Source organism: Coffea eugenioides, chromosome 2 (genome assembly GCF_003713205.1).
Source record: "Coffea eugenioides isolate CCC68of chromosome 2, Ceug_1.0, whole genome shotgun sequence".
Lineage (NCBI taxonomy): Eukaryota > Viridiplantae > Streptophyta > Magnoliopsida > Gentianales > Rubiaceae > Coffea > Coffea eugenioides.
Genome location: NC_040036.1, coordinates 28954338 through 29074249, shown reverse-complemented (window position 1 = coordinate 29074249; position 119912 = coordinate 28954338). Strand labels below are relative to the sequence as shown.

The 119912-nt window shown below is 35.4% G+C and overlaps 19 protein-coding genes across 24 annotated transcripts; 10 read left to right on the top strand and 9 right to left on the bottom strand.

Moving 5' to 3' along the window:
* Nucleotides 1-9719: 9719 nt before the first annotated feature.
* On the bottom strand, nt 9720-11987 carry LOC113759400. Its single transcript, XM_027301974.1, has one exon. The coding sequence runs from the start codon at nt 11985-11987 to the stop codon at nt 9720-9722; it is 2268 nt and encodes a 755-aa protein (XP_027157775.1).
* A 1291-nt stretch (nt 11988-13278) lies between these two features.
* LOC113761787 (AUGMIN subunit 7) lies at nt 13279-18804 on the bottom strand. The gene is made up of 9 exons (XM_027304927.1): nt 18523-18804; nt 18345-18430; nt 18068-18129; nt 17255-17346; nt 16951-17076; nt 16023-16113; nt 15766-15873; nt 15216-15314; nt 13279-13814 (listed from the first exon to the last, which is right to left on the bottom strand). The coding sequence occupies exons 1-9, from the start codon at nt 18654-18656 to the stop codon at nt 13617-13619; spliced, it is 996 nt and encodes a 331-aa protein (XP_027160728.1). The 5' UTR covers nt 18657-18804; the 3' UTR covers nt 13279-13616.
* Nucleotides 18805-27078: 8274 nt separating this feature from the next.
* On the top strand, nt 27079-32303 carry LOC113755778 (B3 domain-containing protein Os04g0386900-like). The gene is made up of 4 exons (XM_027299685.1): nt 27079-27178; nt 30607-30661; nt 31586-31786; nt 31946-32303. Exons 2-4 carry the CDS (start codon nt 30626-30628, stop codon nt 32252-32254), a joined length of 546 nt encoding a protein of 181 aa, XP_027155486.1. The 5' UTR covers nt 27079-27178; nt 30607-30625; the 3' UTR covers nt 32255-32303.
* A 3644-nt stretch (nt 32304-35947) lies between these two features.
* On the top strand, nt 35948-37270 carry LOC113759399 (aspartic proteinase CDR1-like). Its single transcript, XM_027301973.1, has one exon. The coding sequence runs from the start codon at nt 35948-35950 to the stop codon at nt 37268-37270; it is 1323 nt and encodes a 440-aa protein (XP_027157774.1).
* A 2736-nt stretch (nt 37271-40006) lies between these two features.
* On the top strand, nt 40007-42966 carry LOC113761177 (pentatricopeptide repeat-containing protein At3g03580-like). The gene has a single exon (XM_027304044.1). It carries the CDS (start codon nt 40250-40252, stop codon nt 42923-42925), a length of 2676 nt encoding a protein of 891 aa, XP_027159845.1. The 5' UTR covers nt 40007-40249; the 3' UTR covers nt 42926-42966.
* A 2119-nt stretch (nt 42967-45085) lies between these two features.
* Nucleotides 45086-65103, bottom strand: LOC113761179 (glutathione transferase GST 23-like). Of its 2 annotated transcripts, XM_027304047.1 has the most exons (3): nt 64952-65103; nt 45813-46142; nt 45086-45670 (listed from the first exon to the last, which is right to left on the bottom strand). In XM_027304047.1, the coding sequence occupies exons 2-3, from the start codon at nt 46122-46124 to the stop codon at nt 45308-45310; spliced, it is 675 nt and encodes a 224-aa protein (XP_027159848.1). In that variant the 5' UTR covers nt 46125-46142; nt 64952-65103; the 3' UTR covers nt 45086-45307. The 2 variants fall into 2 exon arrangements, with proteins under 2 accessions (XP_027159848.1, XP_027159849.1); XM_027304048.1 differs by lacking the exon at nt 64952-65103 and having other exon boundaries at nt 45813-46309.
* Nucleotides 52496-53964, top strand: LOC113759398. The gene is made up of 2 exons (XM_027301971.1): nt 52496-52598; nt 53264-53964. The coding sequence occupies exons 1-2, from the start codon at nt 52496-52498 to the stop codon at nt 53962-53964; spliced, it is 804 nt and encodes a 267-aa protein (XP_027157772.1).
* Nucleotides 58821-61779, top strand: LOC113761176 (pentatricopeptide repeat-containing protein At3g03580-like). The gene is given in 2 exon segments (XM_027304043.1): nt 58821-60639; nt 60642-61779. Coding segments are annotated over 2 exon segments (2673 nt in total). The 5' UTR covers nt 58821-59063; the 3' UTR covers nt 61739-61779.
* LOC113761178 (glutathione transferase GST 23-like) lies at nt 63898-65032 on the bottom strand. Its single transcript, XM_027304045.1, has 2 exons — nt 64622-65032; nt 63898-64479 (listed from the first exon to the last, which is right to left on the bottom strand). Exons 1-2 carry the CDS (start codon nt 64931-64933, stop codon nt 64117-64119), a joined length of 675 nt encoding a protein of 224 aa, XP_027159846.1. The 5' UTR covers nt 64934-65032; the 3' UTR covers nt 63898-64116.
* Nucleotides 65104-72867: 7764 nt separating the features above from the next.
* On the bottom strand, nt 72868-74041 carry LOC113759396 (F-box/kelch-repeat protein SKIP25-like). Its single transcript, XM_027301969.1, has one exon. The coding sequence runs from the start codon at nt 74039-74041 to the stop codon at nt 72905-72907; it is 1137 nt and encodes a 378-aa protein (XP_027157770.1). The 3' UTR covers nt 72868-72904.
* Nucleotides 74042-80624: 6583 nt separating this feature from the next.
* On the bottom strand, nt 80625-81113 carry LOC113759394. Its single transcript, XM_027301966.1, has one exon. It carries the CDS (start codon nt 81111-81113, stop codon nt 80625-80627), a length of 489 nt encoding a protein of 162 aa, XP_027157767.1.
* A 2599-nt stretch (nt 81114-83712) lies between these two features.
* Nucleotides 83713-86239, top strand: LOC113759393. Its single transcript, XM_027301965.1, has 5 exons — nt 83713-83820; nt 83923-83972; nt 84242-84347; nt 84645-84703; nt 86101-86239. The coding sequence occupies exons 1-5, from the start codon at nt 83713-83715 to the stop codon at nt 86147-86149; spliced, it is 372 nt and encodes a 123-aa protein (XP_027157766.1). The 3' UTR covers nt 86150-86239.
* A 2280-nt stretch (nt 86240-88519) lies between these two features.
* On the top strand, nt 88520-91082 carry LOC113761765 (54S ribosomal protein L51, mitochondrial-like). Of its 2 annotated transcripts, XM_027304887.1 has the most exons (4): nt 88520-88642; nt 88742-88795; nt 90261-90330; nt 90428-90520. In XM_027304887.1, the coding sequence occupies exons 1-4, from the start codon at nt 88562-88564 to the stop codon at nt 90472-90474; spliced, it is 252 nt and encodes an 83-aa protein (XP_027160688.1). In that variant the 5' UTR covers nt 88520-88561; the 3' UTR covers nt 90475-90520. The 2 variants fall into 2 exon arrangements, with proteins under 2 accessions (XP_027160688.1, XP_027160687.1); XM_027304886.1 differs by lacking the exon at nt 88520-88642 and having other exon boundaries at nt 88738-88795; nt 90428-91082.
* Nucleotides 91083-91444: 362 nt separating this feature from the next.
* On the bottom strand, nt 91445-94967 carry LOC113761557. The gene is made up of 4 exons (XM_027304604.1): nt 94796-94967; nt 92719-92845; nt 92544-92616; nt 91445-92011 (listed from the first exon to the last, which is right to left on the bottom strand). Exons 1-4 carry the CDS (start codon nt 94821-94823, stop codon nt 91742-91744), a joined length of 498 nt encoding a protein of 165 aa, XP_027160405.1. The 5' UTR covers nt 94824-94967; the 3' UTR covers nt 91445-91741.
* Nucleotides 94968-96824: 1857 nt separating this feature from the next.
* On the top strand, nt 96825-101695 carry LOC113761905 (DNA-directed RNA polymerases II, IV and V subunit 8B-like). Its single transcript, XM_027305081.1, has 5 exons — nt 96825-96968; nt 97519-97643; nt 98703-98857; nt 100685-100779; nt 101321-101695. Exons 2-5 carry the CDS (start codon nt 97571-97573, stop codon nt 101430-101432), a joined length of 435 nt encoding a protein of 144 aa, XP_027160882.1. The 5' UTR covers nt 96825-96968; nt 97519-97570; the 3' UTR covers nt 101433-101695.
* Nucleotides 101696-103579: 1884 nt separating this feature from the next.
* On the top strand, nt 103580-104753 carry LOC113763445 (acidic endochitinase-like). The gene has a single exon (XM_027307267.1). The coding sequence runs from the start codon at nt 103588-103590 to the stop codon at nt 104479-104481; it is 894 nt and encodes a 297-aa protein (XP_027163068.1). The 5' UTR covers nt 103580-103587; the 3' UTR covers nt 104482-104753.
* Nucleotides 104754-105818: 1065 nt separating this feature from the next.
* On the bottom strand, nt 105819-106572 carry LOC113763757. The gene is made up of 2 exons (XM_027307673.1): nt 106445-106572; nt 105819-106318 (listed from the first exon to the last, which is right to left on the bottom strand). The coding sequence occupies exon 2, from the start codon at nt 106296-106298 to the stop codon at nt 106026-106028; it is 273 nt and encodes a 90-aa protein (XP_027163474.1). The 5' UTR covers nt 106299-106318; nt 106445-106572; the 3' UTR covers nt 105819-106025.
* Nucleotides 106573-108341: 1769 nt separating this feature from the next.
* On the bottom strand, nt 108342-109235 carry LOC113764118 (acidic endochitinase-like). The gene has a single exon (XM_027308180.1). The coding sequence runs from the start codon at nt 109233-109235 to the stop codon at nt 108342-108344; it is 894 nt and encodes a 297-aa protein (XP_027163981.1).
* Nucleotides 109236-111477: 2242 nt separating this feature from the next.
* On the top strand, nt 111478-117550 carry LOC113762802 (pentatricopeptide repeat-containing protein At1g08070, chloroplastic-like). Of its 4 annotated transcripts, none has more exons than XM_027306403.1 (3): nt 111478-113612; nt 114128-114213; nt 117351-117550. In XM_027306403.1, exon 1 carries the CDS (start codon nt 111502-111504, stop codon nt 113338-113340), a length of 1839 nt encoding a protein of 612 aa, XP_027162204.1. In that variant the 5' UTR covers nt 111478-111501; the 3' UTR covers nt 113341-113612; nt 114128-114213; nt 117351-117550. The 4 variants fall into 4 exon arrangements, with proteins under 4 accessions (XP_027162204.1, XP_027162201.1, XP_027162200.1 ...); XM_027306400.1 differs by lacking the exon at nt 117351-117550 and adding an exon at nt 117009-117250; XM_027306399.1 differs by lacking the exon at nt 117351-117550 and adding an exon at nt 115279-115314.
* The last annotated feature ends 2362 nt before the right edge of the window (nt 117551-119912 follow it).

The window sequence follows — 119912 nt, the reverse complement described above, 5'->3', positions numbered from 1 at the left end:
CAAATGCATCTGAATTAGTTAAATTACATTTAACTAGAATAATAGAATCTAATGTCTAATTAACCCGATTAAAAGTCCATTACAGAAAGTCGGCAATTGAGGAAGAATTTGGCGCCATTTTTGTGACTGGTATGATTTGACAAGGATGTTTGAACAAGTTTCTAATATTGTAGCCATATAACTAGAAGGCAAGAAATAGAGAAGGAAAAAAACAAAGGAAAAAGAAGAAGAAAATGGAGACCAAGTGAAGATGTTGTTCATTTGTTGGAAGTGAATGTGATTAAAAGCAGAAATCAAGGTACGAATTTCCTTTTCATCTTAGCCTCCTACAACAAATGTTCTATTGAATCAGTTTCAAGAAAACTAGTATGTTATTTAATAAATATTTTCTTAATCAGTAGATTTTTGAGTTGGTAGTAAAACTGAATTCCTGTAATTCATGTATCCTGCTGTTATGTGTAAATTTGTATAGTGAGGGAGGGATAATAGAAAGTTATTAAATGTTGAAGTAAACATTGGTGTATTATTATGAATCTTATGTTAAGTAAAAGTTGTATTTCATTATTGAGTTGGTAGCTATGATTTCTAGTTTGTATTAAAGTTCGTTGTATACGGTTTAAAATTTTAATGGATCAAACATGAACTTTTTTTTTATCATCACTACTTGTGCAAATCTTCTACTAATACAGGGACCAAAAGGGCATTCATGAAATAAAAATCTCATCTCACTCGTGGCAATAATATTTTAATCCTATTTGGACTAAATTATTACAAAAATCTCAAAAGTAAGGGTGGTGAAATGTTTAAAATCTCAAGGGGTGTCAGTGCAAGTATTATAAACCTCAGGGTAGGTTTGTGAAATTACCCCTTAGGGTTTTTGGTAATGGGGTCAAAATGGTAAATAGAAAAATTTGGTCCTTTGCTGAGAGTTGAGATGCTAGTCCTTTGGGCTTTGGGTTGAAATTAGGAAGACTAACTTTTTTGGTTTTATTGTTATGGGCTAGCAAGATACGGACCGACCAGGTAGAGTTTTGAATCTTTGAAGGATGTCTTGTCTTCTTTTTCTCTTTCCTTTTTTTTTCAAAAAAAATTCTTTATTAAGCAAATCCGAGAATATGTTTGGTCATAGTCATTGTCAAGTGTGGATTGAAAAGTTCTTGTTGTTTCCATTTAGATTGCTATTTTTAAGAGTTTTGTAGAAAAATATACTGTAACAATTTGATGTATGTGAGATAAAAAGATGATTGAAATTTTTCTGCAAAAAATCACAATCCAAAATCTAAGGGGATAAGTTACAACTTCCAATTGATCACAAAATCTTTACAAAGAAATTTCTAAATGCGACAATAGTTGGATGAAAATGACGATGTGCTTTCAAAATTAGAACCATAACCTAACACTTTAAAGTTTTAAATTCTACAAAAAATCACATTCCAAAATCTAAGGGGATAAGTTACAACTTCCAATTGATCACAAAATCTCTACAAAGAAATTTCTAAATGCGGCAATAATTGGATGAGAGCTACAATGTGATTTCAAAATTACAAACATAACGTAACATTTTAAAGTTTTAAAAAAAATGTTCACTTTTCAAGGTGGATAAATCTAAAACTAAAGGATAAAAGAAGGATAGATTTAAATGGTACTATATTTAATGTTAAGGACTTGGTGTTCAGGATTTTTGGTACAGAATTTATTATTATTTTGAGTGAATGGCCCAAAAGGTCACTAAACTATTAAAAATGGCACCTTCTAGTCACCAAACTTTTTTTGTGACCGAAAAGGTCACTAAACTCGCAAAAACTCTCCAGCGGAGTCATTTTACCGAATTTCAACGGTTCCTCATCCGGTGGCATGGGCAATGTGGAGTGGAGGAATATAGTAAAGGGGCAAAAATGACCGAAAGGTACTATCCTGAGAATTGCAAAACCCAAAAAAGCACATTGAACGAATTCAAAAGTTTTGGAATTGAGAGGCTTGGGATAGAATCATAGAAGAGATCAACAGTGAAAGATTGCATAGCCAAACCGAAACTTTCTTGACTGGCCTAATATTTGTTAAAGGAACATCTATATCATCCAACTGAAGCTGCTCATTGATATTGAACAATACTTCAACAATGGCCTCTGCAAATGGTATGCTATTGATTACTGTTTCTTGGGCTCTCCGCACTTTTGCAGCTGCAACTAGCTTCATTGCTTGTGTCACTTTTTTGGTGTTTTTTACTGTTTCCATCCGCTCCCTGAGCTCACGGTGGCCATTTGAAAAAGGGGCACTCTCGAAATATGATAAACATCAAACCTTTTTGTATCTGTAATTGTTTGATAATTTGATATGCGATGGGGGTTGAGCTGAGATGAGGAAGAAATTGAAGAGGGGTCACAAATTGAAGGTTTTAAGGAGACCGTTGTCGATATATTGGAGCAAGACATCATAGTTTGCACATTACAGGTTTCAAACAACAAGATGCAGCAAAAGAAATCGAGGGTTTAAGGTTAGAAAGATCGAGCTTTTGGCGATTCTGGAGAAAGGGTTTTTGGAATTTGAAGTTGGATTTCGACCTGTTTTGCTTGGGAGAGGGAATGGTAAAAGAAGATCCAAATAATGAAATAGTTGAACGCCCGCAGGAGATGAAATTCCGGCCGGCGGCTATCAAATTGGTTTTAGATCTTCTTTTAACAGTTCAGGTGAAACCGTCTAGATTCTCAGGATAGTACCTTCTAGATTCCAACTCATCCCTCGTCGCTTTACCCAGTCCATTGAAATCACCAGCTTCACAATTTCCTCGGCTGCTCTTATTTTTGAGATGGGTTTAGGCTGTAAATACTCGTTATTTGCTGTTTTGATTTGGTTTACAGGCGGACAAAGTCACTATTTTTACCGCAGAGAAGACTATTTCAATCTATGGGTTCAAACTTGGTTTGTGAATGAGACAATCCATGGCTTCACCTATTCCAATAACCTTTCAGACATTTTTGCCCATTGACTATATTTCTCCAATCCACATTGCCCATTCCACCGGACGAGGAACCGCTGAAATTCGGTAAAATAACTCTGATGGAGAGTTTTTGCGAGTTTAGTGACCTTTTCGGCCACAAAAAAGGTTTGATGATCAGATGATGCCATTTTTAATATTTTAGTGACCTTTTGGGCCATTCACTCTATTATTTTTGGAGTGTTATCATAGAGGGCTAGGCATTTGGTCATCTGATTCATCTTGCTAAGGATTTTGCCCAGAGTTCTCATTCTGTAAATACTACTCGCTTTGTTCATGCTAGAAGAGTTGGCAGCCAAGCAGTCTACAAGGTTGTCCAGAACACAGTTAAACAATTGCCTGCAACTATGAGTTTTCTGGTGTCTGTATTTAAAAGGGCAGTTGTACCTAAGGTTTGCAAAATTGGGATTCTATGTAGGGTCGATTTTAGTTTCACAGGATTAGATCGTAGGATCGTAAGATCCCACCAAAAACTCCCAAATTAACTAAATTAATTAATTTGAAATTCATATACAGTTTTGTACAACCTAAAAGATATCAAATAAGTAAATTATTTATAAACATATAGCATTTTTTACCTATAGCTTGACAAGAAATAAAGAAGAAGAATATAAACAGTTATAAATAGGCTCTGTTTGGTTTCTTTCTTTTTTGAAAAACAAGTTTTGCAATGTTACAGTAATATACAAATAAAAATAACTCAAAAAACACTATATCTATTCAATATATCAAAAACAACTCCAAGTATACAAAATAAAATTAAAAAATAAAATTTACACTATTTTCTTCTTCCATCTATTACCACCACCACCACCATCACCCAACCCACCATCTTCCTCCTCCTTCTCTTTTTTCCTCTTTCCTCTCATTCCCTCTTCCTCGTCCCTCTTTTTCCTCCTCATTCCTCTCCCTTCCTCTTCCTTCTCCTTCTTTTTCCTCCTTCCTTCTTCCCTTCCCGTTCCCCTCCTTTTCCTCGCTACACCCCACTTCCTCCCCTCTAGCCTCAACCAAATCGAGGCCTTTGGTCCCAAATCGGAGAGGGGAAGGAAGGGGAGAGGCAGAGTATGGCGAGAAAGGGGAAAGAAAGGGAAGGGTGGGAGGGGGGGAGAGAGGGAGGAGGAAGAGGAACGGGAAGAAGAAAGGAAGGAGAGAGGGGATGGTGGTGAGTGGAGTGTTAAATTTTAAAAATTATTCTAAAAATTTTTAAACTTTACAAATACCCTAAAATATATCACAAAAATACCTCTAAAAACACCACTAAAAACATCTACAATAAAAGTTTTGCATATACATTGATATAGTAAAATATTTCAAAAACACCTTAAAAAACAACTAATCCAAACGGAGCCAATGATTACAAGTCTTAAAACCAAATGTTTTAGCGTTTAACAATAATAATTTCAAATCTAAGATAATCATCAATCTCCACCAAGGTCATAACTTCCAAATCCAAGGTCTCCAATATTAAAATTAACTAGTAAAATGGCACCTTTGTTTTTCTCCATTCATGTACCTCGCATGATTTTCTAATTATTTGCTTTCATTCTTTTAGCAATTTAGCTATGTGGTTGGCTACAACTAGCAAAACTTTTAAGACATCATTCTCTTAAAATACCTCAAATTTTTTCAAGAAACTAGATTAATTATTTACATATTTCAATTATTTTTAGACCCTTTTTAATTTCTAGTAAAACCCAAACCAACATAGAAGAATAAACACTATTAACAGATTATTAGTACAGCCCCAAACCAACATAGAAGAATAAACACCATTGACACAACTTCAGATGCAATTCACAAGAATATTAAGTAGTACAAGGACGATAAATATTAGAAACAAACACTAGAACGAAATCCACAACTATATATATTTCAATGTCACAAAATAACAAAAAAAAAAAAAAGGAAACGGAACCCCAATGAAATCCATAGCTATATATTTCCATATCACAAAATAACTACAAAAAAAAAGAAGAAAACCAACGGAACCCCAAAATGAAAAGAAAAGGCCCAGGTGTCTTGCCTAATCAGAAATAAGAATACAACCTATCTTAAAACTTAATAATAAAAGCATTTAGTACACATATATATCTAATAGACATAATTAAAAGAAACAATCAAATTAGGGGTTACGGGTACTCGTGATTGTTTTCGTTGGGCGACTTCTTCTACCAAATATTTCTTGAGTTTGGACAAGGATACAACGACAATAGAAAATTAGAGATGGGAGATTGGCAAAATTTTGTAAAATTTTATTGGAATCTAGATGGAGAAGAAGTTTGGAATAGAGATAGGAAAGAACCGAAGAAGCTTTCTCTCTCTTCCTCCTTTGTTGATTGTTGGAAAATTATAATTCAAGGATCTAATTCTTTCATAGGTTACAAACCTATTCCAAATGTTTCCATTTAATTTCAAAATTTAACCCCACATTTACAAAATTTTCAAAAATTCATAGCGCAACACAATTGTACGATCCTACCATCCCACGAACGATTCTAATGATCCTATGCATAGTAAGACAATTTTTTATTCTATGCATGATCCGGATTGATTTTGCTAATCCAGATTGTAGGATCATACGATTCTACGATCCTGATCGTGATTTTGACAACCATGGTTGTACCTATCATTTTAATTTTAGCTCACATCGATATGTTCATTCAACTGTTATCTAGTGAAACAAAAAGGGAATTTCAAAAGAAAAACATATGGTGGATCAAAAGCACTTGGCTAGCAATGAAATCTTTGGAAACATATTATAGGCTGCATTTGGAGGGATTATTTCAAGTTGAGAAAGAAGGGTACAAGAATTACTTTACGTTACTAAGAAAAAAAATAACATATACTGAATAGATGAAAACTTGCTAGTAGCCTAGTGCTAAAATGCAGAGCAAGGCTTGATCTTGATTCCTGGCACTTTTCAATCCAAAACTACTTCACTTTTTTTTTTATATATATATAAATCCTCCCGCCAAAAAAAGGCACAAAACTTATTTTTTGTTCTTCTTCTGTCATGGTTTGGGAGGTGGGTTTTCTATGGAGATGAAGAAAGAGCCAGTGAAGAGTGGAAATTTTGTGTGACTAAACAAAGGACGGCTGAGGAGGCTAGAAATGGCTAGATGGGGGGAGGTAGGGGTGGGCAAAAAACCTGGTCATATCCGAAACCCGGCTAACCCGATCCGATCCGATCCGAAAAATAGGATATCCGATCCTATTTTTCTTAGCGGGGCAGACACAGGTCGGGTACCCGCAAAAACGGATATGGATACGGATCAGCAAAATAAAAACCCGCGGGTACCCGACCTGCAGGATATATTGTCTAAATATTAAAAAAATAAGGGTTCATTATATAATTTTATAATTTTTAATCCTAAGTGTAAGTAAAGTGGTTCACAACCTCATATTTTAATCTCATATGATCCGCCTCTCCTCATTTTGTCTAAAACAAGCGAATATTCTTGGCGAAATCTGAACCAAATAAATAAACAAAGAAAAATTTGTGAAACTCTATCATAAAAATTGTTCGTTCCTTTCATCCTTTTTCATTTTTATTTTACTTCCATCGATATTTCTTATAAATTTTTCATCAATTCAATCAAGAATTTGTGTTTGGAGCTCCAATTTTTTGTTAGCTAGATAATTAAAACATTTGTGTCTTTCATTTATTTATTTATTTTATTGTAATTGTGCCTCTTAAATTTGTCTCCTTTTATTTTAGTGCAAGAAATTTATTTTTCTTTTTCATCACCTTTAATGCAACAAGGTCTATTCCAACGATGTAAGAAAGTTGGGGAAAATTTTTCAAAGATTATTTTGGTTATACTTTCTTCAAAAATTATTAGCTCTGTTCAATTCTTTTCCGGATTTGATTCCACAATCGACTCATTTTGGATACAATCTTGTACCATAACATCCTTAAGGAAGTTGAAAAAGTTGTCATATACTTATTATCTTTGTGTTTGTTATATTGTAGAAGGATGAAATGCGTGAGAATGGTGATGTACTCAAAATTATTATAAAATTTCGTTTTATCTATTAGATATTATAATTGTAATATGTACTAAATTTATGAAATCAGTTTGATTATTGGATGAAATATGTGAGAATGGTGATGTATGGATTTTAATTATAATATCTCTACCAATGTTAATTGGAAAGCATTTTTTTTTTTATTGGAAAACATGTTGATATTAAGTGAAAAATATTTTTTTATTGAAAAATAATTTTTTTTAGGAGCGGGTACCCTATGACCCGCCCCTTTTTTTCGGGTACCCGAATAGCGGGTACCCGAAAATATTAGGAGCGGGTTAGGGTCGCAAAATGACTGATCCGATATTTTAGGGTCGGGTCAGCCAAATCTTGTTAGGGGCGGGTACCCGACCCGTGCCCACCCCTAGGGGGAGGAGTGGAAAAAGGTGGAGTTAGAGTTTAGGGTTTTTGGCAAATGGGGGCACAGTTGTAAAATAGAAAATTTTTTTATCCTTTCCTGAGACTTGAGAGGCTAGGCCTTTGGGCTTTGGGATTGAAATTGGGAGACTGGCTTTTTTGGTTTTGTTGTTATGGGCTAGTAAAATACAAACTAGGTGGAGTTTTGATGGATGTCCCATCTGCCTTTTCTATTTCTTTTTTTTTTAAATATTCTTTATTAAGCAAATCTGAGAATATGTGTCATTGTCAAGTGTGGACTGAAAAGTTCTTGTTACTTCCGTTTGGATTGCTATTTTTAAGAGTTTTATAAAAAAAATATATTGTGACGATTTGATGTATGTAAGGTAAAAAGATGATTGAAAAATGTGTTTGCAAAAAATATAAAAAATTTTCTACTTAAAATTACAATCTAAAGCAGCTTCTGCTAGTGTTTTTGGACCTGTCCTGCTTGGATTGCAATTTTTTTGAAGTTTTTATAGAAAATGTACTATAACGATTTTATATATATGAGATAAAAAAGTGATTGAATCTTTGGCCACCATGAAAGACTTTAAATCTTGATGGGGTGAGAAATCAAGGGTTCAAATCTTGCATCCCTTCTTTTTTTTGATTGCCCGCCCGGTATCCGAAGCTTTGCCCCGACTAATCCGGACCCGACCCGCGTCGCGCACCTGGCTATGGTGGGTGAGTCTCCCAACAGGGGTGTCTGCGTACACTAGGACTCGAACACGAGACCTGCTTAAGCGAATCCGAACTGCTTACCACTCGGACCAACCCCTGTTGGTAATCTTGCATCCCTTCACTTGCCACAATATATAGTTTGCTCAAATTCATACGAATATGTAGTGCACCCGTCTAGTCCGATGGTGATTTAATCCCAGTCAATTCTCCTGTAGGCCCATCTACGCCTCCCTCCTAGATTAGATTAGAGTAGGAGTAGATAAGTGAAAAATGACCCCAAAAAATGTAAAAAAGTGATTGAAAAATATGTTTACGGAAAACGTAGAAAATTGTTGGTGAAAAATGGCTTTCCAAACAAAAATTTTAACCATGATTCCTGAGTTCAGGGGACAAGTTACAACTATCAATTAATCACAAAATCTTTGCGAAGAAATTTCTACATGCAACAATCGTTGGATGAAAACTACGATGTGATTACAAAATTACAAACACAACGCAAAGTTTTAAGATTTTAAAAAATTGAGAAAATGTTCACTTTTTAGGGTGGATATATCCAAAATGTAAGGATAAAATAAGGATAGATTTAAATGGTACTGTACTATATTTAATTTATTTGGAAGGAGTAAAAAGAGCGGGTTGGGGACTCGGTGTTCAGGATTTTTGGTACACACTTCCTTTTTTTTTTGGAGTGTTATAATAGAGGTTAGGCATTTGGTCATCTGATTCATCTTGCTAAGGATTTTGCCAAGAGTTCCCATACTGTAAATACTACTTGTTTTGTTCATGCTAGAAGAGATGGCAGCCAACCAGCCCACATGTTTGTCCAAAACACAGTTAAACAATTGGTTGCAATTATAAGCTATTTGGGGACTTTATTTGAAAGGGTGGTTGCACATATCATTTTAATTTTAGTTCACATCAATATGTTCATTCAACCTTATCAAAAGAAAAAATAGGTAGATCAAAAGCACTTGGCTGGCAATGAAATCTTTGGAAACATACTAAAGGCTACATTTGGAGGCAATATTTCAAGTTGAGAAGGAAGGATCCAAGAATTACAAATTAGACTAGTGGTAGAGAAAAAAATAAAATGTACTAAATATATGAAAACAATGCTAGTAGCCTAGTGCTAAAATGCAGGGTTAATTCCTTAGATTATAGCTAGAAGAAAAAAAGCCGGCCAATTATTGCTCTGACAAAGTTTGTGAACTAAACTATACCTGCCGTATTGACGAAGCGCGACAGGATAAGCAAAAAAATTTTTTTTTTTTTAAAAGCAAAGGCAAAGGCAAGCACCGGATGAGAATGGTAAATCTTAACCCTCACACAATGTTGATGACTTCCATCTTTCTAAGGAGGTAGTGCAATCTAAGCCGTTGATTTCTGAAATCAGTGATAGTTTTTTTTTTGTCAAAATGTCACTAGCTTTAGTAATAATTAATTTTGTGCCTATACAGCATTGTACAAAAGGGAGCAACTGCTCCATCAGGACTGTGATGCTCGTTTGAGCCACAGGGGGAAAGATCTTTCCCACTTAACATCATGTATCAGTTTGGTTGCAAATTTTGCAAGCTTAAAACTAACTGTATCTTCATGCTGACTAACTAAGTAGAAATTACACTTCCAAAAGGATGCTTTGAGTTGCTTTTATATCTCTGATGATGACTGCAAGCTGGGATTCATCTTCAGCTTCTTCATTTAGTCTAACTATCAAGGCTTTACATTCAGATTGGATCTCTAAAGAAGCCCACTGTTGTTCCATTGCAAATAACAATCCTGTACGAATTGCTAGAGCTTCTGTTAAGATCCTATCTCCGCTGAAAGTTAAAGGGATCGCCTTTGTTGCTGTTAGCTTCCTACTGTTATCTCTGACTACTATTCCTATTCCTGCCTTTTTCCTTGTTCTATCTACAGCTCCACAGGTAGCCACACACATTGCTCCCGGGACTTCCACCGTGGGTAGCCTGGTCAAACTTGTGGGGCTTGAATCCAAGATTTGAGTCCTTTCTTCTTTCCCTATCTCTTCATATTCAAGCCATTCTTGTTGAGCTCTGGTGACTATCAGGTGGCTTTCTTGAACCTTTGAATTGAAACAGACTTTGTTCCTGCTCTTCCATAAGTGCCACAGGAAGTTTGCTGTCAGGGCAATATGACCTGATCCCTGGTTCCTGTGAGCAGCCTCTTGTAATTTGCCCCACCATCTTCCGAAGTTCCACTGGTGCTCGAGGCATCCATCCCACTGAATTGGGAATAGCTTCCAGCTATCCTGGACATTCCTGCAAAAAAAGAATAAGTGCTCAATTGTTTCTACTTCTTCTCCACATTTTCGGCAAACGTTGCATCCTTTCCCTATCCGTGTGGCAATTGCTTCATTTGTTGGAAGGGTCTGATTGAGGCATTTCCAGATGAAGTGCTTAATCTTATGCTTCAAGTTGAGTCCCCAAAGTCTTTTCCAGATCATTTCTTTACTTGGCTCTGTGCTTTGTCCACCCTGATCCAACTTGCTTGGTCTATGGTTCTTTGCCATTTCCTTTAAAAGAGAGTAGCCTGTCTTGACTGAGTAGATCCCCGACCTTGTGAGATTCCATCTTATTCTGTCTCGGCCATCATAGAGGCTTAAAGGGATGCTTTGAATAGCTACACTCTCTTCTTCAAAAAATAGCCTATTTATGATACTTGGATCCCACTGTTGTCCCTTGATCAGCTGCTTCACCTTGATGATTTCACAGTTGGTAGGTTTGGCTGATTGAATTTTACCTCCTGTCAAGTTTGAAACCCATCTATCCTCCCAGATGTTGATTGTTTCCCCATTTCCCACATTCTGCCTACTTCCCTCTTCTATAAGGCCTATAGAGCTGTGTATACTTTGCCAAATCCATGAATCCCCTGCTGCCTTTGTAACCTGTAAAATAGAAGAATTTGGAAAATATTTAGCTTTCATGATCTTACTAACAAGCAAGTTTGGTTTTGCAATGAACTTCCAAACTTGCTTTGCTAGTAAGGCCATGTTGAAATCCTCGAGGTCCCTAAAACCCAATCCTCCTCTTTCTTTGATATTTGTCAAATGGGACCAGCTCATCCAATGGATTTTCCTCTTGTTGCCTTCGCTACCCCACCAGTAGTTTGCCATGATGGAACTTAACTCCTTGCATAATCCCTTTGGCAATTTAAAAACTGACATAGTATAAGCTGGCATGGCCATTGCTACTGACTTCAGGAGGACTTCTTTTCCTGCTTGGTTCAGCAATCTTCCTTCCCAACCTTGAATTTTCTTTTTGACACTTTCCCGGATGAAACTCATAATCTGATTTTTTGACCGTCCTATAACAAGGGGAAGTCCCAAGTATTTACCCTGAGCAACTACTTTGATTCCCTCCAGCTCCCTCATTATGTCTTCCGACACATGTCTGTTTGTGTTCTTGCTGAAAAGGGCCGTTGATTTCTCCAAGTTGATTTGTTGTCCTGATGCGGTTTCATAGACTTTCAGGATCCTCTTTATTTCCTTTATCTCACCTACATTTGCTTTACAAAAAATCAAGGAATCGTCAGCAAACAAAAGGTGGCACAGACTTGGAGCGTTCCTAGCCAGCTTCAGACCAGAGATTCTTTTGTTTTCCAAGGCTTGGTTAAAGAGACTAGAGAGGCCTTCAGCACAGATAATGAAAAGGTAAGGGGATAAGGGTTCCCCTTGTCTAATGCCCCTAGAAGGAACTACAAAGCCTTTTTTGTCACCATTGATATTGAAAGAAAATGAAACTGAATCTAAGCAAGTGATAATCCATTTAATCCAAATGGGGCAGAAGCCCATTTTAGCCATCACCGCAGCAATAAAGTTCCACTTCACTCTATCATAGGCTTTTGACATGTCTAATTTCAGGGCCATATAGCCATTTTTACCTCGTCTCTTGTTATTTAGGTGATGAATGCTTTCATGAGCTAGAATGATATTATCAACGATTTGCCTACTAGGGATAAAAACAGATTGGGCGGGATTGATGCAATTTGGAAGGAGCGGTTTCATCCTATTGATGAGAATTTTTGCAATGATTTTGTAGACCACATTACATAAACTAATGGGTCTGAACTGATTGAGATTAATGGGGGCATCATTTTTTGGAATCAAGGTGACCAGAGTTTCATTTGTAGCTTTAGGCAAGAAATTTCCCTTGAAAAACTGTCTAACCAAATCAATCACCTCTCTTTTAACTATATTCCAAAATTTTTTAAAAAATAAAGGGAACCTACCATCCGGCCCAGGGGCCTTGTGAGGATGCATGGCGAAGAGGGCCTTTCCTGAAATCAGTGATAGTGATGAGGGAAAGAATGATCAAGGACAGGTTTCTAATGAGGATCCTGAAAGTGGTAAACAAGATCCTGATCCCACAAATATAGCTGATGATCTCTTTTACTACACCTGAATTTGCCACGTATACATCATATACTTCAATGGGATGGAATAGTTCTTTTGGTAAATATACATGTGAGGTAAGGTCATTCTTGTTCCTATTCTGATGCTATAACAAAGATCTGCAGCATATGACTCAAGTGTTAAAAGTTGGTTTTCCACTTCCTTCAACAAAATAAAAGTAAGAAGTTGGTTTTCCTCTACTTCTCAGTCCTATTTGATGGTACTTGATAGTCTGCAATCTGCAAACTATTGTCTCTGAAGACTAGTGTTTAACCAATTCAATTGATTCATATGGCATAGTGGCAGTGAGGGGAAATGATCAATTGCTAGCTAAATGGGCAGTAAAGGAATATAGCACAGGGAACATTCTCATGGATACTGCAGCGGCCATCAAGCTAGCAATGATAAAGGCAAGGGAGCAGCAATGGGGGAGAATTCACGTAGCAATCACACAGCGACAGCTTTTGAAGATGATAGAAACCAAAAGGGCTGCGGATATTCGACTTCATTCTCATCTTGAGGACATCTACGATTTAAGCTTAATGTTTGTGGAATGCTCATTTGTTTTAGCTAGGGAGGAAGTGAGGAATAGCATAGCTAACCTCAGTTTTTATGCGCTAAGCATATATTTTGATGAGGAATGGTTAAATCCTCAGTGTCGCAGACACTTGTATAGTGCAACTTGAGCCTTTGCTCATTACGTGTAAATTTTTACACAAGTTAATATAATTAATTATCGTTTCCGGAAAAAAAAAATTGATTCATATGGGAAAATTGTAACCATCTAAATAAGCAAAATGATGAATAGGAAGCTTCAAAATTTGATTACAAGGGCGGACAATGACCATGAAGGACCTCAACTTTAAATCACTCTAGGTATGAAGATCCATCACTCATCAATATTTTGAACTGGTACAATTCAAGGTGCTCTCAGGTCATCATGCACAGTTAATAACATTCAACTCACAATGTAATACAACAGGCCAATGCCCTCTATTGGCCTAAACATGACATTAGTGCTCAGTCCCCAAGAAGTATGGTTTCTATCATTCAAACTTCAATCGCGAAGGAGAACCTCCTCTTCTTGTGTAAATACTACAAATCTCACAGCATTACATCCTGGCCTTTCTCCCGAGCAATTGAAGCCGATAGAATACCAAGATCACGGTTCAAGAGAGTCAATGATGTTTCACACTCGGAGATTATTCTCGTGACTGAAGATGGCTCACCACCAACTGATTCAGATGATCCAACAGCAACTGCAGCATGCGAATCTCGAAGGTTCTTCAAATTTCCTAAAAACTGCAAATTCCAGGAGAAAAGAGAAGGGTTCAGATGACCACCAAGTATTCAGTTGAAAAAATAATAATAAAACAAAAAAGCATAGTACCAGCCAGTGGAGTACAAGGGCAACTAAAGCTAAAGCAAAAGCTTATTGCATATACCAGTACCAATTTCTTTTCCTGAGCTATTGAAGGATTCATTTCTCTGTTTCCTTTTTCCATACTAATTGAATTTTCAAATTAGTAGAAGCTTTCATTTGTCCATAGTCACTGTAATAACTAAATTTCTAGAATTGTCAATATCTAAAATATAAGTCTGATGCTTTTGCTTTTCATAATTTATAATACCCATAGAACAGGTTCTGGTAGAAGAGATAGGAGACAACATTACTCAAAGTCTAAGTTATCCTGCATCTAAATATGAATCAATCTGTTCTGATGTTACCCTACTTGTATGATTCAACAAGAATCTTGTATTTTGTCTTTGCAAATATGCCCATTTCAATCTTTTTCTTTTCGATGGGTTTCAACCTGACTTATCCCTTGGTTTTGCTTTTTGCAGCACTTCATCTTTCATGTAACCACTGAACATGGCGGATTAAGCTGAAATTTTCTCCCTCCCTAATCACGCTGTTGTTCTAATCATCATTGCCCTTCAATTACCAAAATACACAATGGATGCTGACATCGTCCAAACTGTATCCACCTTCACGTAACCACCACATCCATAAAGACCTTTTAGGACTTCATCACATTATTACCTTAAATAACACTTACAACACACTGATTTTTCTTTCCAGATTCATATGCTAGCATACCATTTCAACTTCCTCTCTCCTTGAAGGCACTAGGTAGTTTTGACTTTGCCACACTGGACTGAATCTATTTAAAATGTTTTTGAGGTCCACACACATCACAAATTGAGCACTCCAGCATGTTAATGTCCTTCTTTCTACCCCTTTTGGTTCAAGGGTCCAGGCATTTCCTTACACAGGCCACCATTACTTCCCACTAAAGTGAGATTGCATAAGTTGGAAACTAGATTAAGGTTCAGCATTACTGGTTTCCAAACCCTCTTGTCAGTGCTATCTGCATGTACAGATTTAAATTTTTCTCAAATAGTTAATATTAGTCTATGAATAACTATTATTTGACTGTCAAAATTGCCATCGTAATGTCTTAAAAATGGCCAAAAGGTTATTCAGATGAATTCAAGTACATTCAACTGAATTTAGTGCAAAAAAAGTACATTCAATCTGCCTATAATCTAGATAGAACTAAACTCATGCTCTGTCAAAAACTTTTTGCATTTGATCATGCTCAAAAAACTTCAATTGGAAAAAATCAGGTTAATCACCATTTCAAACAGTTATGTCCAAACAATTTCTTGATAAAAATGGCAAACTTTAATGTGAGATACCTTCAAAAGCATTTTATATGCTTCCAACAGCCTATTGGCTGCTGGACCAAATCCATGCAATTGTGGAACCTCCATCATGTGTGTCCAAGGACGAATTTCCTACAAATAACACAATATTCAGAATGAAAAACCAATAAACAAATTTGTAAAGCAGATGCATGAAATTAAGAAAAGAAAGAAGAAGAAGAAAGAAGGAACAGCTGTTGTGCGAATCCTATTCCAAGCCATCCAAGGTAATCATACCAAAGTATAGCATGCTGTAAAAACCCAAACTGTTCCAGAAGTCAACTAGATCTTTGCTAAAGCTAGCACTGGCAACACTTTGCTTTTTACCCCGAGGCCACTCAAAATCAAAGATGTGCAGAAAGTGAATATGCACCCAATAAACATGGAAAGTTCTAACTTAAGACAAAGCAGAAGTCAAACAAGGAGAACCTTAGCAACCAACTAGCAAGTACTAGCTACTTAAGCTGTTTAAAAGAGGTCCATATGATAATTGCAAAATCTCAGTAACCTAAGAAAGCAGAATAATGTGAGAAAGAGACACAACCTTGGTGTAAATGGAATTAAAGGATCTTGCAGTTTCTAGAAAAGACTCCAAATATGCCCGTAATTTTGCTTCTACTTCCGCATAGTCCTCATCCGGATTGTATGAGTGCTGCACATGAAAATAAAAAGAGAAAATCATTTCCAACTGAGCATGACACTGTAAAAAGATCCAAATCTTTTGAAGCATAATCAGGAGAAATTCATCCAGGGTAAGACAAGGAAGTTAATGAAAGAAAGCTGGTTAGCAAGTTGAATGACCTTGGATGCTAAATCATCAACCATCTCCTGAAGACTCAGAAGCCTGTTTGATTGATCGGAAAGCTGTTTCTCCAGATCAGATATGTCAGGCCTGCAATTGTGCTTGGGTTAACAGTACAAAGAGTTATGACATCTGGCGAAGAAAATTAAAAGAAAACAATAATATGTGTGCTGCAAACAGATTAGAGAGCTTACTTACTAGTAATGGAACAAAAATTTTCACAAACACGGCTGTTTATATGAACTACTAAAACAAAATATAGAATAAGGACTGATAGGGAGGGAACAGATAGATCTTGCCGTCACCGGACTGAATCCCAAAAGAAAAGCAATAGATGTCCTTAAAACATGCTGAAGTGGTACTAGATTTAATGCTGCTGTTCCCTCGCAAGTTTAACCATTCATATAAGCAATCCCTACCCAACTTTCACCCAGAAAATATTTAACTACAAGAATACCCCAAGCACCCAAGCCGACTCATTAACAGCAGTATGCAAATAATCATTCCATTGTTAGAGCTAAAGTTCTCATCTCCACACAGCATAATGATCCAGTATCACCAATTGAGCAGCAAAACAAGAGGCAAAAGAAATAAAAGGCAAACCGATGAAACTTATCAGCAAAGAGAGAAGGAAATCCATCTACCCAACCACATCCACCCAAAACAGAAAGCATCTATGCAAGCAGTTTGAGGAATCCTCATTAATGATGACCAATGATTTTTTCGACAAAATATAGATGCACCAAAACATTGAATGTCCAAGTTCACAGAAATCAATGCTCATAGAACTAAGCTCATACAAAGTTCTAAAAACAGCAACTAAAATAAAAAGCATTGCTGCAAGATATTTAAACCTACGAATGTTCACCACAAACTCAATGAAAAGGAAGTCACATCAAGTTAAAGCTGAAAAAAGTACTTGCTTACAATGGATATATAGATTGAATCTGTACATCTGCAGGAAACAACTTGCATTCTTCAGAAAAAATCTGTGCTTGTCTTTCTGCAATGGCATCTATAAGTTGTATGTCCCTTGCTACCTGCTCATCAACACTGGAGGGGCAACAGTTTTTACTAATGGATAAAGAGGAAAGCAGAACAGAGAAAATCAAGGTTGTCATACATCAATTAATTTCTCAACATTTTGAATTTTAACAAAACAAAATGATATCCCAGCAAAACAAGATTTCATTGCTAAAGTTAGTCAAAAGAACACAAAGAAAATCTCAACCTCCATTCGGGATTATCAGCATATATGCTGGCCTCAACAAGATCTACAATAAGACGAAGCATTTCTGTACGGTCTTCATAACTACCTCTTCCCTGCGAAAGAAGATCTCATATCAGGAAAGTTCAAATCGGAGTACATATAAATCTTCCAAATTGCTACAGAGAACTAGGAAATGCAAAGAAAAATGGCCATCTCCTTGCTGATTTTTCACCTAATCAACAGAACATTAGAAGGGCCCAATTTTGTGATCTAAACTGTCAGTAACCAGTAACTAGCCCTATGAACATTTTCTCTACAGCTAAAAGCTGAACCCTACATATCCTGTAGAAAATACTGTAAACATGAAGAATATCATGAAAACAGAATAACACGCTCATCATCTCAGCCATTGTGGACTTGTAGTTTCTCAAAGACCAAATGAAGCAGCTAGCAGTCTTCATTCCAAGAGAATGGAGATCCTAATCTCAGCTACTATAGCCCATAAGTTGGACATAAGCTTGAAAGAGCCATTGATTGCTACCCAATCCACAATCATCTCAAAACCATAAAAATGGCAGAGGCAACTCTAGATGATAGAAAGACTTCTCTCACATAACAGATAAATGTCAACAAGACTGAAAAACCTATGAAACCTACAAGCTTCCAATATCTGGTCAAACAACCACTGATGTTAAATAACAAAAACAAGAGAAAAACAAACCGCCAGACATTATATTATGAAAAGAGTGCGTTTCACATAATTGTTATCACCACATAAGCCTTGGACAACCTTTTCAGAATCAAAGCAGGCAGGTAAAAAGACACCAAACTCACTTGGATTGCTTCAGTATCTACAGTAGTGGTAATGCCCAGAAACTTAGCAATCTCGGCCAAGTCTGCAAATAAAATAGCAAATTCTGAAAGTCCTTATACCTCTTAAACCATAATCAGGAAAAAAAAATTTACCTTCAAACTCCTCATTACCCATTTGAGTATTTTAAAAATTAGACCTTGTACATTGATAAATTCAATTGATCAAATCAAAATCGAAAAGACAAAATTATTCATGATTCTCGCTAAAGTTCAAAGTCTGAGGATGAGAAGCACTAACATTGAATTCGAGAAGTTTCTTCATCACGATCCATCGCATCTCCTTGTAGGTTCTGCTGAGAAAATGGAGATTTATCACCTAATAGCCTGCAAAAAGAAAAACCCAGATAAGAAAATCTCATAAACACGAAATTAAATCCTGCCCCAAAATAATTTTCAAAAAAAGTGATGAACTTTACTTAAAGAAGAGCCATTCAAGGAGAGCATAGCGTTCCATGCCGGCAAAGAGAAGTGATTGAGCAGGTGCATTTGCTCTTGGGTAATTCAACATTGATAGTTTCTTCTGTATCTCTTCCATTTGTTTTGTTGCCATTTTTCAACTTCTCCTTCAATTCCCAGAAAAATTGGATCGACAACTCAAGAGTCCAATTCAATTTCTTATTACTTGTAGTCTACGACTGGCACCAGACTCCAGAGAGAACAGTGAAGAGAAGGGTTGATTTTTTAAATAAGTATTGGTTTGCCATTTGAATTTGAGATCCTGAAGCTTTACAGCAGTAAATGAGTAGTAAAAAGTTTTGGCGATGACCTTCCATTTTCTTGTCTAGTTGTCTTCACTTTCTCAAATTCTATGCAAAATCACTAATGTCAAGAGTGTTCGGATTGGAGGTCATTTTGGAATTTGGAATAATTTTTTGAAAATAAATATTGTAACACTTTTAATGGGCAAATTTCTGTCAATATTGCGAAAATAAGAAATCATGACAAATTTGTGTTCTAGTAGGGATCGACACAAATGAGATTTACGGTGTGGAGAGAAAATTAATTTACTTTTGATTTTTTTTAACACAGCAATTTAAAAGAAGAATGAAAATTTAAAAAAAAAAATGCCATTCGCCGTATTCAGTCTTGGATGTAGCATAACTTGTGCACCATAAATCACAAGTTGATCAACGGTGCAAAATTTTTTTAAAAAAAAAATTGACGTCTACTTAACCGTATCCACCTTTGAAAGCGTTTGTAAGTTCCAGCACCGCTAATCAATAGTTAATCAACGGTGTGAAATAATTTTTTTTTTTAAATCCAGACACTGCATACACTCCATACACTCCACCAGCAATTTGTTTTTTCTTTTTTAGCCGTTGATTAATTCTGGATGAACAGCTAGATCGTGTCGATATAAATGATGCAACATGCTTCGGTTATAAATATATCATTGGCACAACCCCATTTGTACCCTTACACTCTAATAGCTAGTTTGGGAGTTTAGAATAGAAAAGAAAAGAAGAGAAATGATAAGTTAGAAAAGAAAAGAAAGGATCAAAGTTTCTATTTAAGTTGTTTGAGAGTTTTAAAAGAGAAAAGAAAGTGAGTAGTTTTCTTTTGTTTGGGAGTTGAATGCAAAGGAAAGAAAAGATAGTTAAACAAATTATTTTACAAATATGCCCTTTCTATAAACAAATGTGAGAGGGATTCATTGGGTATTAAAATGTTTTGTATCAGGATTTTAAGGGTAATTTGGTCATATTGAAAAATTTACTTAAACTTCTATCCGTTCCTTCTCTTTCCGCCCAACATTGGGCGGAAAGTTTTCCAAAAGATGGAGGGCGGTGGAATCTTTCATATTCTTTTTCTTTTCCTTCTCATTTTAACTCCCAAACAATGGAAAAACTTTCTTATCCCTTCAAAACCTTTCTTTTCTTTTCATTTCCATCCGCCCAAACTAGCTATAAGTGTCTCCAGTTTCTTCCTTCCATTACTGGGATTTTTTGTCAAAAAGCTCCTGTATTGGTCGAAAAAAGCTGTTGTTGGGATTTGAAATTGGTAGACGGCTAGAATTTCTAACGAACCAACAAGTACGAAGACAAATCTTATGTGTTACATTTAATTATATTTAACTAGTATTAGTTCGTTTATTAGTTGATTACATTTAATTAGTGTTAATTATTATATTTGATTAGTAATTGAGTTAGTTAAATTAGGAATGGTTTATTAATTAATAGTGTTCATGTTTAGGATTTACATGTTTTTATGTCTTAATGTTGTTATTTAATACAAATAGTTACTAATAATTATATTTAATAACTTCGTGTTTAGAATTGTCAAAACTTAGACTAGTTAAAAAAAAAAAGTAAAAGTAAATAGTACAAGTACTATATAGTACAACCCATCATACAGCTTACGTACAAGTACTATACAGTAAATAGTAAAAAAAAAGAGTAAAAGTCAATAGTAATAGTAATAATAATAATAATAAAAGTAAATAGCAAAAATAACAGTAAAAATAAATCGTAATAGCAATAGTAAAAGTAAATAGTAATAGCAACAATAGTAATAGTGAATATTAACAGTAAAGAAAAATAACGGTAATAATAATAGTAAAAATAATTAGTTAATAGTAGAAGAGGATAAATGGTAAATAGTAATTAGTAAGTAGTTAATAATAATAATAAATAATAATAGTAAATAGTAATAGTAATACTAGTCATAGTCAATATTAGTAATTACTTAGTAATAGTAATACTAGTAATAGTGAATAAAAAATAGTAACAAGGGTTTCATTAACAAAAAAGTAGTAAGTAGTAGTAATTATTTAGAAATATTAATACTAGTAATAGTGAATAAAAAATAGTAATAAGTGTTTCATTAATACTAAATAGGAATTATTAAATTATTACATAGTAATAGCATAAGTTGCCGTTAATTTTATGTTTAATGACAAATTCTTGCTTGTTTAGTTATTCTATTAGTTATTGCTACTGCATATTATTTCGTTCGTGATTGTTTTATTATCGATGTAATTAATTTTAGTATAGTTAATGTAAATCCATGTTTGGAATCACATAAGCGCTCGAATCTACAATAAATAATATTTATAAAATTAGGCAAAAAATGTCCACAAACCTTGCATTGGTGATTCAGTTTTATTGGAGAGGCAAAAGAGTGGAGACCAGAGAATCATTTTCATATGATCCTCCAAGGTGCAAAAAAATCATATTAGTGAAAGATCGAATAGGTTACGCTGAGTTGGTTAATAGAGTGTATATTTACATGGGTCTAGATCGAACTGTATTCAATTTGAATCTATAGTTCAGGAATTCAGTAAGTCTAAGTGCCTTTATTAGACTACGTTTGTGGTGTGAAGAAAATATTTGTGATTTAGTTTTATTGGTAAGGCAAAATAGTGGAGACTGAAGGATCATTTTCATATGATCCTCTAAGGTGCAAAAAAGTAATATTAGTGAAAGCTAGAATAGGTTACGCCGAGTTGGTTAATAGAGTGTATATTTACATGAGCTTAAATTGAACTGTGTTCAATTTGAATATGTGGTTCAAGAATTCAGTAGATCTAAGTATTTTTGTTGAATTGCGCTTGGGGTGTGAAGAAAACATGGATATGATGTACCACATGAAAATAATATCACTGCACATGGGATGTGACATATACATAGAGGTGGAGCAATAGTTCCGGTATGACCATAGTAATGTCAATGTTGGACAAGTTTCATTTGTCCAAGGTGGTCCCCAAGTAGAGTCAAACCATATGCTCCCAACAACCTCATATCGTACTATCATGTTAGTACCATCGGAGTTTGCATACATGATGAATGATGAGTCCAATCGAAGGAAGGATCATGTAAGTCGAAAGTATGAGTGCGGCAAAAGTAATTGGAGAGTTAACAGTGCTTCTAGGGATGAATTATGCTCACCGCAAGTTCCCCTAACTTCCCCTCTACCGAATATACTAGAAAACGAGGGAGTTGATGTAGATTCTAACACTAAACCGAAACCTGATGGTGATAATTTCGACGATACCGATGAGGAACAGGATGGAGCGACCAACAAGAGTTCAATCTTGATGTTGGGTCGGGTCCGAGTTCATCAAGTAAGTTTTATATGGCCCCGTATTTGCAGGATAGAGATGGTGTTGATGCTATAATAGAATTTAATCTCACTCACATCGTTGCTGTTGAGAAATAAAATGTGTAGGATGAGCGCACAAAATAGTTAAGATTGGACATGGTGTTTGAAATAAAGAAACATGTGCAACAAGCAATTAAACTGTGGTCAATCAAACACAATAGGGAATACAAAGTAAGAAAAAGTAAACCAACAACTTGATATGTTAGGTGCCGATCCCACAATGCTTCACTACCATGTAATTGACAGCTTAGAACGACCTTAAGATACACACACAATATGTGAAAAATTGTAACTTTTGTGAAGGAGCACACATGTGCTCATCTCGGGCTTACTTTGATACGGGAAGAGGTATTCAGGACATTACAATACTTGAATCAGGGAATTCGAACTATAGTTGGACCCTTTGACCATCAGAATATCGGTCCATTTGCCTCTCACACTACACCTTTCGATGTCTATCGAGTATCTACCCAAGCAGATGCGTGGGAAGTAGGCGTCGTAGAAGAGCCACCTCATTACGTGATGATAATGTTTCCGTTACATAGACTCCTTATATTTTCATCACATGCCGGATACGACCCTACCGTTGTACATCTAAATATGGAGGCATGTAGAGTTGAGAATTAGTGCAAGAGACGTACCATTGAGCTTTGTTTTTAAACTAGAACCTCTCAAATCAAGAATCGTTTGGCAAAATCTGGTCAAGTTTGATTAAAAAAATTCAGTTCAACCGATAAGAGTTGAGTTATTCATTCTTTTTGGCTGACTCTTTTTTTTTTAATCCTAAAGCTCTTCAAAGTCTAACCCCAATGTCATGTCTCAAACAATCACTACTGCCAGATCTGAATTCGAATCTAAGGAGGAGAGAAGGAAAAAAAAAAGGAAGGAAAATCTAGAGAGAGAGGGAGATACACAGAAAACGGCTTGAAAGGAACAAATAAGAATTTAAGAGGAAAATATTAAAGAGTAAGATACATCTTGTATTGTGTTAGTAAAATAAAGGAAAAAAAAGTAGACGTTAATTAATGAAAATGGGTAGGATAGACGCAGAAGATGGCTTGTGTTCTTCAACTGACACAACATCAACAAGAAATAGATAGACAAGTTGTCTTAGAAGAGGAAATAAAAGAACGAACTTTGCATCCAAAACTTTCTTAGTATTCTCTTTTGACCCTTTATCGTTTAAAATATTTTTAAATACTTGCATAAACATTTTCTTATTTCAATTTGTGGCCTAATTTTTATATTTATTAAGTATACATCAATAATTTAGTTCTAGCTAGCGAACTCATGAATTAAGTTTTAACAATATCAAATTGGAGTTACTTTTTTTATCGTTTTGAATTATATAATATGTGTGAAAAAAAAAATGAACTGACAAATTGATAATGGTTGTATACATTTACATGAATTTGTACGCATTAACTAATTAACATTCTTATGTTTATATTTCTGAGATTATGTTGATGTCATTCGATTTTTGAGTCGCGGTCTAATTGGTTGTCCCGTCTGACCCTTGAATTTCACTGATTTGCCTTTCCGTTGGAGTTTAAACACATAGCCACTAAGTTGTATTAGTGTATGTATGCCGGTTAGTACACCTTCTACATGGAAAACATCTAACGAGTCCCAAAACTTACCAAGTGTTTCATTTTATGGATCAAGATTTTATGCAATTGTCAAAGTAATTGTATGGTGCAAGTGATGGTTCAAAGTTGTTTAATTTGAATTTAAGTGAATAAAATTGATTGCGAAACACAACTTTTAATAATTGACAAAATGTATTATACTTTTCTAACTTACTATTTATCTCTAAATGTATTATATTTTTCTAACTTACCATTTATCTTTATCATATTACTATTAATATTTATTGTAATAGTGGCCGAAAAGATCTTGATTTAGTGATTAAACTTCAGATCTTTGAATGTAAGGTTGTGTTTGGATTGCATTTTTATGATTTTTCATGAAAAAATTACTGTAACGATTTGATGTATGTGAGGAAAAAGGTAATAGGGAAATGTGATCACGGAAAACGACGTAATTTTTCGACGGACGCTCTTCTATTAGGAGAAAAAAATTGTACTAGTGCATGTGTTTTACTATACAATTGAGACCGGAAACTCCAATGTCTCGAATCTACATTTTACCCCTTGGTCGACAAATTGTTTCGTCCTGTACAAATGATCCGGTCAAGGTGATTGTTACCACTTATGACCAGCCTGCCACACATCATTTCCCTCCTCCTGTCACGAATCATCTTCATATCTTCAGAGGATTCATCTGCTGAAATCATCATTCCCACTGCCTTGTCCTCGACTCCTCCCTAACCCGGCACTACGTACCACCCTGCCTTCTCCCTGATGCATTGACTAATCAAGCTCCCCACACTGTTCCCACCCTTCTCAACTTTCAATCCTTGGGGCTGGTTGGGTAGCATAGCAGATGAGTTGAAGGAGAGAAAAAGGAGGATAGAAAGCAGTAGTGCTAGTATTCAAGGTCTTAGCATGCACACACCTTTCATAGTTGATCACCACCTTGAAAAGATCAGAGAAAAGGTTTGTCTTAACTCTTAACAGTGGATCACCACCTTGCTAATATTATTGGAGAAAGGTATGTCCTGTTCACTACTCCTTCAAAATATGCGTAATATGTTTCCAAGCTTTTCTACTTTTGTGCGTGTGCGTGTGTTTTCTTTTAACCATTATTATATGTTATGTAAGGTAGAAATGGTCAGGCTGAAAAATTTGGAGTAAACTCTTGAACTTCTTTTTCTTTATTTTTGTTTTTACATGACAATGTCTATAACTTATTCTATTCTACGAAAGATCCAATTAGGCTATATAAGGGATTAAAGGGAGACCGCCAATCTAAACTACAAAGGTGCACTACTATTATTATATTATGTACCTTTTGAAATTTTTTAAATTGTAGACGGGAATGTTAAACATCCGACTTACGTCCAAGAAAATTGTAAATTCGTTTTTAGTGACTAACTTAACTAAAGCCAAGTTTGTTATTGAAATTCTTTTTTTTTTTCTAGAATAGTGAAAAAAAAGTATGCATTTGATATTAGAGGGACGTTTGTGTGATTTGTCCATTATTCCTTGCTTTTTTGTTTTTGGACTTGAAAAGGATTCTAAGCCTTATAAGCTAAATTAGGTCTTGGTTTTAACCCCTGAAAGACTTGCTAAGTCACTTAGGCTATTAACTAAGTATACTTAAAGAAAGAACTTGTTGAAATTTGACTGTTTATATGAACTAACTACTCAAAGTTCGAACAATATTGAAGCTTGGGTCCAAGACGTAAATACATTGAGAAACAACCCCACTTTAGCTCCTTTTATTGGTTGATAAAAGGGATAATTTCATAAACCTCCTCTGAGGTTTCTAACAATTTCACAAAGTCCCCTTAGTATTTCAAAATTACACATACCTCCCCTTTTGATGCAAAAGTACTCTACTACCCCTATATAGGATACTTAATGACATTTTTTGTTGGAAAATTTCAGAAATTCCAAGAAAAATCAAAATTGACTTATTCTATCTCTCTCTCTCTCTCTCTCTCTCTCACACACACACACACACACACAGAAACAGACACACTTTCTCCTTCTGCCTTACTCTTTCTTTCATTTCTTTTTTCGCTAAATTCCTGCCGTCCATTCATCTCTGTCTAATATTCTTCCTCCAATTCTATCTATCATCCCTTGCCCATATTTATCCCCCTCCTTCCCTTCTTCTTCTTCTTCTTTTTTTAATCTCTATTCTCATTTCTTTTTTTGCAAATATGATTAGGTTCATCCTTTTTATCTTTTTAATTCTAAGTGTAATGGGTTTGATTTTTCTGCGTTTATTTATCTTATCAAATGTTGGTTGATTATGGGTGATAAAACTTAATGATGTCAAAAGTCAAGAATTTGAGGGATGGATGAGCTTTTAAAAAGGGTGGTTGAAAAAAAAAATAAAGGAGGTTGCAAAGAGAGGAAGACGAAAGAGCTACGCTATTGATTGTTAATGAAGTGTTAGTTTTGGATAAAATTTGAGGTTGTGTTTATCCAGTTTAGCACTAAGTGACGGATTTAATTGACTTGTATAGTAAATGTAGGGGTTGGGGCTACTGGACATAAATTAGGTTGTAGTGTTTTGAGTGCTAGAATTATTGGAATTTATTTTGATTTAAATACGGATGTTTGTTTGGCTTTTGTGGTGGCATTGTTTGGAAGAAGGCAATTATCATAGTTGAATTTTTTTTTAAGCTTTTATTTTTGGCAGAAAGAGCTTGTTGGCTTTGGTGTTGGAAGAAAGACAATCAACAAAACTCTTTTTATTATTCCTTTTTATCTTTTTGACAAAAAGGGTATTGTAAGATATTTGAAGGAATTGGTAGCCTATTGGGCCTATTTTGAAGCATAAATGGTGAAAGGAAGGGAGGCGAGTGTAATTTTTGAAACCTAAGGGGAGCTTCCTGAAATTGTTAGAGACCTCATGCGGGGTTTTTGAAATTATCCCTTGATATAAAAAGCTTCTTTATATTATAATTTTTTTTTCAAAGTCATAGAGCAGGCAGTATCAGCCGTTTAACCGTATCTCAAGTGTCCCAAACATATTCACAAGGCTTCATAACATCAAACCACTAATTTCCTTGGCGCCAAGAACAATTGAAGTGGCTGAAAAATCAATGAAACAAGATTGAATGCTAAAGTGATTGATTGGGCTCAATCAGTCTAGTCCACGGTCTAAAACCCGCTTTCTTTCTCGTATTTGGTTTTTCATTGTTGCCTACCAAAGAGTTGAAAACTCTCGAGGCACAAGCGACAGTATTAGACGCTGGGTAATGCCGGGAAGAGACTTTTTTTGAAAGGAAAATTTTGAAGAGAAAAAAAAAATTCCATGGATATGCTGGAGAAATAGAAAGAGCGGGATCGATCGGGGCAACGAAAAAGAAGTGCTTGCTTTCTGCAACAAAAGGTAATTAAGCCATGAACTTCTTTGATCTTCAATATTTTGAATAAGAGAAAAAAAGTAGTATTGATGTATGGGTTTTAATCAATTTGTTCAGTTGTGAGTCCCAATAGAAGTTTTTCTTGAATTTGAAGTGTTGCTGTTCTGAGTGATTATTTGGAATTGTGCTTTATGTTGGAAAATCCTTATTTCCTCCCGTCTTTCCTGAAGATAGTAACTTTAAGCGTCTGCATTAGCTTAAACCATGTGATTGTAATCATGCATTGTGTGTGATGGCTTGGAAGAATATATTTTTGGGGAAAAAAGAACAGTGGTGTTTTTTTTTTTTAGTGGGATCAAACTTGGTCATTCCTGGAATCCTAATTGAGGGGAAGTATGTAGTTACAGTATGTAAACGTTGTGAAATTTACAGAGTAATCCACAGTAATCATTTGTGAACATCTGCCAGCAATTTTCAAGATCTTAGAGAGCAGTGTGCATGTAATTGGACCCGTTATGGTGTTTTTCCCCCACGGGGACGCTAGAATGGAATAATAATAGGAAAAAAGTAAAACCCATGATTGACAGTGGGTACCTCGGAAGATTTCGTCTTATCCTGGGAAATTTAGTACTGACAAAAGTTTGTTCCCCCGTAAAGTTTTTTTTTGGTCCAATTCGAAAAGGTCAGGGAAAGGGGAAAGGCTACCAAAAAACAATCAGTTAGTTATAGTGCTAAATTGATGAAAATAGCGATTCGTCAAAAGCTGCAAGTTCTATCTGGTTTAAATTTCTTTTTCATGTGAGGTTGTAGTGTTTGGAGCTAACAAGATTGGCCTCCTGATGGCCGTGTAAATGTTTGTGCAAACAGCAAACGTGGGTTGGTCATATTACTCCAGTAGACAATTTATGAGGCTCCTCAGGGAAAATTCCTCTATAAATTGTCCATCAAGCATACTTGCATACTAGACATTGTAAGTTGTAACACGACTTCATTGAATTTCAGGGCGAGATAATTTAGTAATACCGACAATTCAGTAAGTTTTACTTTACCTGATTTGTCTTTGATAGCTTAACTGTTGAGCATTTTCACAATCCAAGGGACCTGCAACATATTTTCCAAGTACTGTAAGTTTTCTTAACTTTTCAAGGAATTGTTCTTCAATCGTTGTAGTGTTTAGAGCACAAGATTGGCCTCCTGATGTCTATTTAAATGTTTGTGCAAACAGTAAATGTGGATTGATCATATTACTCCAGCAGACAATTTATGAGGATGCTCAGTGGAAAATTCATCTATGAATTCTCTATCAAGCAAATTTGCATACTAGACCTTGCAAGTTGTAATGCCAATAGTTAGAAATTTAGGGGCGAGAATAATCTTGTAAGTTTCTTTTCTTAACTTTTCGAGAAATCCTTCATCAATCGTCGTGAATGACAGATTTGTTCAATGATCACAAAATTGAGACTAGCACATGACTTTTGAAAAGTTAGAAGGGAATTTGCTTTCCAAGTATTTGGTTAGAGGATTTGAGTTTAGGGACTGTGCAAAGTTTTGCTTAAAAGTTTAAGGACTAGTGGAGTAGGTTACCCTCCTTTAATCTATGAAATGTATTGATTGCTTAAATACTTACTTGTGTATTGATTACACTTAACCATATGTCTCAATTAAATTTGAACTACTAATTACTAGGATTGGGGGAAAATGTGTGCCAAGGGTAGAGGGAATGCGGACAGGTAGATATGGAAAGCCTGGATTAGCCTCGTTAGACCTTATAAGTTTCTAGATATATCTTCAGGTATCTACAAATGCACCAAACTCCCTTCTACTTAGTGTTGTCTGTCATTGTGAGATACTATTTGAAATGCTAATTGGTTCCTTTTGGCCCTGGTTTTTCACCCCAGAGTTCATAAATATCAATCTACTTTTGGCACATCAGGAGAACTTCTGATAGATCCTCAGCTTGTTCCAACTTTTCAAACTAATTTTGGGTAACTACCGAGGCACTAAGCAAATTCTAACATGTCAAGCATGTGTCATTTTGCATACATAAATGAATCTTATCATCAACTTATTAATTTTCACTGCAACTGGCTAATTCAAATTGGATAATATATAGCTAAAGTGGTTGTATCGACTATAAATATGAAAATGGTACAGTGCCATCTTAAGGGGGAAAAAAAAGCCTTAAGTCATATTCTGACTTTAGTGTTTGAAAGTCCTAGATACACAAGATATGATTATGTATACAAGAAAAAGCTGCTTTTGTATTCTTTAATTGACAATGTTAATTTAGGAGTTTTCTTAGAAGCAACTTAGTTAAGCTTATGTATGTCGATGCACGCATTATGTAATTAAGCTTGGAAAAGTAAGTACTTTTGTTTTAAGTGTAGGAATTAATTTACGGTTGAGGATGAGGCCATGTAAGATATTTCATGACAAGAGCCTTATATGGAAAGGTAAATTGAGAAAATTTTGTGGCAGCCAGAAAAGAACCATAAATACCAAGAGACCACAAGAATGACTAAGATAAGTGTTGAAATATTAGGCGGCACAGCAGACTACACAAGCGAGGGTATGCAGCCGACTTTTTCTTTACTATTCATCTTAAAAAGAAAAACAAAAAATCACAAACAGAAGGATCTAAGTAGAAAGGATTGTTGCTTTATGGATTTGATCTGTGTTTGTTGGATGGTCAATTCATCAAAATAATTTTTTCTGAATTGAAGTACTAATTGCTGAATATTACTTATTCATGTATTATATGCTAATTTAAGGTCATTTCTTCAAATTGTTCTGCATCTGTAGTTCACTGCATATGTAACTTGATTATTAGCTTCTTTTGAACATTGCTGAAGCCATGAGTTTTGCGATAATTTCTGGGGCATAATGGTGTTGATTGGTTGTAAAATGGGGAAAATAAAAAATGGAAACTGAAAGGGCAGTCAGTTACTATTTGATGGTTGTAGCCATGCTTTGTTTTTGTCTGGTAGAGCTCAAATGTCTTAAATTGATAGTAATACTCTAATAGATGTTAAAACTTTAATTTCCAGGGAATCAGATATGGTGGATCTATAGTTCCACAGTTCAAGGATCATAAATAGAAGCTGTCTCCTTTTGGTACTAGGAATTAACTAAAGGTTTTGGAGAACGTGAAAAATATTGATTAATCTGATTACTAGAATTTATTTGTGATTTACAATATTTATTTTTTTAGATCTTGGTGCCTTATGTTGATGTAGATGGAGTCAAAATGGTCTTCTTCTTCTTCTTTTTTTCCCTCTTATCACAAACAATTTTTATAATGTGACTGGTGTCCATGACCAGAAACATCTATCGGTGTTGAGAGTTCTACTTTGCTTTGGAAACTGAATAACATGATCTGCATTATCATTCAAATTAAGAATAACTTCAGTTCTTTCATTGATTTATTCGTTAATTTCTTGTGAATATCTGCCAGGCAGGCTACTAGGCAAGCAATGTCTGAGGAGGGCAAAATGGAATCAAACGAGAAGGTGGTTCACCTAAAGCTTTAAGGGCTGTTTATTTCAATTTAATATTTTGCATATGTGCATAGTTTGTAGAGATTTGGAGTTAAGAGATAAGCTTCTTGATTAGTACCTGCTTTAAGTGCTTACATGAATGCATCTACAGACCTCAAACTGCACATCTTTATGCCTAGCTGTTTGCACTTAGTTTCAATATCTTTTGGAAAAAGATGTAAATAAGTGCATGATTTTGTTCATAAGGGTGTCTTAAGGTATCTCTTCACTAGGATATGATTTCATAAGTACAATGTATTATGCTTTGATCATTTAGTTAAACCTTGGTTAAATAGTACTGAAAGCTATAACTTGTAGTTAAAAAGTTGTTGCTCTGTATTCCTTTTTTGAGTATGATTTTTCATTTGAAATACAAAGATTTTATTTATTCCACAGTGCCATGTAAGATGTTTTTCAATTTCTCCTAATATACATTTTCTTTATACTTCGCTTCGCTTTGCTTTTCCAAGCATTCAGTTCGTTATATATAGCATGGAATGTGATTATTGCCTTCAGAAAATTATTTTGCTCCTTCTGGTCAATTTCTGTTGTTACTTCTCCTGCTTGTTGGCAATATATGTGGAAGAATGCTTCTGACTATCAATGGCACTAAAACTAGAATCCATTTTGCATGCGGACATTGTCTAACAGTCAAAGCGGATTTTGACTAATCTAAAACAAGTAAATGATACTATCTTTTATGGTTCGGTTTATAGACGGTTTGCACCCGTATTGTGAAGCTCTTCTTTCACAGCAACCATCCATGTTGTGCACATGAAGTCATTATAGTATACATGAACTCATTTTTATCAATATTCACTTATATTGTTTCTTTACATGAATCAAGACAGCTTTATATATATTTTGTCCTTTAAACTTGTGGGTCACTCATATTAGGTGGATTCCTCCGCATATACAGCCGATGGAGAAGTTATTGATGTAAATGTACAGGATTCAGAGGCAAAAGATATTGAACTCCACCACGACAATGATGGGTTGGACCAAAGTCTGGTTGATGATGAGTTTTCGCCACTTTCCGAAGAACCATTTTACCATCATGTTGTTTCATTGTCACATGTTAATAAACTATGTCACATGGTAAGTACTGTAACTAGATATTCTAATTAACCTCAACCAAGTAAGTTTAATCAGGTCGTATGGACTTATTTTCTGTGCACAAACTGGTTATGGCTGTATAAGGTAGCAACCATGAGTTTAATGAATATCTTTATGCGTTTGTGATTCTGAATATTGTAGGTGTTTCCTAGCAGACTGCGGTCTAATCTTCCTGCTAAAACAGTTCCTGCTGTTGTCACTTGTCGCGGAAAATCTTGGGAGATGACGTTCTTGGGAGGCAGCCAAAAATTACGTTTCGAAGTACAATCTTGGAAACGGTTTGCTAGTGACAATGGTCTGAAAGTTGGAGACGCGATTTTCTGGGAATTAATGGAGAGCAGTGATGAGAAGGTGAGCTTTAAAGTTCAAATAATTCGAGGTGACTTCCCCAGTGAACTGCAGGCACAAGTGAATGGTGAGACTGCGGCAACTCCAATATTAATAGAATAGAATTCTAAATCATGGTTTTGAAAGTTCTATGAATGGTATGCTTTTTCTGACGCTGCTGGTTGAATACTAAGAATTTTTTTTTTCCTGTAACAATGGATGGATACCTTGTTCGTGTTTTTTGTATCCAAGTTTTCGGAGTTCTGGTTTGTTCATTGGATTCATGATACTGCTTAGATTAGCCACAGAATTAAAATCTTTTTGTCCAGTAAGAGGTGACAAGACAGAAAGACCATGTGTGTTTAATTTGGTAGTATTTGGACCCAAATTGTCAGGTAATTACATTAGTCCGTTGGGCTGAGGATCCTGCATTCGGACCAGGGACACAAATCAGTGCAACGTTTTTTGAACGAGATGTAATTCTACGTGAATTACTTATAAAACTTTACAATAGAGACACAATTATTATATATAGAACTCACATGAACAGTAACAGAATATCACAACAATCAACTTTCCTAATTATCCTTCAAATACTTCTCGACAAGGCAATATTATCATAGACTCGGGGACGACATTCACATTTCTTCCAGTGGATTATTACCATGGGTTAAGATCATCTTTTCTAGCAGAAATGGGAAACAAAACCGTGCCAGATCCAACGAGATCTTTTGACTTGTGCTACGGTTCAGTGAATGAAACAGATGTGCTTCTTCTGATACTCCAGTGTGCTTGGCATCTATCCCAAGTACAGATTTTCCTGTGTTTGGGAATGTTGCACAAATGAATGTGAAGGTGAGATACGACTTAGTAAACAAGATTATTTCCTTCAAGCCCACAGATTGTTCTAGTAATTAGTGAGGTTTTCAGCTTAATTGGATGGATGCTAGAGTTTAATTTTATATTCTTTGTTTAGCAATTTTGTATCATCCCATTAAAGTTAAGTAATTTTATGTATGCCACAAATAGTTTATGGGATGGAGAAGAGTGAATAGAAGGTGAAATATTAAGAGTTTCTTGGCTGAGACCTTTTTAGGATATAAAAATCTTTGCTCTCATTGGGTTTCTTGATTTGGTGATTTGATATCCTTTAATTCCACCATTTTGACAAATCTTAGAGGACCAATCTACATTGCATATTGGTTTTCTTAATTTAGTGATTTTATCTTACGTTTAACTCAAGATATATAAGTAGTTTTTATTTTTTTTTTGGATGTGCCTTGGATTGGAGTAATCTGTTCCATCTATAAAAGGTTGGCATTGTATCCCAATAGCTATAACTTAAACCAACTAAATAGAACAAAAATTCCTCTTCCAAGATACTTCCCAGGGAAATATAGAGAGTTAAAAGATCTCGAGTACAAACTTAAAGAATCAATAATTAGAAGGGTCAAAATTGGTGCATGTTTAATTGGTTAGTCATTTTGAAAACTAAATTGGTCTCAAGGGTGGCTCGGCTGGGATCCAGGGGGGGTCTCACAGGTTCTATTTACTCCATTTCGGATTGAAATAGTAATTTCGATTTTTGTTAGATTAAATTTTAATTTAATTACGCCATATTAAAATTTTTGTTATAACATCTTTCAACTGACTTGCGCCCAAGAGTAAACTTGTAAGAAATAATACTTGCGAGGCCCCATCAGCAGCTCCATTGTAGTCGGATTGGCAGGTTGTTTCCTATATTCTACTCATTGTTTTGAAAATCGAACCAGACCGGCCGATTCGATTGATTGGACTGCGAATCGGTCATAGTTTTGATCCGATTCATATTTTGGGTTGATTGGATTTAAAAATCGGATTGAACCGTTGAACCAGCGATTTTTAATTTTTATCTATTAAATTGAAAAAAAAAAGAATAGGTTTTCCTTAACTCTAAAAACTAATTATTAAATGCAACATCCACTCATTTTCTTCTCATTTTTTGCCTCTTATTGAGTTTGTATCTCTATTTTCTATTTTTTTGACTTCGTCTAAATTTCAAACTTTTTTTTTTAAGTTGCAATCTCTAAATCTATAAAACATGAATTAAAATTTAAACTTACAATGTCTAATTCCCATAGATGTGAATTTTTTATAATTTCAGGATATTATGGTACTTTTGGGTTGGATTTAAAATTAATTTTTTGATAGATACAATTGAGATTAAGATGAAATTTATTTATTTTAACTTATAATTAAAAATTTATTTGTGAAAATCCAGGTTTTTTGAAAAAATATTAAACTTTTCATCATATAAAGACCCAAATTAGTCCAATGCATGTCTTATTTTGTGCGTATATATTTATATAAGTTATTTTTTAAAAAATTCATTGACCAGAGTTGAACTAGTCCAACCAGTTGAACTTTGATCTGAATGTTTCACCGATTCAATAACTATCCGAGTTTCAAAACATTGCTACTACTAGGTTCGAAGTTCATTTGGGCTTAAAGAGGAAAAAAGAAGAAATCAACTAAAAGCTCAAAAAGAGGAGGATTTTATCTTACCGGTTTGCAAAGGACACACTAAGAGAGGGTTCAAATTTTAGCATTTGAAAATGTAAATAAAATTCGAATAGTATATAATGCAAAATGGAGTAATAATTGTGAGTTGTACATTTGTTCTGCAATTATGCATGCTAATAAATCCTCATCGATACTTGGGTGAAAAATCCAAAAACGAAATATGGACAAACCTTCATACAACATTTCTAAAAAGTAAAAACTCATACAAGTTCAGATATAATTTATTTTTGGGTTTTTCTATCATTAACACACTTACATTCCACTCTATCTATCATATATATACACACACACTAACAATTACTACATTGTCTTGTATTTATACATCTTCCCTAATTAATTCCCTTACATTTATATGCTTTCCTAAATTAATCTTATATTTCTAAAAATCTAACACTTGAAATATATCTAAAGAGTGTTCATAGGGCACCCATTAGACAAACTGTTTATTTTTAGGACAAATTACATTTTATCCCCCTATGATTTAGTATTTTTGTACATAACCCCCTATGATTTCAAAAGTTATATATAACCCCATTATAATTTGGATTAAAGTATCAAAGTGACAGAAATGATATTCGTAATGGAACATTTGAAAATATCGAAATTACCCTTATTTAAAAATTAAAATGGGTGAAGTAACCAAAACATATAAACATAATATACATGGCACACTAACTCCATATGGTTTTATATTTTACCATGTAACCCCCTTATGGCTTTCAAAACATATAATTCTCCTGTGGTTAATAAATAATTTTCAACTTTACATAGATGTGTTTTTGATATTTTAGGTGACTTCGTTATAGATTGCAAATTATGTTACTTTGACACTTTAATCCAAACAATTAGGAGGTTATGTATAGCTTTTGAAACCATAGGGGCGTTATGTATAAAAACACTAAACTACAGGCAGTAAAGTGTAATTTGCCCTTATTTTTAACCCAGTCTACCAGCTTCTTTAATCTTAAACACTGATCCGTTATTTATCAACATTAATTTTCCTACTCAAGAATCAAAATTGACTAGAATTATTAGAATTGAATTTATTCATCATGCATTTAAGGCATGCTAGTTGAGATTTCGCTCCAAATTTGGCAGAACCCAATCAGATTACGTGTTCATGTATTCTCTCCTGCTTAATTGCAAAGAACATTAACACTGTATAATTACTCAAGATTTTTCCTCACTATAAATATGGCATTAAGCTGCTTTCTCCTCGTATAACCAACTCATAAAGTATTAGCATCCAAAACCATGTCAAAAAGATTTATCCTTCTTTGTCCTTCCCCTACTTATCTTCCATTGTTTCTTGCATCCTTTTATATGTTTCTCACCATTCAAGCAGATAGAAATGGCTTGATTCTTGACCTCATCCACCGAGATTCACCAGAGTCTCCCTTGCACAATCCTTCCTTGACTCCTTTCCAGCCTGCCAAATATGCTGTCCAGCGTTCATTTGATCGTGCTCTTACTTTAGATTCTTCAGGAGTTCTGCCAAATGGTGGGGAGTACCTCATGAGAATATCATATGGTACTCCACCAGAAGAGACACTAGCCGTTGTTGATACAGGTAGCGTTCTTTCTTGGGTCCAATGTTCACCTTGTATCAACTGTTACAAGGAAAAATTTCGTCCCTTTAGTCCCAAAAAATCTTCAACATTTAGGGTTGTCCCTTGTAGCTCGGACACTTGTCATTTATACTACGCAAATAATAATACCTGCGGAGCAAATTCAATCAAACCTAGCATGCCCTGTCCTTATGGTATTGTGTACAACGATCGATCGTATACTAGAGGTGTTCTTGCATTTGATACTATCAGCTTGGGTGATTCCAACAAAATTAGGTCCTTCCAACGCTTTGGTTTTGGATGTGGATATGAAAATGTTGGTACGACTTTCCCTTATCTGGGGAGTGGCCTAGTTGGTCTAGGCTACGGGGAATTTTCACTTATTTCACAATTATATCCTACATTTAGTGGTAAGTTTTCCTATTGCTTAGGGCTATCATTCGACACTAGTGCAAAGCCTGGTAAAATCAGTTTTGGAAATGATCAGTCCATAACTTATAGTAAAGGGGTGGTTTCAACTCCATTTTTTACAGAACTTGGATCACCTTACTATATGATAGATCTCCAAGGAATTAGTGTTGCAAATACAACGTTGAAGTTCCCTAATTACCTTTCGAGTATGCCTCAAGTACAAGGAAATATTATCATAGACTCAGGAACTACAATAACGTTTCTTCCTCTTGATTTATACGTTGGATTAAGATCAGCTGTAGGTGGTGCAATGGGAAACAAAACCGTGCCAGATCCATTCAGCAATTTTGAGTTATGCTATGCCTCTGTGAATGAAACAAAGGTGCCTGCAGTCACATTCCATTTCCAGGGTGCAGATTTGAAGTTAGAGCCTGTGAATTTATTTTACAGAACTTCTAATACTTCAGTTTGCTTAGCTTTTCTCCCGAGTAATTCTGTTGCTATACTTGGCAATGTGGCACATATGAATGTCAAGGTGGGATATGACTTAGTGAAGAAGATTATTTCCTTTATGCCAAAAGATTGTTCTCATAAATGAGATTTTTCAGTTTTATTGGATGCCAGAACTGGATTTGCAATCTTTGTTTAGAACAATTGTATCATCCTATTAGTGTTTTGTGATTAAATGTATGCCAGAAATGTAGGTTCTTTTTTTTTTTGGGCAATTTTGAGTAAGTTTTTAGTCTAAATCTCCTACCATAGAGCCATAAATGTATCCAGCTATTACAAAAATTATTAGACTCTTTTCCATGAGAGCCAATATTCAAGTCCTCCCAAAGCTTTAACGCGCTTTCCATATTCTCATGTTTTGAAATTTTAATTTTCTAACAGGTGGATATTTGTTAGCGCACTTAAATTATATCAAATTTATCGTGTGAATACACACAATTACATTTATTACACCCCAGTATTTAGATACTTTTTGAAATTAATTATATTTTTTTAAAATAACAAAAAATTGAGACTCCTCTTAATGAATGTCTATTAAACACCTGTTAGTAAAACTGTTTAAACTTTTAGTTAGCTAGAACTGTGTGAAGGCTCGTGTTGGCTGCTAAATGCTAATTTAATTTACTTTTACTTTTCCTAGCTGTTATGTGACATAAGACCAAAATTGATGAGTTGTCATGGAAAAAAAACATACATGGAAAGAAAACCCCGCTTGCCAATTCCAAAATATTTACAATAAAAAATTTATTTAGTCAACACGAGCGCTAGTATCTTCCAATTTTTTTTTAAAAAAATATGTGAGATAAAGAATTGATTATAAAATATAGAATTTTTCTAACGGGTGCCCAATAGGTACTTATTAACCCATCGAAATTTTACATAACTTATCATGTATATACACACATTAATAATTACTACCAATTCTTGCATTTATACACTTTTTGTTTAATTAATCTTAACTTTTCAAAAATCTAACTCTTGTGATACACTTTAATGAGTGTCCAATAGGTACCAGTTAGACAGTCATAAAATATATTAAGAGTTATATAAAAACAGTATTTTAGAAGAACAATACAAACAACCTACTAGTTTCATTTTGATGTTGTGTCTAATTGGCTCCAAAGTTCAATCAAGTGGGATTGGTTGCCAGAACCGATTACATACTAGTCACGTCTGGCCAAAGAGAGCCAGTTTTGGAATTAAAAAAAAAATCAATAATCAAGCACTTGAAAATGGAAAACAAAAAAGTCAATAATCAATCAATATAGTAGTACAATTATCCCTTTTTTTTCAAACAAACGGCAAACAACAAAAAAATCTCTTTTTTTTTTTGTTATTTTTTTACTCATATCAAGTAAAATCGTTCAAAATGTCTTTCATATTTCGCTAGCTAAATGAATTTTTTCGTCATTCACTTTTAAAATATTAACTTTATGTCCTTCAAAATTTTAAGTTAGAAAAATTTGGTTCCAACTTGAATTTCTGAACATCTTTTAATCTAAAATGACCATGTAATTCACATGCGCTCATTTTTTTGAATACAAAACGTCAAGATGCCACTTGTTTAAGGGCAAAAATAAATATGAATCGGATAAGAACTTACCTTTTAGGAGAAAAATAAATAAATTTTGGATCAAATTTCACTTTTTTAGAGAAAAATTGAATACAGATCACATCATTTTTTTAGTTATAAATGGCATCTAATTTTTTTATGCCTAAAAAATGACCATGTGTGAGTTATTTAATAGATTCAATGTAAAAAGTGATAGAAAATCAAAGTTGGTACCAATATCTGACTTGAATTTATAAGAGACGTAGAATTAAAATTTTATTAATGAAACAGAAAAAAGATTCATTTATTAAAATATAAAGGATGTTTTAAATGATTTTTCCTTTCTGTCATTGTAGTGGTCGGTCAACCTCACCCCTCCATTCTAACTTCTTATGGTAACATTTCAGGATGCCAATTTTTTTCCGTACAAATGCAGCATTTTATACATAGGGAAATTCGCTAATTTGATCCCTCATATTTTTGTAGAAAACTTTTTTAGTCCTCCACATTCAAAGTCAGCCAAAATAATCTCTCAAATATGAAAGAGTCTGCCTGTTTGGTTCCAAATCTCATTTTTGCTCACTACTTTGGCCCAAAAATGCACCCTCCCTCGTTTATCCATAATTTCAAGCATAAGTCATGCTGTGAAGCAAGTATGCAATTTTTGTTCGGAGAAATAAGTGAAAATGAGCTTTAGAACCAAATAAGCATACTTTTTTTTTTATATTTGAGGGATCATTTCGACTGATTTTAAATACGAAGGATAATAAAAGTTTTTCTTGAAAATATGAGGGATCAAATTAGCAAATTTTTTTTATATATGTTAACACTTGATTGATAGTACAAGATCCGCATTTCTTTCTTTGCTACGTACGTTAGCGGCACGGGCAACGTTCCATGTCCTTTTTTTTTTTTTTTTTTTTTTTTTGTCGACGGAATGAGGTGTCCGGGTCAAGTCCGTAAAGGCGGCCCGACTAATTCCCACTCCGGCCCGACCCAGCGTCCCAACCGGACCTAGCACGTTAAATGCACGGCGAACTGATGTTCCATGTCCTTAAATGGCCTGATTGCATATTCTACTAGCATATAGTTAATTGCATTTCTTGACACATGCACAAAAAAAAAATTACATTGCTCAAAACTTTTTCTCGTTCCCTCAAAAAAAAAAAACTAAACAAACCTTTTCTCAAATTCTCGATGTCCTCCTGATTTGGTCCACAGCTGATTTACAGTCTGATTGGACTTCCATTCTAGTCCATCCTGCATCTTTGGTCATCATTAATGCAGTCCTTACTGCTCGAGCTTCTTCCTCGATTGCTTTCCCCCTCTCTTGGGTTCCATAATCCCTTTTGCTTTCATTATTTTCTCAGTCCAGCGCCTAGCTACGATTCCCTTTCCCTGTCCTTATCATCTGAGCTGATATGGCTGCTTCTTTATTTATCTTAATGAGTCCCTTCTTCGGTGGCTTCCAGGTCACTTGATGTTGTTGCTGCGGTGTTGCTGCTGCAATGCCAAATGAACACCAGGAAGTTGTGTAGCTTAAGCGCAGGAAGCCGAGACTTCTTTTACACTTCACTATCAAATGCATTGTCCTCCGTTACAAACCAAAGAAACCTCCGCAGAATCCATTCTTTGATAATTACATTAGGCCTGCACAATTCTGTACTGTTCTCAGGAAAACTCATTTCCAAATACTCCCAATTTAAAGACCCACTTGCTTCATTGTCGATTTTTGGACAAAGTTCGCATAAAAAGAATGTTTATTTGTGGAATACAATCATTAGAGCCATGACCCATAATGGATTATACTCTACAGCACTAGATTTTTACACCCAGATGCGGGAATTAAGGATTGTGCCTGATAATTATACCCTTCCTTCGGTTATTAATTCGTGTGCGAATTTGTTGGATTTTGAGACGGCAAAACTTGTTCATGATCATGTTTTAGAGGTGGGTTTTGGTTCAGATTTGTATATATGCAATGCTTTGATAGATATGTATTCGCGGCTGAATAACTTGGATAGAGCAAGGAATGTGTTTGATGGAATGTCTAAAAGAGATTTGATTACCTGGAATAGTTTGATTTCTGGGTATAGTTCAAATGGGTATCGGGATGAAGCATTGGAATTCTTTTATAAGTTGAGAATGGTTGGTTTGCTACCGGATTGCTTTACTGTGTCGAGTGTTTTACCAGCATGTAGTGGCTTAATGGAGGTTGTGGAGGGTCAACTAATTCATGGTTTAGTGGAGAAGATTGGTGTTATGAGAGACGTCATTGTGAGTAATGGTTTGCTTTCTATGTACTTCAAATTCGATAAGTTAGTTGATTGTGAAAAAGTTTTTAATAAGATGGATGTTAGAGATACAGTCACTTGGAATACTATGATCTGTGGGTTCTTTAATTCTTCCTTGTACGACGAATCAATCAGGTTGTTTTTTCAAATGGTGCATGATTTTGAACCTGATAAAATAACACTTTCATCTGTTTTGCAAGCTTGTGGTCATGTCAGGGACTTGAAGTCCGGAAGATCAGTGCATGACTACATGGTGAAAAATAGATACACAGGTGACATAACAGCTAACAATCTCCTAATAAACATGTATACGAAGTGTGGTGAATTATTGGCTTCAAGGGAAGTTTTTGACAGTATGAAAAGCAGAGATTTAGTGTCTTGGAACTCTATGATTAGTGGTTATGCTGAAAATGAATTTTATGAGGAAGCAATAGAGCTGTTTAACATGATGAAGATGGAATTGGAGCCTGATTCCATCACTTATGTGATTCTTTTAACGTTGTGTACACAATCTACTAACAGATATTTTGCGACACAGCTACATTGCACTCTCTTAAAGCAAGGATTTGATTCCATCATAACTGTGGGTAACTCACTCATAGATATGTATGCCAAAGTTGGAGAACTGGACAATTCTTTGGAACAATTTGAGAACATGGAAGCTCGGGATGTAGTGACATGGAATACTATTATAGCTGCTTGTGGTCATTGTGAAGACTGTAGTTTAGGTTTAAGAATGATCAGTAGGATGCGGAATAAAGGAATTACTTTTGAGGTACCTACCCTGTTGAGCACCTTAACGCTGTGTTCCTTTCTAGGTGCCAAACGTCAAGCAAAAGAGTTACATGGCTGCATTTTCAGGCTAGGTTTTGAGTCAGATGTTTCAATTGGGAATGCAGTGATTGAAATGTACTCCAAAAGTGGAATTTTGTGGTACTCCATGAGAGTTTTTAAGCTCATGAAAACAAAGGATGTCATATCGTGGACTGCACTGATCTCTGCATATGGAATGTACGGTGAAGGAATGAAAGCTCTAAAAGTTTTTCAGAAGATGAAGAAAGTTGGTATTGTTCCTGATCATGTTGTGTTTGTTGCCATATTGTTTGCATGTAGCCATTCTGGTTTGGTGCAAGAAGGATGGGATTGCTTTTACCAAATGAAGAATGACTATAGTATTGAGCCAAGGAAAGAACATTATGCATGCATGGTTGATCTTCTATCTCGATCTGGCCTGTTAGCTGAAGCAGAGGATTTCATCCTTTCGATGCCACAAAAACCAGATGCAAGTATATGGGGAGCTCTGCTTAGTGCTTGCCGATCCAGTGGAGATATTAAGATTGCTGAACGTGTGTCAAAACGTCTACTTGAATTAAATTCAGATGATCCAGGATATCATGTTTTAGCATCAAATGTTTATGCTGCCTTAGGGAAGTGGGATAAAGTGAAAATGATAAGAAAATCCTTGAGAGCAAGAGGTCTGAAAAAGCAACCTGGATTTAGTTGGTTGGAGATTCAAAATAGGGTTTATATTTTTGGCACCGGACACCGGTTCTTTGAACAGTGCAAAGAGGTGCATGATTTCCTTTTTGTCCTTTCAGATCTAATGGCCAAGGAAGGTTATGTGGCTGATCTAAGATTTGCCTTGCATGATGTTGAAGATGATGAAAAGGTTGAAATGCTTTGTGGGCATAGTGAAAGGCTTGCCATTGCATTTGGTGTGTTGAATACAGAACCAGGTTCCCCTTTGCAAATAATGAAGAACCTACGTGTTTGTGGAGATTGCCATACTGCAACCAAATATATATCGAAGATCTTGCAACGAGTAATTTTAGTCAGAGATGCAAATAGGTTTCATTTATTCAAGGATGGAACTTGTAGCTGTGGAGATCATTGGTGATAGTCTTGTTATTCTTAAATTCTGATGAAGGGCAATATTAGAATTACGTCTGTTTGCTACAGCTCTCTGTGAAGAAAGCTTATTCCTTTTCCTATTTTTATTCACAGCACATTTGTTGTACATTATAATTGCAGTAAATCCTCAGCGTTCGCATATGAGAAACTGCAAAATTTCCAGGACTTAACATTCAATGAACTGGGTTCTATACTTGATTGATGTTGGAGCATGTGTGTGCCCAGTGGCACCAAGGAAGTTGGAACCAGAGAAAAGAGCCTGCAATCTTCCAAATCTGTAAGGTTAGAATTTACTGCACAGTATGTTAAGAATTGGAGGTGCTACTAGTAATGGACAAGGTCCTTGCCCAAAGAAATTTACATTTTTCATGTTTCTATGACCGGTAGATTGAACTAGTGCACTATTAGTGATGCTTATGATAGCAGGTAGGTGTTTTTCTGTCAAAATGGCACTTACCTTGGAAGTGGTGTTACAGCATTGGAGCTTGGCACCCGAAAGTCTACCTATTTTGAGAGAGTTTTGAAGTTAAATAATAGTTTTATCTTTTTAATGGAATGTATTGATGGCTAAACTGTCACAGAGTCTATAAGTCCGTGTTCCCATATTTTTTATTTCAGCCTGGTAGCTTAGCATCTTTAGTCAGTCTCCCTCGTATGGTTTTCAAGTTTGATGGTCCTAATCTCTTGGTTGAAAGAGATTGCGATATTCATTTCTGTTTGTTAGCTGAGAGAGGTTTTGGTTTATGCACCCATGGTTATAGGAGTGGAGGAAATTGAGCTACTTTGTGACAGAGTATGAGTTTTAAAGTAACTTTTAATCAGCAATAGGGCCAAGAGAAGTTACAGTCTAATCTTCTCTGTATATTTCTTACCTTACAGCCGCATAATTTGGTTTTTGTAACATGTCACATCCAGTTTGAATATGCATTTTATTAAGTAATTAATTATTTCTTTACTTGAAACTGTAGGTACTAAAACATGGTGGTGGATAACTTTTGTGCCCCTTCTCAGAAAGTGCCAACGACTAATTTTAGCCCCTGTTGCTGTTATTAGTGGCGGCAAAGTCTGTCCTCGTGGAAAAGAGGTTGATAGCCCAAGGAATCAATGCATGCTCCATGTTCTGGAGATCATGAGTTCAATTCTTGACTTCTCCACGAAGAAAGACTACAAAATAATGGTACTCCATAGCTAAAGAAAAGATCCTGACAAAAGCCCTTACTGTCTACTTTTTAGAGCTTCTTATTATAGGTGGAAGAATCCAATGCACCCATTGCAGTGCCTGTCAGAGTAGTAGAAATAACTGGCATAATATCCCACAACTAGTATGACAAAAGGACATGTATTTTGTTTGTTTTTTCTCTGGCTAAAATTGAATAATCCACAACATGATTGCAGCCTGGCATAATACTAGGGGCAGGCAAATGTAGAATGGACAGTAGTATTTTTTGCAATTCAAATGCTGCGTACAAACAAGATAAGCACTAGGCTTTTGTTTTCTAATTTGTATGAAGGGAAAATGAAGAAGCTCAGATGCATTGTTTTGCTGTTGCAGATGATTATTTGCTTTTGTCTTAAGTTCATACTATCTTGATGCATGTTTGGTTAATGCCATTTCAGAAAAGGTTAACTGAGGGCGTTCCAATGCAATTATTCTGTACTCTGAATTATAGTCTTTTTACTTTTGTCTTTTGGAAATTGATATGTTGTCCTTATTGGAAGTGTTACCGCACTTTTCTTCTTTCCTTATGTTCAATTAAATCCCCTGCTTTATTAAAGTGACTGACAAAGTGGTTAGCTGGGATTTCTCTTAACCAATTCCAGAAATAACAACTTTTAATACGCGATTCAGAACATGTAAGATGATGTATAATTTTAAAAGAAGTTGCGAAAATTTAAAAAAAAAGAAAGAAGTAAGATGCGTTTATTCATGTCCTTTGATTATCACAAGATGTGTCAAATTTGTTTTGCTTAAAGCTTATAATGCATTATTATGGTGTTGATGAGTTTTAACCTCCTGCTACTTATAAAAAAAAAACTTTCTAAAATTTATAATTTTGGGGGCAATCTTGTTCAAATAACTTTTCTTCTTTCACTTGTGTGACATTGCAGAAACATTTTTCATGAGATAAAACATTCCAAGGAGAAGTTACAAACTGCAGATGCTTGAAATAGATGTACTACTTTTGTTGTGGATTCCTTGTTCTTAAGGTAGCCAGTGACTATAAATATCTTACAATGCAAGAAAGTGTGCTGCTTCATCAATTAAGTTGCACTTCTAATCTCATGTAAAATCCATTTTTTTGTTTGACAAGATTGAAGGCACCATGCTGGATGGTGTTTATCATGGGAAGTCATGCTAGATTCAGCTTCACTTGGGTGTTGCTGCTGCAAGATACTTCTCGCGCATAACTTGGTACTTGATGATCATTTTGTCTCGAGGTGGCCAGCAGTCTCTGATTACTGGAGCATCCATGAAATGTTGGATCCAGGATGACAAGTGAGGGAATCTCTCTCCATCTACCAACTTTAGACTCATTATTTCTTCAAGAATGCTAACTAAGTTAGCGATCCAACCAAATGCGAGATCAAGGTACCCAATTGTCTCTCCGTGAAAGAATTTCTTTCCTTTTAGTTGCTCTTCAACAAGTTTTAGATTCTCCAGTGCTGCAACTGCTGCTACCTCTTGATCTTTCTCACGTGCAATGAAAAGTTGCGATATTGATTTCATGAGCTGCACTTGGAAATTAAGGTTTAGCATCACATAATATTTTCAAATGACCAAAAGCTGGAACAAACATGCTGAAATGCTTAGTGTTATTTTGTATTGCAGGGCAAATGATTTAAACTATTTGAGCTAGCAAACGTTTTCATACCTTATCATCTCCAAAATTCGCCCAGAAGCGTGCCATGGATTTCTCATAAGGATCTTGAGGTAGGAGAGGATTATGCTTCCATGTCCCGTCAACGTACTCGAGAATCACAAGAGATTCACAGACTGGTTTACCATCGTGCACGAGCACGGGCACCTTTCCATGAATAGGATTATACTGGAGAAGTGAAGGGCTCTTGTTGGTAAGATCCTCAAAGATGGTCTCATACTCTATCCCTTTAAGCTTCAGTGCCCAGACAATCCTCAAAGAATATCGGCTGGACCATGTCCTGAAAAGCTTCACTTCTTCTGCCATAGTGCCTTGGCAAGCAACCTGGAATGGTTAGGCTTTGTTTGGATTCCCCTGTTTTTCATAAACTAGTCTGTGAGCAGACGTGTTTTCACCTTATTTTTGTCAACTTAGTTAGGTAGCATCGCAGGCCCTATGTGGAATTTAGATGCTGGCTTTAATTCAATTGGCCGTCTTTGTCCTGTACGATTGAAATGACATAATACGCACATCTTATACGTTATTAACAACCAAGTATTTTATACGAGTATAAGCAGGTAATTGGAAGGGACCAGGACAACAATCGTGCATTGACATACTTCTGTGACAAAAAATTTGTCGCATCAGATGACCAATAACATGTGTCTTGTCTAATTTGAGAATTTCACATATATAGATGCTGCATACACCCTCCTAATAATGGAAAATATATTATTTAATGGGATAATTTCAGAAACCTATTTTTGACAGTTTCACTTGGCACTTTCAAATTTTAAAAAATTTTACTTGCCTCCCTTGCTTTAGATTTTTTGTAGCATTTACAACCCATTTTAAAATAGAATATTAAAAAATTGATTTTGGGAGAGTAAATATATTCTCATTTTGTTGTCTTACTTTTTATTACCACAAATGAAAAGAAAAAGCAAAAACAAAAGATATGAAGATTTATATTAATAACAAATGAAAAACAAAAACAAAATATATGAAGATTTATTCTAACTGGATAAAATATAGTGTGTTTTTTAAATATCAAAAGTTAATAGTTAAATGTTTATTAAAGCTTTTACAGATTACAAAGATAATATTTTCTTTATTGTAAAGTGTTTTGAGTTAATTTAAGAAGTTTGATAAATCTTTTACATATTTTTTAATTTTCTAATTTTTTTCAAATCGATGGCTTGAAAAGTAAAAAAGATATAACGTGCTAAAAATTATATATAAATTTGTTTGTATTGATTTTAAGCTAATGTAAAAAGATATTCTCAGAGTTGTAAATTATTGCGAGTTATTTTTAAGAGTATTATAAGTCATTCATAATTTTAAATAATTTAACATTTCTAGTTCAAATCAAAGACACACAAACTATTAAAGAATTTTTTTGATCTTGTTATCTACTTTTAAAGTTACATTAATGAACAATATCGATCAATTAAGAAAAATTAAGAGATAAATTTAGTCTGTTATGATAATTAAGCACAAGAAAAGTACAAATTTGAATTGAAATTGTATTCTCTCTCATAAAATGAGATTTTTAATATTATATTTTAAAATGAATTTCAAATGTTACAAAAAGTTTAAAGTAGAGGAACCAAGTAAAATTTTTTAAAATTTAAGGGTGCCAAATGAAATAGCAAGAAATCTCCCCTGAAGTTTTTGACTTTCTTTAATAGTAAACTCTGGTAAGAAGAACTGAAGAACTAAAGAAGTTTACTAAGTCCTTTAAGGTACTTCTTAGGGGTGAGCAATTACGATAATTACCGAATTACCGACCAAAATCGATTTGAATTTGGTAATTCGAAATCGGTAATTTGGGAATTCGATCGTAAATCGGTGATATCGAATTAGGGTCGAAAATGGTTTTGAGGTTTTTGAATTCGGATTTATTTACCGAATTCGATTTATTTCGGTAAAATGGTAAAATATTACCGTTTTCAAATTCGAAATTCCGAATAAAGTTTAATATGAAATAATATGTCCGGATATTCCATACCCTAAATTAGCATTCATTCTAATTTGACTATTTCTGCTCTCCTCTCGTTCCTTTGCGCCGCCGCCCACTGAAGTCTAAGCCTAAGCTATTTCTCCTCTCCTCAACTGAAGACACTTTCTCAGTTTCTCCTCTCCTCTCCTCAACTACAGAAGTAACAAAACTACTTTCTCCATTTCTCGTTCTGTTTCTGCTTGCTTTTTGCTTTCTGTTTCTGGTTTCTCAACTGAAGATAGAAACCTTAAGCCTTCTCCAACCGGCTCCTTGCAAGTCACACCTCTCTGAGTCTCTATCTTTCTCTATCTGTGGTTCTCTCCATACTCACAGGCTCACTCACCATGCGGATGGTCCATGCCTGTCTCTCTCCATGTCACTGATTACCATTGCTTATTGGGCCTCCACCATTGCTGACCGAGCCTCCACCATCACCAGGACCACGATTCACTAGTGCTGAAGGTAAGTTTAGTGCTTTACTTTGTAGATTAATAAGTTGCCCTAATTTCGAAATTTATTTGATTTGAAACATGTGTAATTTTGGGTGAAAGTGTGAAACTGAAAGAATTTTGTTATCATTGACTCACGCACAAGCACAAAAAGAGTTTTTTTTTTCTACTGTCAATTGTCTGTCAGCATAGTAATTAGTACTTCTACTATCCAGTGATGACAATTCTGTATTGATGATCCGATGAGTGCTGTCATTGTTGATACTAATGAGATGTGCAAAACGAGTCTTGTTGGCAAAATGATAATTGACTCTAATCAGATGCCAAAGTAGTACTAAAGAAGTGGTTTTTACTTCTGCATAAACAAGCAACATGATTTCCAAGTGCCAGGGGATGATTGCTGTCATTATTGTGTTGTCAAGTTTTTATAAGTGATGTTACTTCTGAACAAGTGCCAGGGGATTCACTTTGTAAGTGAATTCCTATTTATTGATAATTGATTGTTGCACTAAATTGTATAATTTACTTGCTCAGATTTTCAAAAAACTGAAACTATGTCTACTACTGATAGTGAGTGTAATCTAAGTCGCGATGAGCTGGAACAAGAAGGATCATCTGGAACTCTTCCTCCTAGTCCTACTACACAAAGCTGTGAAGAATCTGGTTTTGTCAAGAAAAGAGGAGAGTACAAGAAGAGGTCCAAAGCTTGGGATCATTTTCATGTAAAGCATGTAAATGGAGTTTGTCATGCAATTTGCAAGTACTGTGAGAAGAACATAGCTGCGGATCCCAAAAGTCATGGTACGACTCCCCTTAATACTCATGTAGATAAATGTCCTCTAAATCCTAAAAATAAGCACACTGGCCAGGCTACTTTGTGTTTGGGTGAAACTGAAACCTTAGAGGGAGAGGTTAAAGGGGCACTCATAAGTTGGAAATTTGATGCGGAAGCCATTAGAAAAAGCATAGCTTATATGGTAATTGTTGATGAATTGCCATTTAAACATGTAGAGGGAAGATGTTTTCAATATATGATGCGGACTGCTTGTCCATCATTTAGAATTCTTTCGAGATGGACTATTTCTAGAGATTGCTATCAGCTGTATTTAGATGAAAAAATTAAGTTGAAATACTCTTGAAGAATAACAGTAGCAGAATTTGTCTAACCACAGATTCCTGAACATCCATTCAAAAGATAAACTATATGTGCCTTACTGCCCGTTTCATAGATAATGATTAGAAACTGAACAAAAAGATCCTAAATTTCTGTCCTATTGCTAGTCACAAGGGAACTGAAGTTGGTAAGGCCATAGAAAAGTGTCTACTAGAATGGGGAGTTGATGATATCCTAACTGTTACAGTTGACAATGCAAGTTCCAACGATGTAACTGTCCAGTATTTATGAGAAAAACTTCAAAATTGGGGAAAAGTTGTGTTAGGGGGGAAATGGACTCATGTGAGATGTGTAGCTCACATAGTGAATCTAATTGTTAATGATGACATCAAAAAACTTACGGATTCAGTTGATTGTATTAGGGCAACAGTTAGATATGTTAGACAGTCATCTTCTAGATTGAAACAATTCAAGGAGTGTGTTGAAATTGAAAAAATTGAATGCAAAAGATTGCTCAGTTTAGATGTCTCTACTAGGTGGAATTCTACATATCTAATGCTAGACACAGCTCAAAGGTTTGAGTGGGCTTTTGAGAGGTTTGAGGAGCAGGATCCTTATATGTTTCAAGAGTTAGAAAATCTACCAACAAAATCTGATTGGACAAAAGCTAGATTCTTGGTAATTTTTTTGGAAAACTTTTATCAGCCAACTGTGAAAGTTTCTGGTTCCAAATATGTGATTTCAAATAATTTTTTCACTAATATTAGTCACATACATGGCATTTTAAATAAAATGACAGCAAGTGATAATGATGAATTGAGTTTAATGGCAAGATCAATAAAGGAGAAATATGATAAGTATTGGAAAAAAATTGAAAAGATGAATATGCTTATTTTTATTTCCTCCATTCTTGATCCTCGAACTAAACTTGAATACCTTGAATTTGTAATTTGCCAAATGTATGGTGAGTCCAATGGTACAACAATAGCTGGCCTTGCAAAAGATGCAATGTTTGAGCTGTTTAATGAATACAAGATGCTCAACACACCTACCTCACATTCTGCATCTCATGCTTCTTCACTTTCAAGTGATTCTCAATGGAGTAAAACTACATTTCGTGGACATGAGGATGCCTCTAAAACAATCACTGATAGGTACAAGTTGGAGTTTAAGAAGAGAAAAATGGAACTTGGGGGTAGGGATGCAAAATCTGAATTAGAGAAATATTTGAATGAGGATTGTGAAGAAGATGATGAGAGATTTGATATCTTGTTATGGTGGAAGGCCAATAGCTTTAGATTCCCAATCCTTTCCAAAGTTGCTCGTGATGTGTTAGCAGTCCCAATTTCTACCGTGGCCTCCGAATCTGCTTTTAGTACTGGAGGTCGTGTTCTTGATACATTTAGGAGTTCTTTGACTCCTAGAATTGTGCAAGGTTTAATATGTGCTCAAGATTGACTTCGGTCCTCCAAGACAAAATTAAATGTAGAAGAAAATCTGGAAGAGCTTGAAGCCTTCGAATCTGGTAAGCTATCAAAATTTTTATTGCAGAATTTGAAGTATTTCTTTATTTCTAATAATTGCCTTTATGATACTTCATGAATTTTGTTTGTTCTTGCAGAGTTGCTGAAGACCGGAGCTGAAACAACTATAATTGACCTTTGAGAGGTCACAAATGTTGAAGTTTGCATTTTGAGAGTTGAACCAACTCTTCTTGCAAGTTGCAGTTTCTGGATAATTGGCTTTCTGGATTGTGGATTGTTGTTTATGATTTTTGAACAAGTTAATTTAGACTTTTATTTCTGTTGAGTTATGATTTCTGGATTAATTTATGATTGTGGATCAGTGTAATTTGTGATTTGTGATTTCTGGATTTGTTTGTGGATCAGTGTAATTTGTTTGTGGATTTGTTTATGATTTTTGGATTTCAATGATCAGTGTGATTTGTGATTTGTGATTTGTGGATTTGTGATTTCTGGAGTGATTTGTGCATTTGTGATCAGTTACAACTCATCAGTTTGTAATTTGTGGATCAGTGTGTTATAGATTGTTCAGACTACATCTCATGTTTGTGGCTTAGTTAGCGTAGCATTGCTGTTTGCTGATGAAAAATGGTCCAAAGAATTTGTTTTCTGAAATTCGGTTAAATCGGTAAATGTCCGTTTTCCGAATTGAATTCGGATTGAATTCGAATTCGATAATTTCTATTTCAAATGCGAATTAGGTTGAATATTTCCAGAACCATTCACAGAAAATTACCGATTTCAAACTACCGAATTACCGACTTCGAATTCGATGCTTACCTCTAGTACTTCTAACCACTAATTGTAGTTTTTATAAAATTTAGTGTAAATCCAAACAATTTAGGTTTCATTGTGAATTTTGTTTGTATTCAAGTTTAGTGGGAACTACATCAAATATAGTAAGAATTACATCAATCGAACAAAATGGTGCAAAACTTATTTGAACCCTGTCCCATTCCTTTTCTATAGGTTTTATTGTGAAGCAAGTATGCAATTTTTGATTGGAGAAATAAACGAAAATGAGCTTTAGAACCAAATAGGCGTACTTTTTTTTTAATATATTTGAGGGATTATTTTGGCTGAATTTGAATGCGAAGGACAATAAGAGTTTTTCTTGAAAATGTGGGTATCAAATTGACAAATTTTCCTTATATATGTTAACACTTGATAATACAAGATTTAGTTATGAAATGGACAACTACCCTCATTTCTTTATTTGCTATGTTCATTAGCCATACGGGCAACATTCTATGTCCTTAACTAACCTAATTGCATATTGAATTAGTATATGGTTACTTATATTTCTTGACCCATGCACAAAAAAAAAGGAAATTTCGCCAATTTGATCTCTAAACATTTTCTCTTAAACCAATTTCGTCCTTAATGAAATATTTTAACCAATTTAGTCCTTGAACTAGTTTTTTACTTCTAATGTAAGACTTTTTACTACATTTTACTCACTTCGTGTGGACCAACAGGGGTATAATTGTCACACTTGCTTAATCTGCTGCAATTATTCGAAAGACATTCCCCACCAATGTGATTAACCTTGGAAAATAGAACAGAATTGGAGGAAATTGGGATTAGAACTAGGCTGAGATGAACGAACGATGGAGGCCAGAATCGAACAGGAAACGTCACGAGCTCAGGCAATGGACAATGGCGATTCTGACAATGATGGCAACGATCAAGTGAAGTCATCAACAAGATCAAGTAAGTCTGCACTTCAAACCTAAACCTCATCAACCGTATGCAGGAGGGGCTTGAGTTGACTGCCGCTAGTGTGTTGGAATGATGATAAAAGCATTGATAATGGAGGGACTTGAGGGAGGGGGTTTAATTTGGCAATATTGTATAGCAGTGGTGGGCATGAACAGGTTAAGGAATGTTGAAATTTTTGTTAAAGTACTTATAGATTCCACATGGAAAAGATAAAGCATTTAGCTTGGTATGGTACTTTAAAAATTTTACTTTATTTTCTTGACATTTGTGATGCTGAAATGTTGGTAATTTTTTAATTGAATATGTATGCTTTTGTCTGTGGTGGTGAAATTTGGTCTCGATTAAAGCAAATTTGTTTGTTTGTGAACTATGATGTGGTCCCTGTGCCTTTAAACTATACTATGCCGTTGCTTTCATGTTGATGAAAAGTGAGACATAATTGGGGCCAAGATTCTGAAAATTCTAAATAAACCCAGATTTCTATTTCTTTAAATAAAAAAGCAGGTCAAGATGTGGACTATTTTACTTTGAAAGTACATTATGGTGGTGTGCATGTTAAAGATCCACAAGAAGCATACGTAGGGGTAGCGTGGAAACATTTGAAAGAGTTATTCCAGAGAGAGTTAGTAAGCCAATTCTGCATGACTTTTGCACAGTTGTGGGCTGTCCGGAGGATTCAAAGATGATGTATAGAATTCCCTATGAAAAAAATATGCTGAAACTTCGGCAAATAGATAGTGATGATGATGCAATAGACGTGGCTTGTATTGATAAAAAATATGAAAAAGTTGATGTGTATGATATCTATGAATTCCATATAAGAGATGTTAATAGCAACACTGATTTAGGTGCAGTAACAGTTGAGGAGATTCAACTAGAAGATGATAATTTATATGTGGATATAACCTTTGATGATATTAATCTAGTTGACTTCGAAGAAATACCGTTTCATGTGAAGCAAATGATGGAGCATGTGAAGTCAAAAAATGAAAAAACAGAGCCAGCTGAACATGGAGGAAATGATGATGATGATGATGATGATGATGATGTCCATTTGGATTCATCCACAGCTGAAAGCTTCCATGACAGCGATTATGATTTTAGACATGTTGATGAAGATGTGATATTCCAGAGTTGCGTTGTTACACCTAAGCAAGAGTTAGGTGGTCGAATTGGAAAGATACAACCTGATGGTGAAGGAAAAAGCAGGGGCAAGGAGTGTAACAAACAGAAAATGTCATTACCCGCAACTAAGAAGAAAAAAGATGAAGCTAAAGATAATTATTTTAAGGACTTGCACTTAGATGAAGGAGATCAGTCCATGAGGAATCTGATTCACTTGCCTCAGATGAGTTGAAAAGTTATCAGTCCTCCTTGGATGAAGACAATAAAAAGAAGAAGAAGGCTAAGAACCTGAGTCTTGTGAGATTTAGGCCTGAAGTTGATATGGAAGATCCTAAATTTCATGTTGGATAGGTTTTTTATAATAAACAATTGTTCAAGTTAGCTGTGGACAACTACACAATCAAGTGGGGCAAGGATAGTCAATGGGTAAAATAAGATGCTACACGGATGAGAGTTAAATGCAAGGCAGAAAATTATCAATGGATGCTGTTTGCCTCTAAAGTTGAGGCCGGTGATGACTCTCTTGTGATGAAAACTATGGGACATGAGCACACTTGTGGCCGGACATTCTACCACAAGAGAGCTACTTTAGGTTTTCTGGTTAGAAAGTATACAGACATTTTAAGATTGAATAAGAGAATGACTGTTGAGAAATTTAGAGAGAAGATGCATTCGGAACTTAATGTTAACATCACTGTAGCACAGGTCTACAAGACATTCATGAAAGCAAAGATCATAATCTATGGGAGCTATAAAGAACAATTTAAAAGGCTTTGAGATTACTGTGACGAGCTGCTAAAATGTAATCCGAGTTCTACTGTGTACATAGAGACAGAGTTAGATGAAAACATTGGGAGAGAGATTCCAAAGGCTGTATGTCTGCCTTGGGGCACTAAAAAAAGGATTTAAGTCTGCATGTAGGCCCATCATTGCAGTGGATGGCTGCCATTTACGAGGTCCACATCCCGGAGTGCTATTGACAATTGTTGGGATTGATCCGAATGATTGCCTGTATCCCATTGCTTATGCAGTGGTAAAGGCTGAAAACAAGAAGGATTGGAAATGGTTCATCGAATTTTTAAAGTACGACTTGGATATTTATAACCAAAGAAAATGGACACTTATTAGTGATAGACAAAAGGTTAATTTTTGCTGAATTAATTAATTTTCATTTTTACTAAAATTTAATATTTAATTTAATATGTAATGCTTTTATAACAGGGTTTAGCGACTGCAATTCATGAGGTGCTTCCAGAAATTGAGTATAGATACTGTGTCAGGCACCTCTACAACAACTTCAAGAAGTTGCACCCGGGCGAAGCATTGAAGAAGAGATTTTGGACTTATGCTCAGTCATCCTACATGACAATGTTTGAAAATCAGGTGGAGAGCTCGAAGGAATATGATGAAAAAGCATGGAAATGGCTAATTGAAAACACATTACCTTATCATTGGTCAAGATCCCACTTTCGGACCACACCAAAGTGCGATATTCTGCCCAACAATTTATGCGAGTTTTAATTCAGTCATTATGGATGCTAGGGAACAACCAATTTTGGGAATGCTTGAGACACTCAGAATTTATCTAATGGAAAGACTTAGAACCAAGAGAGAGTGGATGAAGAAGAGGAATGACAAGATATGTCCCAAAATTCAAAAAAAAAACTTGAGAAGGCAGAAACAGAAGCTACTTCAAACATTGCACGATGGTCCAAGGAGGACCAGTTTGAAGTGACACATGCATTTGGCAGAAAGTATGTGGTTGATCTCAAAAACCAAACGTGCACGTACCGAAGATGGGACCTGACTAGCTGGCCTTGTTGCCATGCCATATGTTGTATTTCCTTGACTGGTACAACTCTTGAATCGATGGTTCATCAATATTACTCAAGAGACAATTATTTGAAAGCATATGAACCAGCCATAGCTCCAATGAGTGGTCCGAATGCTTGGGTCCAGTCAAAAAAGAGCCGGTGCTACCTCCAAAGAAGTTAAAACTCCTAGTAGGCCACGAAAAGCACGGAGAGGATAGCCTGATGAACAAATGCCCAATTCTGTAAGTATAACAAAATTGCCTAGAAGAGGACTTGTGAAAATGAAGTGTTCAAACTGCTATGAAGAATGTCATACTGTTAGAAAATGCCCATTGATCATTCCAGCGAATGAGCTCCTCGGTTCTTGCTCTAGTAGGCCACCATCGTCTAACTCCAATAAATGCAGCTTTTGTAAGGAGAAAAGCCATAACAAGAGGATTTATCCACAACTAAGCAAGACAAATGAGAGTAATGCGAATGAAAACCATGACTCAACTGCCACTGTTGGTAGTTAAGATTGCTTGCTCAATTATTTTTTTTTATGATTAATATGAAACTAACAGAATGATTGTTATTTTTTGTTTAATAGATGTATATCAGGCTTTCAATGATGAGGAAAGTGGAAGAGACCTCCCAAAACCTGCTATTGTATCTTCATTAAATAATGGTTTGTGTGATTATATATTTTTCTAATTTTTTCTGACTTCAGTTAATTTAATTTCTGCTGTTCTTTTGCTCAATTAATTGTAAGCTTTCCTAGTCCCAGGTGGAATTACAAAAGCTGGTTCGGAAGATGCTGAGATGATAGACTTTCAGCTTTCGGCTCCCCAAGCAAATTCTGCTGATTTGCCTGAAAAGGTCATGAAGTGTTCAGTTTGCAAGAAAACTGGACATAATAGGCAAACATGTGATACCTTTCAGGCTCGATCTTGGATAAGAAGACAGGCTGCTATGTCAGTTTATGGTCCATTTCCTTCTTCAAAAGGGAAAGAGACCAGGAGAAAACAAATGGTCAGTTTGCTTGTATAATTGTTAACCAATTATGAATTCATTATCTAGTCTATTCCCCAATGCATGTAAGTGATTTATGCAGGCACATAGGTTGTTAGATGAAGATGATGATGAAGCTGACATAACGATACTAGAGAGATGAAGAAGAGCATGTCAACACCCCTGACTGCCAAATTTTTTGTTGCATATGTTTAGGGAATGAAGTCTCTCTAATATAGATCTTACAATTGTAATTATAGCGTACTGATCTTGTGGGGGAAAGAATAGGGAATGAACTATGTGATTGTTTTGTAAAAGCCTGCCTATATTACCTTGGCATGTATCTCGTAGTCTAGACATGACTTTCAACTTGTGCTGTTGGCATTGATCTCTTTTGGACAACTGGAATTCACTGGTTATATGAAAGCTTTCCTAATATCTTTTGTTGATTGTTCTTGAAGTCTATGCTTCTGTGTTCTATCATCATCATGCGTTTGACTGCCACAGAGGTGTTTAAAGATTTAAATTTTCACTTAACCATCGATCAAGACTGAGATTTAAAGCCTTTTGAAGGCTTGGTTTTATCATCTGAGCAGGTTATGTTTTCATCCTGCTAAGGCTCTTAATTAGCAGCTACAAAATCACTGTTTCAGATTTCAAATCCAAATTAGCCTTTCTTTCGATCAAGACTGAGATTTAAAGCCTTTTGAAGGCCTGGTTTTATCATCTGAGCATGTTATGTTTTCATCCTGCCAAGGCTCTAAATTAGCAGCTACAGAATCACTGTTTCAGATTTCAAATCCAAATTAGACTTTCTGTTTCAGATTACAACCAGAGTTGAAGTCCGGTGCCTAACTTTCCTGTATGCAGTAGTGTATTCCATGTTACTAACTTTCTGTATAAAGGTGGGTTGGTTTCAGATAGAAGCTCCTTTATTGGTCCGTATAGCTTAAACAGATGACTGGAACTGGGGAAGAAGAAGAATGACCCAACTGCACAGGCAATGTACTATATATAGAGAGAAGAGGAGTAGTGACCACTTGCATTTAATGAGCACAGCTTTACAATCCGACAAAATTAAGGCCAATCATAGCCACCTTGCAATTTCATGAACAAAAGGCTAAATGTAACTACATAGGTTTCTCTAATTCATCTAAACTAACATTTGGAGTCCCAAGTCTTTTTTACCATGTCCTCTTTTCTCGTTGCCAACAAGCACAGCAATTAACAAGCAACCACAACGAACAACAAAAACTGGCAACTTGCTCTTATCTCTTAGTTTTCGAATTTCACCTTTCATAATCTTCTTCTCTTCTTTTAACCTTGCAAGTTCAATCTTCATGAACTGGTTCTCTTGTTCAGCTTTCCTTAGTTCCTTCAAAAGTTTTGCCATTGTATTTTTTGTCATCTCCAGCATTGGTGGATCATACCACAAAAAGTACTTGTAAACCTTCGGTGACTATAATTAATATCAATACCCCAATTAGATTGCAGAATTAATCTAAAGCAGAAATTACTACTAAATACCCATATCTGATTATACTGCCAAAATAAAAAAATTAATTACCCTGAAATATATTAACAAAATAGAAAAAATACCCCATAATTCTTGCAGCCGTGGAATCCTTTTCCTGGATTTGACAATGTCCACGAAGTAGCTATTCGACATGATTCATTACAATCACAAAACACGGTCTCATCTCCATTGTACTGATTTACCTTCTCTCTCTTCACCCTAATATTTTTCGCTTTCTTCATCTTTATGATTTGAGTGTTGGTAGTTGCACGAACTTGATGCTCTATTGAAATACTTTCTCCTTTGATGCATTTTACATATGCACCTTTGCAGATAGAATTGGGAAATTGTGATGAGACCTAGTATCTTCAAACCCAAATGCTTGTCCCTTTTTGTAATGATCTCTAATCTGTGTCTTTCGAATAATTGCAGCAGATTAAGCAAGTGTGACAATTATGCTTCTATTGGTCCACGCGAAGTGAGTAAAATGTAGTAAAAAGTCCTACATTGAAAGTAAAAAAACTAGTTCAAGGACTAAATTGGTTAAAATATTTCATTAAGGACGAAATTGATTTAAGTGAAAATGTTTAGGGACCAAATTGGCAAATTTCCAAAAAAAAAATTACATTGCTCAAAACTTTTTCTCGTTCCCTCAAAAAAAAAAAACTAAACAAACCTTTTCTCAAATTCTCGATGTCCTCCTGATTTGGTCCACAGCTGATTTACAGTCTGATTGGACTTCCATTCTAGTCCATCCTGCATCTTTGGTCATCATTAATGCAGTCCTTACTGCTCGAGCTTCTTCCTCGATTGCTTTCCCCCTCTCTTGGGTTCCATAATCCCTTTTGCTTTCATTATTTTCTCAGTCCAGCGCCTAGCTACGATTCCCTTTCCCTGTCCTTATCATCTGAGCTGATATGGCTGCTTCTTTATTTATCTTAATGAGTCCCTTCTTCGGTGGCTTCCAGGTCACTTGATGTTGTTGCTGCGGTGTTGCTGCTGCAATGCCAAATGAACACCAGGAAGTTGTGTAGCTTAAGCGCAGGAAGCCGAGACTTCTTTTACACTTCACTATCAAATGCATTGTCCTCCGTTACAAACCAAAGAAACCTCCGCAGAATCCATTCTTTGATAATTACATTAGGCCTGCACAATTCTGTACTGTTCTCAGGAAAACTCATTTCCAAATACTCCCAATTTAAAGACCCACTTGCTTCATTGTCGATTTTTGGACAAAGTTCGCATAAAAAGAATGTTTATTTGTGGAATACAATCATTAGAGCCATGACCCATAATGGATTATACTCTACAGCACTAGATTTTTACACCCAGATGCGGGAATTAAGGATTGTGCCTGATAATTATACCCTTCCTTCGGTTATTAATTCGTGTGCGAATTTGTTGGATTTTGAGACGGCAAAACTTGTTCATGATCATGTTTTAGAGGTGGGTTTTGGTTCAGATTTGTATATATGCAATGCTTTGATAGATATGTATTCGCGGCTGAATAACTTGGATAGAGCAAGGAATGTGTTTGATGGAATGTCTAAAAGAGATTTGATTACCTGGAATAGTTTGATTTCTGGGTATAGTTCAAATGGGTATTGGGATGAAGCATTGGAATTCTTTTATAAGTTGAGAATGGTTGGTTTGCTACCGGATTGCTTTACTGTGTCGAGTGTTTTACCAGCATGTAGTGGCTTAATGGAGGTTGTGGAGGGTCAACTAATTCATGGTTTAGTGGAGAAGATTGGTGTTATGAGAGACGTCATTGTGAGTAATGGTTTGCTTTCTATGTACTTCAAATTCGATAAGTTAGTCGATTGTGAAAAAGTTTTTAATAAGATGGATGTTAGAGATACAGTCACTTGGAATACTATGATCTGTGGGTTCTTTCATTCTTCCTTGTATGAAGAATCAATCAGGTTGTTTTTTCAAATGGTGCATGATTTTGAACCTGATACAATAACACTTTCATCTGTTTTGCAAGCTTGTGGTCATGTCAGGGACTTGAAGTCCGGAAGATCAGTGCATGACTACATGGTGAAAAATAGATACACAGGTGACATAACAGCTAACAATCTCCTAATAAACATGTATACAAAGTGCGGTGAATTATTGGCTTCAAGGGAAGTTTTTGACAGTATGAAAAGCAGAGATTTAGTGTCTTGGAACTCTATGATTAGTGGTTATGCTGAAAATGAATTTTATGAGGAAGCAATAGAGCTTTTCAACATGATGAAGATGGAATTGGAGCCTGATTCCATCACGTATGTGATTCTTTTAACGCTGTGTATACAATCTACTAACAGATATTTTGCGACACAGCTACATTGCACTCTCTTAAAGCAAGGATTTGATTCCATCATAACTGTGGGTAACTCACTCATAGATATGTATGCCAAAGTTGGAGAACTGGACAATTCTTTGAAACAATTTGAGAACATGGAAGCTCGGGATGTAGTGACATGGAATACTATTATAGCTGCTTGTGGTCATTGCGAAGACTGTAGTTTAGGTTTAAGAATGATCAGCAGAATGCGGAATGAAGGAATTACTTTTGAGGTACCTACCCTGTTGAGCACCTTACGCTGTGTTCCTTTCTAGGTGCCAAACGTCAAGCTAAAGAGTTGCATGGCTGCATTTTCAGGCTTGGTTTTGAGTCAGATGTTTCAATTGGCAATGCAGTGATTGAAATGTACTCCAAAAGTGGAATTTTGTGGTACTCCATGAGAGTTTTTAAGCTCATGAAAACAAAGGATGTCATATCGTGGACTGCACTGATCTCTGCATATGGAATGTACGGTGAAGGAATGAAAGCTCTAAAAGTTTTTCAGAGGATGAAGAAAGTTGGTATTGCTCCTGATCATGTTGTGTTTGTTGCCATATTGTTTGCATGTAGCCATTCTGGTTTGGTGCAAGAAGGATGGGATTGCTTTTACCAAATGAAGAATGACTATAGTATTGAGCCAAGGAAAGAACATTATGCATGCATGGTTGATCTTCTATCTCGATCTGGCCTGTTAGCTGAAGCAGAGGATTTCATCCTTTCGATGCCACAAAAACCAGATGCAAGTATATGGGGAGCTCTGCTTAGTGCTTGCCGATCCAGTGGAGATATTAAGATTGCTGAACGTGTGTCAAAACGTCTACTTGAATTAAATTCAGATGATCCAGGATATCATGTTTTAGCATCAAATGTTTATGCTGCCTTAGGGAAGTGGGATAAAGTGAAAATGATAAGAAAATCCTTGAGAGCAAGAGGTCTGAAAAAGCAACCTGGATTTAGTTGGTTGGAGATTCAAAATAGGGTTTATATTTTTGGCACCGGACACCGGTTCTTTGAACAGTGCAAAGAGGTGCATGATTTCCTTTTTGTCCTTTCAGATCTAATGGCCAAGGAAGGTTATGTGGCTGATCTAAGATTTGCCTTGCATGATGTTGAAGATGATGAAAAGGTTGAAATGCTTTGTGGGCATAGTGAAAGGCTTGCCATTGCATTTGGTGTGTTGAATACAGAACCAGGTTCCCCTTTGCAAATAATGAAGAACCTACGTGTTTGTGGAGATTGCCATACTGCAACCAAATATATATCGAAGATCTTGCAACGAGTAATTTTAGTCAGAGATGCAAATAGGTTTCATTTATTCAAGGATGGAACTTGTAGCTGTGGAGATCATTGGTGATAGTCTTGTTATTCTTAAATTCTGATGAAGGGCAATATTAGAATTACGTCTGTTTGCTACAGCTCTCTGTGAAGAAAGCTTATTCCTTTTCCTATTTTTATTCACAGCACATTTGTTGTACATTATAATTGCAGTAAATCCTCAGCGTTCGCATATGAGAAACTGCAAAATTTCCAGGACTTAACATTCAATGAACTGGGTTCTATACTTGATTGATGTTGGAGCATGTGTGTGCCCAGTGGCACCAAGGAAGTTGGAACCAGAGAAAAGAGCCTGCAATCTTCCAAATCTGTAAGGTTAGAATTTACTGCACAGTATGTTAAGAATTGGAGGTGCTACTAGTAATGGACAAGGTCCTTGCCCAAAGAAATTTACATTTTTCATGTTTCTATGACCGGTAGATTGAACTAGTGCACTATTAGTGATGCTTATGATAGCAGGTAGGTGTTTTTCTGTCAAAATGGCACTTACCTTGGAAGTGGTGTTACAGCATTGGAGCTTGGCACCCGAAAGTCTACCTATTTTGAGAGAGTTTTGAAGTTAAATAATAGTTTTATCTTTTTAATGGAATGTATTGATGGCTAAACTGTCACAGAGTCTATAAGTCCGTGTTCCCATATTTTTTATTTCAGCCTGGTAGCTTAGCATCTTTAGTCAGTCTCCCTCGTATGGTTTTCAAGTTTGATGGTCCTAATCTCTTGGTTGAAAGAGATTGCGATATTCATTTCTGTTTGTTAGCTGAGAGAGGTTTTGGTTTATGCACCCATGGTTATAGGAGTGGAGGAAATTGAGCTACTTTGTGACAGAGTATGAGTTTTAAAGTAACTTTTAATCAGCAATAGGGCCAAGAGAAGTTACAGTCTAATCTTCTCTGTATATTTCTTACCTTACAGCCGCATAATTTGGTTTTTGTAACATGTCACATCCAGTTTGAATATGCATTTTATTAAGTAATTAATTATTTCTTTACTTGAAACTGTAGGTACTAAAACATGGTGGTGGATAACTTTTGTGCCCCTTCTCAGAAAGTGCCAACGACTAATTTTAGCCCCTGTTGCTGTTATTAGTGGCGGCAAAGTCTGTCCTCGTGGAAAAGAGGTTGATAGCCCAAGGAATCAATGCATGCTCCATGTTCTGGAGATCATGAGTTCAATTCTTGACTTCTCCACGAAGAAAGACTACAAAATAATGGTACTCCATAGCTAAAGAAAAGATCCTGACAAAAGCCCTTACTGTCTACTTTTTAGAGCTTCTTATTATAGGTGGAAGAATCCAATGCACCCATTGCAGTGCCTGTCAGAGTAGTAGAAATAACTGGCATAATATCCCACAACTAGTATGACAAAAGGACATGTATTTTGTTTGTTTTTTCTCTGGCTAAAATTGAATAATCCACAACATGATTGCAGCCTGGCATAATACTAGGGGCAGGCAAATGTAGAATGGACAGTAGTATTTTTTGCAATTCAAATGCTGCGTACAAACAAGATAAGCACTAGGCTTTTGTTTTCTAATTTGTATGAAGGGAAAATGAAGAAGCTCAGATGCATTGTTTTGCTGTTGCAGATGATTATTTGCTTTTGTCTTAAGTTCATACTATCTTGATGCATGTTTGGTTAATGCCATTTCAGAAAAGGTTAACTGAGGGCGTTCCAATGCAATTATTCTGTACTCTGAATTATAGTCTTTTTACTTTTGTCTTTTGGAAATTGATATGTTGTCCTTATTGGAAGTGTTACCGCACTTTTCTTCTTTCCTTATGTTCAATTAAATCCCCTGCTTTATTAAAGTGACTGACAAAGTGGTTAGCTGGGATTTCTCTTAACCAATTCCAGAAATAACAACTTTTAATACGCGATTCAGAACATGTAAGATGATGTATAATTTTAAAAGAAGTTGCGAAAATTTAAAAAAAAAGAAAGAAGTAAGATGCGTTTATTCATGTCCTTTGATTATCACAAGATGTGTCAAATTTGTTTTGCTTAAAGCTTATAATGCATTACCATGGTGTTGATGAGTTTTAACCTCCTGCTACTTATAAAAAGAACTTTTCTAAAATTTATAATTTTGGGGGCAATCTTGTTCAAGTAACTTTCCTTCTTTCACTTGTGTGACATTGCAGAAACATTTTTTATGGGATAAAACATTCCAAGGAGAAGTTACAAACTGCAGATGCTTGAAATAGATGTACTACTTTTGTTGTGGATTCCTTGTTCTTAAGGTAGCCAGTGACTATAAATATCTTACAATGCAAGAAATTGTGCTGCTTCATCAATTAAGTTGCACTTCTAATGTCATGTAACATCCTTTTTGTTTGACAAGATTGAAGGCACCATGCTGGATGGTGTTTATTAGGGGAAGTCTTGCTAGATTCGGCTTCACTTGGGTGTTGCTGCTGCAAGATAGTTCTCGCGCATAACTTGGAACTTGATGATCATTTTGTCTCGAGGTGGCCAGCAGTCTCTAATTACAGGAGCATCTATGAAATGTTGGATCCAGGATGACAAGTGAGGGAATCTCTCTCCATCTACCAACTTTAGACTCATTATTTCTTCAAGAATGCTAACTAAGTTAGCGATCCAACCAAATGCGAGATCAAGGTACCCAATTGTCTCTCCGTGAAAGAATTTCTTTCCTTTTAGTTGCTCTTCAACAAGTTTTAGATTCTCCAGTGCTGCAACTGCTGCTACATCTTGATCTTTCTCATGTGCAATGAAAAGTTGCGATATTGATTTCATGAGCTACACTTGGAAATTAAGGTTTAGCATCACATAATATTTTCAAATGACCAAAAGCTGGAACAAACATGCTGAAATGCTTAGTGTTATTTTGTATTGCAGGGCAAATGATTTAAACTATTTGAGCTAGCAAACGTTTTCATACCTTATCATCTCCAAAATTCGCCCAGAAGCGTGCCATGGATTTCTCATAAGGATCTTGAGGTAGGAGAGGATTATGCTTCCATGTCTCGTCAACGTACTCGAGAATCACAAGAGATTCACAGACTGGTTTACCATCGTGCACGAGCACGGGCACCTTTCCATGAGTAGGGTTATACTGGAGAAGTGAAGGGCTCTTGTTGGTAAGATCCTCAAAGATGGTCTCATACTCTATCCCTTTAAGCTTCAGTGCCCAGACAATCCTCAAAGCATATGGGCTGGACCATGTCCTGAAAAGCTTCACTTCTTCTGCCATAGTGCCTTGGCAAGCAACCTGGAATGGCTATGTTATGTAGAAAAAAGGTTTCTTCAGCTCAATCAGTTCTGAGCAGACGTGTTTTAATCGTCTTTTCCTTTGTTTGTTTATGATGGTTCACCCTATTTTTGTCAACTTAGTTAGGTAGCATCGCAGGCCCTATGTGGAATTTAGATACTGGCTTTAATTCAATTGGCCGTCTTTGTCCTGTACGATTGGTGTTATTTGAAGTGGATGTCTGTTTCCAATCACTGTCACATAGATGAAGCTGATCAAATAACCAAAATTTTGCCTATAATTCACCGCACAAGGTTTTTGTCGAAGGATATGATTAGTGTTTTGAGATTCTTCTGTTCTGCAATTGGATGGTGGGTTAATCCAAGAAATGGAAGAAAATTTCGAAGCTTATTATCTAAACTTAAAGTTTTTGATAGTTTGTTTGTGAAACAACAATCCAAATTTCCAGTGCAATAAGTTTATATGGATTACTGGTAACCATCACTTTTGTAACAACACAAGTTGACTCAATTGATAAGAACAAATCACTTCCTCACAAACAATCGTGTGTTCCAATCATGTTGTCGATATGAAGATTATGTTAGTAGGCAATTTGTAAGTGATCTATGGTTCTCGAGATATGTCTTGACTCGTGGTGGTGACCGAAATCGAATTTATCCAAACTTTTTCGTATCTATATATATATATATATATATATAAAAGACTTGTGTTCTAGGAATTGGTCAGTTGTTCCATAGTTTTGTAAATGGATACAGTCATTAACAAATTAAAATAGTTGCACTTGGGTATTTCTACCATGAAAGCTGATTAAAACAAATTGTGTTTTAACATGTCTGAGTAACTTTTCTGGAAGGAGTCGGTGCTTTAGCCGGACCATAGTTTCTGTGTCAAATTTGCTGAAATTGGGAAGCTACTGGACATTGCTGGGGAAGATATGTTGTTGTGGTCTTTGATTTAACAAGAGGCAGGCCCGTCCTAATTGAGTTAAAACATCAAACTTGAAAAATCCAAGAGACAATTAACCAAAATACAATTGACCAATTGAGTGTACTAGAATTCTTTATGGGGATAATTTCAGAAATCACCCTTGAGGTTTGTGACAATTTTACTTAGCAAAAATCACTTGCCGCCCTACTTTTAACTTTTTGTAACATTGTCAACCAATTTCAAAATATATTATTTAAAAACTCATTATTGAATAGAGTAGATGTTTTCATTCCAAAAATGCCCTTTATTGTCCTAATTTTTTTTTCAAAATTGAATATATGTAATAAAAAGTTGAAAATAAGGACAAATTGTATAAATGTGTAATTTTTATAAACACAATATAACAATAGGTATTTTGACATTAAAAAATTTGTTTTAGAAATATATTCAATGTGTTTTCAAGCCAAAAAGACTATTCCTTTATTGTGAAGTGCTTTCAATCTATTTGAGGAATTTTTTCAAATTTTGACAATTTTTAAAATTTTCTAAATTTCTTGTTTAGATTGATGACTTGAAAACTAGAAAAAAATGAAATATTTATGATTACAAAATCATTTGAGGGTTTTTCAATGGCAAATTTTATTTTTTAATTCAAAAGATGCTTGCGAATGAATTTAAAGGTTTATAAATTACGCAAAAGTTTTTTGAATTTCCTATTGTTTAACTATATATTTAGAAACTTATTTGAGGTGCTTTTAAAGTGCAAAATGTTATTTTTTTTCATTGTAAAATTCTCTGATAACTTTATGTATTTTCTAAATTATTTAGAATCTCAAAATTTCACTATATTTCTTGTGTGGACTAACAACACAAAAATTATTAATAGATCTTTAAACCTTGTTAACCCATGTACTTCCTAATTAAAAAATTATATCAACAGAGTTTTCAAACGTAAAAAGGACTAATTAGATTTCTTATGAAACTAAAATGGTTTACTGGAAAAGGGTAATATTGGAATGAAAATATATTCTCTACCCGCTAATGAGTTTTTTAATAATATATTTTAAAATAAGCTGATAATGTTACAAAAAATTAAATATTAAGGAGGCAGGTGATATTTTTCAAAGTCCAGCTAAGTGAAATTGTCACAAACCTCAAACGAGGTTTCTAAAATTATCCCTTCTTTATATGCAAGTCCATGTCTTATCCTTATAGAAGCACATACTTGGAGAGAAAATTAACAAATATAACTATTGTTGCAAGATGAGTTTTACAGCTTTTGTTTTTCAGTCTTGAACCCCCATTTTTTTCCCCTTTTCTAACAATTGCTAGCTGGTGAAACATTGAAGAGAAAATGTTTAAAAATTATTTTAGATGACCCAATAGTCAATAAAAACCACACAACTAATGAAATTCTAGCTGTTATGAATTACTGTCTTGTGAGCAAAATTAATAAGCTCATGGGTTGTTTCTGTACCACTGGAAATTTTCACTTTTCATCTACTATCTATTATCTATGGCGCATTGTAAAAGCAATCGGGCATTTTTCTTCTTTTTCTTTTTTTTTCTTTGGTAGAAAACCCAAAAAAGGTATTGATTTTGCACTACAGCCCGTACCTCGTAAGTCCACATAAGTTTGTGCATGGAAACGAGTACGTATTGCATTTTTAGTCGGCTATCCATAGAGATGACCCAATATTATGGATTCACTAGGCCAGATCATAAACTGGCCTAATGTGCGTCTTTTTAGCAGTGGTTTATCAATATATGCAGTAGATTTTTAAGCATTCTTTTCTACTTCGGCCCGACAGTTTTAATTCTACCTTACTGTATATCTTTTTTTTTTTTTGACAACAGTAGCATTCTACACCGCTTCTACACTAATCTACACTAATCCTACACCATGGGGAAGAGGAGCCCAATGGGATTTGTATGGAGATTGGGTGGTGATCCTCTAAACTAGACAAGTGCAAGCGGATTGATTCTATACTATGGAGGAAGGGAGTCCAAAGGAACTTGTATATGGGATTAGGAAATGAAATTCCAAACTAGATAAGTGCACTATTGCACTATCTGAATTTTTCCTTGTGACGCACTAGATGAGGTTTGAACTCTCTGTATATCTTGTCAAACTAGAGCCTAGGCCTGTCAACGGGTCGGGTCCAGGCCGGAATTCATTATTCCGGACCCGGACCCGGCATACCAAATCGGATCCGGATTCGACCCGTTTATCCGACGGGTCTTGGATCCGAGTCCGGGTCTACCCGAAAAAAATTATGAAAATTTACAATTTCCAATAAAAATGAGAAAAAAACATATTTGTACACTAATTTCTAACTAATACAAAAAAAAACCAAATAGGAAAATAAATCAAATTGACTTTACTTAAATATATCACCCTAATCAAATTATATTGATAAATATACATATTTTAAATTATTAATCCATTTATATCCGGATCCGGATCTAATACGGGTCGGAATACTATATTCCGTGTCCGACCCATTTTTTTTGTTTGACAAAACAGATCCGGATCCGGGTCCGGGTAACGGAATTAAATCCCTACCCATACCCGCAATAATTTCACGGATCCGGACCGTTGACAGGCCTACTAGAGCCCCATTTGGCACCTGAGTTTTTTGGAAGTTTGTCTAAAACTTTACTGTAGTGCACTGTAGAAGTTTTTGGAAAAATTTTTTAAGATGAAAACCTTTTTTTTCTTTCTTTTTCTTTTTCTTTTTTTCCTCTCTTCTTCTTCTTCTTCCTTCCCCCTCCCCCTTCCCTCCCCTGCCACCTCTGCCTCCGGCGTTGAAGAACCAGCAGCCATGGTCCAAATTTTTTTTTTCTTTTTCTCTTCCCCTCTTGTCCCTCTCCCTCTTTGCTCCCCTCTCCCCCTCTACTCCCCTTCACCCTCCCCCTCTCCCTCCCGAAGCCAGAGAACCAGCAGCCATGGTTTTTTTTTTCCTTTTTCTCTCCCCCTCTTCTCCATCTCCCTTTCCCCCAATTTGGTCGCGTGACCAAATCGCAGATGCGGTCTGGTACCGCGACTGGCTACGATCTGGTCGCGCGACCAAATTGCAGCTAGGGGAAGGGGGAGGGTGGTCGGGAAGGGAAGGGGGAGAGGGGAGGGAAAGAGAGGGGGAGGGAGAGAAAAAAGAAAAGAAAAGAGAGGGGTCGCAGATCGGTCAAAGGGGGAGGGGGAGGGTAGGAGAGGGGGAGAGGGAGAAAGGAAAAAAAAAGGAAGGCCGGCGCCGGAAGCAGCTGCGGAGGTGGTAGCCGGCGATGAAGATGTGGTGGATTGGGGTGGGAGAGAAAGAAGAAGAAAAGAGGAAATTTTTTATGTATTAGATATTTTGAAGTGTGTAGGTTAAAAAATTTGAAAAACTCAGGTCCCAAACAGGCCCTAGGTGAAATTTGCAAATTCTTCTAAAGGTTCACAAGTTTTATATCTTTCCCCGAATGCCATAATGAATACAATTGATAGAAAATATAATTGCCTAAATAGAAAAAAAAACTTATATTTCTCAAACATACACCTCACTTGCAACCAAAGAAAACTGAAAAGTTAAGAGATGAGCGATCAATACAATCGAGCGCCAAAATGTGAGTTATAAGTAAGCCGGTTAGGTCTGGGTCGAAATTGAATATTTCGAATTTAAACCCGTTATAATTTACCCGTTTTGGATTCGAACCGTCTACTCAACGAGTCATATACTTATAATCTTGGAACCGGATTTGACTGGTCCTGGGTGGGGTCTCGAGTCTATCTGGCAGAAATAAAACTCGACAAAATTATGCATTTTATATGGAATATTAGGGTTTGGTAATTTGGAAAAAGAAGTATTATTGTATTAAGAAGTATTTATATTTTATAATTATTAATCTATTTAAACGGAGCCAAATCAGATACAGATTGAAATTCTATATTCCGTATTCGACCCACTTTTTTATTAGAATAAACGGGCATAATCTGGATCCGGGCAATGAAATTATATCTCAACCCGAATCTGGGGGAAAAAAAAAATAGCGGGTCCAGTCCGGACAGGCTAGTTGTAAGGTGTCTGGTGGAGGGCCGAATAGAAACTGACACCTGTATCACTTCTTGTTGTTTTGATTTTGATCTTTCCGATGTTAACTTGATATTTGAGTCAGCTGAGGATACTGGATAGAGAAAAGCACCTTCCTCCATTCATTGCTTTTTTGTCATTCGGCTAAAGTCTGGTTCAGCCCATTGGATTTCCGTACTGTTGTGTTAGGGGCTGTTGAAACCTAAGACGTTGGTTATTATATTTTTTACATTATTTGGTGTATAATTATATTTTATTATTATATTTGAGATAGATATAAATAAAATATTACGATGTATTTATACACAAAAATTTTAAATATATACAATGACTGAACAGAACCATACAAAACATAATTGTATTGAGTCCTTGTGATGTGCACCCAAACAAAAATTTTAAAATTTTTTTTTTTTTGGATTCTAACTTCAATACTTTTTGGTACGCAGTTTGCTATAAATTTCGTATGTGGTGACTTCTAAAACTGCATAAGCCAGCAATCTGTCGAATAAGGTATGATGTATATCACTTGTGATGAAAACAAGATATCAATGTAAGCATTTTCTAAATATAGTGCCATAAAAGAGAACTTAAAAAGGGTTGTTTTCTTTTGGCGTTGCTGTAGAAGGAAACTACTAGATAGTTTGAGAAGTTAGAATGAACATCTTCTATAATTTGAGAAATAAATGAACTCAAATTACTACCAAATTGTCCAATAAAAATGTTTAAATATGGAGGTATTATCTAGAAATTAAAAAAAAAATAGAATTCTAAGTAGGTTAAATAAAAAGAACTTTTGATGATGGACATAGTTGCAAACCCACTAAAAATGAAGCAAAAAGTACCGTCATATAAAGATTGAAGTACAACTCTAGTTCTTTTGCTTTTGGCTAACATGATTTCTTTTAATCTTTAAAAAAAAACTTATAGAAAAAAATATTTAGTTTCTTTTTCTCAATTCTACTTTCTTCCATCTCAAAATGACGCCTACTGAGAATGACAAAGAGGTTCTAAAGACCCGGTTAGCATTGCTATGCATTTACAAAAAAAAAAAAAAAAAAAAAGCGCTCTTTTAAGTACAAAAGTATTTTAAAGATGTTTGATAGCTAATTTTTTGTGATTTAATGAGTCGAATTTGGTCCGACAATTTATAGTATGAATTTTGATATGAGAAGGAACGTAGGAGTAGCAAGGAAGGGGAATAAATAAATAGTGGATTGCAAAAAAAAGGTCAAAAGTTAGAGTTGGAGTGGTTCAGACTTGAGGCTTTTGAACTTGGCTTTTTATTAACCACTTCTTGTCGCATTCCAACAAAAAAAGTTTTCATCTTGGCATCTTTACAATTCCTTTCATGCGGTCTAACGTGTTATCTACGTTTTGGAAGATCAACAAAAGTCAGTCCAAGCATCAAATTGACTTTTGTTATTCTTCAAGAAGTTTCAAGATTTGTTGGTCTTTTCTTTCGTGTTTCTTGCAGGACAAATTTCTTAAATAATTTTACGTGGGTTAGTTGATCAGATAATGGAGGGCAACTTCGTATGAGCAGTTTGCTCCTTTTGCTTCGATTTTAGAACGTTACATTACCATATTTGTGAAGACAAATAATATGTTAGGATTTCAGAAAGAGATGGGTTGATACTCGGCATTAATCCAGCTTAAAGGTGGGCAGGGACGCAAAGAAAGTTGCTTGCTTGAGCTAACTATCAGGCTGGATTTATCATAACTAGCTATCGAAGCACGTTTTGATGTGTGTGTAACTTGTCAAAAAATATTTTTAATCGAAAGAATCACAAAAATAGTGTAAGTGGATATAACTATTTTATGTAATATGTAATAAAAAGTGTATTATGCAGATATATGTATAATTGGAAGTAAAAAAAATCGTTAGTAAGGGAGAAGGTGAGAATTGAAAGGAGGTGATTTTGGTTGAGTAAGATTTGTGTCAATTGATAATAGAGATAACGACTAATTAATAATAGAGATAAGGGTAAATTTGAAAACAGATAAAGTTAACATTTACAGAGGTTTTATTATTATTGTAGAGATATTCACATAATCAAGCTAAGATTACTTTACTGAAAATGTTTCTTGAATTGATCAATTATTTCATAAACCTTTTGCCCCATTTAGCCACTTGCTCATGAAACACAAGTATGATGATCATGCCATATACCTAATGAATGTCTATTGAGGAACATGATACTGTTTGAAGATACGCATACATGTCCAAAAGAGAGATATTCCTTCCGATGCAAGGGTCCATAAAAGATGGTCAAGTTCATCTTTCCAAACATATGAGGCATTCATATATTTTTGAAGAAGGATGATGATTTTTTTTTCTTTTGCTGTAGGCAATGAAGATGATTAAAAACCAAGGTAAATTTCCCTGATTTATTTAAAAAAAAAGCCTTCCAAAAAAATGGAAGGATATTACAAAATATCTGAGTCATGACTCTTCTAACTTTTTGTCATGAGGATAACCTAAAACAAACTTTTTCCTGAAGCTCTTCGTACAGTACAGTACTACTCCTACTTACTACCTTACTTCCTCAAGAAACTAAACCACAAACATCAGTTCTAGTACAGGATTTCAGACAGCAGAATACACTATAATTACCTCCAACACCATGGCGAGGGCATTACTACTCTTCAAGTTAATTAGTCCATCAGATTAATTTGGATGTTCCTTCTAATCCACAAAGATTGAAGAAATATTAATAAACAAATGACATACATATTTATGTAAAATTTAACGTAATACATTATAAAGTTCCCCAGAATACAACACACTAATTCTGCAGGGGAAAGATCATGAGGTACAAACTTTACAACTACTTAAGGGCACTAGATAAACATTATGAGCTCGAAACACTCTTTTTCTTTTTCTTTTTTTATTGGTCATATATATCTTCTTTCATGATAACTAATCAGATTAATCAATGCACAGGTTTTCAACATTAGTCTAATCATAATCTTGTCGGATCATCCTTGGCAATATATGAACAGCAACAGCTTCCGTCTTAGGTGGGGGATTCACTATCCAAATTCTTGCTGGTTTATCCACCACATCCACCACAGCAATACGTGCACCATCAGCGCAAACTGCGCAAACTCTTCCTCTTCCAGCAGCTATTTGATCAGCACCTTTCAAAAACTCCGATTCAATCAACTCCTCCCAATGATCATTCTCAGATGTATACCTGCTTAAAACCCCGGTTGTCTCGTCCACCACATACATTAGTCCTCCATCGTCCGTCGCGGTTGGTCCATTCCATCCTCCACGCATCCCCTCAGGCATCACCTCCCACTGATTCGTCATGATATTGTAAACAGCAGCTTCTTTAATAGCATTCCCTTTAACGTTAACAATGCATAGCTTCCCATTGTATCCGACAGCTTCAACAGCTTCTCTACTGTATCTCCCATCTTTCAGTGCTGCCATTTGTTCCCAATTCCATTCAGTTTCCTTTTTCTTCATATCCCATTTCTCCACAGACCTTGCTACATCCCCTCTGTAGTTCGATCCGACGCCGCTTACGACGTAGATTGCTCCATCAGCTGAGCCAGTGATGCACCATCTACGCGGGGTGAGAAGTGGAGGGCCGAAAAACCACTTGTTCGATAGAGGGTCGAAGCCTAACGGACGATGGAAGGCAGGAAGGAACTTGTCATTAGTCGCGGCAATGAGAACTAACCGACCAGAAACAGTTAGGGACTGAATTGGGAGGATTCTTGATATGAAAGATGAATGGCGGTGGAGGAGCTTCAGGGGTGGATTGGACAGTGGGCTGGGGAGAGATTCCCATGCTAATGAAATGGGGTCGAAGCAGAAGAATTCAACCGAGTTCGAGGTTGGTGAAGTTGAGGAAAGAAGGGCATAGAGGGAGAAGAATGGAGGGAAGTTTGGGGAATATATGAACCGGCGCCAAGATTGGCAAACTGAATTGAGGAGGGAAGGGCAAAGGGCTGAGAGGCAAAGATGTGCAAGGTGGTTTGGTAGGCCTGGAATCAGCACCATCTGATCTTCATCGCGTGTTTGATGGTTGTCATCAATTTTAGCTCTGTCTTGCCTTTTGCACATTCCCGTGGGAGCATTCATGGCTGTGATTTTTTGGGTTTGGGATATTGAGCCTTTTGAGAATGAGCAAATAAGTAGCTTTTCACACTTTTCATGGAATATATGTATATATATGTGGTGCCCGAGTAAAGCTGGAGTGATTGTGCCTTTTCTTTTATCAATCTTTTTTTCCATTTTATTATATGCATAGATGTTTAAGTCGGTTATGATGACTTGAGGGACTAAAAGGCAAGCATCAATGATTCAACCACTCCATAAAGGAATATTCAAGCAAACAAAAACTGTAAAAGGAAGAATACCGGACCACAGCTTTACTAAAAGATTACTTTCTTTCTTGGATTTAAAAAAACTGGTAAAGCCAAAAATATTAGAAAATGTATGAAAATTTTGCAAAATCCTTCCTCACATATCAATGATGATAAATTTTAGTCTTTCAAAATAAAAATTGAGTGATTTTGGTTCTTATTAAATAAAAAAAACGTTCTTGTTTTATTTCTAGTCACATTTTTAATCAAATTTTGGTCGAAATAAGTCATGAAAATAACATCTTGTCAATATTTAAAGGCAAATATGTCAATTCACTTAATAATAGCCTAATATTTCATTTAATTCACTAATTTTATCCATTTTTCTTCATCCAAACTCTAATTTCTCAAACCCGAAACTACGTCATTATTTCTCTATTCTATCACTACTATTCCCACTTTCACCAGAAATCGCTACCACCGTTCTGGTGTTCTTGACCCTCTCTCACTCTTCGTTTCTACCTTTGTCCTTCTCCCTCTATCCTCCTCTTCTTTCCCTCATCTTCTTTCTCTTCTCCCTCCTTCTCTTTACCTGCCACCCTTTTTTCACCTCCAATTCCTCTAGTCTCACCCACTCCCCCTCTTTCCACCTCCACCATGTTCCCTATTTTTTCCTCCCCCTACTTGCTCTCCACAACCCCCGTGTCTCCTCCTTCTCCCCATTTATCCCCCATCTAGTCGCGAGACTAAATAGGGGGAAGGGGAGCAAAGGGAAAACGGGAGTTAAGCAGAAGAGATAGGGGTAGGGAAGAGGAAAGAGAAATAAGGGAGGTAGTAGAAGTGAAAATTTAAGAGGGAGAGGAAGGAGGAGGGGGGAAAGGGTGATGGATGGATAAAAAAGAAGAGAGAGAGAGAAGAGGAGGGAGGGAGGGTGAAGAAGGTGTTTTAGAAAAATTGGATCAACAATTGAGTGAATTGACCCAATTTCACTTCTTGTGTTTAAGAATAGTTGAGAAATTGGATCAACATTAAATGAGCTGTTAAATTTGTCCTTTAAATATTGATAACATGAAATGTCCATGATTTATTCCGGTCAAAATTTGAGTGGATAAATGACTATGGTCAAAAAATAAGCATTTTTTAATTGTAAGACACTAATATCATTCATTTTGATGTTGGAGGATAGAAAATTATCATCAGGAATATATAAGAGATGATTAGGGTAATTTTTTTCAAAATATGCAGTACTTATTGTCTCTTCTAAAGTGTGGGACAGGGTCAATGTGTTCGGTTGTGCAGTCAACTTCTCCTTTAGCCCTTCGATAGAATGTTTGGAAGAAGATTTGAAAATTAAGTTACAAAGGATGATAAAAGATAATATTTTAACACTCTTATTTCCTTCAAATTAATATTTCCTTTAATATTTCACCACATATAACAAGTGGGATGGATATCATTAAACTTGATATCCATTCTTGATCCTATACCCCTAAAGCAAAACATCACTAATTGAAACGTAATACAGTATATAATGATGATCAGGGCGTGTTTTAATTATAAATGATGATCAAGTGGAGGAACGTAATCAATGTTATTGGTCACCCTCGTTTGATAAATAGATACTTTAGCTGATTAGAGGCTAAAACTGTGTGGATTTCTTGAAAAACTTTTCAACATCTTGGAAGAAAGATCGAGAGAGTGGGAAAAATGTACTTCAATGGGTTTTTTCTTTCCAAACACTTAGGGGAATTAACTTTGATTTTATTTTTTAAAAATTTTTGGTCCTAGCAACTTTAAATTTTTTCCAAACACTTATCACGAATCAATTCCATTGCTGATTGATTAAACAAAAAGTTTGGTATGATTTCCCATTCTTGTGGTGGAAAGTTGAAATCCCTTTACCAATTTCTGTTTGCATGCATGATAATATGTCCACGTGCCCTGCACATCTTGCGGGAGTAGTTTTGTTTACCTAGCTAAGCTACCTTTGTTGTCGCTCACCGCTTCCTGGTCCAGCATAATGTTCCACATGCAATATGAGCTCATTTTGCAGAAAACCAGAGAGGATTGAAAGACTTGCATACATTCTTGTGAGCTCATAAATTTTGGTTCGTTTTCCCATTCCCAAATAGAAAGTTGAACCCCTTTACCAAACACAGCCTTAGCTCTCATTAACTTTTTATTTATTATTATTATTATTATTATTAGTTTTTTTTTTGCATGCATGATAATAAGTCTCACGTGCCATACACATGTAGTTTGACTAGTTTTGTTTACGCAGCTAAGGTTCCTTTGGTGCCACTCTTTCTTGGTTTGGCATGATGTTCCACGTAAGGCTGCATACGAGTCGTCGGCTCATGAGCAGTTTGAGTTAAAGATAGACTCGAATTCAGTCAACATCAAACTTGAGTTGAATTCGAACTGATCAAGTCAAACTCCAGTTCAAAAATATTCAACTCGTTAATTCGCATGTCGGTTCAATTATATATATACATATATATATATCCCTAATATTTTATTATTTATAAAAAAAAATTACTATTTTATTCATTTTTTAGAAATAAAATAATTATTTTTTATTTTTTAAGCTTGAGCTCGAGTTCAAACTTGACTAAGGTCGAACTCAAGTTCAAACTTTACATTGAAAACTCGTCGAGTTCAAGTTTGGTAAAATTAAATCAAGACTCAAATTGATTAAGGCAAAACTTAACTCAACTAGACTTGTTTGCTGCCCTTCACATGCCTTGTCCTTGTGAGCTCATTTTCAGAAAGCCATAGAGGATTAATTGGGAAACTTGGACAGATTTTTTGCCTAGTATTGCCTATTGGTATTGAGGTATTTGTCCTTTTTCTTTTCGTCTGGACGTCATATTGTCCTTATTTTCTGACCCTGCTGCAGCTGTGTATGATCCTTCTTTCTAGTGTACTCACGATATGCATTCAACGTATGAAGACAACAGAAAAGGTGCCTGCTGTTCCATATCGCACAGAAAATGTTAGGCCACACAAAATTAGCTATGGCCTTTTTAATATGACCTCAGACAATGGTTATGTAAGACAATAAAGTGGTTTTTGTTTTAATAGATAGTAGAACAAAAATCCCATGGTTCATTGTATCGTTATCAGATGGAAACAGGGATACTTTGTGGTTATTTATTTATTTATTTCCTATTTTGTTCAAGATGTATTGGGAATCATAAGTCATAACAGCAAAAATTGGCTGTCCGATCCTAAAAAAAAAAAAGAAAATGCCAAATGCATCATGGACACTATCGGGCTGGTACTACTTTCATTAAGATTTGATGTCAAAATTTTGGGATTCCAAAGAACTTTTTGGCCCTGGTGACATAGAATTGTCGTGTTTTCTGGATCTTGTGCCCAGTGCGTGAGCTATTACATTTTCCACGCTCTAAGTTTGGGAATTCTCATTTACGAGGGTGAAAAATTAGAAAAAAGAAGAATTAAGGCAACATGTCGTTTACTAAGAAAAGCATGCAATAGCAAAATGTTGTGCTGCAACCGCGTCCCAAAACCTTTGAGAATTGTAAATTTTTTTCTGCAATTGTTGGCCACCGCCTCTGCTACCACCTATTGTGCAGCTGCACATCAGTAGTTACCAACAAAAATCAAGATCTTCTACTATTCTAATTATCATCTTAATTTTTCACATAAATTTTAGGAACACCATTTGATGTTGAAATAATATTTCAAATTAAACCAGACCCTGATTCGTATTAAGCCAGGTGAATATATATTATTATTGATAATAATATGTTGTGTATTGGGTGTTTCAAATGTGACAGACTATGGAACAATGTAAAGTAGAAGTATGGTATAAAATTAGTCAGGTGGAATGAGTTTTTTTGAACACAGAAGGCCAAAAAGTTAGAGAATTGAAAAGGGACTGGAACAGAAATTCTAAAAACTGAAGAATTCCTATTTTTAGCAAAGGAAAAGAGAAAAAAGGAAGATTATTTATGATATTATCTGGTGACCGTCATCACCTATAAACATTAAATGGTATTAGCAGAAATTGAAATGACATAATATGCACATCTTATACATTATTAACAACAAAGTATTTTATACAAGTATAAGCAGGTAATTGGAAGGGACCAGGACGACAATCATGCATTGACATACTTCTGTGACTAAAAGAATTTGTCCCATCAGATGACCAATAAAATTTGTCTTGTCTAATTTGAGAATTTCACATAGATAATGGAATATACATTCTTTAATGGGATAATTTCAAAAACCTCTCCTAAGGTGTTTCACTTGGTACTTTCAAACTTAAAAAAATCTTACTTGCCTCCCTTACTTTAAGTAGTTTGTTTCATTTATAACCCATTTTAAAATAGAATATTAAAAAATTCATTTTGAGAGAGTAAATATATTCTCATTCCAAGTTCACCCTTGTGTTGTCTATCTTTTTATTACCACAATTATGAGTATATTAATAACAAATTAAAAACAAAAACAAAAGATATGAAGATTTATTCTAACTAGACAAAATGTAGTGTGTTTTTTAAATATCAAACGTTAATATTGAATGATAATTAAAGTTTTTTGCAAATTACAAAGATAATATTTTCTTTCTCATATGCTGTGTTTTGAGTTAATTTAAGAAGTTTTATAGTAAATCTTTTACATATTTTTCAATTTTATAATTTTTTTCAAATCGATGGCTTGAAAAATTAAAGATATAAGATACTAAAAAATTATATATAAATTTGTTTGTATTGTTTATAAGCTAATACAAAAATAGATTCTCATAGTTGTAAATTATTGCAATTTATTTGTAAGAGTATTATAAGTCATTCATAATTTTAAATAATTTAACATTTCTTGTTCAAATCAATGACACAAAAATATTAAAGAAATTTTTTGATCTTGTTATCTATTAAAGAATTTTAAAGTTTCATTAAAGAACAATATCGATCAATTAAGAAAAATTAAGAGACAAATTTAGTCTGTTATGATAATTAAGCACAATAAAAATACAAATTTGGATTGAAATTGTATCCTCTCTCAAAAAATGAGATTTTTAATATTATATTTTGAAATGAATTTCAAATGTTACAAAAAGTTTAAAGTAGAGGAACCAAGTAAAATTTTTTAAAGTTTAAGGGTGCCAAATGCAATAGCAAGAAATCTCCCCTGAAGTTTTTGACCTTCTTTAATAGTAAACTCTGCTAAGAAGAACTAAAGAAGTTTACTAATTCCTTTAAGGTACTTTTAACCACTCATTGTAGTTTTCATAAAATTTAGTGTAAATCCAAACAATTTAGGTTTCATTGTGAATTTTGTTTGTATTCAAGTTTAGTGGGAACTACATCAAATATAGTAAGAATTACACCAATCCAACAAAATGGTGCAAAACTTATCTGAACCCTGTCCCATTCCTCTTCTATAAATAGTCATTCCTGATTCATAAGTTTGTACATTCTCCTCACATACCATTCATTAATGACAAAAATCACAGAGAATTAAATAGGAAAGATAAATATCTTATAGCTAAACTCTCAAAAATATTTGGATGCTTATTTAATCCAAGTCCACGGTAGATATGCATAATGGATGCTTTCAGTTTATATGTTGCGGTTTACAAATCAAAGCTGGTGCTTCTAAGCCTTATATATATGATGTTGAATTCTTCATAGAGTTGCAGCATGAAGCATCTTAAACTAAAAGATTATTTAACCTTTTCCTTGTTTATTTTCAATTGAAGCTGCAGGAAGTGCCAGTTGAAGAACTGAAGGAATGTTTCAAACCAAAAAAAAAAGCTTTTATTTCAACTAGGAGCTGCAACAATGAACACACAACAACAAACAATTCCAAATGAATTAGATTATGCATCAAACCCATCTTTAAATTGACTTAAGCTGCACAACTAAAACCATTTTAAGAGTTTGGCAACCAAAGGCAAATTAAGGTAGAATGTCAATGGGAATAGTGAAAATTATAAAGAAAAATATGAAGAGAAACTAAGAAGAAAATATCCAAGAAATTAAGGGAGATCAGGATATCACATTCCTTTTTTTTTCTTTTCTTTTCTTCTATGAGCTGGATCGAAAAAGTAGTCGTTTCCCTCCTTAAGTTTTAAGTATCAGCATCAACAATTTACGTCCCAAATACTAATACACCATAAAGATGTTGTCACATTGGCCGACCAAGATTTATCAATTTGTTCTCAACAATTCATCTGATATTTCCATCAAATAATCTCATTATCTATCCATGATAGTAAAGGATTAATCTCCACTTATTAATGCATAGGAGATCACGATACAAACTATCCTCATATTCCACAAAAATGACCAAAAAAAAAAAAAGGGAAGAATTACCCATAACTCCTATCATGAAGATGAAACGCCTAAATGTAATGGCATCTCACATTCTTTAGAAGAGGCAACCGATGGATCTTGGTGGCTTTCGTGACCATTGCTGTTTTCGCTATCCATTACAACCACACCACCAAATTGCACATGTTTTCCTTCGCGCGGAGAATTCACAGCAGCAGCAGAAGCAGCAGAAGGCTGATCGTTGATGGATTCATTTCTTGCCATTGCGTTGTTTGAAATCGTGGCGTTCCTCCTCCTTGACAATCTTCGATCATTAAGACCATTATGACGACAACAAGCTTTTATGCAGGTATATATATATGTAAAAACCCAAAAAATCCATGGGGAACCTATCAAAATGAATGCTGCAATTGGAAACCATGGTTCAGAGACTGAAGGCATGAAAACATACATAGCCAGGAGGACTCCACCGGTCGTTACGCATACACAAAATATGGAAGAGATCAAAGGAACCCTACAATCTCCTTCCCTTGATTCCTCCATTCTTGTTTAATTTTTTGCACAAGGGCCTGTCACCCTCTATAGATGTTGTAGATCCTCTATTCCTTTTTATTTTCTTTTGGGATTTTCTTTCTCTGTCTTTAGGTTAAATTTTTTTTCTCTTTTTTCTTTTTTTGTTGGGAAGAAGCTGATGTTCAAGAATGTTTCATTTGTCTTCCAGATCTAGGGTTGAGTTGCAAGAAAATTATGTAATGATGAAATTTTTCAAGAAGGAAAACAAGGGGAGAATAATGCGGGAAGCTTTTTTATGAGAATATTGATCAAGGGAGTTGTATATGGTGATGCATTTGACGCAAAAATCAGTTTTGCTAGTAGAAAACTAATTCTACTTATTTAGTTTTTGCCAAGAAAGAAAAATAGCTAGTTTTAAGAATTGAACATTATTGTAAGACGTTTAAGGAAAAAAAAAACTCTTATTCCATGAGCTGAATGAGAGATAAACCGTAGGGAAGGGAAACAAAAGTAGCTTAATCTTTTCCTAATTAAAATTTGTGGATTACTTAAAGAATTAGACCATGAGAATTTTATCAAGGTAAGGGACAAAAAATTTTTTATCGTGGACCAACCTGAAATAAGAGTAAATTGATATCATGAATGACAAAATTTTGTTATATCACATAACGGCCCGAGCTTTAAACTACTCTAAAAGAAGGAAATGGAAAACTAATTCATTCTAGTCAATGGATAATCACAAGTAACAATTATCTCAGGTGTAGATGAATTAGACAACGGCAACTAAATCGAGCATCAAGTCTTGAAGACAATCTTAGAATCAACCAAATAATACTATCACCATTTTAAATTCACTATAAAAACAATTGTAAGTCTTTTCAAAGCAGTAATTATTATTGAAGTACGATCATGAGATTATTAGCAAAAAGAAGTATTCCACCTCCAAGTTTGCTTTCTAAAATTTGTTCTTTCCAAACAGTGATGGTTTTCGAGTGAAGGGATATGATGGAAGGTCTTGGACGGACAATTAGGTGTGAAAGAAGGTTATGAGGTTCGTCCCAGAGGAGGAATGTAAATTAATCAAACTATTCAACTCGAAAAACTTGACTCAATCACATCCAAATCATAATGTTTGGAATTCATATTATGCAAGGTTATTTTGCTAATTCAAATTGAAGGATGATATAAAATTGGTCTATTTTCGGCATCATATCCATAGTTAGCGCATCATCATAGTTAGCAACTCCAACTCCATATCAAGGTCATGATCGATATCGTCACTAGCATCAATATCGTCACTATGATCAATATTGATATCACCAACAAGAAAATCTTTAGACTTGTTATCCAGGAATTTGTTCAGAAATACAGTAACTTGATGAAAGGTTGGACACGAACTCAGCATTGACTAAGTTTAAGTCAAGTTCGAGTTACAGGATAAGGTAATCGATTCGAATTCCAGTAGAAAAAAATCAAAACTCGAGTACTCATCGAACTTTATGAAGTAGCGTATTTATATATAAAAATTATGAAATTTAATAAAAAAATCGAACTTGAAAACTTAATTAAACTAGATTAAACTTGATTGAACTTAATTAAACTCAATTTGGTTGAATTCGAACTTGAACTTGAGTAAGGTAAAATGAACTCGAACTTTACTTTGAAGAATTCGACTAGCTCAACTTCAACCTCTACTCAACCTCAAACTCAAGCATTTTTACTTGAGTAGAGGTTGAGTAGTGCACTACTACTCGAGTTCTATTCGAACTCGACTTGACTTGATAGCAGTTCTGTTCTGGAATTAATTGTGTAGATATCAAAACCTTGGAGAGAAAACGTAAAGCCATCACCACCATGGTTCAAGATATTGTTCCACAGATAAAACTTCAATTTCCAATCAATCTTCCTACAAAAAGAAAATTACCTCGAAGATTACTTATGAGTTTTGCCCCCGACTTCATCAATGATGTATAAATTTGTAAAGTTCTAGTTAAAGACTCATTTCAATCATGACTTAAAATAATATACCTTTTAAACTCAATGCCATTCTCAATTACGGCAATTAGCAAATCTAATTAGGGATTCAAAATTACTGAAATTAGCAAAACTTTTTAGTGGTAGATAAATAAATTTTTTGGAGAAACTTCAATACAGATCAAAAGAATGTATAATTTTGAGCAAGAAATCAAATTAAGCTACATTGAAATAAGTGTGTAACAAATCAAAATTTTATGCTAGTGTAAGTAAGAAATAGATGTGAACAGAAGAAACACTACTTTTAATTGATAAATATAAATATGTTCCTTACTCCTTAGTTAAAAAACTATAAATCTACAAGGCATACTGCATACTCTACTTTGAAAACATCAAAACGAATTTTTCCCCTTTCCATATTTTAAAAGGACATAAAACTAATATTTTCTTCTTTGGGTCAGCAAAAACACCAATTTCTAAACGAAAGGGGAAAATAAGAAATTAAACTAATCCTGAGGGCACAAAACTGCAAATATTCAGCATTCAAGTTTCCAACACCACCACTTTCCATAAGACTACACAGTTTTCCCCAGCCAGTCCTTCGAATCAGAGTGAAAAAACCAACCTCATAAACAATTAAAACAAGAGCTAGAACATGAGTTTCCTTGAACAACACAAAAGTTACATAGTTTTAACCATATGGGCTCTTGTTTTTCTGCTTTCCTCCATTGATGTAGCAGCTAAATCTCGTCAGCCAATCTCTGTAAGTTTATCCTTTTATTTTATTTTTTGCTGTCAGGTGTGATCTTTACATAATTTTTAAGGTTTTATGATCTTGTTCCTCTTATTCATTTATTTTTGAGAGGAATCCGAGATTCGAGAGAGAAGAAACCAGTGCTATGCAGACATTGAAAGGTACTTTCAGTTTAAAGAAAGTTTTTTTTTTCTTTTTTCAAATTGTATCTATTTCTCGAGACTAACTCAATTAGATACGCGTTTAAGATGGAAAGTTAGGGTTTTTGATGGGTTTTGTGTATAATTATCATTATTTGGCATAAAAGGGGGTGATAGTCAAGAAGAAAGGAATCATTCTGTTTTATCTTTAATTCATTGTGTCTTACTTAGTCTTGTGGTGTTTTGGTATGTCTAATTTTTTGTTGAATGGTGCAATTTTTGGTGAATAGTGGATTATGGGGTCAGCAATGTAAATCTTCCAAGATAGCAAAGGAGAATTGTGCCTTGAATTGCCTCTCACCAACCTGTTATCAGCTCGTCTATGAGAGTGATCCGGTAAGGATCAAAGTCGGTCTGGAAAATTTTTGTATGGATTTTTATGTAAAAAATTATGATTTGACTGATTTTATTGCAAAAAGAGTTTGTTTTGATACTACATTGTTTGAGATGATTCAGGATTAAATGGACTGGTATGAACTTTGATAGTAGCATCTAGTTGATTTTGCTTTTTGGAAAAGGAAAAGGAAAATGAATGTTAATAATGGTACTTGTGGTCTGCTTGTGCAATTTTTGTGGTGGCTGATGATTAATCTGAATTTTCTTCTCTTTTTTTTTTTGGTTTTCTTGAATTAGTTGGAAGAAGGAGAAAAAGATTACATCAGGAGTCAAGAGTACAAGTACTGCATGCACAAGTAAGACAGATGCCTTGTATATCTGGAGAATTATATGGAATATCATGTTTTAATGTTTCTTTTGCCATATGTGCCTTGCTTAACTGCATTAGCATCTACGATGATAATTAATCCAGAATGATTGATAGAATATGTTGCCTGTGGGTTCTTTGAATGTGTTTTGCATCCATTACGACATTTTATGATGCTTATTTCACTTTCAAAACTCAGATTGAATCAATCGTTGCCTTTTCTATTTGTGGAAAAGATGTGAAACATAAATAATTGCATCACTACAGCTCCACAAGCTTACTGTTTGGTGAGAGAAGCCAAATAATTGCCTGTTGACTCAAGGGTGGAAGAGTAAGGTAAGAGAAGCAATAATAGTATGAGAAAATTCTGGCAGCTACAGTAACTAGTGTCAGGGCCTCTTCTTCCGAAGTCTTGGTAGAATGAAATGCATAATAGGCGGGGAGAAATTAATTGAAAATTGAGTAGTTTGTAGAGATTGATTCCAGTAAAATCCGCATGTCATGAAATATTGGAATTCAACTGTTACTCAACCTCAAATTTGAAGAGACTCGGTGTCATGCTGAAACGATTTATTCATCAGAAAGTCGAATGGTTATGATAACATAACCAACAGGCTTATTGATAACATAAATGAAAGTGCTTTACTGCTCGAGAAGCAAAACGATCTTGACAGTGTTTTGGATTACGAGAGGAAGGCGGTGGATGAAATCTGTGGCAATTGATGTTTGTATTTTGGAGAATTTTTATCTTAATACTGGGTGGGTTCCGTAAACCAGCTGCCTGTTGTGAATCAGTGAGGTCCAGTGAGGAGTAGTTCAGAAGAAAACTGTGTTGGCCAGCTCAAGTCCATGTCCTCCATTGCATTACCCTTTAGGGACATTGTCAAAAGGCACAATTCTCATTTAGTAACAAAATGAGTTCAGTGACTAGCCGGGTTATACCAGGAGAATTCTATACCGCAACTTCAGGAGGCATTTGGCAAGGCCCAGGAAGCCTGAAGGGGGTGGGATTCAGGGGCTTAGATTAGACGATCATTTTTTGGGACAGTGATAATGGTGGAGGGACCAATATTAATCTAAAGTAAGCTGTGCCCATTCACTAGGAAGATATCCCCAAATACTAAACCAGTTTGCACCCTCAATCAAGATGGCTTTACAATCATCAGTAATTAGAATATAAGCTGCATGTCTCTGTGTTCTGCAACAGCTGTAATGATTTCTTTTTTATTTCAAGTTACACATCTCTACATTGTTTACTTGTCTATAATTAACTATGATAATCACTTGATCCCTAATCATCTGTCACTCTTTCATCCTTCCTGTTTTATCTTTTGTTTCTTTTCAATGTTGCTGCTGCTTATCAGACGTTTGTTTCTTTTTTGGCAGAGTATCTTTAGGAGAGAGCCTGGATGGTATTAGAGGGGCCTTTGATTAGCATGCACGGGGGTGGAAGTTTTTAAAATTCTACTGTTCTATATGCATCTCAGCATGGCCAAACAAGATAAGATGGATGTCGTGCATTGGGGTGGGAAGTGGGGTGGGTTTTTTTTTTGTTGGGTGGTGGGGGGGGGGGTGGGTTGGGTTTGGAAGCATATTAGGTGGGAAAGGAATTAGGAGGTCTCTTTGTATTGCTCATTGACGTTCACTCTCCAGACTGGAATTGGCTCAGTTCATCGTTTTCAGTTTCACAAGTGTAAAGCTACCTAAACCAAATGATGCTTGTTGTTTGGATCATGTACTTACTTAGTCCTTTTTGGTTATTATGGAAATCTTACTACCAGCACAATCATATTGGTATATCTGTACCTGTGCCATAAGAAATTGGCACTCTGAATATTGATTAGTGCTGGATTGGCCGTTTATTTCTGATTTGCTGGCTTTCTGACCAAAAAATTTCCGCAAGAAGATGATTTGATGAATATCTGGGAAATTCTTGAAAAAAACATAATATAAAGCTAGTACCTGGCAAACTAGTTCCATCCTTTCTTATTGCAGTTTATCGAATTTACAAAACAGGAACTGATTAGACTGTGATGATTAACAAAATTTTAAAGCAGGTCTAAGCCAGCTCATTTTGGCGTGGTAAGGGGAAGCAATTGAACGTGAAATTTCTCCCAGAACTCTATAGTTGAGCAAGGCCAACTAACTAAATTGTAGGACTGAAAAGGCATCGATTGGATGGTAGGAGTTGATAGTGGCATTTCATATACGGAGTGACACAAATAAACTAGAAATACTAAGGACTGAAACAAGTGAACTAGGAAAAACAGTGCAGAAATGAGTGGGAATTCAACAACAAACAAAGACATGCAATGGTAACAGTGCAGAAAGCTCAAGTGGAGTGGATAGAATACAGTCAAGCATACAAAGATTCGGAGAAGATGAGCACAGAAGAAACAGCAGCTAACCAAACTCAAGAGTACAGAAGTGGAGGATGCAGGGTTGATTAAAGTGAGTATTGCTACTCACAGGAGAACGAAAACTAATGAGGTTGGCATAGGTGGGACTGCTATGATCGAAGGGGATATCATAGTGGCAGCTTGGACAATGCATGAAAGAAGCTACAACTATCAAACAACTGGATGAAGTTGAGGCAATTAAGCTAGTCATAAGTAAACTGGCAATGAAGAGGTGGAAGAAGATCATAATCCAGAGCTGCAATAAGCAATGACTCCAGCAGATCCAATCTCGTAGTGTGACAAATATCAAAATGCACACTCTAGTTGAGGATATACTTAGCTTAAGAGCTTTGTTTTACATGTGCTCCTTTTGCCTTATGACTAAGAATGATAACCATGTTAGTAATAGAATTAGTGACTGTGCTTTAGGTATTTTACATGATGAGGAATGGATTAATCCTCTATGCTATTGATGCACTTTCGTGCATAGAAATGAACAGCCTTTGCTCCAAAGTGTAAAGATTATCGTGATCAATACAAGTTTGTTATTGTTTAGGGAAAAAAAAAAACAAATGAACTAGAATTGTATGGAGTTTAAAGAATAAAAGTGAAGAATAGGGGATAGATACGTAAATAAAAAATTGTGTTGTAGACATATAATGATAAAATTAACATTTAAAAAGTTGTATAAAAACTCCTGCCAGCTTTCAGTCCTTTTTTACGGACTAGGCAGAAAACTTTTTTAAACTGTAGCGGTGTAGCCCCAGTTTGTTTTACTTTTCATGGCGAAAAAGCTCCTAAATAAAAGTTAAAGTTTATATTTCTCTTCCTTTCCATTCTTTTTTACCTCAATCTTCAACTCCCAAACGAAGTCTTAGGTAACTAATCAAGGGAAGGATAAAAATGCAAGAGTAAGAAAGTTGAGGGACAAAATTATGCTTTAATCCTTTTGTATTCGACAATTACGCCAATTCAGTCCCTTTATTATTCATTAGCCAATAACTTATCTCACTCAACACAAATTTTTCACAACTCTAATTAAGACTACCATAGTATGTATAACTTTGGAGTTTTCACTGCATCATGGATTTAGAAAAACCAAAAAAAATTCAATTTTAATGATACTTTATAGAGAAAGTTAGTGTGCCGCATGCACAATTATCGTATTATATAATTTAAATTTATTGCCCACAACCTTCATGTAGTATTAAAATTCTTTGTGTTTGCACAAAATGCATTCGAACATGTATATTCCAAAACATGTATAGTAGACAAAATATACATTGGAGCCTTACAAGAGGTGTGTCAATGTTACAAGGAAAGAAAAAGAAGGAAGAAAAGAAGAAAGGACCTCTTCTAAAATTCGGAAAAGCGGGGCGCTATTAACCTTTGAAGACAGCACGAGTTTCCGTAAAATCGCACCGATAGTAAGTCAGTGTACAACTTGTATGGCATCAGTACCTTCATCGTCTGCACCAAAGCCCTCCAACACAGCCGCCGCAGAATCTCACCGGGATCTTCTCAAACAGGCAAGTCTTTCAATTCTAAGTTGTGGGTTGGTTCATAAATGTCAGAAATTGAAGAAATATTAATGGGTTTTTTGTTGTTGTTGTTGTTGAATAATACAGATAAGGAGTCACGAAATTGCCATTGCTGAGCTCAACAGTCTATCCTCTTCAAGGGTATGCATGTGGTTAAAGAAAGTAGGAAAGAAATATGTTATTTGCTCCTTTTTTTTGTGTTAAAAATCATGTTATAAGATGGCATTTGGGAGTATAGGAGTATATAAATTCTTGGTCCCTGAAGAAGAGCAAGTAATTGACATGTATCAGACTGTCCAAAAGAGAAAATAAGAGAAAATGTATCTGTAGTTTGAAATTTGTTACTTACAGTTATTGAGAAGATTTAGTTTAGTGGGCTGGAAGTTTTATGTGGTTTCCTAAGATATGTCAGGAGATGGGACTGACTGGTTGTGACTACTGAAAATCTTGTCTTTTTTCCCCCTCCTTGACTCTTGAGATCATTAGGACAAGGGGTCCAGTCATAGAGAAAGAACAAACACTAGTGTAGATTTAACCCTTAACCTGTATATTGAAATAGATTTAAGTCTAATTGCCGATAAGTATCTGTTATGAAGGATTTCTGCAGAAGGGAAGAGCATAGACAAGCTTGGTGGGTTTTGGAGCAAAAACTAAGAAAATAAAATAAATAAATAAAAGAGTGAGAAAAATGTTCAACTGTTCTCTTTAGTGAGTTTGTAATATACAATTGAGTTACCAAGCAGAGAAATGAGAAGCCAATGTTTGATTATGGGTTCATGCAGTCCACTACTGTTGAATGGAGAAAAGGTGGGAAGTTTCTACAAGGGGAAAAAATTTTGTGCATCTGTTCTGTTAATGAAGTGGAAACTTTCGTGTCCCATATTTTTTCACTTTTTTTAAATTTGTTATAATTTTTATAGTTCGTTTGTCTTATGTATTGTGTTACATTGACTAAAGATGTAGTATAAGTAGGGGGTAAAACCATTTTTTGTCTTGAAACTTAGCATTTTGGGCTTTAGTTTGTGCTCCAAGGTGCATATAGGTTGTTTGGTAATAAAAAGTAGACATTTAGATGAGAATTTAAAGGTGCATATTCTTTAAGCTTTTTAGTTACAGAAGATGAGAACCTTTTCAACATTTCTCATTTGTTTATTTCTCCAAGCCTTGAGACATAAAGATCTAGATAAAGCGTGTTTCTTCTTGAATAATGGAGATCCAATTAGGGGTAGGGGTGGATGGACATAGCTGAACCAAGTTCAATATATCTGACTCTCAAGCTTGGTTTGATTTCTTAAGGGTTGAGTTTGGCCTGATTAGAATCTGAGCTAAGTTGGTGAGTTTCATTAAATTAAGCACAAGTCTGATACTATCCCTTTCCAGAGGATGGGGGAGCTAAATAACATTTGTCTGGTGAGTATTAAATTCATTTTGTTAACCATGGTCAATTCCTATTCAAGTTTAGCACTGTCTGGAAAGCACTTGACTGCCCTATTGTGTCTAGTTTGCAACCATTAACTGCTCCAACTGCAGATTATTATGATTCGAATATGGTGAAGTTGCCTTAAGCCTTTAACCCATTTAAGTAGTTATATTGCTTGATTCTCAGGGTGTCTACCAGAGAAACGGGAACATTCTTTTTCGTACAACTATCCAGAAAGCAATTGCTTCAGAACAGAGTGAGAGATCTTCCACTGAATTCCATGGTTGCCTCCTATTTTCTGTGGTTATTCTAGTACCTTTTTTTCTTATTGCTGCTGTTTGATTATTGGACAGAACAATTGGATATTGCCAAAGTCAAGGTGCAGCAGCTGAGTGACTAAAATCAAGCTCCAAAACCAAGCTCATTGTTTACTCTTTAAACTCTATCGAGATGGCACTGAGAGGTGTCTGGCAGTTAAATAAGCTGATTGTTAGCTATTGTGATTGGGGAGGGAGCAGCCGAGGTGTCAGAGCATTTATGGAATCTCATTTGCCAGCTTTTAAAGAGATCTCCCCCCAGCTGGAGGTTGTAACGGAGCTTAATCGTGGTCAGCATCCATATTTAAAGGGACTGTATAGGAACAAAAATGAGCGGGTTGTATCTGTTAAAAATATGACTCCCGAGGACATACTACCATGTGCAACCAGGCTAAGAAATTCACTTGGAAGAAAGGTGGTCAAGTTGAAAACTCGGCACGTTACCAAGCACCCTAGTGTTCAGGGTACCTGGACAACAGAATTGAAGATGTGAGCTAAAAAAGAGAGTTACTGATATCTAATCTATTCCGGGGGTTTGGAACTCACCTAGTTTGTTCTTCCAAGTCTTTTGTCAGTAAATTCATATGATGGTGATGCAAATACAGTTCCTCGAGTTTTATTAGGTTACTTTTGTGTTCGAATTGTTGATATTTTGGTCCAAATGTTCTATGAGTTGTGTTGCCAAGGAAAAGGAAATAGAACGCCTCATATTAACTTGGTGTCAGCATGCATGCTGCAATCCCGTCAAGAGATAGTTGCCTCGATTGCAAATTTATCTCAAATAATATTTCGCTTGCATCATAAACATATTTTTCAATTTACATTTTTATATTTTCAAATACTTTTTATCTCACATACATCACATCATAAAAAGTGTTATAGTAATTATTCTAAATAATACACTATCCAAACACACCATTTCCAACATTTATCATGTGGTAGTAGCTGTAGTTTTAGGAGGTTTTTGTTGTTGGGGGGGGGGGGGGGGGTTGTTTCGTGTTCCTTCATTACTGAGGCCAGCTAGCCCATACAATTGATGACTCTTTATCTATGTGTACCAATACCTCCCACAAAAATGGGCAAGATTAATTATGACATGAAAGCGATCTTGATGATTGTATCTTGCGACCAAGAAAGAAAAGAAAACAAGGACAAGTGGCCCATAATTTACCTTTACATGCCAAAAGTAATTCACAGTATAAATATATATGAAGTTGGTTGCCAGACATTCCAACCATAGCACGTATTGTCAACAAACATAAGAAGCTTGAAAACTATAATCGCAGAAGTTCTAGCTTAGGTATTCAGTGCTACTTGGTATCTTTTTATTTACAAGAGGACTTTAAGGATCTATTCCTTCAGAGCTGCTGCCTTCTGGAACAGAACAATTGCAAGAGTCACCAGAGATGCATAAACAGAATTAGGCAATTTCTGCACCACCTTTCCAACGCCAGGAACGCCTTCCGTTGTCCTCTTTGTCACCAGAGCAACAGTTGGTGCCACAGCCAAAGTGATGATCAATCCCTGACTAACCGTGATGAACGTATCTTTTGTTAGCTGTTGAATGAACTTCACAAACTCTTCACGGTTCAATTCACCGTCGAGGTTGATATCGCACTCCTGAACAACATAACCAATTCAGAATTCCACAGAGAGCAACTCTCACACAGTCAGCTGAATCAGAATGCTTACTATCCTTCTTATTGCTTAAGAGCTATGGCCTTTAATCATATTGCAAAAAAGTAGAAGGTCACGGGTTAAATGTTTACTCTAGCATAAAACTCGTGGCCAAGATGAAGGTATCCTGTATACAATGTAGTTATGACAAGTACATGGATTAAATTCAGAAAAAGGTCTGAAAACAGTTATTGGATACTGTCACATTAGATCATCATTTGTTCTGTTAAGAAACTTCCAGATTGCGTTGGTGGCAGTTACATGATAATTTGCAGCCAGATTTATACTATTGTCAGGATAAGCTCAATGAATTTACTGCACAATCAATAAGATGTCAATACTGCCTCAGGAAGAGTGAATATGTAATAAAGTAATAAACTACTCAAATGGCAGATGTTATCTTAAGTCATTAACAAGCACTTTGGTTGCTATGTACTTCAGGTAACGATGTAGGAGAACAATATGTATTACACACCTGCATCAAGGCTCTGACTTGCTCCTTTGAGGGGGGATCAAAATGAGGCCCAGGCAAGCGCTTATTAATATCACTAACAATCAAAGAGTTGAACTGTGATAAGAATACTTCTACAAATACCATAAGTGGTCAAGAATGCTAAGAGTTTGCTATATGTCTGGGAGTAATATTTTACTTGAACACCAAGAGCACAGCAATATACAGATCTTCAAATGTCAAATTAGCCCTTCCTTGCTCATTCTTGAAACGATCAAAGACCTTGTCTGTTATTTTTCTGATTTGCCTTTGTCTCCATTCCTTACCTGCATAAGGTGGTGAAAATGTGAATCTCATACAAACGCTGGCATGCTCTGGTAAGTAGACAAGGAAGCTGGACCAAATGACCACAAGTTCACCAGGCACAATAAATAGTTAGTTAACAGTCTCAATGCACTTCGATGATTTTCTCTGATGTAGGCTTAAGATAATGATACTAAACCCAGCCAGAAAAAGAAAGAAAGACCATCCCAATTACTTGACCATGTAGTGAACCTCACTGATTTCTACAGTGCAACAAGATTCTTTAAACAGACTGCTTTGAGTTATAAATCCATTTCCACCTTGTTACAACTGCTAACAGTTAATTTTAACCTTAAACATTTTTCAAAATACGTACAACTCTTTTGTCTTGGTGAACGGTTGCTTCCAAAATACACAATGTTTTACTAACTAGAACTATAGCACAACACTTCTAGGAGGATGTATCCATGTATGTGTATCCCCAGTCCAAAAGAGGCACAAAACTAAATGGTGCTCCAAATGCTTCATTCAGGGTTTGCAATTTCCTACAAAACTCTCGTGTTCATCTCCATTAATGTGAACACAAGATGGCCAGATGCTGTTGACTAATTCAAGTTACATTAGCAAGACATGATCCTTAGATGAACCAAACTATTTAACTTAGAACATTATTGCAAGACTCATACGTAAGGCAACCAGACCAAGTTGTTTTCCCCTACCAAGTCAAGAATGAATTTGCAGAAACTGCAACAAAGGTTTTCATATGTTTCATCAAATCAGCACATGAAAAAGCAAAGAAATTACAATATTTTGACACCAAGTCAAACAATGAGAATGGCAGCATAGACAACATATCCAACCAAAAGTCAAAACATCCCAATTCAAAAGAAAACAAGCTTGCTGAATCTCTGGAAGAAAAAAAAGAACCCAAGAAACCAACACACTGATTTTGGAATTAAAACATGGGACCATTTTCATAAGGGTTAGAGAATGACATCTTTATGAATGATCTCCATCAGAACCTAACATCAATACAAGGTGAGAAACCTATGCAAAATCCCATATTCTGATAGGCAGAAAATCATTTAATAAATTGTCAAAACATTATACAAATGCATATAATTCAGCAGCATGACATTAATTTGTTGAGATGACAAAAAACAGTGAAATTGAAGCAAAATTTTGGGATTTTAAATTGCACCAGCAAATGAGAAAATTAAATTGATTATACAGAGGCAATGGTATGTTCATTCGTCTTAGAATAAAATCACATACAGATCTCAAAATCCAAATGAACTAGCTGAAATAATTCAACTTATCTTCTGCTATAAGCCCTCATTATTCTCCATACATATCAAGTGCTCCAACTTCACAACCAATTCAATTAGACCAAGTTACTAGTAGAAACCTTTTTCCCCCCTCAGAATTCCATTTCAAAAGGAAAAGAAATAACAAATTAACCATCAACCCACCCCCCCCCCCCCCCCAAAAAAAACCCCACGTCCACCAAGCCACCAAACCCAGAAAAATAAAGAAACGCAAAAGAAAGTTCCTATTTCTGATACGTACAACCTAAAGACCATTAGGCCGTGAAAAGTTGCCACTCTTATTTAAATGAACAAGACAATAAAGATAAGCATCTAATTTTTCAAGAATAGGATGTCAGTTAAATAATATGATAGCTTCCAAAAGTTTGACTTTTAACACAGCACTCGGAAACAATTCACTAATCCAGTAACATCCCAGAAAAAATTATTCATGGAGCGATGAAAATAATCCATTTATCAGCACTTACATCAATTAAATAACCAAACAAATGCATGCCCACTTGGATTAATAGACAAAAAGAACAAAATCAGTTCAATCGCTATAACTAAAACACAAAGAATTCAAGAAAACAGCGTGTCATGTGAGTTTGTATTTGCATGTTATTATACAACGCTAAAAGAAAAAGCTGAAATTCTTAATCTTACCTTGGACTTTGTCAAGAATTTGTCCCATGGCTTTGGAGCAGATGACAGGAGGAAGAGAAATGGGGCAGGGACGGTTTTCGTTGCAGGAAGAAGGTTTTTGCTTTCTGGAGATGAAGAGTAGCGTGTGCTAAGGACCTACAACAGAACATCTAGTGGTCTGCTGGTTCCCCTGAGATATTTTAATATTTGAGCTTTGGAGTTTGGAAGGTTGGTGGTCAATCATTCAATCAGGAGTTAAGATAATTACTACTATTATATAATAGTATACTATTGATGTATTGAGACACATATAAAATTTATATTTTAAATTTAAATTTAAATTAATTATGATAATAATATATATTCAAATTAGTTATCATATATATGTATACATACTGTTTAATCTTTAATCAATAAATTGCCACAACTAGGATTGCAAACAAATCAAATTGAGTTTAGTTTTGGTCTAATTGAATCGAGTCTCGATTCAATTTTATCAAATTTGAACTCGACTCGAGTTTAATGTCAAATTCGAGCCAAGTTGAGTTCAAACTTGAATCTACTGGAGCTTAAATAATAAAAAATAATTATATTTATTTTTAAAATTAATAAAATAATAATTATTTTCTTAACAAATATTTAAATATTAGGAATATATATGTAATTTTACAAATGAAATAAAAAATAACATATCGAGCATTCGCAAGTTAACAAGTTGAGTATTTTTGTAGTTGAATTCGAATTCGATGTTGACCAAGTTCGAGTCGAATTTTGATCGAACTGACTTGCGAGAAATCGTGAATGATTTGATTCGTTTATAGTCCTAACCACGACACGATGCCTTCCATTTTGCATTGAAAAACAACAAAATAGAGTCACTATATTGACTTTGGACTTTCTTTCTCATCATTATCAATATTTCGGTAAATTTTAGATGATTGAGAGGGGGGGGGGAAGAAGAAGGCGAATTCCATAGTTTGCAAAAGCATAAGGGGCCAAATTGTCACATGACATAAGCTCCAGAATCATTCTTTAAATATATATTACGTAATTGCTTTCATATCATATTCAATCACGTAATTGCTTTCATATCATATTCAATCTCCAGGGGAAATAAAAAGGGGTAAACAACAAAAAAACCCCTGTGTATAGCTATCTTACAAAAAAGCTCCCTATGATTTAAAATCATATGTATTAGTATCTCATGGTTTGAAGTAATTTGAATAATGACGGAAATCGTTAAAACAAACGGTTTTGAGTGACATGAAAGAAATACCCTAATAATATAAGCAAAAAATAGTCTAAAACAAACGATTTTTGATTCATTAGTTTCATTCACTAATAATATAAGCAAAAAAATGTTTTGATTTCTACAAGTTTGGAGCAAATTTGAAGAAGAATCATGGTTGTTTTATTTAGGTATGAGAGACAAAATAGATATTTCAGATCAAAATTTACCTTAAAAAACTATTTTTTAGAAGAACCACGTGCATTTCGAGCACGTGTATATCTTTTTTTTTTTTTTTCGAGAAACGAAAATTTTGACAGATAAAACTAATCCCAGAAGAACTCCAAAAATCGGTATCTTTTGGAGCCTCCCAGGGACTTAACTACCCAAATTCCTAACCCCCCAAAGCCGATGTGGGATAGAAACCCCGACAGGGGCCAAGCCCATTGGACTGCTATTAACGAAGAAGTAAATACCCCCCCAACAACCCAGAGAATGACGACCCAAGCGGAAGTTTCTTTCTTTGCATTTTTTTCGAGAAACAAAAATTTTGATAGATAAACTTAATCCCAGAAGAACTCCAAAAGTCGGTATCTTTTGGAGCCTCCCAGGGATTTAACTACCCAAATTCCCAACCCCCCAAAGCCGACGTGGGATAGAAACCCGACGGGGGCCAAGAGCACGTGTATATCACACCCGTTAATTTAACAATTTCGTTTGATATTTTACTTTACTTTAAACTATGAGGGACCTACGATGTGTGTATGCTTTGAAACCATTGGGGTGGGCTTTTTCGTTGTTTACCCAATAAAAAAGGAAACAAATACAAAAGGGAACCATCCCTTCATTCGTTTCGGCTCTCCGCTCACGTTGTCGTTCCCTAAACCCTATAAACCCTTCCTTTCTCACCAATTTTTACCCGTTTCTTCGTTCCATTTCCAACCAATTAAGCTACCACCATTATAGGTCGGTTCTCTCTCTCCCATTAAACTATAGTGCTGGTGTTTATTCTGTCTTTTTCTATTAATTGACTAATTTACTGCACAGAGAATAAGGTGGTTTTCTTGATGGTTTTTTTTTTTTGCCCTTTTCCTTGTCTTAATTGACTTAAAATGTTTACATTTACAAATTCTGGGTTTGATGGACATTTGCAAATTGCGTTCTTTTCTTCTTCCTTCTGTGAGAAAAAGGCAGATTTTTCTTTACTGAACATTTTTAAGTGGTGCTTTTAGCTGGTCCAGTGGTTTTAGCTGGTGAATTAAACCCTACCCCACCTCCCCTTTTCACATCCCCCAACTTCCTTTTGTTGTGTCTGTGTTGGGGGCGGCGGGGGGGGGGAGGGGGAGGGGAGGGGGAATGTTTAGTATTTGGAAGATTCTTTTTTCATCTTTATATATTAGGCTTTTGATTTTGTAATGTTGAATTATATGTCAAAGCCCGCTTGTTTTATAAGCTTGCGGATGCTATTACCATTCGTACTTAGACTAACAGGTCGACTAATTTTTGGTTTGTGCAGATTGTATATTGGAATAGGTTTATCACTTTGGGGAGGTTTAGTTCCGGTGAAGATGGTGAAATTTCATTTTGATGACATCATTGAGGTTCAGGATGTGAATGTTGAGGGCAAAAAGTATGACAAAGGTATTTTGCCTTCTGTCTACTCTTTGTGAAAACAATGCTTTTCGCCCGCTATTGATTTTTCCTGAATAATGCTTGCTTCCAGAATGTTCATGTTTGGCTGTATATAATTGCAACAAAATTCTTCTTGGGGTATGGATTTTCCCATTCCAGTTGATGTTTAGAGAGCTTTTCTATGGATAGACTTTGTATTCATGTCTTCTTGTGCTTTAGATTGTGATGGATTTGTTTCTTCATCGATTTAATCCCTGCAGTCTTGTTTTGGTTGTATCTTTACCTTTATTCTATCACTCTGTGTACATAGATAAGATCCCAAAAATTATTTAGGTCCAGGCAGGGGAAGCAAAGAATAGCATCTCATGCTTCTTCCAGGTCTCTAGTTGTGGACTTAGATATATGAGCCTGCAACAAAGGATTTAGGCTTTTGTTTTTCCATTGTATTGCATTGAAGGATAGCATTTATGAAATCGTGTTAGGAGATTTCAGCTACAAAGTGTGTTTCCCTGATATGTTTGATGTGGTGTGATTTTGATGAGTTGTAGTGCCTTTTATCATATTATGCATATTACAAAGAATTTCACTATTTTGTTAGTCAATTGATTGGTAGATTTTGGTAATGCTGCATTGTTGGCTATTGTTTGGAAGATACATTTAAAATATTAAAATCATGCAATTGGTTTTGAATACTGAATTTTTCACATTGGCCAGTTCAAAAGGGAACCATCCTCATTTTCCTGTCCTGGACATGTTTGATTGGTGCCCATGGACATTCATGATATAGTATTTTGTTTATTGTTCATTTTCCTGAAGTGATTACCTAATCTTATTTATAGAGGTGTTTCATAACTTTCTTAACATCATTTGGTGATTTCATATCTTTGTAATGGCAATACATTTAAAACAGTTCAGGAAAATGGAAATGGTTTTGTGCTCTAGATAGAGTTCAACTTTACTGTGAAAATTATGTAATTAACATGATCAAGTAGGTATTTTGGATGTCTCTCTCTCATGCAATTGCATTTACTGGAGATTTAGCTAAGATTTGCTGATGCGTTTGTACAGTTTCTCGTGTCGATGCAAAGAGTGAGGATGGTGAGATCTATATGCAGCTAGATGTGAACTCCGAGTTATACCCTATGCATCCAAAAGAAAAGTACAGGATGGTGTTATCTGAGACTTTGAACTTAGATGGGACAGCTGTTACAAGCCATTCTGAGGTGCTCTTTCCTTCTTCGTCCTTTTACAGTATGTGTTTTTGTTCTGACCAAGGTTTGAGGGAAGAAAACTTCAATTTTCATTTGTCGGTCACAATTTCTTATCCGGATGTCAGTTTCCTTCTAAAATTCTGCTACTCTTCTCTGTCTGGAGTTGAACTTAAAAGACTGCAAACGAAATTCCCTCAGCATCATTTTTCTAGAATGTTTTAGTTTATGTTATGCTTTTTGCGGACAGCTGGAATTTAATAAAAAATTATGTTGGTATTCTAATATCACATGCTTCTTCTTTGCAAATCAGAAAATTGTATTTCCAGAAATGGTACTCGTCCTGTTTGAAGACCAAATTATAACATGGACCAATTATCGTTTGGTATTTTTAGTGTCTTTCCTAGTTAATGTACTTCACTCTTGTTTTGCGTTTTGTATGGATACTTCTTCCATGATAAAACCAAATTATACATACAGGTTGCTGCTGTAGGATTCTGGCATAATGAGTGACTAATTGCTCCTTCTCATGTTATCAGTTGTCTCAGTGGTGCTTTGCGTAGTTTTCTTCTTTGACCTTGTGGATTTACACATGGTTTTGTAGCTTCTGGGATTCAAGATACTGACCACTGTGAATTATTATTGCTTTTTTTCCCTTCTTTTTTGGTGACTATGGTCCTGGAAACAACAAAGCTTGGAGTATCTCAATATAAATTGAACTTTAGAAGGCTCTCACAAAGGTTTGAGATGGTAGTCTGTAGTCCAGATTACAATTTAAAAATTATCATATGAGAAGTTATTTATGACAGTTGCACCACATGATGAAATAACTCTTTAGTTGGCTTGTAAGCGGGGTAATGTTGTTACCTCATGCTAAATTTCTTTTCTTGTCAGTGCATGTATTAATATAAGGAAAATTAAGGGTCAAGACTTGTTAAAATGGGGATGCAAGTTATTTTATTTCCCTTTTTTTCAGAGTCTACTGATAGATAGTGTAATTACTGCTTGAACGTAGTGATATCAAGAGAAAAGGTCAATATTTGATAACGTTGTAAAGGTAATTTAGTTTCTTTCAGTGTATCTATACGTATTCCATTTGTGTTAAAATGTACTAATGGAACAAAATGAGGATTGATATTCTGAGTTGATGGAGCATAACTGATTTAGGGCCAGGACAAGTTGTGTTCGAAAGGAGCTTCATCCTTTTTTCCATTTTCTGCTTTTTGCTGATTGTTGTAAGTTTGACTCTCAGCATATCAAGCCCTTGGAATTCTATGGATAACACAGTTCAAATGTTGTTTCTCTACGGATAACAGCATATCATGTTTGTTGTCTTTTGTATTATGAGAAAACAGCAAGTTGATACTACTTTATGCATGAGTTTTTTGAAAGTACAAACCCTCTGATTTTTGTTAGTGCTCTTAAACTTCTGCAGTTCTTTTCTTTGTTAACATAGATTTGCGGCTTATCTCTTGTAGCTGAATTAGTGCTGTTTATGTGGCTATTACCTTTCTCGTGATTCTTTTGAAGTATGCTCATTTAATTTTCGGCAATTGTTTATTTTACGCTTCTATTTTGGTTATACACAATACTATTTCCCTTCTCTTGAGTCTGTAGATCAAAGTATTATATTGTTATCCTAGTTCAATTCCTGAATTAGAAACTTTGATTAACAATCGAAAAGTTGATTTTTTAAAATTTTGTTATATTTTATTTTATTTTTGGTTACTGTCATTTATAGCAATTCAGGATGTTTGGTCTCTGATGATGAACTTTTGTGTTTGATCTCAAAATCTTAAAGGCCTACAGTGGTTAATAAACTTATCTGCTTTCTGATTGCAGGCCAAGCAGAAGTCTCTTGCAGACAAATTTGAGTATGTCATGCACGGCCTGCTGTATAAGATCTCGGAGGAGAAAGCAAAAGCTGGTGTAAAAGTGTATGTATTCTGTGCCTGCTTATTCATGAGAAGTGTGTTGCCTGTTTCTCGTTTTACAATCCTCTTGGTATTAGAGGTGATCATCATGTGGTTATGTCTTTTCTTGGTTCATATTTGAAACACATCGGTATTTACTGCAAATCATACTCAACATGGTTAGATGTTAAAATTGACGAGCAACTGAATAGGTTGCTGTTCTGGCTGGTTTCGAGTCTTGCCAAACTGAAGGATTATGTCAAGTTCTTTGAGGAAAGAAATCAGAAAAAAGGAATTGCAAAAAAATGGGGAGCCAACTCCAGTTTCATCTATTTGATCAGTCTTTACCGGTTAACTAATTTGAGTGTTATTTAGGACCAGACTTGACAAGGACTATTTCCGGTTGAACTGGCAGTCCTGTCTGGATTGGGAACAAATCTCAGAAAACTGTACCACTGATTAAACGATTTTCATAACTGGAAGAGAAAATTTCAAGCTTTTTGCTTAATGTTGAGTTTCCACATGGATTAGCCCTGATGATTTAGCTTGCAAAATATTTCTGCAGGGTCGTGTATATATCATTTGGAGGGCTTCAGCTGATGGTAAGGGGTGCTCCCATAAAGATGCATGGATACAAGGTTGATCAAAGGTTGTTTTTACTCTTGAGGAAGATTTAAAGCCTTATTTCACTCTGTAATGACAGTCTATTAGGCGATGAATTTTGTGCATCAATGGTCGGTGTAATGTAACTTTGAAATTTATCTTCTTGGAAGAAAACCTGCATGAAGCGTGGAAACTCTCTTTTCTGGACTTCATTATGGATGTAATTAGTTCTGTGAATGTGTCTGTTTACTTCTGAATCAGATGATGTTGTTATTGCACTTCATTTGGATGCTTGTACATTTAAAGTATTATGATCAAACTTGCTTCACTCTCCGTCCATCCAGTCTTCGATCGAGTAGCGTGCAATTTAATTACTACTCTGTCTTCAACAAATGGACACCATTTTTGATCCTCAGTGGCGTGGTTTTGAGTTCCTCAGCTAAAAGGTCTAAAAAATTGGCATTTGGTACGCTGCATACATGTGCCGGTTTCTGGTCCCAATGAATCATCTTTACTTGGTTTTTATGTCTTGTGCTTGTAATTGCTTATTTTACAAGAGGATTTGATCTTGAAGATGTGGTGTTGCCGACTTTAGAAGATGTTCAACTACTCTTTTGTTTTGATTGAGAAACCCTGTTTGCCAGCTGCAACAGAAACAGACAGGAAAGAATCTTTCTTTCCTCCTATATTTTATCATGCCTGTTCTCATTGCTGTTTAGTTGATTACAGGCTCATTGTTGGATTTTCTTACTTTTGCACCAGTGAATGAGAGGATTGGTTATTTTTGAGCTTAGTCCATCTGTGGACAACTTAATCATGCTTACACCTTGGCCATGCGCAAAATCAGAGGAATTTGGTGATGATTTCTATTGAAATTTTGGAAAAAGTCCCAACTTCAAATTCACCACTTTAACCGTTGAAGATTCCAAAAATTTTGAGAAGTACAAGATTTAAGCGAAAGTCACTTGCTAGCCTCTTGAGCTATGGTACATTAGCATTCCATCTTCATTGTCGTGGTTTGCAAATTGCACCCCTACCTATTGAAATCGGCATAGCAACATCCACTTCTTGTGGGCTAATAGAAATTTGCCTATGCATGAAGTCTATATTTACAACACTAATTTTACATGAATTCTATACATTACCATGCAAAACAGCAATACACATGATTGCATGGCTCTGGCATTTTATGTTTGATTAAACTGGTTGCAATACAAAATTCATATACGTGCACATGCCATAAAAACAACTTCTGCACAACGAAACAGAGGAAAGGAAGTGAAAAGAAGAAAAAGCAAGAGACAATTGGACATCTAACAGAATAAGAATTATGAGAAGGGGAAATGTTGCAGTTCCTGAGTAAAAAACACAAATTCTTAAATGTATTGGTATTACTAATTAGTAAAAAACACAAATTCTTAAATCCATTTTTAGTAGGGGTAGAAAATGATCCCCCGCTTTGCCTCCATCAAGTTTCTGCGAGTACCCGTCCCAATTGCCATCCCTACCAACCATCCTTTTTTTTTTCTCTTTGAAGTCCATCAACCTGACTTCTGATGGTATGATTTTACTCTCAGAATACACAGTTTACAAAGACATTCTGAAGTGTTCTTAAAGAGTCAAAAGTTTATTTAAAATTGAGTTATGTAAAGAGGCAGCCTATGTGGTTCGAGGGGTAATGGGTACTTCAATTTGAATATTTTCAAAGTTGCACCAGCTTTTTAAATCAATCTTTTGCCGTAGATGCAAATTTGATGGCTGCATAAAACATTAAAACAACCTCAGAAGGAATGGTTCAAGACAATTGGGCTCAATTATTAAGGTCCGGAATGAGTTTGAAGCCATTTAACAACTTATGGAGCATTCAATTACAATCAATATGAAATCAAAGGATGACACTCAAAGATCCATCAAAGTTACATTTATCAGCTTGAACGCATTATGGCAAAGGGATGGTTGAGTCAAGGGCCTTTAGCCCTGCTAAAGAACTGAAAAGGAGTCAACTTTTGTAGCAACGGATGAACTTTTGCCTGTGTATTTAATCATCACGACCCCCGTATACGCTGTCCTGATGTTTGAGCTTTACTGTTTAGCTACGCCAATCCATAAGACAACGCAACAGCATCAACTTCTGTTCTCTAGTTGGATGTCCAAATATTCCTCTATAAAAGTCAGGCTCTTGAAAACGTCCAAGCACTGCAAATTGAAGAACATAAATTCTTACCACAAATGGCATCTAAACCAGCAACTTCAGCAACATTCTCCTTCTTGTTTCTGTTAGCATTTGCTGTGGGTTCTAATGCTGGTGAAATAGCTATCTACTGGGGTCAGAATGGAAATGAAGGCACATTAGCAGATACTTGTGCCTCCGGGAACTATGATTTTGTGAACTTAGCTTTCCTTTGTACATTTGGTAATGGACAGACTCCTCAACTCAACCTTGCAGGTCACTGCGATCCATCAGTCAATGGCTGCACCGGTTTGAGTTCTGATGTCAAATCTTGCCAAGCCAAAGGAGTCAAGGTCATTCTCTCCATTGGAGGAGGAGCAGGGAGCTATTACCTTGCCTCTGCAGAAGATGCCCGACAAGTTGCAACTTACTTGTGGAACTACTATTTAGGAGGACAGTCATCTTCACGGCCCTTAGGTGATGCTGTTTTGGACGGGGTTGATTTTGATATCGAAGGAGGAACAAACCAATACTGGGATGTTCTTGCAAAATATCTTTCTGCTTATAGCAACCGCGGCAAGAAAGTTTACTTAACAGCAGCACCTCAGTGTCCTTATCCTGATGCATGGGTTGGAGGTGCACTTCAGACTGGTCTTTTCGACTATGTTTGGGTACAATTCTACAACAATCCTCCATGCCAATATTCTGGTGGAGATTTGAGCAACCTTGAGGATGCGTGGAAGCAATGGACATCCATCCCTGCAGGGAAGGTCTTCCTTGGATTGCCAGCTGCTCCCGATGCAGCTGGAAGCGGCTTTATTCCTGCTACTGATCTTACCTCACAAGTGCTTCCTGCAGTTAAGGACTCTGACAAGTATGGAGGTGTTATGCTGTGGTCTAAGTATTATGATGATGAAACTGGATATAGTAAATCCATTAAGGGTGATGTCTAAAAAAATCCTTGATGTTAGGCATCTGTAAACTTTAACTCCTTGAAGTGTCATGTAAATGTGTCCAGCTTGTGTCTATAATCATTTGTTTCCTGTCTACGTTCATGTGAGTATGTGAGAGCTTGTTCTTACTTCTTAATGGAATTTAAGCGGCTTTTAAGGACAACTAGTATCTGTGTAAATTCATTAAAGGGCTTCACTTTGCCAAAGGTTCAGTGCTAGTTCGATCCACGGTCTTTCTTACTTCATTGGAAAAGACTAGGAATCCATGACCGCCAATGCATAGTGAAACAAATGTTACGTCTGCAAATATTCACGAGTATAGATGATGTTGCAATGGCACTTCTTCTGGAAGCCTGCACATTCACTTATGGAATGACGAACATACTTGGTCATTTATATCTTTCTAGCGCATCTCAGTGGCTTCACTTTGCACCCCCTTCATCTTCCGTTCAAGGATGTTATTTGCATGGAATTCAATTCACCACTGTATTTGGCAAATCGGATGCCTTTCTTGATCTTCTGAGCAGTATGGTTTTACATTCCTTATGCGCCAATTTGTGAATTTGGCAAGTTATAAATCAGATCTTTTTCCATTCTCCACAGCAAGTGCAGGGTCTTGTACTGAAATCTTTGATTGCGTATTTTGCAAAGTTAAACCATTATTTCTCTATGCATCATCCAAGCTGTTATTTGGTAAAGAACACGGGCACAACACATTTACCTTGTCTTTTCAGTCACAGATAACTCCAGGGTGCATTGAAATTATGAAGTACATTTCTAGAATCATTATGCTGAAACCATCCACTTGAGAATCTCCCAGTAATCACTGGAGTGCATGACTGCAACTTCAAATTGCAGTAACTCTCATGGGAAACGAACCAGAGAGTATGTCATTGTAAAATTCAGCAGCAGGATCAAGTATGCTCAATTAAATGGCTATACAGACCTATCTAATAGCTCAATTTTAGAAGGCTGCAAGAATATATGAGTTTGCAGAGCCATAGGCAACCCACAAGACAAAATTTGTTGAGAGATTCAGAAATTTCCAATTGAACAAATCCGAGAAGCTCCATCATCTTCCTATCTTACTTCAAAAGAAAGTAAAATAGGATTTACAACTAAGTATATTACGATTCCTAAGATATAACTACTTGGTACAACTTAGGCATGGCCCCAGTTCCAGTTCAAACGCACAAACACAAATTAAAACTAATAAAACTACCTAGTACCTACTCTCTAAGAACACAACTAAAGTTAGCATCTCTCAACAGTAATTCCACTAGGCATTTAGAGTTGAGTTGAAGGACAACTCCCTCAGATACCAGTAAGTATCTCGCTAGTAAATTTAGTTTCATCAACTATTATTCATCAACAAACGAAAATTCCTGCTACACAAAAACAGTTGTAGGACAGCCTTTCCAGTTATCAGTCATATACTTCCAACTACAGTTATGGGAGAATATCAACTTAAGACAGAAACAAATTCAATTCAAGTATCCAGCTTGCCTAGTCCATAGGAAGTGATATAGACATCCATCACTCATTTACTGGATGTGCTTTGGGATTTCACCTTTCCTCAACAGAGATAGAGAGTACTCTGCGGCATCTATAAGGTCCTCGATGTTGTGGATGGATCGTTCTTCAGAACCCAGCATAAAGATTGCACGAACCTCGGCTTTCTTGGACAATCTAGCAGCCAAATTCAAAGGCAAAGCAGGCGAGTTGAGGCTCCTTAAAATCTGTCTATACAGTGAAAGCACTCTTCCTCTGTTTCTTGCTAAGTCCTCTGCTGTTGTCCATATCAGACCCTTTGCCATCTCCCACTGATCACTCTCTCCTGTACAAGAAATAGCAGCACCATTAGCGTGGACATTACATCAAACACTTGGTGTGCAATAAGAAAAAATGTCCCAATTGCTAAACCATCAACGATTCCCATATAGGTTAAGCTTCTCGTTCTTACTAGATGTGAAATGTGGTAATTGGGTTTCTATAAAGAGGTACTGAAACTGTGATTGGATTAGCCTGCTTTCTCCTTCTTCTCAGGTGTATATTAAAATAGATGGAGAAATTTATTTCATTAATCTGACCTTACTAAATGATTAAATTACCTATGAGCTATGATAAAATAATAATCGTGTCAATATTATTTTGACCAAGCAATACTTTCACCAACAATGTGGTGGTTCTTATAAAATATGTAGTAGCCAGTAATCAAGCAAATTGTAATACATAATTTCTATATCTTTTTGTTTTTCACAATTTTTGAAGGAAATAAATCCTATTTGATTAGGCATATTTTATATATATAAAAAAAATCTAGCAAGGGAGAGGTGAGATTTAAGAAGCGAGGAAGGGACAAAGGAATTAGAATCCAAAACTGTTCTAAGAGTTCAATCTTTGCTACTATTTATTTGATTAGGCTTGAAAAGGCATATAATATTGGTATAATTACATTTGATCCTTAACATAACATGAATATCAATAGCATAAATTGACACTAAAGTATTTAATTGTATGATTGTATCATATAACTTTATTTATCACATGGAAAAGATAGGGTCAACTAAACTCTGAAGTGCACATATTGTCAAGAATTATAATAACCACAGAGTAAATTTTTATCTACGTGAATAGTATATACACTATTACCGTTAGATCCATGTCATATGTGTAAAATTTGAATTTTAAATTTAAATTTTGCATAATTATTATTTATCTAATGTTGGCCGTGTGTAGGAACGATTAATCCACAACGAAATAGGACTTTTTATAAAACAAAGAAAAAGACATTTTTAATCTTTCAAATGTGTACGCAAGCTTATTTCTTATTTCATTGATATTAAATTAATACAAATCATGAGTATATTCGAAAAGTCTTAATTGAGTGCTTGGAGCAATAATATTTCTTTGAAGAAGTCTATTGAAAGAATTAAACAATCATTTATTGCTTACCCTTAGCTTGTTTGGGAAAGATTCCAAAACACCCTTTACTTGATACTCAAAAAGGCAAATATAATATAGTGGTGGAATTGAAGCATGAGGGAAAATAGTTAGTACATACCATTGAACCACGTTAGCTGCCCAAATGATTTAGGTGAAGTCTTGGACATGGAATCTTGTTAAATTCATCAAGTTGATCTATGTGATTTCCATTTTATTGGCACTTACAATTTATAATTAAACCAAGATTTTAAAAAATCAGTATTCATTAATAAGTGAATTGGCAACCAAAATCTCAAGAAGGGTTATTGAAATTTAGGGAATTATTAACATTTTTGGACAAAATTTTTAGGGCAAATTACACTTTATCCCGTGTGATTTAGCATTTTTTTACATAACCCCCCTATGGTTTCAAAAGTTATACATAACTCTCTCATGGTTTAGATTAAAGTGTTAAAGTGATGGAAATAGTCATTTGTAACGGAACTTCTAAAAATGTCAAAATTACCCTTATAAATACATGACACATTGATCTCGTATGATTTTTATATTTTACCATATAACCCCCTTATGGTTTAATATTTTACCATATAACTCCCTTATGTTTTTAAAATATACACATAACCCCCCTTGATTAAGAAATAATTTTCAACTTTACATAAGGGTATTTTTGACATTTTAGGTGACACCGTTAAGAATGATCATTCCTGTCACTTTGACACTTTAATTCAAACTATGAGGGGGTTATGTATAGCTTTTGAAACCATAGGGGGGTTATGTAAAAAAATACTAAACCACAGGGGGTAAAGTGGAATTTGCCCAAATTTTTATTATACCGATTGACAGCAAAGGACACTGTAGAATCATACATTTCATGCTCAGTCCACGGGTGAAAACAAGAACAAGTTGTTTAGTGTTTAGACATGACTCTTAATGGATTTGCTATATCCAGTTTGGTCATCGTAAAACTTAGACCACAGCATAACGCCTCCATACTTGCTGGAACCCTTGATTGCAGGAAGCACTTGCGAGGTAAGATCACCAGCAGGAATGAAGCCACTTCCAGCAGCATCAGGAGCTGCAGGCAATCCAAGGAACACCTCCCCAGCTGGGATTGAAGTCCATTGCTTCCATGCATCCTCAAGATTCCTCAAGTTCCCACCAGAATACTGGCATGGAGGATTGTTGTAAAATTGTACCCAAACATAGTCGAAAAGACCCGTCTGAAGGGCACCTCCAACCCAAGCATCAGGATAAGGACACTGAGGTGCTGCCGTCAAATAGACCTTCTTTCCGCGTTGGCTATAAGCAGAGAGGTATTTGGCAAGAACATCCCAGTACTGGTTTGTTCCTCCCTCGATGTCGAAGTCGATTCCATCTAAAACAGCATCCCCTAAAGGCCTTGATGATGAATGTCCTCCCAAGTAGTTGTTCCACAGGTATGTTGCAACTTGTCTGGCATCCTCAGCAGAGGCAAGATAGTAACTCCCTGCACCTCCTCCTATGGACAGCATCACCTTGATTCCTTTGGCTTGGCAGGATTTGATTTCGGAACCCAAACCTGTGCAGCCATTGACAGATGGATCGCAATGGCCTGCGAGATTGAGTTGAGGAGTCTGTCCATTGCCAAACACACAAAGGAAAGCCAAGTTCACAAATTTGTAGTTCCCTGTGGCACAGGTTTCAGATAATGTACCCTCGTTTCCATTTTGACCCCAGTAGATGGCTATTCCACCTGCATTAGAACCGAGTGCTACTGATAGCAATACTAACAAGGAAAATGCAACTGAAGTCTCTGATTTGGATGCCATTATTTGTATTGACAGGAAGGTTGATGGACGTGGGTATTTATAGAATAGAGCGTGCAAATCCCATGTAATATAATCAGGATTGGGGCACAATAGCAACAATTAATTTAAGTTCAAACATCAGGATACCGTACACGGGGTTCTTGAATCTTGACATGATTAATAATTGGTCTGAAGTATGTATCCATGTTTATTGCTGCATATATTGACTCTTATTTAGTTTTCTACCTAGGCACATCGAGTCAGTTCAATATTGTGAAATGACTCGATATGCAATGTCTTTATTTTATTGGATAGTAAATTATTTGAGATAAATTTTTTTAAACAAATAGCGTAACGCGTTTTTAGATGCAATGTATATAAGATAAAATAATAATCAGAAGAGACGTTGATAATGTAAACAAATAAAATTCGACAAATAATCTATCGTCCAAACAAAATTATTGAGTTTTTGGTTAGTTTTTACCATCATTTGCTAAATATAAACCATGAAGACATCAATTGATGTGATTGATCACCATAAAGAGCTGTTTGATTTATCCTATTAACAATTATTACAACGTTGTTGTTATGCGTTAACAAAGAGCGCATATCATAATTAATTAATTAATTAATTAATATTCCTGCCCATCAAAATCATGTAAGATGACACTGAACGCATATCACATAATTATGGTTCTGCCCATCAAAATCATGTAAGATGACGCTTAAGGCTACTCCATCTTCTCAACCATTAAGCTACTCTTACTTCGCATATTGTCTGAAATGTACGAATTTTAGTTTAATCCCAATTTGAAAAAAAAAAAAACCCACTTATAATTGAACCAATTCAAGCCTTGTGGGTGATCCAATCATTGGCTAAAATGGTCACGTGTCATGTGCAATGCGCATGGTCTTGTGAAGTGACCAAATTACCCCCGTCAAAAGTTCTAATTTTGTGTACCTTTTAGTTTTTTGATTCTCATAATTGAAGTTTATTTTAGTGTATATTGGTTTATGGCTACTAAAATCTATTAGCTTATGGCTACTAATTCTTGTAGTATCTTTATTACATATAAGAACATAATGAAAAACATGATTGTTTAGTACATTGCACTCTATTATGTTTTATTACTTCAAAATTTTTTTCTACAAGTCTAATTATCTAAAGTTCATCTTGATTTATTTTATTAGTTCGAAAGTTTGTGCAAAACTTTTTTTTTATGAGATTATAAATAGCAAGGGCAAGATAATTTAGTCAATTCACGAAATCATTTCCCACTGCATACGACTAATTTAGCCTAAAATTGAATTGCTTGACCCAATTGTATTTGATTGGGAAAGTTGTAATAGCATAAGGATGGGATTGGTTCAATTAAACTTTCAAGGGGCCAATGTAAAGAAAAGGCTTCTTTTTTTAAAAAAAAATTTTTAGGAAGTTTATTGGAATTAACCCTACATTTTACTTTCTTATTTCAATATGATATTGACCTAATCAAGTTACAATTTTTTTTCTAGCCATGAGAATATAAAAGTAGTGCTATTTTTCTTATTTAGACATAGTGATCCTTTTTTTTTTTTTCTATATTGTATTGTTTTTGGTTGTCTAGAAAGGTGATTCATTCATAGACAACTTGTTCATCTGCTAACAAAATGAGAAAATATTTAAATGAAATTATCAACCCAACCACACCATTGATGCTAAAAAACTTTTAGGTTGTTTCGTGATCATTGTTTTTTTTTCCATCCTTTTTTTAATTGTATTTTTGTTGTTTATTCTTTTTTTCTCAGTCAAGTGACAAGTGCTTCTTATGCTGATGTTTTTGTAACTTAGTATTATGGGCTTTTATACAGTTCTATGCATATTTTACTCTTTTCATTTTAGAATTATCTCTTTCTTTTGAAGCGAAGTAAATAATTAAAAAAATTATAATATAACATCAGTAGTCTAAATTATCAATTTTTTTGTATCAAAAGGAGGAATAAGATTTAAAAAGCGAGGAGGGTTGAGATTATCAATTGTTGATTATTATGACATACAAAAACCTTTTCCAAAAAAAAAAAAAAAAGTACAAAAACCCAAACTTAAACTAGCAAACCGAAAACCATACTAATAAAAAACCGTGAAATAAAAGTATAGGAGGCAAAGATGCAAATATTTTCATTAGACTATTACTTTGGTCCACTTTCCCGCCAGTAGTCATACCGTTAAAACAGTTAATTCGGGCTCTTGAAACTTATCCAATTTCCAGCCGTTCATCTCCAACATCCATCAAAATTCGCAACCACCATGATAACCTGTTCTTCATCGTTCTCACCACACCATTTGATTAACTCCCGAGATTTTCCGTTCAAATCCCTGAAGGATTTCTCATTCCTCCACTCATGCAAATCCATAAAAGAACTTAAGCAAATCCATGCTTTGATCGTGAAAACAAGCCCATCAATTGAAATACAACAGCTACTATACTCCAAGATGCTACCTTTATGTGCTTGCTTTACCCCCTTTACTGATCTCAGCTACATCCACTCCCTGTTTGCTCAATTGTCTGACCCAGATATCAATCTCTATAACACCATTATTCGATGTTTTTCCGGTTCCAAGAACAAGGAAACTTGTATAGTTGTGCTGTTATTTTATCTTGAGCTGATGAAAAATGGATTAGTTGCTGATAGCTATACATACCCTTTTGTTTTGAGAGCGTGTGCGCAGTTAAATGCCTTGAGCGAAGGGGAAATGATTCATGCCCATCTGGTGAAAACGCGGTTTTTCTTAGATTTGTATGTTGTAAACACGTTGATGCGTTTATATGGTGCTTGTGGAGTTGTTGACGGTGTTAGGAAGGTTTTTGATGGAAGTCCTGAGCGGGACTTGGTGTCTTGGACTACGTTGATTCAAGGGTATGTGGACAATGGGCACTGGAGAGAAGGAATAGACATGTTTTTTGACATGTGTGAATCAGGACAAAGAGCTGATGAGAAGATGATGGTTGTTGTAATCTCTGCATGTGCTAAATTAGGGGATTTTAGTCTTGGTAAGAAGTTACATGAGTATGTAGTCCACAACAACGTGAATTTTGATGTATTTGTTGGGAATGCATTGGTGGATATGTATCTTAAATGTGGCGATGCTGATTCTGCTTGTAGAGTTTTCAAAGAGATGCCAGCGACAAATGTTGTTTCTTGGAATTCTCTGATATCAGGACTAGCTCAGAAAGGAGATTTTGATGGAGCTATGAATTTGTTCAGGGAAATGCAGGTTAATAGAGTTAAGCCAGATGCGACGACTTTAATTGCTGTCCTTAACTCCTGTGCTAATTTAGGTGTACTTGACTTGGGGAAGTGGGTTCATTCCTATTTGGATAGAAGCCAAATTAAGGCAGATGGGTTTCTGGGGAATGCTCTTGTAGATATGTATGCAAAGTGCGGAAGCATAGTTGACGCTCTAGGAGTTTTTGAACGCATGGAGCATAGAGATGTGTTTGCATATACTTCTGTAATTCTTGGGTTGGCTTTGCATGGGGAAGGAGAGGTGGCACTTAAACTTTTCACCAAGATGCTTGAAGTGGGCATTCATCCTAATGAAGTGACTTTTGTTGGGGTACTGGCGGCATGTACTCATGCAGGGCTTGTGGAAGAAGGGCAGAAGTATTTCACGGACATGTCCAAAGTGCACAAAATTGAACCTCAAACAGAGCACTATGGGTGTATGGTTGACCTTTTTGGAAGAGCTGGGCTTCTCTCCGAGGCTATGGATTTTATCGAAAATATGCCCCTGGAGCCTGATGCCTTTATTTGGGCAACTTTACTGGGAGCTTGCAGGTTACATGAAAAACTTGAGCTTGCTGAAAGCATAATGGAACACCTTCCTCGCATAGAGCCTGAGAAAGATGGTGGGTATGTTCTTATGTCAAACATGTACGCCTCAGCGAATAAATGGAGCAAAGCATTGCAGTTGAGAAAAGCAATGAAAAAGAGAAAATTGAAGAAAACTCCAGGATGCAGCTGCATTGAATTGGATGGAATAGTTTATGAATTTCGGAGTGGTGATACAGCACACCCTAAAACTGAAGGCAGATATGCAGTGATTAATAAGATATCATTTCAGTTGTATGATGCTATCTACTGATGAATGATATCTATGTAAATAGTGGAAACGGATAGAAGAAACACTTATTTCCTCACTTATCTATGTAAACAAGAGACTGTAATTGCATAGCAGAGCTTGCTGTTGCTGCAACTCATTGAAAAAATTTCCGCGTCACACTTATCTAAGAGATTCTACTCTGCAGAAGTAAGCCAAATGAAAACAAGTCTGTTATCCATTTGTAGCCCTGTCAGTCAACAGTGCCAAGTAATCTTGGGCCATCCATGGTATTTTTAGCTCAATGCACTCTACAGGTTAGCCATTTTGATAGCGTTTCAGATACTTATCTTGCATAGCTTTGTACTGTATTAAAACAGATTCAAATCAGTTGGAAATGCTAATGAAATTGAGTTAAAAAATGCAATCATTACTTGTATGCAAGCACCATAAAGTTGTGCACCAGATATGAGTTCCATGTTGAATATTTCATTTTGAATTGCTCTATATATGATTTACTGCCAATTGAGTTACGTAGCCTGTTATAAGAATCGGGCAATTTTGTTGTCTTCCTTCCCTCTGAAGGGAGCTTCCTGAAATTATACAGGACGCTTGAGAAGCAAAATACTTGTGAAACATGTAACAGCAAGAGATGTCAAGAGAGGTATTACTTCATAGTGATACTGTACCTATCGATGATAAGAGGCATAGTAGTTCATACCCTCCGGATGTTATTCCTAGTGAATAAAGCAAATTCAGATACTATAGCATTTTAAAATATCTTGATGGTATTATTTTGATGTAGTAGAGTTTTCATTTTTTTCCATTGCAGGCTGGGGAGATTAGAACTCGACTTTTTCTCTGTTTCTCTCCAAGACTCTCATCTGGCTCTAGCTTGCTAGCTCCATGTTACCACTGGTAAGAAAGTAAACCATATCCTTTACCTCTCTTAAATTCAAGAAGTGCAAATTTCACCAAATACTTGACCCCTACACCCCAGACCAAAAGAAGAATTGTACTATGTGACAAAGTATATATGGGTTTTGAATTTTTTTTTTGGGCTAAAAAAAATTCTCTACGTTCATTTTTGATAGTTGAAGTCGAAAATGCACAATAATCCTTGACAGATGTTTCCCTTGGTAGAGTTTTATTTGTTTGTTTATTTTTAATTATTATTATTATTATTATGACTTGTTAAGCAAATGAATAAACACTTTTACAAGTGTAAATGGAATATATCAAATTTCTTAACCATTATGTTGCAATAGGTTCCGAAATTGACTTTCCTTCTGTCAACTTACGATTTACTTTCATTTAAACTTTATAGTCCTTGAACAAAATTGTGAGTGACATACAAAATTTGTCTTATTCTCTGTTACACCTACCTATTTGGTACAGTGTTTGATTCATAAGCAAATATCAGTTGAGATTAATATATGTTGACACACTTTTCATAAAATTAACTGATAGACAATATTGAGTTAGAGTTTATTCATTAGTGTGAAAGGTTTAACTAGTATCTAAGTTCATTCTATTAGGTGTACCATGCATAAATATGATATGCCATTTAATGAACTTATAAGCAATTATGTTATCTGAAATGACCAAATAGCCTCTTGAGACATTCATTAAGCTCTGGCTTCAACATGGGTGTATTTGGTTCTCTGCAGATACAGGATGGTATGATGCGAGTGCAATAATCTTTGTTGGGATTCTGGGCTGTTCTATTTGCGTTCCCATTATTTTAGCCACAAAAAAAATAGTAAATTTATTTAGTGTTATCTACTCCTTTTTGTGTCAGATGCAATATTTTGCTTAATATGTTGCAAAATAAAAATACAAATGAACTACTTGTGTCGAATTCTTGGTTAGAGTTGCTTGGAATCAAGATGTTACTTTTCCAAAGAGAATTATATATAATTATTAGTTTTTTGTGATTTTTAATTCATTTAAGATGTAGGTTTTTCATTCATCATGTGACAGGTGATGCTCTATATCTGCAATGGATGTTAGTCATCTTGTTATATGGTGAAAGAGAATTTCACAAACCAAAAAAGGTCATCATGGAACAGGAATTAGAGCTTCAATATGATTTGACGTACTTGTTTCAAGAACTATATTTTGATCTCTTTGCAAGTTTTATATCTCTTCTGTAAAATTCTTAGAAATGCCTGTTGCATATGGTCATGATGTGTGTATTTGGGATTCTTATCTAGGGATTCTTTATGAGCCCAATAAGTACCAAACTCCTTAAGACTTATCCATACTCAAAGTACTCAGATATGTGGCATTTTTCCAGGTTATCAGTATGCAATAGTTTCTTCTAAAACATAGACATAAGAAAGAAAGAGAAACAGACTGTTAGTTTGTTCCCTAGAAACGGTCGAGTTTGATGCCCCCAAACTTAATATGCTGATGAGTTGAGCTACTTTTCCGACAACTCCATTTCAAATCAACTGACGTGCTTGCTTTCAATTCTTAGCTCTTGGGAAACCAATTATTAATAATTCCCTGACCAGCTCAGAGATAGACATTGATTATTGAACTTAACCACAAGAAGTTAGATTGGAAAGCACGTCAAATAATGCCCTTATCTTTCGGAACTATACTTTTGTAAAAGAACCAAAGAGTCATCTTTAATTTAGTAGAATTGTTGTTTTGTTTTCCAACTCAGAAATATATTGAGCTCCTTAACCTCTGAGCCAAGGAATCAGAGGATCATCACAAATTTTAGTTTAAAGACTTGGAAAGTCTGGTTTTCCTGGACCAACACAGAATGCTAGCTTGGAAAAGAAATGCCACTGCCCATATTTCCATATCAGTGTTATCAAATTGCTTTGACCTTGACTAATTTAGAAAAAAAAATTCTTGTTCATCTTTGGTAATTGCTTTTCTGGCATTTTGTACCCAAAAAAAAGTTGCTTTTCTGGCATTCAATCTTCCAGTTTTTTCATGAAGCAGATGTCCTCATCAACATGGTCATAAGCAGTTCTGTACATTAAAGTTAATGCAGAAGCAAATTATCAAGTTAACTGAAAGATTTTGAGCAGCAGCTTAGATGATTTTTTTATTATTCTTTTTGAATTTTACCTTCACTTAAAGAGCTTCCTTTCTATCCATGGGATGGTAAGATGGACTGGTGCTTATCTTCTGACACTCTTAGCTTATCAGAATGATAATAGTTGAATCTTAAACTCTTTATCTATTTTTTAGAAACACATTATGCAGATATATGCAAACCAGATGCATACGTATATGTGTTTTATATTCTCTCTCTCTCCCTCTCTCCCCCTCCCCTTCTCTCTGAGCAAGTGTGCCAGCTTGTTAATGTTCATGCATCTGTTTAGGAAAGCCAGCAACCACCCTTTGGTATCTCCACTTAATTATTGAGAAGCATGTTTTACATTTCCCAACCTCTATAAGAAAAAATCGATACAAGCAGTGAAAAGAGCATGAGAGAGAGAGAGAGAGAGAGAGAGAGGCTTGGAGGGCAGTGCACAATATTTAACTACTATATTTAGGATTTGGAATTCCTGCAAATTTGACTAGTGCATGACATGGCTCATTTTAAATGGGTGCTTGATAAGTGATCCTTTATTTGTCACATAAATGAATACATGCTTAGGTCTCAATTTAACATAGTTTGTTCTGAATCGTGACTTGTAAGATCATCATTGAAATAAGAAGTTTTGTCTAATTGAAACCATTGTTAGGTTTGTTGAAGAAGCAACATATAAGAAGTCTCGAAGCATGTTCATTCTCTCTGTGGAGGAGTAACCTTGGCAGAGCTATTGCTGTGGACAGAACTAAAAAGGATTTATCCTGTACAATCTTGAGAGACAAAATAGGATATACTTGAATCTAATGCAGCCATTTCACCTTCAAATCTACTTGCACATTTCTGTTTTGTGCCTTGTAATTCCTTTTTCTTTTATGTGATTCTCAGTCTTCTATATCGAAAATTGATGATAGCAGGCAGTTATTCCTTTCGGGCATATCTTCTTTTTTTTTTTTTTTTAATTAATCATATCCTTTCTTATTGGACTAAATTTTAGGTTGCACAACATATAAAGGTAGTGCTGGAGATTCTGCTTCAAAGGATCTTTTCCAGCTTCTCACCACCTCCTCATTGAGGAGAAAGCTAACCGCATCCTACTCCGGTGGCTTGTCTTTTGTCATTCCTTTCGTAAGACAATTTTGAAAGTAAGCAATACTTGCTGCACATGCATTTATTAATCTCTTCACTTGAGATGCTTAGCAGTTACCTGAAATCATAGCTGTGGCAGAGTCATAGTCTGTCCATGATTTATCATTGATTCTCTTGATACACTGTGGGTGGTTTTCTCCTTTAGTTTGCTTAATAATGTTGTGAGATTTTCTTGACCCTCTTTTACTACACTTCAGGCAAGTGATTAACACGCATATCTCTGGTGGTTAATGGCATTTGATGATCATAACAATTGTGTGCAACCGCATTTCACTGTCTAATGATTAACTTGGTAACTCCAGCTTAGCAAAAAGATTAGAAAAAGAATCACAGATCATCCGGATTCCATTAGGTTCTTATAGCTAACAATATGGACATTCCAATGAGTAAAAATTTCTGATGCCAAAGACAATAATATTGTGATACTTTTGTTTGCAAGTTGGGTACTGATACAGTTGCTTGACATTGCCGGGAATTGCATTCATTTTTACTGAACCTTTTAAACTCATCTAGGAATTAATCGTACAAGTTCGTAAACGTGGAGTGTGAAAGATTTCCTTTAAGCAATTTATTAAAGATTAAACCAGTCTGTTCGTACTGTAAGTGAGAAGTCTCGGGTTCGAATCCTTCCACTTATACTATTTAAAAATAAAAAAAATCTACTCATACTGTGGGGATTGTTTGGAAAGAATAAGACATTAGAACATTAACGTGAAACAGGGCTAACTAATAGGAAAATCAGCTATGCTTTAGGCACATCAACTTTCCATGACCTGATTTTCTATTCAGCCCCTAAATAATTGCTTTGACCACCCTACATATCACCTACAAAATATATGTTGGGATGCCTATATTTTGTTTGTATTAGAAGATAAATAAAAGGCTATATTTGTTTCTTTTATAAAGAAAAAAAAAAAAGAGAGGATGATATTACTTCTGAGATTCATGAAGGGGGGGAAGCAGTCTCTTTGGTAAATTGTCATATATCAGGTGTGGCGCACGTAATTTTCCCACCTCTGTGGTTTTGTTTATTACAAAGTTAGATGGAAGGGTCCTTGTGGTATGTGCTGCGGAGTGCAAAATAGGAAGTGAGCTCAGTGTCCTTTTTTTTTTTTTTTTCTAGAAATGGTCAGATTTTATTCAATGTATTAATCAATAAGGTGAATTATATTTTTAGATTAGTCATAATTGTTGTTTTTTTTTTTTGGGTATGCTGAGAAACCTAATTAAATGGTAAGTAACGGATTAGGCTCCTCTCCGTTATATTGGAGAGAATTTCTCTCCATTAAACTCCAATAAAATTAATTTAGAAATTATTTTAGAGAATTGACACCATCCATAATATATTTTTATCACTTATATTAGTAATACATAAAATTTCTCGTGTTAAATTGATTAAGTTTTACCCTCTGATTAATCATTACAAATTTTGTTACAATTTTACCTTACACAGTACACCAAAGAGCACCTATGACATAAATTTCTTTCTTTTTTTTTATTTTATTTTTTGAAGCGACATAAAACTCATCAGTATTGTATACGTTAACTCCTCTTACCATTTGATTTATCTAAACCTTGTCAAAATTATGCACTAATATAGACTGTTAGTTGGAGGCTGCTTATGTTAGTTGGGAAGTCCGGTTTGCATGGAGGAATTCACTGGCGGGAGTGGGACCCACGCTTCAACTGTAAATTGGATGCTGAATAGTACTAAGCTGCAGCACCAATTAGCAATTCTCGACTCAACCGATTTAACAACAACGTTGTTGTGGAAACCTGAAGGCTGTATTAGTGGACGATTTATAAGAATTCTTGTAAGCGGTCTATAGATTTGAAAATGCAATCTGACCCATGATGATTATAGGAGTCAAAATCATTTAAACTTTTTTCTACCAAAAAAAAATGTTGTGAAATATTTACAAATTGTATGAATGCAGATGCCAATTGGCAGCACCCAGAATATTTCTTTTTTTGATAAAATATTGAAATTTCATTAACTTTCTAAAAATTCGTCATTAAAAATTGCACAATAATGTTCGGAGGATCTCTCCTTCAAAAGACACGATCACATATGAATTTTTGCATTCTTAACTAGCTGAGCGACTTTATTATGATTGCCACTCATCCATGAAATACTAAAACTAATTGAACCATCAGTCTTTGGGTTGGTGGCCACCACTAAGCTATTTAAGGCTTGGTAAGGGTGGGAGGCAAGGGTTTATATTAAGTGGCTTCTTAAAAAATCCAAACGGGTGACGTATCCGTACGGTCCGATGGTAGTTCATTCCCCACCGACCCCCTTAGATCTAGTTGGGTCTCTCCCTTAGATTAGATAGTGTATGATGCTATAAATAAAAAGTGATGATTGACAAAAAAAAAAAAACTAAATAATTGAGAACAGTAGGAGAAA

Bases quoted from the DNA above. Each gene is read 5' to 3' on its own strand.
- LOC113759398 (XM_027301971.1), top strand. From the start codon at position 52,496: ATGGAGGCCAGAATCGAACAGGAAACGTCACGAGCTCAGGCAATGGAC. The intron at 52,599-53,263 runs GTAAGTCTGCAC...ACTTTTGCACAG, and splicing joins GAAGTCATCAACAAGATCAA to TTGTGGGCTGTCCGGAGGAT.
- LOC113761765 (XM_027304886.1), top strand. From the start codon at position 90,525: ATGGCACTGAGAGGTGTCTGGCAGTTAAATAAGCTGATTGTTAGCTAT.
- LOC113764118 (XM_027308180.1), bottom strand. From the start codon at position 109,235: ATGGCATCCAAATCAGAGACTTCAGTTGCATTTTCCTTGTTAGTATTG.
- LOC113763757 (XM_027307673.1), bottom strand. From the start codon at position 106,298: ATGGCAAAGGGTCTGATATGGACAACAGCAGAGGACTTAGCAAGAAAC.
- LOC113761787 (XM_027304927.1), bottom strand. From the start codon at position 18,656: ATGGCAACAAAACAAATGGAAGAGATACAGAAGAAACTATCAATGTTG. The intron at 16,114-16,950 runs GTAAGCAAGTAC...GCACAATTGCAG, and splicing joins ATTCAATCTATATATCCATT to GCCTGACATATCTGATCTGG. The intron at 15,874-16,022 runs GTCATTCAACTT...TTTCATGTGCAG, and splicing joins TTGATGATTTAGCATCCAAG to CACTCATACAATCCGGATGA.
- LOC113755778 (XM_027299685.1), top strand. From the start codon at position 30,626: ATGTCTGAGGAGGGCAAAATGGAATCAAACGAGAAG. The intron at 30,662-31,585 runs GTGGTTCACCTA...CACTCATATTAG, and splicing joins AAATGGAATCAAACGAGAAG to GTGGATTCCTCCGCATATAC. The intron at 31,787-31,945 runs GTAAGTACTGTA...TGAATATTGTAG, and splicing joins TTAATAAACTATGTCACATG to GTGTTTCCTAGCAGACTGCG.
- LOC113759400 (XM_027301974.1), bottom strand. From the start codon at position 11,987: ATGGCCCTGAAATTAGACATGTCAAAAGCCTATGATAGAGTGAAGTGG.
- LOC113763445 (XM_027307267.1), top strand. From the start codon at position 103,588: ATGGCATCTAAACCAGCAACTTCAGCAACATTCTCCTTCTTGTTTCTG.
- LOC113759393 (XM_027301965.1), top strand. From the start codon at position 83,713: ATGAGTTTCCTTGAACAACACAAAAGTTACATAGTTTTAACCATATGG. The intron at 83,973-84,241 runs GTACTTTCAGTT...TTTGGTGAATAG, and splicing joins TGCTATGCAGACATTGAAAG to TGGATTATGGGGTCAGCAAT. The intron at 84,704-86,100 runs GTAAGACAGATG...CTTTTTTGGCAG, and splicing joins TACAAGTACTGCATGCACAA to AGTATCTTTAGGAGAGAGCC.
- LOC113761905 (XM_027305081.1), top strand. From the start codon at position 97,571: ATGGTGAAATTTCATTTTGATGACATCATTGAGGTTCAGGATGTGAAT. The intron at 97,644-98,702 runs GTATTTTGCCTT...GCGTTTGTACAG, and splicing joins GGGCAAAAAGTATGACAAAG to TTTCTCGTGTCGATGCAAAG. The intron at 98,858-100,684 runs GTGCTCTTTCCT...TTCTGATTGCAG, and splicing joins CTGTTACAAGCCATTCTGAG to GCCAAGCAGAAGTCTCTTGC.
- LOC113761557 (XM_027304604.1), bottom strand. From the start codon at position 94,823: ATGGGACAAATTCTTGACAAAGTCCAAG. The intron at 92,846-94,795 runs GTAAGATTAAGA...CACCTTATGCAG, and splicing joins AATTCTTGACAAAGTCCAAG to GTAAGGAATGGAGACAAAGG. The intron at 92,012-92,543 runs GTGTGTAATACA...TATGTTGTTCAG, and splicing joins AAGTCAGAGCCTTGATGCAG to GAGTGCGATATCAACCTCGA.
- LOC113759399 (XM_027301973.1), top strand. From the start codon at position 35,948: ATGTCAAAAAGATTTATCCTTCTTTGTCCTTCCCCTACTTATCTTCCA.
- LOC113761179 (XM_027304047.1), bottom strand. From the start codon at position 46,124: ATGGCAGAAGAAGTGAAGCTTTTCAGGACATGGTCCAGCCGATATTCT. The intron at 45,671-45,812 runs GTATGAAAACGT...TTCCAAGTGCAG, and splicing joins CGAATTTTGGAGATGATAAG to CTCATGAAATCAATATCGCA.
- LOC113761178 (XM_027304045.1), bottom strand. From the start codon at position 64,933: ATGGCAGAAGAAGTGAAGCTTTTCAGGACATGGTCCAGCCCATATGCT. The intron at 64,480-64,621 runs GTATGAAAACGT...TTCCAAGTGTAG, and splicing joins CGAATTTTGGAGATGATAAG to CTCATGAAATCAATATCGCA.
- LOC113759396 (XM_027301969.1), bottom strand. From the start codon at position 74,041: ATGAATGCTCCCACGGGAATGTGCAAAAGGCAAGACAGAGCTAAAATT.
- LOC113761177 (XM_027304044.1), top strand. From the start codon at position 40,250: ATGAACACCAGGAAGTTGTGTAGCTTAAGCGCAGGAAGCCGAGACTTC.
- LOC113762802 (XM_027306403.1), top strand. From the start codon at position 111,502: ATGATAACCTGTTCTTCATCGTTCTCACCACACCATTTGATTAACTCC.
- LOC113759394 (XM_027301966.1), bottom strand. From the start codon at position 81,113: ATGGAGGAATCAAGGGAAGGAGATTGTAGGGTTCCTTTGATCTCTTCC.